General features: G+C 61.8%; 16 protein-coding genes across 31 annotated transcripts; 9 read left to right on the top strand and 7 right to left on the bottom strand.

The window, feature by feature from the left end:
• Nucleotides 1-1034: 1034 nt before the first annotated feature.
• RRP12 (ribosomal RNA processing 12 homolog) lies at nt 1035-11949 on the bottom strand. Its single transcript, XM_061372462.1, has 34 exons — nt 11704-11949; nt 10658-10893; nt 10488-10571; nt 10188-10264; nt 9902-10007; nt 9628-9744; nt 9376-9514; nt 8999-9126; nt 8564-8662; nt 8392-8483; nt 8205-8316; nt 7947-8044; nt 7688-7802; nt 7320-7462; nt 6997-7118; nt 6803-6867; nt 6529-6691; nt 6278-6432; nt 5717-5784; nt 5441-5534; nt 5104-5262; nt 4917-4997; nt 4739-4844; nt 4489-4596; nt 4223-4380; nt 3917-4008; nt 3668-3826; nt 3318-3484; nt 3069-3182; nt 2732-2781; nt 2382-2460; nt 2078-2145; nt 1614-1696; nt 1035-1404 (listed from the first exon to the last, which is right to left on the bottom strand). The coding sequence occupies exons 1-34, from the start codon at nt 11909-11911 to the stop codon at nt 1302-1304; spliced, it is 3948 nt and encodes a 1315-aa protein (XP_061228446.1). The 5' UTR covers nt 11912-11949; the 3' UTR covers nt 1035-1301.
• A 320-nt stretch (nt 11950-12269) lies between these two features.
• Nucleotides 12270-14872, top strand: PGAM1 (phosphoglycerate mutase 1). Its single transcript, XM_061372461.1, has 4 exons — nt 12270-12530; nt 12897-13171; nt 13659-13839; nt 13922-14872. The coding sequence occupies exons 1-4, from the start codon at nt 12392-12394 to the stop codon at nt 14089-14091; spliced, it is 765 nt and encodes a 254-aa protein (XP_061228445.1). The 5' UTR covers nt 12270-12391; the 3' UTR covers nt 14092-14872.
• A 391-nt stretch (nt 14873-15263) lies between these two features.
• On the bottom strand, nt 15264-17570 carry EXOSC1 (exosome component 1). Of its 2 annotated transcripts, none has more exons than XM_061372376.1 (8): nt 17412-17570; nt 17090-17205; nt 16862-16936; nt 16201-16289; nt 15935-15968; nt 15771-15821; nt 15605-15689; nt 15264-15530 (listed from the first exon to the last, which is right to left on the bottom strand). In XM_061372376.1, exons 1-8 carry the CDS (start codon nt 17440-17442, stop codon nt 15469-15471), a joined length of 543 nt encoding a protein of 180 aa, XP_061228360.1. In that variant the 5' UTR covers nt 17443-17570; the 3' UTR covers nt 15264-15468. The 2 variants fall into 2 exon arrangements, with proteins under 2 accessions (XP_061228360.1, XP_061228358.1); XM_061372374.1 differs by having other exon boundaries at nt 15264-15499.
• A 56-nt stretch (nt 17571-17626) lies between these two features.
• ZDHHC16 (zinc finger DHHC-type palmitoyltransferase 16) lies at nt 17627-23248 on the top strand. 2 transcript variants are annotated; one of them, XM_061372457.1, is made up of 11 exons: nt 17627-17711; nt 19520-19772; nt 19956-20150; nt 20372-20460; nt 20651-20679; nt 20844-20977; nt 21188-21235; nt 21781-21866; nt 22135-22258; nt 22332-22402; nt 22744-23248. In XM_061372457.1, the coding sequence occupies exons 2-11, from the start codon at nt 19536-19538 to the stop codon at nt 22856-22858; spliced, it is 1128 nt and encodes a 375-aa protein (XP_061228441.1). In that variant the 5' UTR covers nt 17627-17711; nt 19520-19535; the 3' UTR covers nt 22859-23248. The 2 variants fall into 2 exon arrangements, with proteins under 2 accessions (XP_061228441.1, XP_061228442.1); XM_061372458.1 differs by lacking the exon at nt 21188-21235.
• Nucleotides 23249-23408: 160 nt separating this feature from the next.
• On the bottom strand, nt 23409-38376 carry MMS19 (MMS19 homolog, cytosolic iron-sulfur assembly component). Of its 2 annotated transcripts, XM_061372455.1 has the most exons (31): nt 38223-38376; nt 34540-34588; nt 33680-33780; nt 32086-32171; nt 31619-31693; nt 30980-31049; nt 30685-30813; nt 30418-30479; nt 30064-30150; nt 29674-29748; nt 29324-29401; nt 28892-29030; nt 28360-28514; nt 28082-28160; nt 27708-27833; nt 27333-27414; nt 26915-27012; nt 26486-26626; nt 26153-26308; nt 25944-26043; nt 25676-25778; nt 25490-25564; nt 25242-25368; nt 25059-25159; nt 24913-24969; nt 24619-24805; nt 24438-24520; nt 24189-24353; nt 24054-24113; nt 23840-23940; nt 23409-23761 (listed from the first exon to the last, which is right to left on the bottom strand). In XM_061372455.1, exons 1-31 carry the CDS (start codon nt 38323-38325, stop codon nt 23734-23736), a joined length of 3078 nt encoding a protein of 1025 aa, XP_061228439.1. In that variant the 5' UTR covers nt 38326-38376; the 3' UTR covers nt 23409-23733. The 2 variants fall into 2 exon arrangements, with proteins under 2 accessions (XP_061228439.1, XP_061228440.1); XM_061372456.1 differs by lacking the exons at nt 33680-33780; nt 34540-34588.
• Nucleotides 38377-38506: 130 nt separating this feature from the next.
• Nucleotides 38507-43589, top strand: UBTD1 (ubiquitin domain containing 1). The gene is made up of 3 exons (XM_061372460.1): nt 38507-38694; nt 42377-42604; nt 42774-43589. The coding sequence occupies exons 1-3, from the start codon at nt 38628-38630 to the stop codon at nt 43157-43159; spliced, it is 681 nt and encodes a 226-aa protein (XP_061228444.1). The 5' UTR covers nt 38507-38627; the 3' UTR covers nt 43160-43589.
• Nucleotides 43590-44590: 1001 nt separating this feature from the next.
• On the top strand, nt 44591-47307 carry ANKRD2 (ankyrin repeat domain 2). Its single transcript, XM_061372373.1, has 9 exons — nt 44591-44995; nt 45373-45486; nt 45564-45725; nt 45863-45970; nt 46103-46201; nt 46459-46557; nt 46655-46753; nt 47007-47105; nt 47192-47307. The coding sequence occupies exons 1-9, from the start codon at nt 44918-44920 to the stop codon at nt 47294-47296; spliced, it is 963 nt and encodes a 320-aa protein (XP_061228357.1). The 5' UTR covers nt 44591-44917; the 3' UTR covers nt 47297-47307.
• An 803-nt stretch (nt 47308-48110) lies between these two features.
• HOGA1 (4-hydroxy-2-oxoglutarate aldolase 1) lies at nt 48111-51126 on the top strand. 2 transcript variants are annotated; one of them, XM_061372453.1, is made up of 7 exons: nt 48111-48387; nt 49172-49300; nt 49376-49503; nt 49611-49745; nt 49877-49973; nt 50128-50261; nt 50712-51126. In XM_061372453.1, exons 1-7 carry the CDS (start codon nt 48156-48158, stop codon nt 50859-50861), a joined length of 1005 nt encoding a protein of 334 aa, XP_061228437.1. In that variant the 5' UTR covers nt 48111-48155; the 3' UTR covers nt 50862-51126. The 2 variants fall into 2 exon arrangements, with proteins under 2 accessions (XP_061228437.1, XP_061228438.1); XM_061372454.1 differs by lacking the exon at nt 49172-49300.
• Nucleotides 51127-51692: 566 nt separating this feature from the next.
• MORN4 (MORN repeat containing 4) lies at nt 51693-55165 on the bottom strand. Of its 4 annotated transcripts, none has more exons than XM_061372449.1 (5): nt 55032-55165; nt 52892-53015; nt 52644-52758; nt 52449-52558; nt 51693-52339 (listed from the first exon to the last, which is right to left on the bottom strand). In XM_061372449.1, exons 2-5 carry the CDS (start codon nt 52956-52958, stop codon nt 52191-52193), a joined length of 441 nt encoding a protein of 146 aa, XP_061228433.1. In that variant the 5' UTR covers nt 52959-53015; nt 55032-55165; the 3' UTR covers nt 51693-52190. The 4 variants fall into 4 exon arrangements, with proteins under 4 accessions (XP_061228433.1, XP_061228435.1, XP_061228436.1 ...); XM_061372451.1 differs by having other exon boundaries at nt 52892-53018; nt 55032-55161; XM_061372452.1 differs by having other exon boundaries at nt 52892-52989; nt 55032-55148.
• Nucleotides 55166-55511: 346 nt separating this feature from the next.
• Nucleotides 55512-62059, top strand: PI4K2A (phosphatidylinositol 4-kinase type 2 alpha). The gene is made up of 9 exons (XM_061372445.1): nt 55512-56005; nt 57884-58084; nt 58321-58452; nt 58536-58689; nt 59301-59362; nt 59481-59580; nt 59843-59976; nt 60264-60323; nt 60457-62059. The coding sequence occupies exons 1-9, from the start codon at nt 55610-55612 to the stop codon at nt 60616-60618; spliced, it is 1401 nt and encodes a 466-aa protein (XP_061228429.1). The 5' UTR covers nt 55512-55609; the 3' UTR covers nt 60619-62059.
• Nucleotides 62060-62203: 144 nt separating this feature from the next.
• Nucleotides 62204-63054, bottom strand: AVPI1 (arginine vasopressin induced 1). Of its 2 annotated transcripts, none has more exons than XM_061372447.1 (2): nt 62426-63054; nt 62204-62351 (listed from the first exon to the last, which is right to left on the bottom strand). In XM_061372447.1, the coding sequence occupies exon 1, from the start codon at nt 62714-62716 to the stop codon at nt 62426-62428; it is 291 nt and encodes a 96-aa protein (XP_061228431.1). In that variant the 5' UTR covers nt 62717-63054; the 3' UTR covers nt 62204-62351. The 2 variants fall into 2 exon arrangements, with proteins under 2 accessions (XP_061228431.1, XP_061228430.1); XM_061372446.1 differs by having other exon boundaries at nt 62430-63054.
• A 363-nt stretch (nt 63055-63417) lies between these two features.
• Nucleotides 63418-65058, top strand: MARVELD1 (MARVEL domain containing 1). Its single transcript, XM_061372444.1, has one exon. It carries the CDS (start codon nt 63633-63635, stop codon nt 64158-64160), a length of 528 nt encoding a protein of 175 aa, XP_061228428.1. The 5' UTR covers nt 63418-63632; the 3' UTR covers nt 64161-65058.
• A 2977-nt stretch (nt 65059-68035) lies between these two features.
• ZFYVE27 (zinc finger FYVE-type containing 27) lies at nt 68036-72565 on the top strand. 2 transcript variants are annotated; one of them, XM_061372442.1, is made up of 12 exons: nt 68036-68259; nt 68333-68403; nt 68474-68660; nt 68801-68896; nt 69088-69200; nt 69744-69874; nt 70241-70312; nt 70475-70495; nt 70682-70826; nt 71098-71144; nt 71974-72055; nt 72260-72565. In XM_061372442.1, exons 1-12 carry the CDS (start codon nt 68054-68056, stop codon nt 72322-72324), a joined length of 1236 nt encoding a protein of 411 aa, XP_061228426.1. In that variant the 5' UTR covers nt 68036-68053; the 3' UTR covers nt 72325-72565. The 2 variants fall into 2 exon arrangements, with proteins under 2 accessions (XP_061228426.1, XP_061228427.1); XM_061372443.1 differs by lacking the exon at nt 70475-70495 and having other exon boundaries at nt 72260-72564.
• A 3140-nt stretch (nt 72566-75705) lies between these two features.
• On the bottom strand, nt 75706-78060 carry SFRP5 (secreted frizzled related protein 5). The gene is made up of 3 exons (XM_061372372.1): nt 77424-78060; nt 76638-76715; nt 75706-76262 (listed from the first exon to the last, which is right to left on the bottom strand). Exons 1-3 carry the CDS (start codon nt 77953-77955, stop codon nt 75922-75924), a joined length of 951 nt encoding a protein of 316 aa, XP_061228356.1. The 5' UTR covers nt 77956-78060; the 3' UTR covers nt 75706-75921.
• Nucleotides 78061-80095: 2035 nt separating this feature from the next.
• On the top strand, nt 80096-86251 carry GOLGA7B (golgin A7 family member B). Of its 2 annotated transcripts, none has more exons than XM_061372440.1 (5): nt 80096-80237; nt 84749-84874; nt 85227-85379; nt 85526-85627; nt 85746-86251. In XM_061372440.1, exons 1-5 carry the CDS (start codon nt 80181-80183, stop codon nt 85848-85850), a joined length of 543 nt encoding a protein of 180 aa, XP_061228424.1. In that variant the 5' UTR covers nt 80096-80180; the 3' UTR covers nt 85851-86251. The 2 variants fall into 2 exon arrangements, with proteins under 2 accessions (XP_061228424.1, XP_061228425.1); XM_061372441.1 differs by lacking the exon at nt 80096-80237 and adding an exon at nt 83527-83680.
• A 1032-nt stretch (nt 86252-87283) lies between these two features.
• On the bottom strand, nt 87284-100133 carry CRTAC1 (cartilage acidic protein 1). 6 transcript variants are annotated; one of them, XM_061372433.1, is made up of 16 exons: nt 100004-100133; nt 96357-96553; nt 94944-95140; nt 93920-94050; nt 93123-93279; nt 92482-92616; nt 92044-92189; nt 91755-91891; nt 91052-91134; nt 90234-90334; nt 89981-90149; nt 89589-89734; nt 89416-89458; nt 88965-89108; nt 87782-87907; nt 87284-87453 (listed from the first exon to the last, which is right to left on the bottom strand). In XM_061372433.1, exons 1-16 carry the CDS (start codon nt 100046-100048, stop codon nt 87326-87328), a joined length of 2085 nt encoding a protein of 694 aa, XP_061228417.1. In that variant the 5' UTR covers nt 100049-100133; the 3' UTR covers nt 87284-87325. The 6 variants fall into 6 exon arrangements, with proteins under 6 accessions (XP_061228417.1, XP_061228418.1, XP_061228420.1 ...); XM_061372434.1 differs by having other exon boundaries at nt 96357-96564; nt 100004-100102; XM_061372436.1 differs by lacking the exon at nt 89416-89458 and having other exon boundaries at nt 87315-87453.
• Between the last annotated feature and the right edge of the window lie 3091 nt (nt 100134-103224).

Genomic DNA, 103224 nt, shown 5'->3' with positions numbered 1-103224 from the left:
GAGAGCCTCAGGTAGGGAGGCAGGAAAGGGATAGTGCTCCTGCCAAGGCAGGACCAATACCAGTACAAGAGCTCCTCCTCCACCTCAAAGCTTATAAAAGGATCTTGGGAAAAAAACCTCGTAAAGCTCATAAAAGAGCCACAAAACTGGATCTACGGCTTTCAGGAAGAAGCCTACAGTAAGAAGCTGAACAAGCACAATCCCTTTAGCTTATTAGGAGACTAAGAAGCGTTGCAACTTCAGCATGTAAGCTACCACAGTAGTAAATAACAAAAGACTTAAGGCTTTTTAACACAGAAGGGAAAGCCAGCTACATCCACAAATACACATTCTTTGCTGCGTGAGCAATGGGACCCATATACCCTACCTTTCCTGCTCCATTCTCTCCAGCATACTTTGGCCAAACACCACCTTTTGGGCTCATTGTAGTAGTATTTGGGCAAAACCAGGTGCTCAGGCCACCCTGGACCTAAAAAGGTTCAGGATTATTTGCACTGCTCAGGTCTACCTGGCAGGTGGTGGTCAGAATAATGAAAGGGCTTCTCCCAGCTCTCACAGGTAAGGTAAAGGGCACGACACAGAGGTTTACAGTAGCATTTTTCCAGCCAACTTGAAGAACATTACAGTGAGCTGTTCCTGCCCCACAGCCAGGGAAGGCTGATACAGGAAAAGCTGAGACAGGACAGAAACCAGTGGGAGCCACATAGCAGGCGCTCCCCCCCCATGGCACAGATCCCCTGGCCCACAGTGCAGGGTAGGAAATCCTGCCAAGAGGGTTTGTATAAGAACGCTGGTTGTAAGCAAGGACTTCACCATCTCTGGCTTTTTTCTTTGGACAACTCCACAACTCAACCCAACTGCATGTGTGCCATGAAATACAGGCACTGCCTCAGTGTGCCACAGCATTGCTCCTGGCAGCTCCCAGGCAAGCCCCACGCAGGGGAGAGGGCTCCAGCCTTGCTGCACTGGGGCAGCAGCACAGCACAGATGTGCAAGGTATGTGCAGCTTTCAAGAGGAGAGTAGGAATCCAGGCTGGGTAGGAACAGTGCGTATTTATCAATATAGAGTCTGTTACACATCACTTGCCCTCACACACCCCTTCCTCCAGGCACAGGAGGGCAGGGCCTGGGCCATGAGTTCATAACACAACCAGGCTGGCTTCCCAGGCAGTCTCAGACGCAGGCCACCTTCCGCAGAGGAGTCCCCACTGCTCGGCTCAGGAAGCCCCCATCCGCCAGTGCCCGGAGCCCACAGGGCATTGTCCATCCTAGGGTAGCTCAGGCTGAGCACCAGAGGCTCCTCAGGAGCGCTGGGCCCTCAGACGGCTCCTGCGGCCGGCTTTGGCCCCGCGCTGTGCTCCCTTCATCAGGCCCTTGAACTGGCCCTGCATCTTCGCACGCTTCCTGGAGGGAGGAAGGGGTGGGAGGCTGGGTTAGTGCAGGCACTGGGCACACCTAATGCACAGGGATGCTCCAAGCCCCACAGGGAGCAGTGCAGAGGCTGGCAGGGAGCTCCCCGACCCACAAGACCAACCCCCCAGAACAACAAAAAGCAGGATCAAACCCAGGTTTTGGCCTCATGCCTGACCCTGCGTCCTTCCTGCTAGCCTCACCTTCTGTTGAGCTTAGATCTGTTGAGGGGGATGTAGGCATAGGGGTCGAGCTGTCCTTTCTTCTTCACGTCACCTTTACCTTTCTGTGGGAGACAGTGATACGGGAGAAGATGCAGCATGAGGCGAGAGTTATGTGACACATTCTGGTGCAACCCTGCTACCCAGCCATCCCAAAGACTATGCTGTAGTGGGGTGCCCGATGAGCACATGGTTCTAGAAGCCAATTTCCCACAGAGATGATGCTACAGACACCTGCTTTGAGCAGTGAACAGAAACTGGCCACAGCAAGGGCAGGACAGGGACTTCAAGAGGGGCTGGAAACATTCACAGGCACTGAGTGTTTGGCAGCAGAGATCTCCTCCAGTCTTGGTGCTACTGGCCCAGGTCCCCAGCAACAAACAGTGCTTCTTGCCCCAGCAAATCCTCCTTCCCTTCGCAGCCCTGTTGTCCCCAGCATCTCTCACCTTGGATCTGTACTCTGCACCGAAGGCTGGCTCCTTTTTCAGCTGCCGGTGGATCCCAGAGCCTCCAGCTGGAAAACAGGGAATGCGTGCTGGAAGGGGGTCCCAGGGCTTCCCCTTCCCAGTACCAGGCTGGGAGACCTGTTCCTGGTTTTGCCTCCAGCTCTTGTGTGTGAGGACAGGAGAGAAGGGCAGCCATTTCTCACACCAAAGGTCTCTGCTCCAGCTGTCCTGGAGCATCCCAGCTAGATGCGGATGAGGTTCTAACCCCTGGGAGACCCAGACAAGGCACAGGCTTTGTACCTACCTTTATACTGAGGGTAGGACCCGGCCTCAGGTTCCTCATCGTCTGGCTCCTCTCTGAACCGACGCTTCTGGCTTTTCTTCTGCAGAAGAAGGCAGCAGGACCCTGCAGCTCATCTGCCGTCACAATTCTGCCTTCCCATGGACCCCTGACCTCCCATGGGGCCCAGAGACCTTCCAGGCTGCCTGTGCATGTCCCTGTCCCCAGCCAGTCTCCCACACCCCTCCAGGCAGCTGATGCCTGCCCAGTGTCCCCACTGGCCTCGACAGAGCTGCAGCTGCCATGACACATGCAAGGGTTTGTCACGGCCAAGCTCCCCAACATCCCCTCGGGACCTCGAGCCCCGTACTCACACTGCGCAGACCCACGTCTTGCAGCACATCTGCCATCTCCTCATCCGCTCCTACGGTACAGGACAAGAGGGTCAATGCAGGATGGGGGTGCAGGACAGCCCTGGTGCTGTGCCAGTCCCTGGAGCAGGCTGCAGGAGCAGGGTGCTCCTGCCAAACTAGCATTTGGTGGCCATGTCCGCTCCTGCACCCTGCTGGTGATGGAGGTGCCTCCCTGGGTGGCAGTGGCCCAGAGGAGAGCCATAGGGCCATACAAACTCCTGCCACTTCCACACACATAGAGATGGCAAGAAGAGTACCAGAGCAAGCCCAGAATGCCCCCTGCCAGCCCAGGCAGTACCTTTGGCTTCATCATCCGTCTCCTCCTCCTCGTCACGGATGATCAGCCGCCCATCCTCAGACACTCGGAAGTCGTGGCTAACTCCTCTGGCCTGCTTGAGGCCTGGCTTGGTGGCTGCTCACAGAGAGATGGGTCAGGGCCTGGGGAAGGACCCACTCCCAGGGCAATCACACCCCCATTGCCTCTGTGCACCCCAGCAGTCCCCACCATCCACCCCACCCCAGCCACGTCCTAAGCTCCAATCCTCACCCAGCACCCGCTGGGACACATTGGGATCCAGGAAGTTGAGGGGCTCATCCTCTTCCCCTTCCTTCAGCCAGGCCTGGCCCTTCTGCCGTGCTTGCTTCCTCCCCTCCTTGCCCCGCTTCCCTTCCTCTAGCTCCTCATCCTCCGAGTCAGCCAGGATCTCCTCCATGCTGCTCAAAAGACAGCAAAGACGATGGAAACAGAGCAAGCCTAGGGCTGCAGACCCCAGCCTGCTCCACAACGCACAGCAGCCCTGGAGATGCCTCCAGCATCCCTAGAAGCACCAGCTGAGCAGATCCAGCACAAAGCCCTCCGTGGGGGCTGCTCCTTCTTCACCCCGTGCTCATACTCACCTCTCTCCTCTGGGCTGTGCTGGTGATGCCTCCTCTTCATCCGCACCTGCAGCCGCCTGCCTCAGCGCACGCTGCTTGCAGTTCCGGGCTTCTGCCTTGCGGAGGTTCACCAGAACCTTATGGAACTCAGCCGGCAGCAGCCCCTTCACCAGCTCGAAGCTGAGGGGTGCACAGAGAGCAGTCAGTGCCCACCTCCTCCCGCACCGCTTCCCAGGCTGCTCCCCTGCTGTCCCAGAACCCCCGGCTCACCCAAACTTGCGGATGAACCTGGTGAGGAGGTTCCGCAGCTTCATTCGGAAGTGGCGTCTCATGTCATCGGAAAGGTTCCCCACGGCCTCCAGCTGCCAGCACAGAGACCCTCATGACCAAAGCACCCCTGCATGGCTGCCTTGCATACCCTGCTGCCTCCTCCCCATACCAGCATTACCAGAGGAACCTCCCCTTTGCTGTCTCAGCCCCAGAGATCAAGGTGCAGCTGGAGATGCTCCTGGCTGCCCAAAGCAGATGCAGCTCTGCCCCACCACCCTCCTTGGGGCGCCCAACACGGGATCTCACCATTCCCTGGACATGCTTGGCCAGCAGCTTGGTGCCCACCAGCAGCAGTGTGACCTTAAGGAAGCCCAGGGCTGCCTTCACCACGTCTCGCGTGCGGGAGGCCAGCAGCAGGCAGATGTTCTGCAGGAGCTGCTCCACCACGCTCAGCTCCAGGTGATCTGCAACCACAGCAGGGATGAGGCACAGCAAGCCTCACCCCAGCACCTCCAGCCCTTTGCTGGAGGGCTCTGCCTCACCCCTGTGCTGTCCCTGTCGCCCAGCCTCACCTTTGAACTCGAAGAAGAGGCGGGTCAGCGCCAGCACCGTGCAGCTGATCATAGTGACCGAGCCTGTGAGCCCCACGTACACCAGAAGCAGGAACCGCTCCAAGCCCTCTGCAAGAGAAGAACGACTCAGGCCCTTGTTCACCCCATAACCAGCAGCATCCCTGGCCTATTTCAGCAGGGTGTAGGGCTGAAATTCAGTGGGTCTGATCCCCCCCAGCCATGGGGCTCAGCAAGCAGAGCAGGAGCTCACCTTGGGGGGTGGGCCCGAAGCGGATGAAGGCATGCCCCATCTCCACGAGCAGCACGAAGGCATTCTTACGTGCCCCCACTGACACCTCCTTGGTGCACAGGATGACCTGGAGGCACACAGGCACATCACATCACTGCTGCCACTCCAATCAACAGACAAACCCAGGGACCATGCTCACCTCCGGGACCAGGGCTGTGATGAAGGGCTCGTGCTCTGCAGAGAGCTGCTTCACAATGTGCAACAGGCACTTCAGCCGGGGCTGGGGAAAGAAACAGCCCAGCACTGGTACCTGCAGGGTCACGCACCCAGCAGCCCCATCCCCTCCCCTTGCGCCTGAGCCCCACCACTGCAGCCCCTGCTCTCACCCTCTTGGCCGGGGACGCCGCACTCTTGAGCGAGTCCAGCAGCGCTGCCTGCAGCTCCTGCAGGTGGGAGCGGACAAAGGCCTGGCAGGGAGCGTGGGGAGCAGCACACACCTCCTCCAGCACACGGTACGCCTTCTTCTGCACACTGCGCTCCTTGCTCTGCAGGGACAGTCAACGTGTTACAGCAGCCCCTCACCATGGTGTCGTGGTACCCACAGCACCCCAGGCCACCCAGCAGAGACCCATCCCTTATAGCACCTGCTCAGCCCTGCAGAGTGTGGGTCCAAGCTGGCAGCAAGCTGAAAGTACCCCAGTGCACCCCCTGGGGCTGACTTACTTGGAGGGAAGGCTGAATGGTGCGGTACAGGGAGTCCAGGGACTGCTCATCAGCATAGGGTGCCATTGCTACCACCAGGTCCAGGATGGAGAGCCTGCAATAGAGGACACACAGGTGGGTAACTGCAGCATCAAGGACACTGCCTGACCAAGGTGGGACTCTGGCTGCAGGTCTCATCGGATGCACAGGAGTGGCAGATCCCACACAGGACAGCACAAGAGCCCCAGTGCTGCTCACCAGGCAGCTTTACCATTAGCACCAGCACCCGGGTGTTACCTGGCAAACTCAGAGCTCTCAGGACTGGTCAGCTTCAGGCTGGCTTTCTGCAGGAACCCACACACCATCTGCAGGGCAGGAACACAGGAGGGTCAGAATCAGCCAAAGGGAGCACTTTTACATGAGTTTGCAATCCAAATGCCTTGCCACAGGACTTTCTGGAGACCAGAAGCACCAGCAGGTCCAAAAAAAAGAGTTGAACAAATTCACAGAGGGCTCATGCATGATGCACCAGATATGGCTGCACAGAATCAGTGGTTTGGGTTGGGAAGGATCTTAAGATCATCTAGCTCCAACCCCCTGCCAGGGGCAGGGACACTTCCCGCTGCATCCAACCTATCCTTGAACACTGCCAGGGATAGAGCATTCACACCTTCCTTAAGGAGCCTGTTCCAGTGCCTTAACACTCACAGTAAAGACTTTCTGGCTGGGAAGGGCTCCCTCCCCATAAGGGCAGAATGGGCTGCTCTCTGCTCAGCTTCTTTTTGTCCTCTCCAGTCAGGCACCCACCACCACCATAGCCCCATCAGAGTGTGTCAGCCTGCCCTGCTGCCCCCTTACCTGGGGGTCGGTGATGGTCAGGTAAGCACGGACAGTGTCCAGCACGGAGCGGCGCTGAGCATTGCTGCCCCCATCCTCCTCGGGCTGGCTGTACACATTGAACAGGATGGGCAGGAAGTTTTTGGCAAAGCGACCCACTTCTGCCCGCTCCGCATCTAGAGAGAGGATGAGGGGGGGGATGGATCAGCATCTCCTCTATCCAGCTCACCACAGGGGACAAGGACCCATCACAAGGGTCTGTCTCCCCTCACCTGTCCCGCAGCCTTTGTGGATGAGGGTGCGCAAGGCCTGGCACACAGTGGGGCGGAGGTCCGGGCGCTCGCTGATGGCCATGCCCAGGGTGCGGGCCAGACCCTTGAAGGCCTCCAGCACATCCGTGGGGTGGGTGCAGAAGCCGGGCAGCAAGGTCCAGACCTGGAAGGCAAGGGAAAAGGTGGGAGGGTGGCACCCTCTGCCCAAGTCACCCACTCCCAAGCTTGGCACCATGGGTACACCATAGCAGGGTTCCTGGGTGCTTCTTGTTACCTGCCACTGCAGCGTGTCGTAGATCTTAGCCTCCATGCTCTTCCCAGCCTGGGTAAACTCCAGGGCTGCAGAAGAGAAAGAGGAGATGGGTAGAGCAGCAGAGGTGGCAAAGCCCCACTCCATCTCAGGGTATGGAAGGGAGGTCCCATGCTGGACTGCACCCACTGGGACCCTCACTATGCCACCTGTCTCACCTCTGCTTTTGAGTGCAGCTGCCAAGGGCAAGAAGCAGCTGGTGAAGAAGCCGAGCCGTGCACCCTGCACATAGTCCCGTAGCACTGGCAGGAGCCAGCTGCGGGGGAAATCCAGCGTCAACCTGGGGAGGGAAGGACAGGTCAGCAGAGAGCAGGGCACTGCTGGCATGAGTCCCTGAGCGCAGGGCACCTCTACCCAGCCCCAAGGCTGGGCACAGGTAGGCTCGGCACAGCCAAACACCTCCAGCACTGCATGGGGACTGAATGGGAACGTAACAACAAGCTGCAAAATCACTTCCTCATGATCACATTACTGTACTCACTCTTTGCCATCGATGCCCAGGGGCACAGCCTCCAGCACCACCTCAGGGCCCATGGCGCTCACAGCAGCCCCCACTGCCTGGTCCACTTCAGCAGTGTAGGGGAAGTGTGGGGAGAGACGCAGGTCACACAGAGACTGGAGACACTGTGAGGACAGGGCAGGGTGGTCACAGATGAGCCACAGAGGCAGCTCTGGCACGTGTTTCTCATTGGGCCTGCCCACGGATGCCAGCTGCCCTGCCTGTTCCTGTGCTGAGCCCCAGAGCTGCACAGTGGGCACTGGGATGGCCCTGCTCCGCAGCTGGAGAGGACAACACAGCCACCCACCCTGCCTCCATGGGTGAGTCTGTGACCTCCCAGCCTGCCTCACCTTCTTCATGATGGGGTGGCACTGCTTCCCACATGTCTCAAAGAAGACCTCCAGCACCTGCAGCACCTCACCCCACGCTGCATGGAAGCGGTATGTCAGGCCTTCCTCCACTGATCTGAGGAGAGAGAAGACGATCACACTAGCAGAGACTGACCAGGGTGCCCACCATGCTTGCCAGCCCCCATCAGGGACCAGGCAGGGTGACTCAGAGCTCAGAAAGACTCACGGGGACGGCCTCTCCCCCGCCACCACTCCTCACCTGAACATCTTGCACAGGTAGGCAGCAGGGGCTGGAGCAGATGCAGAGACAGTGCCCAGCTCCTCCATGTGTGGAGCAACACACTCACTCAGGAGGGTCTGCAAAGGCAAACAGGGAAAATGGGGCAGCAGTGGGCCACAGATCCCCCAGCCTGGCAGGCACAGAGGAGCACAGAACTCCCCAAAACACCCCAAACCGCTGGGCAGAGCCTCCCCAAGGCCCAGAGCAGCCAGACAGAGAGGAACCTGTGTGTGGTACCTCCATGGTCCGCGCTGCTGCCACCACCACCTGGGAGTGTGGGGAGAGGAAGCAGTTCATGGCGGCAGAGAAGAGCCGGGGCAGGTGAGCCCAGCACAGGTCCTTCTGCAGCCTGGAGAGGAGAGACCAGGCAGGTGAGACACCCAACAGCTGCCCCTGCCCTGCCCCACCATGCCCCTGCACCCACCTGCCCAGGTTGACGTGCGCCCGCTCCATGGTGGACAGCCAGGTCAGCAGCGGCTGCAGGTCACTCGTGCTGGGCACGTAGTCATAGAGGGCCTGGGGAAGCAGAGGGAGGGCAGGTGGGTGCCACAGCACTGTCATGGCCATCCCTGCCCACACTGCCATCCCTCACTCACAGTGATGATCTGGGCGTTGAGCTCAGCCGGCAGGCAGGCCACGCTGGCCTGGGCACTGAAGAGGCTGTGGAAGGCTTGCATGGCACATGCCGTCACCAGCTGTGAAGGACACGGTGTCAGGAAGGGGGCAGCTCTGCTTTACACCCCCGATCCCAAAGCAGGCTCTGTTCTGGGATGCCAAACACTGCTGTGACTGTGCTCCCTCATAGGATTAAGGTTGGAAAAGATCTTAATATCATCTAGTTCAAACCCTGTCGGCCTCTCTCTTCCACAGCACGCAAACCAGCAAGCACAACTCACCCAAGGGTCCTCCATGCCTTGCATCCTGCATTTCCAGGCTCCCAGCCAGCACCCAAACAGGTTTGAGCCCTTCCAGGGTGCAGCTGAGAGGTAAAGGGGCTGTCCCCTTGCCATCCCTATCATGGGGACACTCACCACGTGGCTGAGGGTCATGACTCGGAGCAAGGTCTCACAGCAGGTCTTCACCACGGCCGCAGGGAAGCAGGGGAGCAGGTCCCGCAGGAGGGCGAGCACATGCAGTGTGGTGGTCGCATCCTTGGCGCCTGTGGGAGCAGAGCAACGTCTGAGCCTGTGGCACCACCCCATGGCAAAGCCCTGGGTGAATACTCCCCAACTTCTGGGAAGAGCAGAGCAACTCACAAATGGCTGGGGACCCCCCAGATTATATTAGCTGCCCCAGAGGCATCTCATACCCTCCCCAGTAATCCCAGGGTGCTTCACCCATCTCTCTTCCCTTCAAGTCTTTACAGCCCCCCCTTCAGCTGCAGACCCCTTGCCCCAGCGCCCCACACCTCCAGCTTTTTCAATCTCCTGCACGCAGAACTTGGCGGTGGAGGGTGCCGCAGGGTGATGCTCAGGAGCTGCGTCCCCAAACATAAACTCGCTGCCCCTCAGAACAGAGCACACGCCATACTGCGCTGCTTTCCGCACCTGGGGAAGGACAGCCCGTGTGGGTAGAAGCCACGGAACACAGGGGCACAGCCAGCCCCAGGAATGAGTCCCAAAGGCAGTGTTACCCCTTGCCGGAAGCACTGAGCACTCACCTTGGGCTTGGTGTGAACACAGAAGCTCAGCAAGCCGTGATAGACCTGGAGAGTAACAGGGTAGCTCCAGGCTGCCAAGTCCTGCTTCCGCAGCAGTGTGGCCAGGCAAGAGAGCACCTGGGACAAGGGAGCAGCAGAGGCATTAGCAACACCCCAGAGACCCTTCTTGTCATTGCAACAGCTTCAAGCCAAGCACCAGCACCACCCTACAGCAGCAGCCTCAACCGCAGCTCTGGGCAGAGCTGGCACAGCTGGCTGCTGCTTGGCTACTCACCCACCGCAGGGCAGAGGTGGAGCTGCTGCAGGCCTGTGAGGACATGATACCCATGAAGGTTTTTGAGGCATCTGAGAACTTCTTTATAAGCACAGGGCTTGGGACCCTGCCGGAAGAAGGGAGCACATGAGTGGGGTGGAGTGGGGCAGCTGGTGGCAGTCACAGGGAACTGCATCCCCAGCCAGCCCCCATTGGGTGCCTTCCCCAGCCTGGGGAAGAGGGACTGCAAGGCCCTCTGCCATGCTGGGGCCAAGCAGCTCTTGCCACTCCTCTATCAGCCACTCACCGCTTCAGGACAAGGTTAAGCAGGTATGCAACAGCAGCCATTGACTCAGAGGACTCCACCACCTCCAGCGTGGTCATCTGGGAATAGAGGATGGGTGAGTGAGGGGGGAGCGGGACTTCACACCAGGCCAGCCTTTCCCCAGCCCTTGCAGAGCGGGGAATAAAACCCACGAGCAGCCCAAAAGCATCTCTGCTGGATGCTCAACTAGGAGCACAGCACCTTCCTCCACTAACCCTACTGAGAGCCCACCCATGCTGCCAACAGCAGCTCTGCGCACACCTCCTCACAGCCACCACTCACCAGTGCAGCAAAGTACTCCGTCTCGCTCTCCTTGCCCCCCCGTGAGCGGATCACCTCTGTCACCGCTGCCAGCACAGCGCAGATCTACAAGCAGCAAGGAGAGCAGGTCAGTGCCTGCAGCCTCACACCTGGGGGGCCACCTCCACCAGACCCCCTGGTCCTGCCCATACCTCTTTGTGAGCAGCAGAGTTGGATTCCCAGAAGCGCTGCACCTTGCTGAAGGTGGCGTTGGTGCAGTCGCTCAGCCCGCTCAGGAAGGTGCAGGAGGACTTCTCCGTCGCGGCTTCTGCAGCACCATCCTCCTCCATACGGAGCTGGGCGCTGTCACTTGTCCTCTCCAAATGCAGGGACCCCGACTGCAGCTCATTGTGCAGCTTCACCGCATCCACTGTCAGGTTACTTTTCTCTGCCAGGGGGAAGAGATGCATTCAGAACCACAAAGCTGTCTTGTTCCACCATTCACCCCAAACACCCCCATTAGCCAGACCCACTTGGCTGGAGCTCATCTCCAGTGTGTGGGACATGGATGCTGCTTCTCCCTGATGGCAGACAGCACAATAACTAGAGAGAGCTCCTCATTGCTGTATAAACAAGCCAGGGCACAGTCCAGCCACGTTCTTTGATGAAGGAGAGCATCATGTCCACAGAAACATGCCCTGCCATACCAAGGCTTTTAACACTGAGGTGCCTCTTGTACTCTGCCCCATTCATCTTCTTCCACCTGGAACCCTGGCAACCAAACAGCCATAGCATGTATCTCACATCCCTCTGGGTCCCACACACCAGCTTGCAACCAGCTGCAAGAGGACAGCGCATGCCACAACACACATTTCTGGATCAGCAGATACATGTGTTTTTGGAAGCCGAATCGCTCCTGCCATGAGGGGCATCATACTGCCAGGACAGCACATATCCCAGATGCGGGCAGGACCCTCACCGGGTGCCCCGTTTCACTCCATGGCCCGGGGGTCGGGTGAAGGCAACAAGGACATGCTCGTTAACGCCGTGGGCTCGGTTCTGCTCCCCGCTCTGCTGCCTCCACCTCCTGAGGCTGTAGCTCGGGGATCAGCCCTGGTTCCTCCTACTCCAACCCCAGATATCGGGAACCACTGACTTAAGTCCCGCAACCCCCAGGCGCCCCTGTACTCCCGCCGGGAAGTGCCGGGCACAGGCCCCAGCGGGCCCCGCTTCTCGCCCGGCCTTGTCCTGCGCTCACCCGCGGGCCGGCTGCAGAAGCGGCTGCGGGCGGCCAGGCGGTGCTGCCGCGTTTCGGGGTTGCTGTCGCTGCTGTGGCCCTTCCGCCACCTCTTCAGCTTGGCGGCGGCGCCCGACCGGAGCCGCCCGCCCCGCGCCATGCTGCACCCGGCTCCACGTGCAGCCGCGCCACGCACACCTCCCCTTCCGCTTCCGGCGCCAGCCGCCATCTTGAATGAGGGCACGGCTGCCCTCAGAGCTGGGCACCTCCCACTGGGGCGGGGGGCCAGGAAAGCGAGGCTCAGTGGGGCGGGTTAAAGCTCGGATGTGACTCAGGGGCGGCCCCAGAAAGGGAGCCCGGCTGATTCCCCCCCCCGCTGCAGGGGTGAAGGCACCACCGGTGCCGCCCCGGTGTGGCACTGTTTCGTACCAAGTCCCGCAGCCTGCCGGAGCTGCCGCGGCAGGCTCCCAGGTACGCACTATGGCGCGGTGACGTCACGGCCTGAAGGTCGCACCGCCCTTCGCAGCCCCGCCATGCGCTACGTGCGATTCCGCCTGAGCGCCAGCCTCGCGCATGCGCCGCTCGGGGAAGGGGCGGGGCTGGGCCGCCTGCGTCGGTCGCGCGCTGCAGCGGCGTGAGGAGAGAGCGAGCGAGAGCGCGCGCACGCCGGTCAGCCCGCCCCTCTCTCCCGCCTCGCCGCTGCTCCGCCATGGCCGCCTACCGCCTCGTCCTCGTCCGCCACGGGGAGAGCGCATGGAACCTGGAGAACCGCTTCAGCGGCTGGTACGATGCCGATCTCAGCCCCGCCGGGCAGCAAGAGGCGCGGCGCGGCGGCGAGGCCCTCCGAGGTACCGGTGACCGGGGGAAGAGGGAGGGTGTGGGGGGGGTATATGTGAATTAAGGGCCGGGAGGGGGGGGCGGGGGGGGATGTGCGGCCGCCTCGGGCCTCGTGAGGAGGGTTTGGGGTCTTCCGATGCCGGGGGGGTGCTCTGGTGCTGGATCGGGACTTTAGTACCGAAGGGGGAGTATCAGGTAATGGGGCGGGGGGGGCGATTCTCCGTTACCGGTCGCGTCCCTGCCACCGCTGCCCGATAGCCGTGCGGTGCGGCTGCCATGCTGGGCACCTCGCTGGTTGCATAAGGCCCGGTTCTAACGTCCCCGGTGTCGGCGTGTGTCATCCCCCCCCCCCCCCGGCCCGTTCCTTCCTGTTGCAGATGCCGGCTATGAGTTCGACATCTGCTTCACCTCGGTGCAGAAACGGGCCATCCGCACCCTCTGGACCGTCCTGGATGCCATCGATCAGATGTGGTTACCCGTGATCCGAACCTGGCGCCTGAATGAGAGGCACTACGGGGCACTCACGGGATTGAACAAGGCTGAGACGGCGGCGAAGCACGGTGAGGCACAGGTGAAGATCTGGAGGCGCTCCTACGACATTCCTCCGCCTCCTATGCAGTCCGATCACCCCTTCTACAGCACCATCTCCAAGGTAAGACCCGCTGCTCTTAGTCCACCTTGCTGGAAGCTCCTAAAACCCATACTAGGCCCCTGGAGGGTGATGTGGCTTCCTCCACAGGGTCTCCTCTGTCTCTGTTGCAGCAGCCAGCTGGTTGTGCATGATGCTCATTGGCTTTGGGCTGTTTATCCCACTCCCTCCCAGGGGAGTTGAACCCCTGGGCATTGCACAGACAGATTCAAACCGGAGGGGATGATATGTCTGTTAATGATTAGTCCCATGACCTGTGCATGGAGGTTTATTCTGGTGTCTTTGCCCAGAGCAAGCGACATGTGGCTTTCCCTGGGAGGGGCTCAGCCCTGATTGCAGCCTCAGGCTTCAAACATGCTTCTTTGCTTCCAAGCCTGTCTAGTGGGTGCTCAGGTGGAGAATTTAGGGGAGGGACAAAGGCCTTGCCACTGCCTTCCCACACTGCTTGGGTGCACTGAGCTACTGCATGATCGTGGCTGTTCCCCCCCAGGACCGTCGCTATGCTGACCTGACAGAGGACCAGCTGCCGACATGTGAGAGCTTGAAGGACACCATCGCCCGGGCTCTGCCTTTCTGGAATGAGGAAATCGTCCCACAGATCAAAGAGGGCAAGCGAGTCCTTATTGCTGCCCATGGCAACAGCCTGCGTGGGATTGTCAAGCATCTGGAAGGTACATCAGCCCTGCAGGGGTATCACGAGGGTCTCCCCTGGTGCGAGCAGGGCTACAAGTAACAGCCCATCTGTGTTTGCAGGTATGTCAGAAGAGGCCATCATGGAGCTGAACCTGCCCACTGGCATCCCCATCGTCTACGAGCTGGACAAGAACCTGAAACCTGTCAAGCCTATGCAGTTCCTGGGGGATGAGGAGACAGTGCGCAAGGCCATGGAGGCCGTTGCTGCTCAGGGCAAGGTCAAGAAGTGAGAGCAGGCAGCAGGCTAGCAAGTAGTAGAGGCCCCTGCCCCCTCCTCCCCTCTGTGCACACCCCCCACAGCTGTAGGAAGTTGGAGCTGCAGAACTGGAGCAGCTCCCCAGGATTAACCCTATTCCCTCGGGACCAGGCTCCCCTCTGCAGACAGCTTGGGGTGAGGGGCTGTGTGTGGAGGGCTGTGTGAAAGGGAGTGCTGGCTCTGTCAGGCAGCGACCACACATCTCTCCTTGCCAAGATCCCAGCCCTCGGGCCCTGTCTGCAGGGGGATGTGCTGAGCGATCCCTCGCTGTGCCAGGCTCCTCTGCTTTGCTTCCCGACAGCTCTTGTCACCCCGTTACTGTTGCTTGGTTTAGTCATCCTGGGAGCAGTGGGGTGAGCATAGTGCAGGCAGCAACCAAGGTGGGGACACCATCCCCTTGTGGGTTTGTGACTGGGATGTGTGGATGCTGAAGGGATTGTGTTTTGGTGCAAGTGGTACTTGTGACCCTGGACGTAGCCCTGCCAGCCCGTGCTTTAACTTATTGCCTCTGGACAAGGGCGAGGGACCCTATCGCCTGGAGGTTCATGCCCACCACATACTTCCCCCATCTGAAGCCCATCCCAGTCCTAGTGAAGCAGATGTCACTGTCCCCACCTCACCTGTGTGTACGTGGCCCTGTTGCTGTGGCCTCCCCCTCTGCCCATGCCACAAGCCTGGGGCCTCAGGGGGGCCTGTAACTGTCCAACGTTAACAGCTGTCTTGTTCCACTTCAATAAAGGAGTAATGCGCAATAACGGGGTGTCTGAGTGTTGCTGTGCCTGTGTGGGAGCAGCTCCCTCCCTCCTTGCCCAGCACCACATGTGTGTGAGGCTGCAGTTGGGACCAAGCTCAGCTCCGCAATCCAGCCCTAGGGTGACACCCAGCCCTCATGCTGTGGTTTTAGGGCACACCCAGAGGCAACGGGCAGGATAAGCAGCACCCTGGGCTAAGCACAGCTGCTCCACGCCAGTTATTGGGGTAGGGCAGGGAGGGAGCTGCTCCCTGTGTGTGGAAAGGCTGGGAACACTTGGGTTCATGGCATGGTACTGTGGAATCTGCCCCATAGCAGCTCCCCTATGAGCAGCAGAGCAGCCTGTGTGCAGCCCCAGCCACCCCTCTGGGCTGTAAGCGGTCAGAGCACAGAGCTCTCAAAAAATATTTATTATCTGAAAGTTGAAAATTGATTCTGCCATCAAGGGCCTGGCTGGGGCACCCCCCTGGTCAGGGGCTGCTCTGGCCCTGCAGCCCCTCATCCGGCAGGTCCCATCGTGGCTGCTAGGTCTGCAGGAACTCCGGCTGCACGCGGGCCACCTTACGGAATTCCTTGGTGTGTGTCCGTGGGCACTGCATCTCACACCAGCTGATGGGCACCATCTGCATCCCTGGGACACCATATGTCAGGGGTTCCCCTTCCTGAAATCATGCTCCATGTGGAAAGGGAGGAGGAAAGGAAAGGCAGACAGGAGACAGCGCTGCCAGATCCCTACCTGCATCGCTGCGTGCTGCCACCACACCCAGCTCATTCTCAGCTGTTGTCAGCAGGTAGTTGGACTGTGAGTCCCCCAGGGAGATCTGGTCAGACATGGGTTAAGGGAAAGGCCCCACAAAGGAGATTCCAAACCTGCTGTCCCTGGCAGTAAGAGGAAAGGATACGACTTTGGCCAGGACTATGTCACCAGGGCGGAAACTCTTGTACACTTCCACCTGCATGGGAGAGAGCAGGCAGAACGGCGCAGTGTGTCAGGGTGCTTGTCGGCAGCAGGACAGGTGCCCCCCACCAGCAGAAAGCGGGGCAGCCACAGCAGCACCTCACTGACCTTATCTTTCTCCGTGGCTCGAATATCTTCTTTCCTGAAAAAGGAGACGGAGGGATCTGAGTGCCAGCAAGTGAAGGCAACTCTGCAGCCTGCAGCAGGAGCTGCCCCGGCCTCCCTGGGTGCTCCCAGGACACCTTGGATTCCTGCCCAGTGCTCAGGGCAAAGATCCTGCCAGGGCAGCTGCTGCACTGCCCAGAAAAGCCTTCCCCCTCCCTAAGGATGGGGCACTTGGATCCCATCTCATGAGGAACCATTCCCCTCCCTACCGTATGGTCCCCCGGAAGATGGATTTCAGTGGTGTGGAGCCAATGTACAGGATGTGCACCTTGGCAAAGCGAGAGTTAATGCTGCAAACCTGCCAGAAGGAAAACGGGAATCAGTGCCAGAAAAAGTCTGCTCTCACCCTGGAGAGCAGGGGAACAGGGAAAGGGCAGGGTGCAGGCAGGACAGGCCTGTATGTGGGGAGCACGTGTCTCACTCGGCCTCCTCCTTGTGACCAAACAAGCAGTGGAGGTAGGATGCAGAGTGAAGAAGATAACTTATTCAACTCAAGACACATGAATAAGGCAAAGACCTGCTGTGATCCCAGTCCCTCTCCCACCATAGCAAAACTAATGCTTGGTCAGTGCCACCCTTTCTCCAAGCTGTCCCAGGCACTGCCCTCCATACAAAGAGCTGTGGAAGGGAGAGCAAAGGAAAACCTCCCTTCAGCCTACCTCAGGCAGGCACCATTGCATGGGAGGTGTCCCCCCCCCATGCCAATATCTGGCTCCTTTGACAGTAAGGGGCCCAAGGGTGCCAGCAGGCTCCCTCTGCCCTGCTGGGGGTCCTGCAAAGGGTTCCAACGAGCTCAGGGGCTCCTCATCTCACCCCGAATGTGCAAACAATGACTGCAGTTTGCCACCACAGGGCACTCTGTCTCCCTACCTTGCACGTCACCACGACCCCCACGTCGGGCAGGAGCTGGGGGTCACTGTCTCTCACCACAGACACAACGGGCAGCTGCAGGTCAGCAGACACAAGGGTTAGCTTGGAGCACAGGATAACGGCAGGCACGGGCCAAATCCCACCGAAGCCCAATGGGAAGGGGCCGCGCAGCCGCAGTGCCCAGCAGTCGGCTAAGGGGCCGAGCCCCATGCGCCGCTCCGTGCTCACCCCGCTCTCCTCGCTCGTCTTCTCCACGCACCCAGCCAGCGAGGAGAAGATGAATCCGTGCCGGGTGTAGGTCCCGCTGCCAGCCGTGGCCTCCTCCGTGCTGCACAGCCGCTCGCCTAAGGGACAGGCTCACACTGCCGGGACACCTCCCGCGCCGGGGCCCAGGCCCCGCACCGCCCATGCCCGCTCCCAGCCGGCCCCGGGGCAACCCCCTCCCCACAGCCTCTGCCCCTCCGTACTCCTCCCCCGCGTCACCCCGGTCCCGGGCACCCCGCAGCTCCAGGGGCCCCCTCTTCTCACCCCGGGCACCCCCCGCACTCACCGGGGACACAGAACCGCTCCGGAGTCTCCATATTCGCGGCCGGGAGTGCACCCGGAGAAAACCCTCACCCTATTGGTCCTCGGAGTCAATGCTGCGCTCTAAGCGGCGCAGCTATTGGTTCTTCCCTATCCGTGAGCGCGCTGCCCGCTGGGAGTTGTAGTCCAGCGCCGGCTGCGGCCGCGTTCCGGCATGCTCTGCGCGCAGGCGCAGTGCGCGGGTCGGCGGTCCCTGCCCGTGGTGGAGCCGTGGAGCGGCGGCCGCCGGGCATGGAGGCGGCGGGCGGCGGGGCGTGGGCGGCAGGTCTGCTGCGGTGCGGTGGGACCGGGAGGGGACCTGGGCCTGCAGGGGGCTGGGCGGGCCTGGGGGCAGTAGGGGTGGGATCTGTCGCCCTAGGGATGCTGTGGGTATGGAGGGGCCGGAGTGCTGCGGAGCACTGGATCCGGTGTTACGGGGCTGGATGCAGTGGGGCTGAGGGCTTTGTGCTGTTGGTATAGGCAGCCTTTGCGTGCTGGGACTGGGTGCCACAGAGCGGCTTTGCCTCTGTGCTGTGGGTGCTGGGTGCCACAGGAGGGTGCCACTGGGTTGTGTGGCTCTGGCAGGAGCAGTGCCTGCGGTAGGGCCGAATCTGAGGTGTCCCCCCCCCGGGCTGTGCTGTTCCCTGTGGTCTCGGCTGTGCTGGTGGTTGCTCAGTGCCCCACTGGGATGTGGGGAGGGCCGAGGGCTGGCGCCCCCAGTGCTGACTGGGCCAGGGAGGGTGCCTGGCTCTGCTGGAGCCTCACCCCTGCGGTTGTGCTGCTGTCTGCAGGCAGGTGCCTGGGTCCTGCCCTGGGGCTGGCTTCCTCCCCTGTGGGCTCTGCTGCTGTAGGGGAGGAAGCTGTCGGAGGGGCAGGGAGCTGCTCTGCGTTTGGAGGGATCTGCTGCTGCTGCAGCACCTTCTGCTGTCACCCTGACAGCACGGGGACTGTGCACCCAAAGGCGGCACAGCAGGAAGTTGTTGCTCTGCTTTTCACCTGATGTGTTCCAGTCAAGGGGAAACGTGGGGAAGGGGGTGGCACTGGGGTTTGCATATCCCACCTCTCCCTCACCAGAGCACAGGAAACCTGGGCAGGAGCCGTGCCTGTGAGCTGGGGTGGGCTGCTGGGTCTGGTGACCTTGTGCCCAGCTGCTCCCAGCCTTGGGTCAGCCCCACGTGTGTCTGGCAGGGCGGAGAGGAGCCCTTGGCTCCTTTGGACAGCCCATGGGGATGCTGCAGCTCCTGCCTTTCCCCTTCCTGCTGCTCCCTGAGGCCTGTGCAGTGGATATGGCAGCACAGGGAGCTGATCCCCGCTGGGAGGACTCCGCGGTGTGGCATCACTGCCTGGCACTGTGCCGAGGTGAACACTTGGCCCAGGCTCAGAATGTGCCTTGGCAGGACCCCGGGGCAGCCTCGCTGCTTAATATTGATGTGCAGTGCCTGCCCGGAGACCTGGGGGCCCCGGCCCTGCGGATCACTTTCCCTGCTTATGGGCTGGATCGGGTTCCTCCTCATTCCCAGTGCAGCTCTTGGGTGGGATGAGGGGATCTGCAGGCAGGGGAGCACTGCAGAGCATCACCGTGCCCTGGGGCTGCCCTTTGCTGGGAGATGGGGAAGAAGGCACTGGGACTCTCAGTGGGGCAGGGTGGCCTCTGCAGGTTGATCCAGAGGTTATGGAACAGCATACAGGCCTTACTTTTTGGGGATGAGGAGGGGGACTAGGAGAGATAGAGTAATATTGGTCCAGCTTTTCCACATACAACTTGTTCGGGTTCCCCCATTCCTGACCTGTTGGGAAGGGCTGGGTCTGGGATCATCCCTGGAACTGTCCCAGTGTCATGGATGCTCTGGTGCCTTCTCTGGTTTCCTCTGAGTCAGGCTCTCCGTGTTCCTGCCCCGGCTCCCTCCCTGCTGGGAAACACGAGACCAGAGAGCACCTGAGCCCAGACACCGAGGGGCCTGTGCCCCCTGCTCCATGCACAGAGCAGAGCTGGCCCAGCCACAGCAGCCTCACAGTCTCCAGGAGTGCATCCTTGTGCCACCAGCACATCCTGGAGGGGCCGCAGGGGCTGCTCACGCTGGGCTGTCCCTGCAGGTGCGGTGTGGCAGGGATGAGGAGCCGGCAGCGGGTGTTTGCGGCGGCGATGCGCCTCCTGCTCCGGTGCCTGCGGCTGGGCCGGCGGCGGCGGTGCACGCTGGTGCGGCAGGCAGAGCAGCTCTGGCGCTACGGGCACCTCTGCCTCCGCTCCCTGCTCTACAACTCCTTCACCAGTGGCGACGTGGTGCTTGACTCCCTCTTTGAGCCCGTCTACTGGCTGGTGGACCATGTCACCCGGTGGTTCGGTGTGGTGAGTACCCTCATGGGGCAGCTGAGCCTCAGGGCTACCTGTGCCCTGGGCAGGAAGGAAGTGGGACCTCACTGTGTTGTTCCAATTGGTTTCCTGTGCCTGCATCCTGCCCGTGTGCCTCTCCCCGTGGCAGCAGGGAACACACACTGCACACTGCGGTGACAGCAGGTCCCATTCACACAGGTGTTTGTGGCACTGGTGATCGGGCTGACGAGCTCCGTCGTGGCCATCGTGTACATCTGCCTCCTGCCCCTCATCCTGCAGACCTACACCCCTGCCTGGATCTGCTGGCACCTCGCCTACGGACACTGGAACCTCATCATGATCATCTTCCACTACTACATGGCCATCACCACCTCACCCGGGCACCCCCCACAGGTGAGACACCAGCCACCAGTGCAGCCTCTCTTGGTTGGGCACAGCTACAATCACTGGGAAGAGATAAACCAACCTGGTGGTGTGGTTGCAGGCTGCATAGAGATAGGAGCAGGCAGGCTGGGTGCCTGGTGGAGGGGGGGTGTCACAGGGGAGGTGGGGAGCATGGAAAATGGGATGGTTGCAGGGCTTAGGTGCACAAATCTCTTCTGACCTGTGCACAGGCCAAGGATGATCTCACCGGCGTCTCCATCTGCAGGAAATGCATTGCTCCCAAGCCTGCTCGCACCCACCACTGCAGCATCTGCAACAGGTAGGGCCCAACGCAGCACTCAGGGGACCCCTCTCCTTGCCCCCTGCCACACTGAGAGACGGGGGCCCGCTCCCCTCTGCTCTGCTGGCTCTTGCCTCATCTCTCACACAGCCTGCAGGGCTGCGGGCTGCCTGTCCCCTCCCAAACACAGTGCTTGTGCTGACACTGGTGCTGCTCTCCTCCCTCCCAGGTGTGTGCTGAAGATGGACCACCACTGCCGTATCCTTTCACAGTACTAACCCATGGCACTCTCCTGGGGGAGCTGACCCTGCTTCCCCCTTCTCTCCATGTCCTGCACCGCTCCCAAGTCAGCCAGCACAGGGAAGGATGCTGGTTTGGACCCATGTACTGTCACAGTTACACACCCTTAATGCCAGAGGCAGCCTGGCTGAACAACTGTGTGGGACACTACAACCACCGCTACTTCTTCTCCTTTTGCCTGTTCATGACCATGGGCTGCATCTACTGCAGCATCAGTGGCTGGGAGATGTTCCGGGATGCCTATGCAGCCATTGAGGTGAGCCAGCAGCCCCCAGCCTTCACCCTGCCATGCACCGGGGCTGCCCGGGCTGAGCTTGCAGCACAGGGCTGGCCAGGCCTGGCCACGTCGTTGCTTCCTCTCTCCTTCCTCCTGCGAGGCCCCCAGCTGCCCTGGTCCTGCGGGGGGTGAGGGGGAAAGGCCCCTCCGCTGAGACACGTAACGGGTGTCCTGTTTTCCACCCCCTAGAGAATGAAACTGCTTGAGAAGGAGAGACTGCAGGTGGCTGCCAACCAGGTGGGACATCCCAGCCCCACAGATGCTGCAAACAGCATGGAGCAGAGCTGCCCTGCTGGCTGCGTCCTGCTTGGGGCCCTGCTCTGAGTGAGCACACTGCAGCCAGAACCAGCCCCTGTGCTTACCTCGTGTGGCAGAGAGCTGGGGCTGGTTGGGCAGCTCTGCTACGGGCACTGCCTCCAGCAGCTTGGGCTCTGCTTCCCTGTGCACTCAGCTCCTGGGGGCTTTGACTGGTGGCAGCTGCTTGGCATGCACTGCTCAGGCCCTGCTGCCCTGGGGAAGCTGCAGCAGTGCGTACATCTCACCCTGAGCATCTGGTGTGGTGTCCTGACCAGTCCCTGCCCTTTACCTCCAGCCCACTGCTTCTCACTGGTGTGCCAGCTTTCATGTCTCATGCCTGTCTTGGGCTGCCTCCCCATCACCCTGGCTGTTGTGTTCGGTTCCAGCTGCCCAAGCTCTGTGTCAGGGAGGGGTGGAGCAGTTCCCATCTGGCTTCAAGCTACAGAGCAGACTGGGTAACTCCCCTCTCCCTGATCCTTTTTCAGACATACTACCAGACCCCACCGCCCACCTTCTCCTTCCGCCAGCGAGCTTTCCACAAGAGCGTGGTCTATGTCTGGGTCCTATGCAGGTAAGGGGGCCCAGGGCAAAGTGTGGGGGGAAGCAGCATGCAGCCCCCTGCCCCGTGACACTCCTCACGCTCTGCCTCCCTGGAGCTCTTGCACCAGTGTCCCTGCCCTGCCAGCTCTTGGGCCATTGAGGAGGGATTTTAGCTCTCCCACAGGGGCGTAGATGTGCTGACCCACCTATGCAGTCGTGGGTGCGGAGAGGCAGCCTCAGCCCTGCGGCATCAGGCAGGGGAAGCTTGTGTGCAGCCTGCTGTCCCTTGCCATCCCCAGCTCGGTGGCGTTGGCCTTGGGTGCCCTGACGCTGTGGCATGCTGCTCTCATCACCCGTGGGGAAACCAGCATCGAGCGGCACATCAACAAGAAGGAGAGGCAGAGGCTGCAGAAGAAGGGCAAGGTGAGCACAGCCTGCAGAGCAGCGGGGTGGCCAGCCCACAGCCAGACCTGATGTGTGTCTGCTTGGCCTGCAGCTCTTCAGGAACCCCTACAGTTATGGCAGCTGGGATAACTGGAAGGTGTTCCTGGGTGTGGATGTGCCAAGGTAAAGATACAGGAAGTCCCTGCCTGGGAGGGTGGTGGCTCAGCATCATGTGGGGGTACTGGGACACCAGGGCTGTGCTTGGGCAGAGGAGGACAGTGAACATCCCATGCTGTGTGCTGCTCTGGGCTGTGCAAAACATGGAGGACCTGGGCATCAGCTGCCCTATGGCTCCTCACCCCTGCCCCTTGGCAAGCTCTGGTGTACCCAGCACCACTTTGCCCAGGGAGTCGTGGCTGAGGAGCTCAGTCAGCACTGCAGCTCAGGGCCACATCCCACAGCCCTGGCTTGGCTCTGCAGAGCTGAGAAGCACCAACGCTTGTTTTGGCCTCTTCTCCCGACAGGCACTGGCTCACACGTGTCCTGCTGCCCTCTCCTCACCTGCCCCATGGGACAGGCCTGAGCTGGGACCTGCCTCCCTGCGTGGCCAAGCAGCGTGCACCGCTCCTGTCCATCTGAGGCCTGCGTGCTGCAGATGTCCCTCCCCGCAGGCAGGGGAGCACACAGGGGCCCTGCTCAGCCGCTGCAGCTCCCTTGGGTCCGAGCACCAGGTGGAAGGTGGGTGCCAGCACACACTGCTCAAAGGAGCCACAGCAAATGCTGGACAATGCTGGTGCAAAGGCGCTGCTCTCAGGGCTCCCTGGTGGCTGCAGGCAGCCTGGGAAAGGCAGCAGGACTGCTGCTCCCTGTCCCAGCTGAGGGGGCTGCCCTCAGAGCACAAGTACGGGCCAGCACATAGCACAGCTCGGCTCTCCGGCAGGGCTGGGCATGGAGGATGCACCCCTGGTCCTCAGCACTCCCCAGGAGCCTTTTTAAGACCATCCAATAAATACTGTTTTTTTAAAGGAAGCCTGGCTTGTTTCCCTGGTGGGAGGCACAGAATTCAGGGGATAAGGAAAGAGAAGGACCCCTCCTCCCTCCAATTCCCCAGTGTGGAAAAAGCAGCATCTTTACCTCATAGAAGAGCACTGAGGTGCCAGCCTAGGCTGCATGGGAACCCTCCACAGCATTACCAAAACAGAGATATTTATTCCTCTGGTGTGTGGGCTGCCACACACGGCACACGTGTGCACAGGCCTGCCCTCTCCACTCACACGTGGCCAGTCTGTCTGTCACTGTCCATGCTGCAGCAGAAGGTGGGTAACTCACAAGTGGCACAGCTCCCTGCCCGCTGGGTGTGCTGAGAAGGTGTCGCAGTGAGGGTGCTGCCTGCTGGCTTCCAGGCTCCAGCCCTGGCACATGGGGCAGTAACTGGGCTCCAAGGGTCCATGGTATGGTGGGGTATCAGGGGCTGGTCAGACTGTTGATCAGCACAGTGGGGGGATGCAGGGCATTCACCTGCCTGGACTGCCCAGCAGGAACCTACAGGGACAGAGATGGTGCCATCAGCCATGTCCCAAAGATCCCAGTGCCCCAGCAGCTCCAGCCACATGTACTCACCATTCCCCCCGTGCTGCCACTGCCTCCTTCCGCACCAGCCTTTTCTTGTCATCCAAAGGTTTGGCCAGTGCCCGGATAACTCGAGCCTTGTATGGGAGCAGCTGGAGGACAGAAAGGGCTCTTAACGGGAGAGCTGCCCCCTGGACAGAGGTTTGGGATCCCCTTTCCCCTCTCCATGCAGGAGCAGGCACCACGCTGCTGCAGGAGCACTTACCACTATTGTGGGCAGGCTGGTAAGCGCATGGGCACAGCGCAGGGCGGCGATGCGGACAGCCTAGAAGGAACAGCAGTGAGGGCAGTGAAAGGGGCAGAGGAGAGGGGCACTGGGGGAAGGAGGAGGACCACATACCATGGTGGGGCTGGAGGTGAGGCTGAGGAATTTAGTGACCAGTGTGTCGACATGCAGGCTCATGATCTGGGGAGCTTCAAGCAGCAGTGGCTGGAGGCAGCTCAGGGTAGAAAGCTGCACCACACGGTCCGAGCAGGATAAGGCCTCGAGGAGGAGGGAAAGCAACTGCAGGGAGGGACAACACAGAAGACGTGAGTGACTCCCAGCCATGCACTGTGTGCTGCCACAGTACCTGCTGCTGCCTCTCACCGTGGGCAGCTCTGTCACCAGCACAGGCTTGGGGAGATGGTTGAGCACATGGGACAGGCCCTTCAGGTAATTGGCCTTCACGTCTGTGGAGAGCAGAGACGGTTACAGGCAGCCATGGGAAGAAGGGGACGCCAGCTCCGGTCCCCTGGGGTCACAGGCCGGGCTGGGGGTGGCCGCTCACCGGGGCCAGCCCCGTGGAAGCCCTGCACCAGCTTGGGGACATTGTCAGTGAAGAAGCGCTGTCGGAACATGATGCGCACGTCTGCGTGGCAGCCCCTGTGCAGCACGTCCGGGGACTCGGCCATAAGCAGGGAGAAGCCATCGGCTGCAGCAGGGCCCAGCTCCGTGTCGCTCAGCAGGCCGAGCAGCTGCAAGGGAGAGAGCCCTGAGAGGGGGTCCTGCTGCTGGAGGTCCCAGGCAGCCCCACGGGGAGCAGGCAGGCTCCTGGGCAGCACCCAGCCCCACCGCTGCCTACCTTATCTGTCAGGTGGGAGCTCAGGGGGTGGTAGCGCAGCACCAGGGCTTTGGTCACCTATGCAGGCAGAGCAGGTTCAGCACCAGGCCAGCCCCTCAGCCCCCCACCCCACCTCTCTGCCCCTCCTCACCCAGGGCAGGCCTTACCCACAGCAGCAGGGTGAGCGCCTGCATCCGGTGCGGCCCCTCCGCCAGGCCAGGCTCTATCCTGTTCACTGCAAGCTGCAGGATCTCATCCAGCTGCTGCCCTGGGGACACGGAAGGGACAGACTGAGCTACTGTACTACCAGTGGTGGGCAGGGACCCATGGCATCCTCCCTAGCCCTTTACCCGCAGGGTGCTTGTTCACCAGCCCCGCAAAGCACTTTGCAGCTGTGGTGGCAGTGAAGGGGCAGTTGCAGGAGCAGCTCAGTGCCAGGAGTTCCCGGAGCAGCCATTCCTGCTGAGGAATTGCCACCTGGAAATGAAACAGTGTGTTACAGCCTGGGGCTGCAGCTCTCCCTTCTTCTGCCTGTGGAGCTTGCTGTGGTCCCAAGGCAGGAAGGTGCTCGGCCTTCACCCTGTCCCTACCAACTTACATTGTGGGGCAAGGAGCAGACAAAGGCCATGAGGAGGGCGACCAGGCGTCTCTGTGCCTCCAAGCACTCTCCATCCTGCAAGGGAAGAACAACGCCCACGTCATCAGGGTCCCTGCTGCCAACCTGTGCTGGTATCTTCATTCCCTGCCCCAGTTCCAGCACTCCAGCCCCAAGCACCCAACACACCTGGAAGGGCTGGAAGGAGCAGGGAAAACTGTTCTGGGGCAGGAAAGAAACCTCTCCATTCAAGAAGAGGGGCACTACGTGAGAGACGCTCTGGGCAGCCAGCCTAGGAGGAAGGAGACGTTTCAGTGTGCTGCTCTGCGAGGGTCAACAGAGTTCCCATGTACCTCCTAGGAGGCACAGGGTCTCCCTGCACAGACAGAAGTAGAGGGAACACAGCCTCCCCCCTCCCCACGATGGAGTGCCCAGCTTCCCACTCAGCATCACTCACTCAGGGCTCAGGTGCGTGGTGGCAGCGCTGATGACTGGGACCATGGCAGCCAGCACCTCTTCCTGCAGCAGTACCTTGCCCACCGGCGGGTGGGTGCTCTCTGCAGGCAGCGATGAGAAAGCAGGGTCAGGCACACCGCCCTGAGCGCAGCCCGCAGTGCCCGCGGCTGCCGGAGGGGGGCAGCAGCAGCCGCCTGCTCCCACTCCTACCTTGCATGGCAGCCTGCACGGCCATGGCCAGCAGGCAGGGCACCACCGTCTGGTGGTAGAACCAGCAGCTCTCGGCGTCCTGCTGGCACTGCAGCGCCACGCGGTGCAGGCTCTGGCACACGGAGATCACGTCTTGTGCGCTCCCGGCCTCGCTCCCTGCGGGACACAGTCACTGTCCCATCAAACAGCCCTGCTCTGCGCCGGGATGCCGCGGCAATGCAGCCCTCCCTCCTCCAATGGGGTTCACAGCCCAGCACCGCTGCCATCCCCCCTCTCCCAGCCACCCCAAGGAGCAGAGGCAGTTCTGGAGCTGCCCGCTGCAGGATGTCTTACCTTTCTGCACCTTCCGGAGGTGCTGCAGCAGGACAGGGACAGTCTCCCTCACGATGCTGGTGTGTGTGGACACAGCAGCCAGGGCCTGCAGGCAGCGCTGCTGCAGGGAGCGACGGTCACGGGAGCTCTCCTCCTCTCGCTCTGAAGAGGAAACACAGTCAGGGGGGTGATGGCAGACCCCCTCACCCAAGGCCCAGACCCTGCAAGTGTGTATGGGGTGAAGCAAGGCACTCTGCCTGCTCTGGGGCTGGGCAGCTCCTCCCCACAAGGGTGATCCCACCTGCACAGGCTGGTTGTCCCTGCACTGGGAATCCCCCAAGGAGAGCCACCAACCTATGCCATATGGCACAGCCCCACTGTCTGGCCGGAGCTGAACCGGGATGGGACAGGCTTCACTCCAAAAGACATTACTCCCTTCCCAAGCCCTACCTGACTGCAGCTCCTCTTCAAGCCTGGGTACCATGCGTCCAGAGAAAACCTTTGGGTAGATGGGGGCCAGAGATCCTACTGCCTCCATTGCTGCTTCACTGCCAGGGGGAAGGGAGTTAAGAGGGGTGATGTGAGTACTGCTTGTACACCAGCTGCACAGATCTGGGCCAGAAGGTGCCTCCAGAAATCCATTTCTCAGCAATCTGCCTTTCCCCCCCCCTACTGGCAGGTAGAACAGAGCTCCCTGCTTTGACAAGCTCAGACATTTTAATTTCCAGCCCATAAATCGCATGGTTTATCCCTTTGCTCTTACACCCAACATGTTTTTTTTTAGTTCAGACAGTTCCTGTGCTTTCCCCAGGCTTTGTTCCTCTCCCCAGAGCATGGGTGACTGCCGTGGTGCCAGCCCACCCCTCACCTGCTCTGGGAATCCTCCTCACACAGAGCCAGACGAATGAGGTGGTCCACAACCAGCTCCAGGTCGGAGGGAGACAGGAAGCCTGGAGCAAGAGGAATCCTGCCTTCAGCCAAAGGAAAAGATGCTGGTGTTCTGACCAGCACCTTTGCCCCTTGGCCAGGTTAGCAGCAATATGCCAAGCTCCAGAGGTACAAGGTGCCGAGCACAAACAGGCAAGCGAGAGACCAAGTGACCCTGGAGCTCATGGCCTGGGTAGAAAGTGCTGCCACTGCTCCTGTGCAGCAGGCAAGGACATCCCAGCAGCCATGCAGCACCGTGTGTCCCAGCACAGGGTGACACCTCCCTCTGCCTCCCCAAGGGAAACAAGGCACCAACCTTGCAGGGAGCCCAGGACAGTCAGTGCCCTGATCCCGACCAGCTGCAGCTGCACACTGGGGTCCGTCAGTGCTGAGAACACCACAGAGCAAACGGGGGCCTGGAGTGACAGCAGAGTGCTGTCCTCTAGAGAGAGAAGGAGGGGTATGGAGTCACTGGCTGCCACTGCACAGCCACCACCACAGCACCTGACAGACCCTTTCTGGGGACATGCCAGCTGACACCCAACCATGCAGGGTCCCTGGGACATGGCAGGGGTTGCCCATGCAGCCAGGTCAGTGACCTTTCCTTCTCTGCCAGCATCTGGGAAGGTGAGGTGAGAGCCAGCAGCCCCCAGGGACACAGATGCCCCCAGAGGGACCAGCCAGCCTCACCTTCTTCCACATGTCCCCATTTCTGCTGCAGCTCCAGGAAGCCCAGCAGCATTTCCAGGATTGTCCTCCTCTGGCTGCTCTGCAAGGAGACAAAGGTGTAACCCAGATCACAGTCACTGCTGGAACAGAGCCATGCCTCAGTTCAGTGCTTGCAAGGCCAGCAGGCTCCCAGGGGATCCCCACCTGCAGCCGTGGAAGGGTGTCCATTTGACACCCTGCTCTCACCAAGCCCTGCACTGGGCCCTGCTCTGGGAGCACAGAGCTGGGGTGCCCCTCACCTGTGGGTGCTTGGTGTACTGCTCCAGCAGCAGGGGCAGGACGCTGCGGGTGATGTGGTGGCAGGCACGCAGGGAGGCGCCTGCTGCTGCCTGCAGGAGCTTGGCACTTGGCCACACGAGCTTCATATCGGGCTCGCAGAGATGGTGCCTGCAATCTGAGATAGGCTGGGTGTGAGCTGCACCGGCACAGCTCCCCTGCCTCGTGTGCAGGGACACAGCTGATAGCTGGGACGTGCTGCCAGGGCGCAGCTCTCAGCTGCAGCACAGCCTCCCCAACAGAGCTGCTTCCCCCTGCAGTGAACAGCACAGCCTTGGATGCCCCAGTCCCAGCAGAGAGGGAAGCAACTCAACCCAGCAGGCATTTCCTGCTGTGCCCCCTTCTCCTCCCTTCCTGCAGCAAATCACCTTGGAGAAGCTAACAATAGCTGTGGGTGCTATAAAGAGAGGGAAGAGGCTTCAAATAGAAAAAGAGGACAGACCTCTAGCTAGGAGGATGCCTGCAGGAGCAGGGTAGATGTCTCTGCTAGCTTACCTTGCAGGATGCTGCTGAGGAAGGAATCCAGCAGATCCTCAGTATCGGAGCTGAGCACGGAGCGGGACAGGCAGGCAGAGAGGGCATGCAGGGCAGCCAGGCTCTCAGCCTCCACCTTCTCACTCGCTGTCTGGAACACCTGCAGAGAGGCCACAGGATGAGCCCCACACTGACCCCAACCACAGGCTTTGTGCTCCCAACGCAGGCTGAAGGGCCCAGGCTCCTTCCTCACTTGGACAAGCAGTGTGGCACATCCAAGTCCCAGGGACACGATGAGGGGGCTGGCCTGTCCCCCCCACTTTTCAGGTGGGGCTGTCCAAGGCCACAGGTTGGGGCTGCTGGGAAACACGGGGCCTGTCTGGTCTGGCTGTGAACTGCTCAGCAGGAGCCCAGTTGTGGTGGAGCACTTGTCAGGGGCCCTGCAGTACTCACCTCCCTGCGCAGGGATGACCAAAGGCTGGGGAGGAATTCCTGCAGCTCCTTCTGCCCGTAGATGGCACAGCAGGCAGTCTGCAAGAGGGAGTCAGGAGAAGGCATCAAAGAGAAGCCAGTACAGGGAGGACACAGAGCAGGTACACTGCCCAGCCTGGCAAGCTCATGCTGAACTGCACAAACTACTTAAGCGACAGAAAAAGAGGGAAAGGTGACACAGGCCAAACTGGAAATCGTAGCTCTGCAAGGGAGAGTCTCTGACTGGCAGGGTCAAGGGCTCAGAGGTGGCTGGCAGCTGCTGCAGCTGCCACAGGCCAGCTGTGGGCTGAAGGTAAAGGATTTCTCCTTACCAGAGTCTGCAGAGCATCAAGCTTGGCACTTTGCAGGTCTGAGTCCATCTTCTCAATGAGCAGAGGGAGAAGGAACTGCAGAGAGAGGCACTTTGATTCAGCCCACCCTTTTCACCACATTGTCCATGGCCCTGCAGGGCTGCAAGCTCAGCCTTTGCCAGGAGAGCAGAGGGGGAGGGATACCCACAAGAGGCAGCCCCTTCCCATGGTGTCAGTGTCTGCACCCTAACCCCATGCCTAGCCTAGGAGGAGACAAGGCTGCACTACTGCACGCTCCTGGTCCTAACTGCTCCCATCCCACAGAGCCACAGCAGGAGCTGAAGCACTAGGAAATGGAGCCTGTGCTCAGGGAGTAATGGGGTAGCCCAGAACACCCTGGGAGATTTCTACCTCAGCAAATTGGGGTGTGGAGGCCAGTACAGCCCGAAGGCTCAGGATCAGGTCTTCCCTCTGGATGCCATGTGGGTCATTAGGAGGCTGGAAAGGAAGCAGAGAGAAGGTCAGGAAACCTCCCAACCCATCCATCAGCTGAGGCTGCATCACCTCACCTCCAGCAAAGCAGGGGCAGTGGAAGTCACTGCAGCCAGCTTGGCCCCAGCCTGTAAGCCTGGGCACCGCAGCTAGCAGCCAATACTGCCCAGCCAAGACTCTTGCCCATCCTCTCCACCCAATCCCTTGCAGGGACACAGGCCCCTGAGAGAACACCAGAAGGAACAGGCTGTGGCACAGGGCAGACTCACTCACTGGAGTAAAATCAATGGGGAAGTAACAGGATGTAACTTCAAACAGCTCCTCCACAAAGGGACCTGCAGGGAGAAGAGACTGAGTAAGCAGAGATGCTGGGCTAAGGAGGCACAGCAGCTATGCCCAGCACCCACCACATAGGCAGGCTCTGCAGCTCCTGAAGTATGTCAGGGACCACCCCAGGCCTGGTCAGAACGAAGAGCCACCCAACAGCTCACTGCAAAGTGATGTGTCCCAGTCAGCTCTGCACAGCTGGCACAGGCTCACCCAGGGCATAGTTCTTGGCAATGAGATCACGCACAATCTGGAAAGCCACCAGCAGACTGCGGGGATCCTTCTCCCCATCCATCACCTGGATGAAGCCGAAGGTGAAGTCAGCACCAAGACCCTTCAGCTCTGCAGAAAGAAGGAGCATAAGCAGGTGCAGGATACCAGACCCCACCAACATGGCATGAAGTCAGCCCAGTTTCCCCTGCCCCTCCAGTTTACCCCAGCCAGAGCCACAGTGCCCTCAGAGAAGGCAAAACCCTGGACAGCCCCAGTACTGTCACCTGCCCCTCACCTTCCTCCCTGGTGCTCATGAAGTTGGTGATGATGCTGTAGACTGTGTGGCGGTCCAGCTGCAGCAGGGACTGCAGGGAAGAGCAGAGCAATCAGAACACTGCTGCACAAAGCAGCACCACCACCCACCACCCCAGGGCAGCACATGCCCTTGAGAAGACGGCAGGACCTCCAGTAGCCCAGCTGCTGCTTCCTGGCATGCAGATCCCATTTATCCCATGCAAAGTGTGCACATGCCTATGCAATGGCATGTGAGCATGACTGTGTCCATCACTGCGTGAATGCACCACCACAATAACATCAGAGCCACACATGCTGCCCAAGGCCCTGCCAGTGTGAACAAACTGGAGGAGAATCTGGGGCCTGAAGGCACTTAAATACAGCCTGTAGAACAGAGCAAAGGAAATAATTCCCTCCAGGGCTCAGAGAAGAGAGGACAAGGGCCAAACAGGACGCTTGGCTGCGGTCTGCCTCTTGCTCTGCAGTGAGCCACGCTGTCTCTAAGCTCTGCAGAAGCACTGCACCGCGCTGAATGATGCGCTACACTGCACTGCTGCTGAGTGTGCACAGTCCTCAGGGCCGGCAGGCCATACCCAGACACCCAGGGAGCAGGGATAGGATGGGAAATCACATTGCTCACCTGCACATGTACCTCCTGGAAGATGGCTTTGAGCACAGACACCGCTAGCCCTGGGGGCAGCACCTCACACATGCTCTGGGGACAGGAAAAGAAGAGCAGGAGTAGGAAGCCATGATGGTAACCATGTAACAGAGCTCCTGCCTCTGTATTGGAACCACCTACTTCTCTTACAGGGAGAGCTCACTACCCCACAGACAGGTCAGGACAAGGTGCTTATTATTTCTGCTGCTCCTCAGGGTAGCTAGGGAACCCTTGCCCCAGTATCAGCACGGGGCAGGAAATCAAGAGTCTCCCTCTGCTACGCCTCTGCAAGGGGCACAGCAGGAGCATGGAGGAGACAGGGCAATGCCACCAGACAGGAGCAAACAGCCTAGCCAGACCCTGCTCAAGCTGTATCCATGTGTTGCACCTCCCTGGCACCATCCTGCAACACATCCCAGCACTGTGGGCTGAGGGAGGGAGCTCACCAGTGCTCGGAGTCCCTGGAGCACCGAGGGAATCACAAGGTGATGATCTTGCAGCCGATTCTCATAGAACAGGACCAGATGCAGCACTGTCAGAAAGAGACATCAACATGTGTAAGTCCCAGGAAGTGCAGATGCTGGGCTCCAGCCCCAGCTGTGCCACAAGCAGCTGCCAGAATAAGAGCGAGTACATCCTGAACTGGTGAATGGGGAGAAATGCCACTGTGGGTGCACCCGTCTGGCTCCAACACCTTCACCCTCCCCTCAAGAGCAACCCACGTCTGACCACAACGGGGCAGCACCCGCCTCTGGCCACTGCAGAGGTGCTGGAACTACCCAAGGCATTTGCCTTGGCCTGTCCCAACATGCGGGTGCAGACACCAGCAGCAAGAGAGCAGACACGGGCTTAGCGGAAGCTGGAGGACGTCACGGGGTGCGGTGCAGGGCTGGAGCAGCACGTTCCCGGCCCCTGAGTCACGGCCACGGGCGCCTGCACGCCCCGGCTCTCGGGAGCGGCAGCAGGAAGCAGACTGGAAGAGCCAGCTGGCAGCATCCTGTGCCCACAGCTGTGCAGAAACCCACCCCCCAGGAGGCAACCTGACGCAGTGCTTGGGACATGAGCTGCGTGAGCAAGGACACGAAGGGAGATGGGGCCAGCTGCGGGTGTCATAGCAGCTACCCTTGCCCTCCCAGGAGCTGGTTCTGCTCACCTTCCTCCACAGCTCCTGGTGACTTGTCTCTAAATGCAGTTTGCTGGCAGTGCTCAGCTGCTCTACTCTGCCAGGTATCCCCACTGAACCTCCCCACCTTCAGAGCACCCCAATCAACACACAGCCATCGCATCTGACTCCAGCTACACCAGCAGAGTCTGTCCTCTCCACAGCTGCTCTTGCCTGGTACCAGTCTGAGACTTACAAAGCACCAAATGCCAAGGGCTAAGCACATTTTATTTCTATCCTTCTCTTTCTCCACCTCTTATTAGCTGAGCCCCCCTGCCTTGGCAGCCTGCTGACACAGGTTCAGCTACCCATCAGCAAGGCTCCCACTGGCTTTCCCCTACTGCCAGCCAGATGCTATGGGGCACTTAACACAGCCAAACCCTCTTCTTGCTTCCATTAACAGGGCCCCTTCTGCTATGCACACCAATCCTCTACTCCATTCTCACCTTTACACTGATCTCCTTCTCAGACCTCAGGGTTCCTTCATATTTAACTTGGGCAGGCCTCAGGGCTGCAACATGACTGGCTTTGTGAACAATGGTTTTCCTTCATTCAGTCACCACCACTGAAGGATTTTGACATGCAGATGCATCCCCAGGGTGTCCCACATGGCGCTGAGCGTGCCTGGGTGTGCAACACCCACAGAGCCATACCTAAGGCTTTGGTGTCTGCAGAGACAGACCTGAATTACGTGATGAGTAGCAAAAGGGCTGCAGTGTGAGGCCCCATGCCCTCCTTGGACTTTGACTCGAGAGACATGCACGAAGTTGTCACTGTGCTAAATGAAACCCTTTGCCAACTGCAGGACAGCCACTTGAGCAGCATGGGCTTTGCCTCAACCTGCCAGCAGAGACTCGAGGGCCCAGAGCAGCGCCTACCTTCCTTCTCCTGGAGCAGGGAGTAACACTGGAGCAGGACTTGTGACAGCAGCTGCATGCCTCGGCCTCGCATCCGGGGATCTGTGTTCTCCAGGCAAAACCTAGCCCATGGGGAGAAAGCACAAGAGGCCTGTTGTGAGCAGGGACATTCGAGCAGGAAGCACATCCTGAGGAGACACATTATATAAACAGAGGTTCTGCTCTCTGGGCCGGGGGTGGTGGCCCAGTCCTGCCTGACCTGCCAGCAGGGTGGGAGCAGACTCCTGTGCCCCTGACTGTGCTGCACACATGCACCCAGAGCCATGCAGCAATAAATCCAAGCTTTCAAGTCAGACCAAATAAACTGCTCTTGCACCATGCTCTGCACCCGAAATTCAGGCTCCTGAGATCACAAGGGCAAAAAAAGGGCAAAGCCTCTTACAGTGAGGCAAACCCAGCCCCCAGCTTGAGAGAAACAAGCCTCCCCAAGTCCCAGGCCACCACAGTGCACAGACAGAAGCCAAAAGCTGAGCGCCAGCCGATGGGTGACATGGTGATGTGCAGCTGTGTGCTCACGGGCAGTCCCGGCTGAGAAGTGCCCCACAGCTCGTTGCTGCCACAACACCTTGGTTCTGGGAGAGCTTCTCCAGCCTTGCTCTTTCCCAAATAGTTCCCAAGTGCTGGGAGGCAAAGCACTGCTCAAGCCCCATGCTGTGAGCAGACAACATCCTTGCAGGCCTGCATGCTGCAGTGTGTCTGCCAGCACTGAAACTAGCTCATCCTGGACTAGTATGCTTTTCCTTCTCACTGACATTCCCTGCAAGGAATCTTCCCTTGCAAGGCCTTTATGCAATGCACAATGTGTAAAAGGCTTTTCTTACCCCAGGGCTTCTACAACCTGCAGCACGGTCCAGCTTCCATCCTTCAACCCTGAAGAAAAGAGGTAGAGAGAGTGAACCAAAGAGACTCCAAGACCCTCATTCAGGCACAGTGCTGACCATTCCAGGAAGATTCCTGGCAGCACTACAGTGGGAAAGGCTGTCCAGCACCTCACTGAGCACTTGGCTGGTGCAGCTGCCTCCAGCCCTGCCTGCAAATGCATGAAGGACCAAGAGCTGCCTCAGCTAGATCAGAACTGAGAGCCTCTACCAGCTCCACACAGCCTGGCTACATCCATTACCAACACGTGCAAACACCCTAACATGAGCAAGCTGGGAGGAGACAGAGAGCTGCTCCCCAGGTGCTTCCTGAGGGAGAACTGCCCAAGCAAACAGTCAGGATCACCCAGCTCCCCACGTTGGCTCCACCACCTCCCTGCTATGCTGAGCAAGACCTGCACAAACTCCCTCCAATATGGAAGAATGGGAGAAAGGCAGCTCTGTGGTCAGAGAAAGACGAGGAGTCTATTTCCAGCTCTGACTCAGACACCTCACCAGGTTGCCTCACTCACCTCCTGCCTCAAGATTCTTGCAGCTCAACTGGGGGAAGAGTCACTCCTCAGGAGGTTTGCTAAGGACCTGCTGCATCCTGCAAGAGCCTTGGCAGAAGGGTCTCCATTCCTGCCACCCACCACCAATATGACACCTTCCCAGTATGGCAGCTCTGTGTGTGGTCAGACGTAGGGATGGAAGGCACAGGACTGCCTTTAGGTTCAGACCCCTAACCTGCATCTCAGGTAGCAAGCGACATTACTGGTAACAAGCAACACCCCTCAATCTTTGCCTGAACAAAACAGCTGTCCTCCACAAAAACCAGTACTTTCCAGTCACTGAGATGCAGTGTCTTTGCCCAGGAGCACTTCTGGACACTCTGAATGGCCCTGTTCATCCCTCTGCCCTGCTGAAGTCTTGCCCACATCACTGACAAGAGCATCCACTCCCTCAAAAGCCTAAAGGTTTCATTTGGGGCTTTCCCAGGCCTTGTCTCAGTTGGTGTCTCCTGCTGTTGCAAGCATTTACTGGCTCTTCCTAAGCAGCTAATTCCAGCATTAAGTCATGCTGCTCATCAGGGAGCGGTCTCTAGGGATGGGAGAAGAGATGAGAGTGTTTTCTGACAGCAGGCATCCATAACTCCAGAGATAGAGCTTCCAATTCCACTTGGCACAGCAGGGAGAGGGAGCCTGGACGGAGGGACAGAACAGATACAGGGAGCAGTGAGGAAGCAGAGGAGCCCAGCAGGCTGCAGAGTCACCAGGCACTGCCTTGAGTGATAGCTGTAAGCTGCTGGAAAAATCTCTTGCAGAGCAGTGCAACAGCAAGTGGGTGCTGTGCACTGGCACAACGCAAAGAGGGCTGCCAGGGGAACTCATACAGCCCCTTCACACTCAGCCTCCTGACACCTGCAAGCTCATGAGAAGCCCTTGTGCCTCTGAACCACTGTGGAGGAGGTCCGAGACAAGCAGTGTCCCTGCATCCAAGCACTCTGCCTCTCTAAGTTTCAGAGACCGAAAGCAGCATCTACACAGAGCTGCTGGTTTCCTAATCAACAGGAAAGAGCTGAAGTGCAGTGATCAGACCACAATCAGCTACTGATGCTCCCTGTGGTTGGAGGCTCACATGGGGTGACCACACCAGCCCCTGACAGCAGGACCTGTGAGCGCTGCCTCCTGCTCACAGGCAGAGCCCTGCTGGCCACCGCTAAAGCGCCAGCACAGTGTAATTGGAACTGCTTCATCAGCACAGCAGTGAGCCCGTGAAACTTCTGCCTCCACATCTGGCAGCAGCAGCACGTCCCCAAGGTTAATTACACACCTTGAATCCCAGCGCTCCTTCAGCAGGAGGAGCTGCCTTCCTGTTCTGGTGTTCCTGCAACCCCAGAGGCTAAACAGAAACAAGCCATTTACCCGTTGCTGCATTATTACTCAAATCAATCTGCTCCCTTTCCCCACACGTCTGTCCCCGTTTCACACAGTGTTCTTCTAGACATTAATCACTTCTGTACGCTTTCCATTCCTGTCTCCCCCACACCCTCAAAACACAGGGAGTGTGTGATGGATTTCTTTACCAGCACTATCTTCTCCTCATCTTATGACAAAACTGAGTTCAGCCTCCTCCTGCCACCCACTGACCCGTGCAGCCCAGCTGCCTGTGACAGCACCGAGCCCTTTCTTCCCCTTGCCAAGTCACACTCAATTTAGCACTCAGCAACACATGGGAGCAGCTCAGTGTGCTTCTTCCAACAATTGCACAACGGCCACAAGGTTAGAAACAACCTCCCCTTTCGCTCAGGGCTACGTGATGCAATTTAATACGTCGTGATGTGTGGTTCTGTGCGGGGTCAGAGCGGCCGAAGGAGACTCGCTGGCTCCTCACTTGTCAAGGTGGGTTTGTCACAAGTGCCAGCGGCTGATGAGAGCTGAGCTGGGGGCAACTCGTCTCTTTGTGTCTCTGAAGACAAAGCTTTCTCTGGGCACTTCTACAACATGACCACAGATGACAACAGCAGTTGTAAGGTTATCATTCCCCTGTCTATCCCAAATATGTTGGAGGCTTTGTGCGACTCTTTTGCAAGATCCTGAATGTCACCGGGTTTAGTGAATTCCTCCAGGTTTCCTTGGCATTTTCTTCACACAGGCCACTGGGTTACCCAGTGTTCTGCCAGCTCATCTCCTCACCAAGCTACCATGGATCAATTCACAATCCACCAGACTTGGGAAATGTTTAGAAGCTACCCCTTTCGGGTACATAGCCCTTCTCTGCTCTCTCAAGCCCTTTCCAAACACACTGAAGCTACTGCCTAGAAACACAAACACAGCACCTTATCCTTGGAAAGCCACATGCCTGAAACTGCAAATTCCCTAACGTAACAAAGTCACAAAACCACAACCCCAAAGCAGAAGCACAAATTCCCCAAGGAAACCAACTGCCTCAAGCCCTGCCAAGAAAGGAGAAGAAACCACAGCGAGGGCAGTCAGACCTGGGCCCCAGAAACAGGGACCAGTGAAACCAGTTGCCACCATAGCATCTCAGCAAGGCCAAGAGCTCCCTTCCCAGTGGTGCCTTCACTGATACACACCCACCCCCCAGCCAGCCATAGCCAGTGGCTTCCACTGCACCCCAAACCCCCAGTGCTGGACCTGCAGCCCTGTGCTTCTCTCAGCTCACACATCCCACACCACATTCCCCCCCCCCGGTGCCCCAATTCCCTGTTCCAGGGGACTCCAGACCCTGACACCACCAGTTGACCCAACACCTTCAATCCCACCCTATGCTCTAGACCAGCCATCTAATACCCTGACCCACCCCACAGACCCCATAACTCTGCCTTTACCTCCTCATCCTCACCCCTACAGCCTTCACCCTGGCTGCTGCCTGACACTTGCCCCATAGTCCACATCCTCTCAATGCCCAGCTCACCCCTGCAGGCCCTACCCCTTCCCCATGACTTGGCTCACAACCGCACGCCCCAGCCCCACAGCCACCACCGCGCTCCATCCCACACCCGCAGCCGGGCCTGTTGCACGCCCTAAGCCCTGCCCCACAGCCATGCGTGTGTCCAACCCCACACTCGCAGGACCCGCCCCGCCACACCCCCGCCGTCCCCACGCCCGGCTCCACCCCGGTACCTGCCGCCACCTCAGCGGCGCGGCCGTCCTGCTGCCCAGTCACGAAGTCCTGCACGGAGGCTGCGAGCGCCTCAACCCCCGCCTGGGCCTCGGCCGCCGCCATGACACCGCACGCCTCAAGCAGCGGCCGCCGGAGTCACCCTGTGCGCATGCGCCAGGCCCGGGGTTAGGGGGGACGGGCACGCAGAGCCACGCTGAGGGGTGGTACGGCGAGCCGCAGGGGACAGAAAAGCGCGGCGGGAGCAGGAGCACGCCCGTGGGCGGTGCCGGCGCGGGCGGTCACATGCGCACCTGGAGGCACGGGGCGGGGCGGCCCCGGCGCTCAGAGCCGGGCCCCGCTGTCGGGGCAGCAGCGCGGACTCGGCCCGGCCCCATGCCGAGCGCCGTCGCCGTCCAGCCCCAGCCATGGGCGGCTGCGTGGGGCGGCAGCGCCGGGAGCGGCCCGCCGCCGGCAACACTCGCAAGCGGGCAGGTGAGTGGGGCCTGGCTCGCCGGGGCACTCGTGGGGTCCCGAGGGTCCCGTGTAAATACCCGCCGGAGTGGTAGGTGCCTGTGGGCACCGGAGGGGTAAAGTCTGTGGGTGCGCTGGGGGCTGCCCCGTGTACAACCCCGGGAGCCGTTCTGTGCCCCCGGGGGGGACCCCCGATACCGGGGGTTCCGATCTGGTTCGCGGCCCCGGGAGCGGGCAGGCAGCGCGGGTCTCGTCCCGGCTTCCGTCCTGGTTCCCCGGGTGTTCGCAGGGTCACGGCTGGGGTGCACAGCGCGTCCTGCCAAGCCTTGCCGGTCCCCGGCTCCTGTCCGGGAGGGGGTGTTCTGGGGGGTGGGTGCCCCCGGTTTGGGCTAGGTGGTGTCCTCCGGTACGCCGCGTCCCGCAGATTGCTGGGTCCCAGCCTGCCCGGGGCCAGTGCCGCCCGTACAGCGGGCTGTTGCCGGCAGGCACACCGCCGTTCATGCTTCCCTGGGGTTTCGGGAGGTACTGGGGTCCCGTGGGGCGGGCAGCGAGCAGCGATATGGAGGGGGGCTGGTGCAGCCCCGCGGCTCCCCACAGTTACCGGCCAGCCGAATACCTGGGTGCCATGAGGCACCTCCGCGGTGCGCTGCCATGGAGGGTCCCGGAGGCCACGGGGGTTGGGGGGCGGGCACGGCTACCTGCCGGCGGAGGGGACGTGGGCTGGCGGGGTGAATCATACCTGCCTTCCCCTCGCCCGCCTCCCCGTCCGGTGCAATCACAGCCGGTAATTACCGTGTTTATGGCAAAGCGGTGGTAGGCGGTGGGAGAGGAGGAGCAGGAAGCGTGTGCCCGGGAACGGGGCGCCCCGGCCCTTCCCCGCAGCTGAGATGCAGGCGGGAAGGGGGGGGGAGGTTTTCCCGTGGGATGGAGCCCGAAGCTCCCTTAACACGTCCGGGGTGCGGTGGTTGCCGGGCCTGGCTGTGCCCGCTGCCCGTGGGCAGCCATCCCCACCGTGCTGGGCTCCGGGGGGGTGCCCTGCTGCCCCGGGTCAGGTTGATGGCTTCCTGTGGAGCTGCAGCTCTCCATCCCAGCACGCCCTGGTCCCCAGTGATGCGGGTGTCAGTCAGTCCTGGGCTCCATAGCAGACTGTTCACTCGGGTTGGGGGCCATTGCCTTGTAACTTGGGGCTGCTGTGGCTGGGGATATCAGATCCCAACATCTGGATCTGTGTCCTCCCCTCCTGTGCCAAGTGACGGCTGGCTAAGGAGCCTGTGTCTCGATCACCACTACTCACTTCCTGCCAGGCTCTCCTGGGATGGATCACGGTGCCCGCCTGCTGCCCTGTGCTCCTGGCAGCTTTCTTGCAGCATGCCCCTTCCTGAGGGAGCAGGAACGTCCCCGGTGCCGGGGTGTCCAGGCTGGCTTGCATGATGCTCCCAGCCCACAGGAGCCAGTCAGTGGGTGGTGGAGGATGAAGCAAGGATGCAGCTGCCCTCTCCCACAGTACAGGGACACTGCCCAGGACTGGCAAGAACCAGCATGCAAGGACCAGCTGTTGGTGGGGAGCCTCTGCTGCTGCACGGGCCCTGCTGAAATAGCCTGTGTGCCTGGCTGGGGCTTGCTGTGGCCCCAGACAGGGGGGTCCTGCTGGTTGTCCCCAGGATGGACAGCTTGCCAAAGCAGGAGGAGCAGGGGATGCCTGTGGCATGCAGCATCCCAGCCTTGTCTTGCCCAGGAGGGGACCAGTCAGCACTGCTGGAAGCTCTGTCATGTGCTATCTGGCTCATACCTCCCTCTGGGGCTGAGCTAGCTTCCAGCACCCGCTGGCTGACACTGCCCAGCTCTCCCCTGGGGCTCCATCCAGGCAGGGAGCAAGTTCCAGGGCACATCATCCTGCCTTGGGGTCCCCATGGAGGGGCTGAGCCTCAGGCAGGGTGCTGCAGGCAGGAGGCAGGCAGGCTGCCAGCCAGATCCTGTTGGCTCGAGTCCGGGCACAGCGAGTGGCCAGACCTGTCCAGTGGTGCTGCTGTGGAGAGTTGCACAAGGGGCCAGGAGCAGAGCAACAGGAGGTGATTAGAGGCTGCAAGGCCCAACTGGGTGGCAGCAATAAATAGACAAGGCTTAAGTCCCTGCCTACCTGGGCACGGCTGCTTGCATGAGGCAGCTGCAACCTGTCCCTGTGTCCTCCTGTGGCCAAGCCCTGGGCCAGCCTCTTTGCTGATGATGGAGCCAGGGACATGGTGCTGATCATGAGTCCCGCTGTGTATAACAGTCCTGGCTGCAGGGATGCGTGCACCAGCCCAGTGGCCACAGCAGCATGGAGATGCGGTCCTGGCTGTGTGTGTCCTTGAGGCTGTCCGTGGCTGCTCCCCTGCCCTCCCAGGGCAGGTGCTGCTTCCGACCTTGCTCTGTCCTGCAGTGCTGCAAATCCTTCCTGCCCGGCACCGTGACTGCTGAATCGGCAGCGCAGGCTGCAGCCGGATGCCCTCGCTGAGACCTTGTTTGAGACCTGCCATCCTCCAGGATGCGGGCAGGATGCTGCCTGTCAGGGATGCTCAGCATCCAGCCCAGGGATAGCTGAGCTCCCATGCCCCATGCGGATCCCTGGTGTAGATGCTGCATGTTGTGTCCAGCTCTAGAATGGCTCAGTGGGAAAGCAGCTGTTGTGCTGGCTCCAGTGGTCTTGGATGGGGTGGTACAAAACAAAGGTCATGTAGTGCCTTGTGTCACCACACACTTGCCCAAGAAAAGCTCCTTGGGGAACGTGGCTGAGGCCCCAGCTGGCAGTGGTGGCTGTCCCCAGTATTGTCTTGCCTGGCAGGTCACTGTGCGGGCACAGCATCCTTCCTGCCCAGCTGGGGCTCTGCACTCCCTGTGTCCTGTCCCAGCAGGCTGCCTGGCTACCCCAGGGAGAGGGGTGGCAGGAAGGAGCTGTTGCCACTCATTGTCCCCAGCTCAGCTGGGAGTGACAACAGCTCCTTCCTCCCCCATGCTTCCTGCCCAGCCGTGGGGCCGATGGGATGGGTCTGTTCCCAGGCTTCAGCCTGGTGTAGGGAGAGCAGGGAGCGGTGGGACTGGCATGGGGGTGTCCCAGACCTGATGGTGTCCCAGGTGCTGCAGGTCACTGGGGACATGGTTGGGGGCACCAGCTCAGTCTGACCCATTGCTGTGGGCTGGCAGCTCGCTGCCCCACAGTGCCCTGGACACTGTGTGCCTGTTCTCTTGCCCTCAGCTTGTCCCTGCCATCCTGGGATGGTCAGAGAGGATGGCGGAGTCCTGCCCTCCCCATGCTGCCAGGGCTGCAGCTCAGCCCCCGTAATCCCCTTCCCGTTCCGACTCACCAGCTTATTCCCTGGCTAATTCCCCAAGCTATAAATACTGCTCTGCCTCAGAGGGCCCTGAGGCCTTGTGGCCACCCCACAGGGCAGGTGCTGCTCCTCCAGGCATATGGGCAAGAGCCCTTGTCCCTCCTGGGGACAAGTGATGTCGCTTGGGGGGCAGCTGCTATGGGGTCAGTGGGACATTGGGCAGGGCTAGGGCTAGCTCTAGCTGAGTCCCCCTAGCTGTGCTGGGCAGCACACCCCCTTGGACACTGCTGTGCATGGTGCAAGGGGTCCCCAGGAACCTGTAGGAATGGGGAGGTGGGGGCTCGGGGCCCAAGTGGGGAGCTTCATCCCTTGGCTGAGTATCCTCCCCTCTCCAGGCCGCAATGAGCCCCTGAAGAAGGAGTGTCCCAAGTGGAAAAGCGACTACCCCATGACGGATGGGCAGCTGCGCAGCAAGCGGGACGAGTTCTGGGACACGGCACCCGCCTTTGAGGGCCGCAAGGAGATCTGGGATGCTCTGAAGGCAGCTGCCTACGCCGTGGAGGCCAACGACCACAGCCTGGCTCAGGCCATCCTTGATGGAGCCAGCATCACCCTGCCGCATGGTGAGGGACGACACCAGCAGGGTGGGGGGTGGTTGCTGAGTGCCCTATATCTGGGCACATGGGGGAGGAGAGGGGTTCCTAACAGCCCTCCATGCAGCTCAGCTCTGCCCCACTCCCTGGGGTGGTCCATGGGGATGGCCACCCACAGCATGTCCCTTGCCATCCACAGGGTCCCTGACGGAGTGCTATGATGAGCTAGGCAACCGGTACCAGCTGCCTGTCTACTGCCTGTCACCTCCTGTCAACCTGATCCTGGAGCGGAGTGAGGAGGAGGCATCGGAGCCGGCGGAGCCCCTGCCCAATGCCCGCCGGGAGTTCGCCCTCAAGGTGCGGCTGTCGACGGGCAAGGACCTGCGGCTCAGCGCCAGCATGGGCGACACCATCGGGCAGCTGAAGAAGCAGCTGCAGGCACAAGAGGGCATCGACATGGCCTGGCAGCGCTGGTTCTTCTCGGGCAAGCTGCTCACTGACCGCACGCGGCTGCAGGAGACCAAGATCCAGAAGGATTTTGTTGTGCAAGTGATCGTCAACCAGCCCCTGCCACCCAGGAACTGAGCTACCCCACACTGGTTGTGGGGCCAAGGCAGGGAGCTGGGAGCAGCGGCACCACTGGGGATGCCCCAGGCCATGTCTCAGCCCTGCCAGAGCTTGGTCAGCCCCTGCTCCCCGTTCAGGCTGCCCCCCACTGGGGTAACCCCCCCAGGAAGGTCTCCATGGGGCTGTGCCACCATGGTGGTCCCTCTTGGCTGGGGGTATGGGCATGCACTGTGTTTGTTGCAGGAGCTTTGAGACCAAATGTGTCCGGGGTGGTCAGCACGGCCAGGGCCCCACTGCTGGGCTGTGCTGGGCTGTGCTGGCGGGGAGAGGCTGTGACCTGCTGGGCTTCAGCTCACCCTGGCCAGGAGGCCCCGGGGTGCTGGGCTGTGTGGAGATGTCTCCCCTTTGTACATAGTCTGTATTTATCAATAAAGCCTTTTCATCCTTCCTCTGGCCCCTGGGGCAGGTTTGGGGGGCTGTCACCTGCAGCTGTGGGAGCTCCCTGTGCCTCTTCTACATCTGCTTGCATGTCAGGATGGGCACAAAGAGCCCAGGCACGCTATCTCCCTGGTGCCGCCCTTACCCCATCCTGCCAGCCCCAGCTCTTTGCCTGTCTGGGCCCTTTCCCAGTACTGCCAGCCTTATCCCTTTGGCATCCTGGCTGGTTGCTGGTGTAGGACCATCCCCTTTCTCACAGTGCTTCCCCTCTGCAGGTGTCAGCCTGTGTCTGCCCTGGGGCCAGTCCATGAAGCGGGATGGTCCCAAGACCACCTTTGTGGCCACCATTGTCTGTCCTGATGAAAACAGTGCCTTTCTGCATCTGGAGGCTGTGGCACCCATGGGTCAGGGCACCCAAGGGTGGCCCTGGGAACTGCCCAGGAGGGTGACAGTGATGTGTGTCCCCATTTGTCATTCCCGCAGGTCTTGTGCTGGGGGCTGTGCCCAGCGCATTAACTGTTCCTGCACAAGGCAGCACAGGCCTCATCTTACAAAGGAGGAGAGCAAAGCCCATGGGGGCTGAACAATGTCCTCACTGCCGGGAATAGCTGCGGGCTCTGCCTGCGGGCCCCACGTGAGGCTGGTCCTGCTGCCAGGCTGCCCTTGTGTGGCGAGGGAGGCTGGGCAAGCACCAGGACCCTGGCAGGGCTGCTTGGAACGTTCCACACCTGAGGTCATCCTCCAAAGCAGCACAGCGGAGGGGCTGTGGCTCCTGGCACATGTGCTGTCTGCTGGCTGGGGTGTTTGAGGGGGCCCCTTTGCCTCCCTCTGGGGTGGGCAGCACCCCCTTGCCCAGATGCTGGGGAGCCTCAGGTGATGCAGGTGGGTGCTGCAGCATCAGGCTGTGTGGTGATGGGAGCCATGGGGAGCATCCTGGCTGCTCAGACAGAGGACCCATGGGGCAACCCCATACTGTGTCCCTGCTCCACCGGGTATCTGAACTGCCTGCTTTGGGCTGTGTGCATCCCAGCTCCCTGCACCCACCACAGGGGTCCCTGGCAGTGGGATGGGGGTGCACTGGGTCTCTTTAAGAGGGTTCAGGGCTGGGGAGGTGAGCCAGGGCCACCAGAAAGCAGGAGGGTGAGCTCATGGCAAAGCTGCCCCAGTCATGTGGAGCAGCCACAGCTGTCGGTGATCTTGGGCCACGGAACGGAGGGGCCGGAGGCATAAAGCGTCGTGGCCAGCGGAGCTGCTGGGAACCGGGTCTGGGGGCTCTCTGCCTGTGCGGGTGAGGAGCAGAGGCTGCATCCCACACAGGGCTGTGCACTGCTGGCAGACATGGAGCTGGAAGTGCAACGGGCCAAGGAGCTCATCGAGCAGAAGCTGGCAGAGGAGGAGGAAGAGGAGAAGGAGAAGGTGGGTCCATAGGGCAGGGGGACCTGGCTGGGCTGCGGCAGAGACCCACTTTGTGCTGTGTCCATCCTTAGGGACTCAGAGGTGAGGAGGCTGGCACTGACCCTGCCATCCTGTGGGGTGCAGCAAAGTGGCCAAGGGCTCTCAGGGGCATCAGGTTCCCATCCCGGGAGCTCTTGCCTGTGGCGCAGAGCTGAGAACCAAGGAGGTGCCCAGCTTGCCAAGTAGCACAAGCCCATGGGTGCTGGGCATCCTCTAGACCTCAGTAGGAAGCAGTAGCTGTGCCCAGAGCCACTTCCACGGGTGGGCTGAGGACAGAGGTGGTGGGGCTGCCCCGTGCCCAGCCAGGACCATGCAGCAGCACCTCCATGCCCGTGCAGCGACACAAACGCGATGGTGCGTGGGAGCCACCAGCCGTGGAGAGGATGAACACACCTGAGCTGGAGGAGGAGAAACACCACGGCCCCAGGAACCGGGGCCTTGAGGCCATCAAGGTGAGGGGGGCAGGGTTTGTGGGGGTTGGATGCCTGGACACAGTGAAGGCAAACTGGGCACTGTGGGTCCCCCGCAGGGCCAGGAGCGGGTGCGGAAGAGCTCAGTGGACCTGCGGAGGGAGATCATTGATGTGGGGAGCATCCAGCGCCTCATCGAGCTCCGCAAGCAGCGCCGGCAGCGCCGGGAGGAGCGGGCGGCCACCCCCGAGCCCCCCCCGCCGCCGGAGTCCTTGGAGATCGTAGGTCAGGGGGTCCCAGGGGATGGGAGCGGGGCTGGAGCGCCCATGGGCCACCCCCGGGTCACCCTGCCACATGGGCACCTCCCCCGTGGTGTCACCAGCACGGTGCCCCAGCCCTGAGCCTGTCCCATTGCCAGGAGGGTCCCGTGGAGCCAGAGACCTTCCTGCGAGCCGCCGTCCAGGGCAAGATGCACATCATCGACAAGTTCCTGGCAGACGGTGGCTCCCCCAACACGTGTGACGAGGTAGTGCTCCCTATGGCCACCGGCCACCCTGCACTGTGCCCGCCTGTGGCAGGATGGGATGGGGCTTGCGGCACGGCTGGGGTGGGCTGGGGAGGATGGATCCATCACCAACGCGGTGCCTCGTCCCCGCAGTTCCACCGCACGGCCCTGCACCGCTCCTCGCTGGAGGGACACACGGACATCCTGCAGAAGCTGCTGGACAGCGGGGCCACTGTTGACTTCAGGGACCGGGTGAGGGGCAGGGCTTCCCTTCCCCATGACAGGAATAGCATATCCACTGGCAGCAGGCACCAATCCTGCCCCTGGCTCTGAGATGGTTTAAGCCTCCAGACTTGGCACAGCCAGAGAAACGGCAGGGATGGGGTCCTCCGTCCCGAGGTGGTGGTGGGCAGGGGTCTCACAGGGGTCAGCCCTGACACAGGGACCGGCTGGGTGGGGGGCACGGGCACAGGGTGGGGGTACCCCTCACCATGGCTCTGTGCACCCAGCTGGACAGCACCGCTGTGCACTGGGCCTGCCGGGGTGGGCACCTGGACGCTGTGAAGCTGCTGCAGGACAGCGGGGCAGACCTCAACGTGAAGGACAAGGTGAGCAGGGCTGTGCTGGGGCATGGGCATGCTCTGGGGAATGAGGTGTTGGGTTAGCAGGGGTGGGTGCTCATCCTCTCTGGTGTCCCCTCTCAAGCTGCTCAGCACCCCCCTCCACGTGGCCACCCGAACCGGGCACCTTGACATCGTGGAGCACCTCATCCACTGCGGTGTGGACATCAATTCCCCAGACAGGGTGAGTGCTGCAGCCATGCAGCCAGCACTAAGGGGGCAACACTGATCCCTCCTCCCTTGGCTGACCCCTCCAGGAGCTGCCAGCACCAGTGGGGCACGTCTGGACACACACCCTGGGGTGCTGGCAGCCGCAGCCAGGGCTGGCAGCATCCTCCACCCTGCCCTCATGGGGAGATGGGTGTGCTTGGGCTGGGACCAGGTGGGGTGTCCATGGTGCTGGACCACAATCCCCAGCCAGGCTACATCTCTCTCAGGAAGGCGACACGGCGCTGCACGATGCCACACGGCTCAGCCGCTATAAGATCATCAAAACGCTGCTCCTGCACGGGGCTGACATGATGGCCAAGAACCAGGTGAGCAGGGAACCAGCACTGGGGCTGTTTGCTGCCCCACCACATCACACCACCCTGGCTCCAGTGTCTCTCTGCCCGCTCTGCAGGCTGGCAAGACCCCAACGGACCTGGTGCAGCAGTGGCAGGTGGACACACGCCAGGCACTGGAGACCAAGGAGCAGCCGCAGGATGGGATGGAGGTTCCTGCGTGATGGCACCAGGAACGGGCTGGGCTCCAAGGAGAAGGATCCAGCCAAGACTTGTCCGTGTCAATAAAAGCCAGCAAAGAGCAGCATTTGTCTCCATGCGACTGGGGAAGCTGGGTTACTGGGGAGCTGCTTATCCAGCAGCGTGTAAGTGCCCTGTCTCCTAGCACAAGGACAACATGGGGCCAGGACACAACTGGTTCAATGGTGGGACTCCTTGCTGCAGGAAGCTCTGCCTGCTCACAGCGGCTCAAAGTCTCACCTGGGCAAGCTCAGCGAGGATAGCTACATCCTGGGAAGGACAGGATGGGTTTACACTGTGCTGGAGGCTGGCATTGCAACAGAGAGCAGCAGTCATATCCCTGCTGGGCAGCCACTCCATGGGGCTGGATGGCTGCCTGATCTCCTGCCTTCCCTGCTGGCACCAACCCCAGGTGGACACAGTGGCCCCTTTGCAGGCTGGGTCACTCCTGCCAAGTGCAGTGCTCATAGCTCCCGATGTAGAAACACTCCTGCTCTCCCATTTACAGGAGGCCCCACACCAACACCCAGGGCAGGGAAACCCTGTCCACAGCCCCTGAACTCCTGCAATGTCTGATCCCCCCCTGCCCTGCAGCCCAGCCCCATAGGTTGCAGCGGGATGGCTGCCAGGGCTGGCAAGCAGAAGGGGAAGCAGAGCTGTGGTAGGCAGGGCTCACCCAGCAGGGTGCTGAGCTCCTGCGGCCAGCCCCTGGAGCGGGTGAGAGCATCTTGAGCTCACCCTGTACCACCCCCGTGTCATCTGCCCATCGGGGTCACAGGTCCCTCACGTGCCCCGTCAAACATTAACCGCCCCTCCGCAGGGCCGGCAGCAGCACCGGCCACCATGGCGCTCAGCACCCGCCTCGCCTCTCCCCTCCTCCGTCCTGTGCTGGCAGCCCCACGCTGGGCAGCCCCGGGGCAGCGCCGGGAGCTCAGCACCCCGCAGGGACCGGGACGCACACTGGACCTTGGCGGCATCTTCCCGCCCCTCGCCACCCCTTTCTCACCCATGCAGGAGGTGGACTATGCCCGGCTGGAGGGGAACCTCCGCCGCTACGCCAGCATCCCCTTCCGAGGTAAGCGCTGCCCCTCTCTGTGCAGACTCCTGTGGCAGGGGCTGTATGGCAGCGTGCAGGCAGCCCGCCAGCTTCCAGAGGATGCTCAGCCTCCAGCTGGACTTTGTTCTGGAGCTGGCAGCCCCTCGGGTACCCACCTAGGGTCCTTTGTATGGCACATGCCCAGGCACACGCGTGTGTCCTTGCACAACACCAGTGCGTGCTTGCATGGACGCTCCATACGTGCAGGCTTGCACACACCCTCCACACGTAGCTGTAGGCTTGCACCTACCCTCTGCCCCATAGGTGTGCTTGCACACCTGCGCACACCCACGCTGATTCTGTGCCATGGGATGCCTATCTGTTGATTGCTCAGGATGGGTGGATGAGCAGGAACAGTCTGGGAGTCACAGGCATGTGCCCCGGGGTTCTCCCTTCTTCTGATCAGGTTGTGAGCCCGGTGCTGTGGGAACGGAGACAGGAGAGGGCACACTGTGGGCTGCAGAGCCGTGCCTGGGTGCTCAGCAGTGAGGAGGGGAGGGAGGGTGATAGGAGCACCGGGCATTCCCAGCTCCCTTGAAGCCTTCATGTGTCCATGGCGCTGGCAGGGTCCCAAGGAAGGGGTCTGTGTGCCACAACCGGGAACAGAGCAGCACAGCGTGGCTGTGGGCACCAATAAATGTCTTGCTGGCAGTGCTGTGTGTGGCAGTCGCTGGGGATGGAGGCAGGGATGGGGGCAGGCAGTCAGTGTGTTCAACAGAGTGCACACACAGCTCGCTCTGCCCTCCCTATACCCGTGTCTCAGGGCTGGTGGTGCTGGGCTCCAACGGGGAGTACCCCTACCTGGCACCGCAGGAGCAGCTGGAGGTGGTGAGCTGCGTGCGCCGGGCTCTGCCCAGGGACCGCCTGCTGCTGGCCGGCTCAGGCTGTGAATGTGAGTGCTGCTGTGGGCTGTGCGGGGCTGTGTGTGCCTCCCAGGGCAGCCCTGACCCCTCTGCCTCCTCCCCAGCCACCCAGGCCACCGTCCAGCGGACCCTCAGCATGGCAGAGGCAGGGGCTGATGTGGCACTGGTCGTGACACCCTGCTACTACCGGGGAGCCATGACCAGTGCTGCCCTGGTCCAGCACTACACGGAGGTGAGCCAGGGCCTGCCAGCAGCATGAGCTGGAGCAGCAGTACTGGGAGCACATCCTGCACATCTCCAGCCCACCCCAGCTGCTGAGCATGGCCTGGCTGCCTGCAGGTTGCCGACACATCCCCCATCCCCGTGGTGCTCTACAGTGTCCCTGCCAACACTGGCCTGGACCTACCCCTGGAGGCTGTGATCACCCTGGCTCAGCACCCCAACATTCTTGGCATCAAGGACAGCGGTGGGGATGTGAGTGCGGCAGGGCTGTCCCGGGGCTGGCTGCCACCAAACTGGGAATGGGGAGCTGAGGGTGCCAGCAGGAGCCCTGCAGTGAGGGGTTAGGGTGATGCTGGTCCAGGGCACAGCGTGTCTCTCCCCAGATCACTCGCATCGGGCTGATGGTCCACAAGACACGGCAGGAGGATTTCCAGGTGCTGGCAGGATCGGCCAGCTTCCTGCTGGCCAGCTATGCCCTGGGTAGGTGCTGCTGCCCCTGCCCAGTGCGGGGTGCAGGGGGCTGCAACGGGGGCACTGGTGGGGTATGGCAGGTGGGCAGGGAGGAGGGGGCAGGCTGTGGGCAGCTACGGCAGGTCAGTGCTGGCTGGCTGCCGATGTATCCTGGTGTCCCCAGGTGCCTCTGGGGGGGTCTGCGCCCTCGCCAATGTCCTGGGGTCCCCACTGTGCCAGCTTGACCACCTGTGCCGCAAGGGCCGCTGGCAGGAGGCCCGTGAGCTGCAGCACCGGCTCATCGAGCCCAACACGGCGGTGAGCAGTCGGGATGCTGAGGAGTGCCAGGACATGGCATAGCCTGGGGGCGGAACAGGATGGAGGTCCCTGGGGTTGGGGGGGTCCGGGGGGACAGCACCCAGTTGGCATGGCAAGCCAGGCTGGATGTGGTGCAGTGGGAAATGCCAGCCATGTCGTGACAGGAATAGCATGCCCACTGGCAGCAGGCACCTACCTGACTCCTGTGGGAGCCCTGTTGGTTATTTATAGACAATGATGGGAAGAGCTACTCCTCCCCAGGTCCCCCACTCCACTACAGTGTGGCCCATGCCTGCTGCAGAGAGCCTGCCCGTGCCACAGGGATGCAGACCCCCATGGGGAGGGCAGGAGTGATGGCGAGCAAGGAGCAGGGTCAGCAGGAGCAGGACCTATGAGCACATTGCCCTGTCCCACAAGCACCAGCCAGCCCCTGCACCCTCCCTCCTGCAGGTCACCCGCCGGTTTGGGATCCCAGGGCTGAAGAAGGCCATGGAGTGGTTTGGCTACTATGGGGGTCCCTGCCGTGCACCCCTGGCTCCGCTGAGCCCCCCTCAGGTTGAGGAGCTGAGGGGCGCCTTCAGTGCAAACGGCTGGTTGTGAGGGGTACCCCCTGCCCCTTCCTGCACTGGGAAGGCACAGGAGCCAGGGACCCCAGGAGCTGGGGACATGGTGGGGACACTGGGACATGGCCAAGAGAAAGCCACCCATGTCACCCCTTCCTGCTGGGCAGGGTGGGTAGAGGGGGGGCACCCAGCACCTCCTGGCCACCCTTGCATGTCTGCCAGCCCTCAGGGTCCCACCATCCCCACCTGGGAAGGGGATGGATCCTTGCACCATGAGCCAGGAATAAATCTGATGCCCCACATCTGTGTGTGCTGTCCTGCCCACACAAGCAGCCCGCCCCCCAAGCCCCTGCTCCCAGCAAAGAGGACACAGCCTTCGCGTTTGGCAATGTGGTTTACTCAGCTGAGGCCTGTGCAGGGTCACAGCAAGGCACGGGACCAATGTGGGCACAGACTGGCAGGGAAGGCAGGGCCCCTGCAGCCCAACACCAGGCTCCGAGGGCTGCCAGGACCCCCGCACCAAGGCCAGACCACACTGGGGCAAGGGTGAGCATGCAGGGGGAGATGGAGGATGCATGCAGGCAGCAAGATGGGGAGCTGTGCGCTCCCTGCCCACCCTGCCTGCCCCTTTGCCATGCCCCTATCCCCACCTGCGCTGCCCAGGCCCCCTGCTCATGCCCCTCATCCCAGGCTCTGTTGGACCCTGCCTCCAGCCCTCCCCCAGTGTGCAGCAGACATGGCCAGGCTGGGTGTTCCCTGATCCTCCTCCTTGGGGATACTGCTGCAGATGTCCCCAAGGCACAGGGATGAACGGGGGACAGCCCATCGCCTGGCCCCAAGAGCAGCTGGGTCCTTTCGGGGCACCACATCACCCTGCCCAGGCAAGTGGAGGATGGCCAGTCACCTAGAATGGGCACAGGCCACATGGTGCCCACCCTGCCTCAAAACCAGGGTAGTGAAGTGGACCAGGAGCTGCCTCTCTCTGAGCACGTGGTCCAGCTAGCAGCTCCCAGCCAAGGCACCCTGGCAGTGGGGTCAGGGCTCAGCCCCTCCACCCCTGCTCCATCCTCTGCAGCAGGCCAGCAGCCCCAGTGCTCCACAGTCTTCCTGGGGGCAGAGCAGCCCGGCCCAGGCTACCCTGTCCCCGTGCTGCTCCAGCAGGTGCCAGGGCTATAGCCAGAGAGAGAAGGCACCACGGCTGCCCTGGGGCACTTGGGTGGAGGGTTCCCCCCCAGCCACGGGGGTTCGGCAGGGGGGCTTGGTAGAGACAGAGGGCAAGGGGGCACCCGGCAGTGCCACATCCCTGCTCTGGGGACAGCAGGGCCAGCGGATGCCCCTCTGCAGTGGGAGGGGATGTGGGGCACCATCACGCTGTCAGGTTGTGGGCAGACTTGGAGGCACCCTGGGCCCTCTGGATGACAGCCGGGCACTTCTCCCTCCGCAGCAGCTTGTTGTTCTCAAAGAAACCCTCATTGCGGGGCACCCCGTGGGAGCCATCGGGGAAGGTCAGGAGACCTGGGGAGGGGAAGGAAGGGCTGGGAATGAAGGGGCAGAGAGCACCCACTGGGGCCAGAGGGACAGAATGGGAGATGCTGGAAGGGGCCATGCTGAGCTGGGCACTCACCGAAGCCATACACCCGCCCGCCTTTGAACTCTCCCTCAAAAGTCATGTTGTCGCAGCGGGTGAAGACGCCGACGCCGTTGAACTTGCCCTGCACAAACTCCCCCTCGTACCTGTGTGAGAGTTGCCCCTGAGGCAGCAGCTCCCCGTGGCAAGGGCGGGTGCCCCCAGGGGTGTACGCAGGGGTGCCATCCTCACCTGGAGCCGTCAGAGAAGGTGAGCACGCCGCAGCCGTGGAACAGCCCGTTCTCAAAGTGCCCCACGTAAGCGGTGCCATCGGCAAACGTCAGCTGCCCAACACCGTGCCTGCGACCTGGGGCAAGGGTAGAAATGGGCAGTGCAGGATGGATGGGAGCAGGACCTGCCCCAGCGTGGTGCTGGGCAAGGACACAGGGGCTGCTTGGCCCCCAGCCCAGGCAGCACCATCCCCTGCTGCCCTGTCTCACCTTCCTTCCACTCGCCGCGGTACTCCTCCCCGTTGGAGTAGGTGAAGGAGCCTTTGGTGAGGGTCATGGTGACGGCCTCTGGCAGCGCACGGCAAGAGCTGGCAGGGAGAGGTGCAGAGGGTGGCTGCTGGGCAGGGGGAGGAGGCCGGTTTACGCAGACCCCCTGCATCCCCTCGGCTCACAGAGAGGCACGTTTGTGCCGCGGGGCAGACCACAGATGAGGAGGTGACCCCAGGACACAGCCACCCTGCGCTGCCTCTGAAACCCCAGCCGCCGGGTTCGGGTTGCTGTCTGCCCCACGGCAGGGCTCAGGGCGATGTGAACCCACGGGGGTCACAGCCCAGTGAAATGTGAGCGAGTGGCAGCAGAGCAGCGTGGCAGGAGTTGGATGCATCCAGCACAGCACTGCAGCAGGCTAAGGCCAGCGGCTGCTCTCAGCTCTGCTGGGACAGTCCCAGGGACAAACAGGCATTTTGGTGCTTGTCAGATTATGCTTGGGACTGGCTCTTCAAGGGAGAGAGCAGAGAGCTTGTGGAGTTTCCAGTTCTAGCGTCAAAGACAGGCAGATCATGGAATGGTTTGGGTTGGAAGGGACCTTAAAGATCATCCAGTTCCAACCCCCTGCCATGGGCAGGGACGCCTTCCACCAGACCAGGTTGCTCAAGGCTTCATCCAACTTGGCCTTGAACACTGCCACGGTTGGGGAATCCACAGCTCCTCTGGGCACCCTGTGCCAGTGCCTCAGCACCCTCACAGTAAAGAATTTTTCCTAACACCTAACCCAAATCTACTCTCTTGCAGCTTAAATCCGGATCTGGCTCTCCCCTGGGATGGAGCAGCTCCTCCTCCTCCAAGGGACGGCAGAGAGAGGACTCGGAGGTTCCAGGGGCTTGCTTGGCTACCACAGGGGTTGCAAACATCCCTGCTGGCAGCAAGCAGCCCCCGGAGGTCCGCACATCCCCCGTGCTGCTGTCACACAGCACAGCTCTGCCCAGTGCACAGGGAATGAACGCACCAGCAAGGAGGCAGCCCCGCAGGTGGGCTGGGAGCTGCTTCTCCAGCGTCTCCTGTGATGGGAAGGGGCTCCCCACTTCCAAAGGCTCACACGGGGCTGCACGTCTCTGGCGATGGGTGGTGAGCCACGCTAACCAGCTGGACACGGCACCCGGGAGCACAGCAGGGAGCTCACAAGGGCTTTGTGTCCGGAGCAGAAATGGCCCCCAGCCAAGGCGAGCAGCGACTGAACAGTGCTCCCTGCTGATGGCAGGGACCAGGAGCTCAGCGCCAGCTCCCCCGCCTGCAGCCTGCCCAGCGCCTCCGGGCTGCCTCCAACAGCGACAGGAGCGGGAGAGGGGGCTGCTGGGGGCTGTTAATGTCTGCGACAGGGGAGGGCTCCCCCCACCCTGTGCCTGGACCGCCGACTTCATCCAGGGCATGGGCAGCATCTGCCCCCCTGGGCAACCCAGGCTGCCCAGCTGCATGTGCCCACGCTGCCACCCAGGGCTGATGCACCCACACCCCCTGTGTTCATGCACCCACAGCTGATGCACCCACACCCCGCTCTGTCCGTGCACCCAGAGCTGATGCACCCACACCCCATTGTGTCCGTGCACCCAGAACTGATGCACCCACACCCCGCTGTGTCCGTGCACCCAGGGCTGATGCACCCACACCCCGCTGTGTCCGTGCACCCAGAACTGATGCACCCACACCCCGCTGTGTCCGTGCACCCAGAACTGATGCACCCACACCCCGCTGTGTCCGTGCACCCAGAACTGATGCACCCACACCCCGCTGTGTCCGTGCACCCAGAGCTGATGCACCCACACCCCGCTGTGTCCGTGCACCCAGGGCTGATGCACCCACACCCCGCTGTGTCCGTGCACCCAGAACTGATGCACCCACACCCCGCTGTGTCCGTGCACCCAGGGCTGATGCACCCACACCCCGCTGTGTCCGTGCACCCAGGGCTGATGCACCCACACCCCGCTGTGTCCGTGCACCCAGGGCTGATGCACCCACACCCCGCTCTGTTCATGCGCCCACGGGCGGTGCACGCATGTCCCACCGGGACAGCCGTGCCCTGATGGGTGCCGAGGGGCGGTGCGGACGGGCCTGTCGCGCAGGGACCCGCGCTCACCTGGCTACGCGCTCGCCGCCCGCACCGCTGCCCACCGGGGTCCCGCCGAGGGGCGGTGGCACGGCCACCTCCCCTGCCAGCTACCCGCCCCGCAGGACGGTGCCACGCCACCAGCGTCCATCCCCGCCCGCCGTTGGCTGTCTCCACGGCAACCGCTAGCAACGCGGCTGCTCATTGGCCATCTTCGCAGCACTCCCTCGCCGGCCGCCATCTTTGTGTGGGGCAAAGCGATCTCCTCCCTGGGCGTGTCAACAGAGGGGCATACCCTGCCCTGCCGCCATCTTTGAGAAGGGCAGTGGGGGGCGTTGTCTCTCCGGGCGGCCATCTTTGTGTGGGGTACGGGCTCCCACCCCCTGCGGTGGGGCCGTGAGGCCGACAGACCCTAAGAGCCAAGCGTGGGAGGCTCCCGGCCCGCCCCATCCGGCACCGCTGCCGCAGCCGGCCCCGCGACGGGCGCGGCTCGCCCGGTGACGCCCGGTGTGGGCGTGGTGGGGGGGCGGAGCAGCCCCTGGGGCGCGGTGACGCAAGCGGAAGCGGCAGGCGCGGGTGTCGCGGCGAGGCCGTGCCGGGCGGGCGCGATGGACGAGACGAGCCCGCTGGTGTCTCCGGAGCGGGCTCAGGCCCCCGACTACGGGCTGCCGGGGGCGGCCGTGCGCACTCTCCCGCCCGCCGCTCCCCCTCCGCCGCCTTCCCCTCCCGGGTCCCCCGGAGGCCGCGACCGCGAGCGGCAGCCGCTGCTGGAGCGAGGGGCGCGGGGCCCGGCGGCGGCGCAGGCCCAGGCGCAGGCCCAAGCGGCAGCGCAGGCTCAGGCGCAGGCGGCGGCGGCGGCGCAGCGGGAGCGCAATGATTTCCCCGAGGACCCCGAGTTCGCAGAGGTGGTGCGGCGAGCCGAGCTGGCCAGCGAGCGCGGCATCTTCCCCGAGCGCATCTCGCAGGGCTCCAGTGGCAGCTACTTCGTCAAGGACCCGCAGGGGGTGAGCCGGCCCCCGAGGCCAGCGGGCTGAGGAGAGGGGCGCTCCCAGGGAGATGTGGGTGCCGGGCTCCTAGGACCGGCTGGAGCTGCCCGGGGGAGAAGCATATTAGGACCAGCAGCAAGAGTGGGGGCCAGCTGGGCTCTAGTGCTGCTTCAGCCTCTTCTGTGGCTCTTGTACCCAAGGCGGGTCACCCGCTGCCCCAGGCCAGTGCATCAGCATCTCATGACCATGGTGACTCCAGCCCTAGGGCCTTGCTATAATCAAGGCAACGTCCTCAAATTATAGCTGGTCCCCTGTAGGTCTTGGCAGCTACGTGGCAACCGTCCCCAAGCCACCCACTGGATGTGTGTGCAGCACGGGGTGGCTTGTCTTGTGACCTGCAGCGCCCAACCCAGTTACTTGAGCTGTTGCAGCTTCCTGTGACTCCCTGGATGCATGTGTGCTGAGATGCTTCCTGGGGAGCAGGACTGGGCTCCCCGGTCTCTGGTGTGCCCCAGTTTTCCTGCCCCGGGTGGAGCCTGGCTCCTGGGAGCAGTGGTAGACAGCTCCAGCTGAGCCAGGGCAGTGCACACTTCCTCCTGCTCCTTCCCATTGCCCAATATGAGATGTGACATCTCTGGGGTGGGGGCTGGATGAGCAGCGCAGAGGCTGCCTGGCTATAGGAGATGTGACCTTGGTGAGGGCTGGTGGAGGGGGTGTGTGAGGAACCGAAGTCTCTGTCCTCCTGACCATATCACCTGGCAGGTCCCCTGGGCTGCCCTGCTGTCAGTGAATGTGGTGTGTAGCTGGTTTCTGTGGCTGCTGCCTAGCGTCACCAAAGCTTCCCTGCTGCTGGCATGAGAGAGTGCAGTGCCCTGTTGTTGTGGGCAGGGGTGAGGCCATTGGTGGGGTGAGAACTTCTCTCTTGTGTCTGCTTTCCTCTCAGCTTCTGAGCTGTACCAGCTAGGATGCACTTCCCCAGCCCTGGTGGATATGGTTGCCTCTGGGCTGGTCTGGCTCCCTCTGCCTTGCTGCTGGTGCCAGGGCAGACCTGTTTTGCTTGCCAGTGCTGCTCTTGCCACAGGACTGTCTTGAAGGGGATGCTGTGCTGCCAGGCCTCTGGCCTCCACCTTTATACTGTCCATGGCTGGCTGGACCTTGCTCTGCTGGACTTGGCTCTATGGAACACAGGGCTCCAGTGCTGCCAAAGCTCACAACAAGCTTTTTGCAGGCTCATATCCAAGGACATGTTGACAGTTGTGTACCTTCATATGTGGCTGATGAGGGGGTTGCTTTCCTGCCTGCTCAGGGAAAGTGGCTTCTCCATGTGATCAGGGGATGTCTGAAGTGGTCCTGTTCCTTCAAACTCTTCCTCTTTCTGGTGGACAAAATGTTGTTCCTGCCTGCCGTGGCCTGGCTTTTGGTGCTTGGTACACTGGGATTGCAGTGGGGTTGCTTGCTGAGGTGTTCCTCCAGTCGGGTTGGGATCAGCTCTGTTCAGTGGATTTTGGAGCCAGAGTAGGGATCAATATCCCACTCCTTCTCCTGCATGGACTTAATGAGGAGGAGTGAGCAGTAGGTCTCTCCAGCCATCCAAAGGTCACTGGGATGTTTACCAGGGAACAGCGTTATCACTGGTATCTTTTGGGCCAAAGGAGGGCTTTTCCAGATACGTGAGCCGGGTATGAAGGTCTTTGGGCAGCACCCTGCTCTCATCGGATGGGGCACTGCCTGAGGAAGGGTCCCTCATTTGGAGCTGTGGGAGTCTGCCTGGTGCCAGGAGCTGGTCATTGCCCTGGTGAAGGCACAACCTGAGTGTCCCCACTGTGGGCTGGCTCGGGGGGAATGTCCTGACTCTGCCATCTGCCTTGAGTCAGCTCTCCTCTCTCCTCCCCACAGAAAATCATTGGTGTCTTCAAGCCCAAGAACGAGGAGCCCTATGGGCAGCTGAACCCCAAGTGGACCAAGTGGCTGCAGAAGCTGTGCTGCCCATGCTGCTTTGGGAGAGATTGCCTCGTCCTCAACCAGGGTTACCTGTCGGAGGCGGGTGCCAGCCTGGTGGACCAGAAACTGGAACTCAACATTGTTCCCCGCACAAAGGTGAGGGGATATGAAACCCTTGTTTCGGGGAGGCTTTCGTGTGCTTCTGCGCAGCTCTGCTTGCACCTTGGCTTGTGGCACTGTTGATCTCACAGGTGTGTTGGGAGCTCTGGACTGGGACTGCCAAGCCGTGGGATCCCTGTTCTGGGCAGAGCAGTGGGAAATGCTGTGTCTTGGCTTTATCAGCCAGAGCAGTGACAATTGCCCTTGCTGACATCCGGACTCCTCTCCCCCAGGTGGTGTATCTGGCCAGCGAGACCTTTAACTACAGTGCCATCGACAGGGTGAAGTCCCGGGGGAAGAGGCTGGCCCTGGAGAAGGTGCCGAAAGTCGGCCAGCGCTTCAACCGCATTGGTCTGCCACCCAAGGTATGGCGCTGGCCTCCATGCGTGTCTGTCATTGCTTCTCCATCTCCTGTGGCCTCCTTTAACACAGCCTCTCCTTTCCTCAGGTGGGCTCCTTTCAGCTCTTTGTGGAAGGCTACAAGGATGCTGACTACTGGCTGCGGCGGTTCGAAGCTGAGCCGCTCCCGGAGAACACCAACCGGCAGCTGCTGCTGCAGTTCGAGCGGCTTGTGGTGCTGGACTATATCATCAGGAACACAGGTGGGGATGCTGATGCTTCCTGGCCTGGGACGCTGCTCCTTCATGTCCTGCCAGCTGGAGAGAGGGGATGGGGGCAGGGGCTTGGCATCTCTTCCCAGCACCCAAACTTCCTCTTGACATCACTTGGCAGTTGCCACCAGGCAGCAGCTTCTGGGTAGAACGTGGCTGCTGTGACTGCCTGCCGGGGAAATGCCCTGGCTGCTGGCCTGTGTGCTGGGAGATCTGGAACCACCACTGTGCTGGTGGTAAGTTTCCCAGCTGTGAGGATCCAGGGGCATCTGGAGATGCAGCACCTGACTGTGTCCTTGCGTCCCATCTCATGTTGGGCTTACAAGTTCCTGCAGGCTGGAAGAGGTTGAGGGAGCACCCTGGGACTTGCAGGCTGACCTCTCTTTTGTGAGCTGGGCATACGTGGACCTCTCCAGTCTCCAGGACTGGTTGTGTGGGGGTTGATGTGGCTTCCCAGGCCTTCAGCAAGCTCAGGGCTCTGGGGTACAGCTTGGGCCTAAAACTGTCCTGTCTCACTTCTGGGTTAGGAGAGGAGTAACCTTCTGCCTGGTGTGGTGCAGGCAGGCCCTGACACTGACACAGCTGGTTCTATCTCCCTGCAGATCGGGGCAATGACAACTGGCTCATCAAGTACGACTGTCCCCTGGACAGCGCGGGCGTGCGGGTGAGCGGCTCTTACTGGGAAGGAGGGATGGGAATCCCACCTGGCTTGGGTTTCTGAGTGGGAGAGGGACTGTTCATGCTGCAGGGTGCTCCCTGTGACCTGCTTCTTTTCCTTTCAGGACAGTGACTGGGTGGTGGTGAAGGAGCCCATCATCAAGCTGGCTGCTATAGACAACGGTTTGGCCTTTCCCTTGAAACACCCGGACTCCTGGAGAGCATGTGAGTTCCTCACACTGTGCCAGGGCACCCTGGTGAGCCAGAGAACTCCATGCTCAGGCATCTTCTTTAAGGGCTGGAGAAGACAGGGGAAGGGCTGTCTCTCTGCAAACCTTCTGCGTTCATGGGTGACTCTGCCTCAACAGGGGCTGTAGAAAGCGGGTACTGTACCCTGTGTCCCAGATGCAGGTGATCTGTCACAAAGGGGCATGTGGCACCATCCTTTGTCTTCTCCAGCTCTAACATCTACTGCTTACTCCCACAGATCCATTCTACTGGGCATGGCTGCCCCAGGCCAAAATCCCCTTTTCACAGGAGATCAAGGACCTGATTCTTCCCAAGATCTCAGACCCCAACTTTGTCAAGGACCTGGAGGAAGATCTATATGAGCTCTTCAAGGTGAGCTTGGGGAGCGGGTGAGGATGGCTTGGGAGGAAGAAAAGCTGGTGTGGTGTTGGGAAGCTCCCTGTCAAGGCTGCAGAGGACAGAAATGTGGACAGGCTCCTGGCTGTTCATAAGCTGAGGTATAGCTGGGTTATCCCTCTGCCAGGATCTGAGGATTCAGTGTGGGGAGAAGCAGAAAACCCATGGGACAAGAGGAGAGGCTTGCTTGGGGAATGGGCATCTCCTGCGTGGCTTGAGGCAGCAGGTGGATCTCACTGTGTTCTCTGCTCTCTCTCTTGCAGAAAGACCCTGGCTTTGACAGGGGACAGTTTCACAAGCAGATTGCAGTCATGAGGGGCCAGGTAAGCTGTGTGTAGGGAATGCGGATGGGTGAGGCATGGAGCCTTGTCCTGCCGGTGTGGCAGGTAGGGTGATGGGGTGGATGCTCTCTGCTGCGTCAGGGCAGCTCGGGCATTGCTCTGTTGTGCTGTACAGATCCTGAACCTGACTCAAGCGCTGAAGGATGGGAAGAGCCCCCTGCACCTGGTTCAGATGCCGCCTGTGATTGTGGAAACGGCACGTTCCCACCAGCGCACCGCCAGCGAGTCCTACACGCAGAGCTTCCAAAGCCGGAAGCCTTTCTTCTCCTGGTGGTAGCCATGGGAGCCACAGGCAGGGCTTGGCTGCCTCGGACTGGCATTGTGAGAGGAGCCGGGCCACTGCTGGCTCCCGTGGCTGGGACTCGACCTTCTGGGTTGAGTGCGGCTGGAGGAACCTGCAGCTGAACTGGAGGAGCCAGGCAGGTCGGGCACGGTCCCTCCTCAGCTCCGTTGGAGCTCAGTGCCCTGCCTGGGGCAGAGCCCAAGGGGAGGAGTGGGAATCCTCTGGGAGCTGTGGTGTAGCTGGGACCCTGCCCCTCCCTTGGCCTGCATGCTGTTCTGAGCACCCCTGCTTGGGGCTGGGATGAGCAGGCTGCCCGGACCAGTATCCATCCATCCAGGCCTTCACACCAGCCACTGGCCCCTTTTTTTCCACACCGTGCTGGCTGCTGGGCTGGGAAGGCCTGTAGCAGGTTGTCCTCCCCTCCCTTCGCCAGAGGGTGTGCTTGTACTCCACTGTCCCTCCTCTGCCCCAACCCTGTGCACGCTGCTTTCCTCAGGGGGAGTTCCTGCTGCCCACTGGCGCAGTGGGGACCACAATGAACGGCTGTTCTCTGGCTGGGGGCTCGAGGAGGGAAGGGTTGAGGGACAACTCACAGGGCTGGCTTGGGTTCAGTTAGAAACTATGGGGAAAGAGGTGTTGGCTTGTCCTTGTGAGGAACACGTGGCCCTGGGAGGGGCTGTAGCCTGGAGCCACCCTCCACAGCTGGAGAGGGCTGAGGGTGGGTGCAAGCACTTTCTCCCCCTCTGCTGCCCTGGTCCACCCCTCCTGCCAGGTCTCCACAGCTGCTCTTGCTTGGCTTTTGCCCCTGCTCCCAACAAGCTCCCTGGCTGCTGTGCAGCCAGCATGGTGCCAGCCTTGTCTGTGCCTAGGGCCCCCTCGAGGGGCAGGGGACTTCTGGGGAAGGGCCAGCATGGCTTTTCTGCTGCATGGGAGGAAGGTGTGATGGGAGCATGGATGGGGGGGCAGTGTGGGCTCCTGGTTGTCCTGGTGCTGACAATCCCACAGGCCTGCTGTGGGGGTGAGGCCCCAGGCCCCTCCCCAGAAGTTGCTGAGCTCGTGTTGTATGAACAGTACCAGGGATGCTGCCTGCATCTGCTTGCCTTGAGCTGCAGCTTCTCCTGCTGCCGGGGGAAGGTGGGGTTGGGGCTCGGTGTCCTGTTAGCTCACCTTTGGGAGCTGGGGGAGAGTGAAGGGAGGTTAGGGATATGCTGCTTGAGCCTGGGCGGAGAGAGCTCCCTTGGCTCCTGTGCAGGGAGGAGGCTCAGCAATAGCTGTGCAAGCACAGGGTGGACAGCAGCAAGACCCCAGCTTCCTGGCTAGGCCCAGCTGCATCTCCGACTGACCCAAAATGTATTGTTCTAATGCACTGTAGAAATGTATGTAATGTATTTAAACCATGCAACCGTCTGAATAACAGAGCTGCCGTTCAGCTGGATGCTTGTGTGTCTCTGCAGCATCCTAGAGCAGGTTGGGGCTGGTCCCCTTGCATCAGGACTGGTACAACAGCCTGGCCCAAGGCCCTGCCTCCCTGGTGGAAGGCCAGGGGACTGTGGGACCCAGCCCAGCCTCACGCAGCCACCACTGTCCACCGTTTATTAACCATTGCAGCCTGTCCGTACACTTAGTGTCCTCACAGGTCCTGGCACCCGTTGTCCAGCAGCCCTGCACCTTCTCAGTACACCAGCCCGGTGCTGCTACACGGACCCTCCGGCTCCTTCTCCGCGATCCTGTGGGGAAGGGGCGTCTGTTAACGGTGCGGCCCCGCTGTGCTCGTCCCTGTTCCCTACCGCCCCGGTCGCACCTACCGCAGGTGGCCGAAGCGCCGCAGGGCCCGCGCCATCCCTCCGCCGGGCTGTGCCGGTTGCCGTCGCCGGAGCCGCCGCAGGGCCCGCGCCATGCGCCGCTGGCCCCCGTACCGCCACACGAGCCGGGCGCGCTCCTCGGGCCGCTCGGCCCCGCCGTTCTGGAACAGGCTCCGCAGCTCCGGCAGCCCCACGCCCTGGAAGATGTTGGCCGAGGCCCGCTTGCGGCCGCGGGCTGCGGGCCCTGCGCGCCCCGGAGGGTCGCTCACCACCGAGGCCGGCGTGCCCATAGCCGAGGCCGCTGCGGGTGCCGCAGGGACGACGTCAGGCTCCGCTCCCGGCCGGTGTCCCCCGGGGTCTGACGCGGCTGCCCGGTGAGGAAGGACGCGGCGCGGCGGCAGGGAGCGGGCGGGCCGCGGCGCCGGGCAGGAGGCCAGCCGCGCGGGCGGGGCCGCTCCGGGACGCGGGAGGTGCCCGGCTCGGGCCGGCGCACGCAGGTCCGGTCCCGCCCTGCCGGTGCCCGGGGCGCTGGGCCCCGCCGTGACCCCTTTTCCCCCGCTCGCACAGACCTGGCGGCGGCGGCGGCCGGAAGCGGCTCCGCGGGGCTGCCGCTGCGCTGCCGGGCCCGCTCCGCGCCGCTCCACAGGGGTCCCGCCGCGCCGCCAATCCGCGCCCGCCTTCAGCTGCCAGGGCCAATCGGCGCCGAGGGGCGTGGCAGAACCGCCCCTCCTTCGAGCGAGGCCACGTGGCGCGAGTGACGTCGATAGGTGGGGGAACGGCGGGCGCGGCCCCGCCCCCGGGCGGAGCCCCAGTTACGTCACACCGAGAGGGAATCCCGAGTGACGTAGAGGGGAGCCCCGGCGCTCAGGGGCTAGCGGGGTCCCTGTGCCGCTCCCCACGGCCCCGCCACCGCTTCCCGCCGCCTCCCACGCTTCCTCGGCAGCGGGATGGAACGGGACAGAACGGGACGGGACGGGAGGTGCGCGGCAGCTCCCGCCCGACGTCATCGGCAGAGGAATCCGCTGGCGGGCGCGGGTGCTCGGTGGGCAGGCGGGAGGCGGGGCGGAGAGGAGCGGAGGGGAGAGGAAAGAGGCCCCGCGCGGGGAGGACCGTTAAACGCCAGATGTTTGGCAGCGGCTGCGGAGGAAGTCGCTGCTGGAGCCCTGAGTCCATCCCGAGCAGCCCCGGAGCAGGCAGGTCCGCGCCATGGCCCGCCCGGCTCCCCCGGCAGTACCGCCGCCTCCGGGGCCGCTGGCCCGCGGCTCGCTCAGCCTCCACCGCGCCTACCTGCGGAGCCCGCTGGGCCTGCTGCGCCTCGGGCAGCTGGCGCTGGGCGCTGCCTTCTGGGTGACGGTGGCGGCTCACAAGTACGAGGGGGCGGCCCACTTCGCACTCTTCGCTGCCGTCCTGGTCTGGCTCCTCACCCTGGCCCTCTTCGGGCTGAGCCTGCTGGGGCGCTGGACCCTGGTGCCCTGGCTGGGCTCCCGCTGGCTCCTCACCAACCTGGTGCACGACCTGGCGCTGGGAGTGGGGCTCTACGCGGCTGCCACCGGCATCATGAGCTACAAGGCTGGGCGGAAAAGCTACTGCAACCTGCCGGGCTACAGCCAGCATTGCCTCTACGGTGCCTACCTGAGTGCCTCTGTCTGCGGGGGCATTGCCGCCTGCCTGTACCTCTTCTCTGGGCTCTACTGCCTGTCACGACGCTGCCGGGATGAGCGCGACATCATCTGAGACCCCACAGCACTCACCTTCTCCTCACCTGCGAACGGAGCACAGCACCCCTCTGGGACAAAGTGACCCTGATGCCCCATCCCCTCCCAGCTGACTTCACCGTGCTTCCTCCGGAGACTCCTGCACAGAGGGATGGACAGATAGAGGCCTTCCCCAAGCATGGCTTCTCCTGCATCACACCAAGACAACGTGGAGCTCCAGCCACTGCACAGGCCCCTCTCCCAGCCCTGGACAGATGTTGCCTATTGCAAGTGGAAAGACGCAAGTGGAGAGTCCCTCAGAAGGACCAGTTTCTGGGAGCACCCCAGGGCCCCTGCCCAACTCCCTTGCCCCCAGCCTTACAGACGCTGCATGCTCAGGTGGGTGCTGACCTATCCCTGGGGCAGAGGGGACTGGCCTGGGGGTGCTGAGCAGGGGGCAGTGGTGTGTAGTGGGGTTGGGTAGGTAGAACTGCGTCCCATATGGCCTTTCAGCAGCCCCTTCTCACCATTCCCAACTGCACGGCAATTCTCTAATGGAGGCTCTGATCCCGACTTCCCCTTGCCTGGGCCCCTCCTCCTGTCTGGCCTGAACATGTCTCCCATCTTCCTAGAGCCCCGCGGGTTTCAGCCCATCCTGCTCTGCACTCTGGGGGTGTGAAGACACCCAGGTCCTGCACAGCCTGACCTACTGTCACCCCGGACCCTCGACACGCTGTCCTGCTTGGGGCTGAGCCTGCACAGGACAGCACGGCCTCCATCACTGTGGGGTGAGGGGAAGGGCGAGCAAGGCGCCTGGTCCAGCCCTGGGGTTCATACTGCCCCAGGATGGGGACGGATGGCCCTGGGGTTGAAGGGAGCAGGGCACGGGGTCGTTCTCTCCCCCTGTCCTCCTGCAGTGAGGTTCATGGCCCTGCTCCAACCAGGACAGGCACAGCCTCACCAGCGGCACTCAAGACTGGCCTGCAGCCCTGCCTGGCTCCATGGCACTTGCTTTATCATCCCAGAAATCTCTTCTCGGGACAATCTGGCTCCATTTTGGACCCTGAACTGCCTGGAGACCATGGCAAAGCAGAGGAGCAGGGTGAGCACAGCAGCATGGCAGTACTGGACTGCTGCTGGCACTGTGGCAGTGGGTGAGCTGGGGCCGGGCACTGTGGGGACACAGCCTGCCCTGGGCAACAGAAGAGGATGCCAGCAGCGGGCCGGGCCAGCCCTGGATCAGCCTCTGCAGCCCAGCGGGTGCCAAGCCCTGAGGAAGCCCTGTGGGGCTGCCTGGAGCGATGGGCAGCCAGAGACTGGGAACTTTTGGAGGAGCAGCGCACTGGGGCTCCCCTGCCACAAGCCCTCCTTACCCTGCCTGGGGGCAGGTCCTCTCTGTTGCTCCTGGTGTGAGGGATGATCTGCCCCAGTCTCTTCATAGGCTGAGATCGGCGGGATGGGTGTTCCTTACAGTCGGTTCCCTGGCCACAGACTCTGGGTGTTGTCTGGGGCTCCCTGGTGCCTGTTCTGGAGTGGAGAGCAGCAGTTGTGATCCTCCTGGGGCTTGGGAGGGTCTGGGGTTGGTGCTGGGTCACCGCTTCCATCATGAGGGGCTGTCCCAGCTGATTCACCCTCATGCTGTGGGCTCTGCCAGCCCCCAGGCCATCTGCCCCTTCCCTGGGCAGGATGTTCTGTCCCCTGCCTGTGTCAGGGCTGGTCCCCGACACCTCCTGCCTCTGCCTGCTCTGCTGCAGCCCCTGGCTCAGGCTACCCAAGGTGCCCAGCAGGGCTTCTGCCACCACAAGTGCCTTTCCCTGTCGTGCCAGCTCTGCCCCTCTCCAGCCCCCTCTGCAGTGCCTATGGATTCACCTTCCAAATAAAGCATCACTGGCGCTCACCAGGTGTCTGGGCCTTTGTGCTGGGGTTGGGATCTGTTGGGGACGGGGTCTGAGCTGAGGTTACCCCTGGTTCTGTAGCCCTGCACCGTGGGGCCTCCTGTCTGGAGCCTCTGGTTTAAGACCAGCCGGTAACTCAGCATCACACAGCCACTCGCTCACTTCCCCCTTTTTCCCCCTCCAGGCAGGATGGGGAGGAGCATCAAAAGAATGTAAACCCCAAGGGCTGAGATAAGAACAGTCCAGTAACAAAAGCATAATACAAAACTACTGCTACTAATGATAAGGGAAATAATAATACTGATAAGGGAAATGATAAGGGGAGAAAATATAAAACTAAAAATGGAAAGGAAAAAACACAACAAGCGCAAGTGATGCCCAATACCATTGCTCACCGATACCCAACCCGACCCGAGCAGTGATCCTGGCCTTCAGGGTAACTGCCCCCAGTTTATATACTGGGCATGACGTGCTGTGGTATGGAATACCCCTTTGGCTAGTTTGGGTCAGGTGTCCTGTCTCTGCTTCCTCCTGGCTTCCCCTCCTCCCTGGCAGAGCATGAGACTGAAAAGTCCTTGACTGGGGTAAGCATTACTTAGCAACAACTAAAACACTGGTGTTATCAGTGCTGTTCTCTGACTAAAACCAAACCACAGCACTGCACCGGCTACTGAGGAGGAGAAAACTGTCCCAGCTGAACCCAGGACATGGGGTCAACACATCCTGGTGTGCCCTGGGGTCACGGGCAGCATCCCTGGTGCTGAGCCACCCCTCCAGATAGAGAGGCTTAAACTTCTCCCTTGGGGACAGGGGCTGTTCCCTGCCCCGTCCAGAGACAGGGCACAGCTTGGTCCTCACATGGGTGCTGAGTGCAGGCGCTGAGTGTGGCTGCAGGAACACAGTGGGGACAGGATGGAGCTGCGTTCCTATGGGCTTTGTCACTCCAGACTGAAAGGGCTCTCTGTTCCAGGGCTGCAGCACTGCTGGGCAGTGGTGCCCACACTGCTGGGGCCCTGGAGAGCTGGGGGTGGACTGGGGGCAGCCCCTGGGTCTGTCTCCAGCCCTGGGCTGCACTTTTGGGATGGGGATGAGCCTTGGACCTCTACCTGCAGATAGGGTGTCACCGGCATGGGTCACATGCCCTGTGCTGTACTCATAGCCGAACAACTGGCATAGGGTTAACAAGGTTGCATGGAGTATTATGGGATGCTTCCCCCCTTTTGCACTGTGTGCAGCTCAGGGTCCCCAGCGCACCCCTGGGAGCCAGCAGCCCTGCCCTCCTGCAAGCACCTGGCAGGATGAGTGCGGTGCCTGCAGTGGTGGGAGCAGGACCTGCGGCTCTGCTCTGCAGAACAGTGCCAGGGTAGCCAGGCCTGGGCCGCTTTGGGGTCATGGAAGGGCAGTGGATGAGCTGCCAGCCACGCTTATAGGCCTGGGGGTAAGCTCCCATTCCCTCCCAAGTGCCAGTGTGGGGACAATCTCTGGTCTCTCCCTGTAGACAGGTTCCCAGCAATGGAGCCTATAGGGACAAAACCAACAGTTCCCTGCACGGCTGAGGGCAGGCCATGCTGAGACCCAGCCTGGGACGGAGCCCTGGACCAGGAGCTGACCCTCATCAGGACCAGACCTAGGTTGGGACTGAGCCCCACACAGGGAGCAGTGCTCAGCCCTAGACTGGGCCCGGACCGAGTCCTAACCCGGCCCAGCCCCGGCCCAGCACCAGGCTCACACCTCGACCACCCGCAGCTCAGAGACAAGCCCCACGGCCGCACCGTCCCCGCCAAACCCCGCCCCACGCTCAGCCCGCAGCCCCAACGTCGCGCCCACGGGCGGGGGCGGGGCTGAGCCCCCGCCGCTTCCGGGACCGAGGCCCCTTCCGCCGCTTCTCTCGCGCAGGGGCGGGGTTTCTGTCCGCGCGTTCTAGCCCGGCTCTTCTGATTGGCTGCGTGCGCGCCTGACGTCATGGCGCACCTAGCCCCCTCACGGAAGCGGCGGGTAGCGCAGCGCGATCCCTGCGCGGAGCCCGGCTCGGCCCGGCATGCAGGCGGTGGAGCGGGACGGGCCGGCGGGCAGCCCCGAGGGGGCGGCGGCTGCCGGGGATGCCCCCCTGGAGCTGCCGTCACCGCCGCCCAAGGCCGCAGCCTCTGCTTTCGACCTGCTGGAGCTGGTGCGGAGCTACCGGCGATTGGAGCTCTACCTGGAGCCGCTGCGGGACGCCGCCGAGGGCGTGCGCTCCCTCCTGCGGTAGGTGCGGGTTGGGCCGAGACCGAGACCGTCGCCGTGGGCTCGCGTCCCTCACTCTCCGTCTTCCCCGCAGGTGGCAGCGGCCCCTGTGCTCCCTCCTCGTCTGCCTCGGCCTCAACTTCCTCTTGCTGACCCTCGGCAAAGGTGCGTGTGCGGGGACAGGGCCGGTTCCCTGCCCGGAGCCCCCGGGCTGACCCTGTCCATCCTGTTCCAGCCGCCTGGTACTCGGTGCTGGCGCTGCTGGTGGTGGTGCCGGCGCTGCTGGGCTACCTGCAGGAGACGTGCCGGGCCCAGCCCTCGGAGCCGGAGCTGGTGCGCAGGAAGTATCACAGCGTGCGGCGGGAGGACCTGCGCAAGGTGCAGCTCTCAAAGCAGGAGGCCATCGCCCAGGTCAAGAGCTTGTGAGTCTCTGGGGCCCCACCGCTGTGGGGCTCCTGCTGCCTCTGCAGCCAGGAAGGCTTCTGAGGGTCTGGGTGTGAGGTGTGGGGGAGCCAGGGTGTGTGTTTGTGGGGCTTTTTTGTGACTGCGGTCTCATTTGCAGCCTGATCCAGCTGGAGGGGTTCCTGAGCGGGATGTGCTGCAGCTGCGAGGCAGTGTACCGTGTACTGTACTGGGAGAACCCCACTGTCTCTTCCCAGTGAGTACTATGGGTCAGGTATCCCGTGGTGGGGTCAGTGGGGAGAGAGGCCCAGCCAGGCCTGTGGAGCTGCATTTGATGTGCTTGGTACTTGGAGAGAGGAGATGGAGATCCAGATGAAGGAAAGGGGCCTGTGCTGTGCTGTGCTGCGATTTGCCTTGTCTTGACTGCAGTGTTCTCCTGCTCCTCAGATTTTATGGGGCACTGCTGGGCACTGTCTGCGTCCTTTACCTGCTGCCCCTCTGCTGGGTCCTGGCCATCCTCAACAGCACCCTTTTCCTGGGCAACACCCAGTTCTACCAAGGTAAGACTTCCCTGGAAGGGGCCTGTGTGGGATGGGTTGGGGAAAGGCCCTCTGAAGTCAGGTGAGAGCCTCTCCTGATGCGTGTCCTGTCCTGGGTGCTGTTTTCTGCTCTCCTCCATGCTGTGGCAAACTGGGGCTGACAACAGAGCTTGTACGTGAGCATTGGCATCCTTCTTGATCCTGACCCTGCTCTGCAGGACATGAAATACTCTCGATGCCTGTGGCAGTGTATGACACTGTCCTGAAAATGTGCTGTCAGAGGGGAGGAGAGCTGAAGGTGCTCCCTGTTCTGTAGCACATGCTGGAGTGAGATCTCTGACTAAGGCCCCTGCTGTTCCGCTGGGGCAGATAGTGTGGGGGTTCCTTGCTGCCCTAACTTTGATGTGTGAGCAGAGGAGGCCTCAGGATACCTGATAAGCGAAGGCTGTATATGCCACTGTCCCACATTGAGCCAGGAGATTGGCTCTCGCAGCTGGCTTTTGTGCAGTGGGGCTGGAAGATGGGAAGTGCCACCCCACTCCAGCCGCATTCCCCTCTTACCAGTGATACTGGAGCTCAGGGCCTCGATTGAGCAGTGTGTGGGAGCCAAACCCCTCGAGAGCGTTCCAGAGCCTGCTGAGCCCCTGCCTGCTGCTGCCCCCCTGGACCGGACCCCCACACCTACCAGCACAGAGGTGAGCTAGGGGCAGGGCTGTCCCCTGTGGAGTGGGAGTTCAAAGTCACCCTTTGGTCTGACTGTGCCTGTGTCCCTGTACCCTCAAACTGCTTCCAGCTGCCAGCTTTGGTGATGGAAGCCTGTGAGCTCCTCCTGAGTGGCTGGGGGGCTGCCCTGCTGCACTGAGGGCTTGGCTCAGTTGTTTTGGTGCAAGTGAGGATGCCGTCTGGGGAGGCAGGGGCTCACTTCACCTTCTGGGACTCATGTCTTCTCATGGGGCTGCTGAGGGGCTGGTCCTTTGTCCTGGAGCCCACTGCAGAAGCGTGAGTCCACCTTTGGAAGGGGGTGTGGGTACAGCAGGATGAACTCTGTGAATCTCTTGCAGGACCTTACCCCTGGCAGTGTGGAGGAGGCGGAGGAGGCAGAGCCTGATGAAGAGTTCAAAGATGCTATCGAGGTTTGAGGCTGGTGGGATTGGGCTCTGCCTGTAGGGCCACTGAGGTGGGAAGGGATGAGAACCTCGGTGAGCAAGCTGGGTGCTCAAGGAGGGTGGCTGTGGGGCTGGGTGCCTCTGACTCAGTCTGTACTGCCTCTCCTCTATCCCATGCTGCGGGAAAAGGAGAACCAGCTGCTGGTCATGGTGAGTACTGCCATGCCGAGGCATGCTGGAGCAGCTGGCAGCCTTTGCCTGGTCTGCTGGTGGCTTGTGGGGATGCCATATGGAGCATCCTGCCTGTTGGGTGCCCATCTCTGGGCTGGGCCGCCCTGCAGCCCATGAGCATGCCCACAGCCACCCCTCCACTCTCAGCCGGTTCTGCTCTCCCAGGAGGATGATGAGAGCTCTCAGTGCTCAGCAGATTTTGACCTCAGCCTCCCAGACAACGGTTTTATGAGCAAAAACGAGGTGATCCGCAGCAAAGTGTCGCGCCTCACCGAGCGCCTGCGCAAGCGTTACCCCAGCAACAACTTTGGTAAGGCTCAGGGGAGCTCAGCACTGCAGTGGTGACCACTGCCTTGAGAATGGACAGAGTGGGGATGTACCTGCTAAGGCTGTATTGACACCTTCAGTGCCCTCCCCTCTCCATGGGGAGGATATTTCCAGGCTTCCTATGATGGGTGAAGATGGGAAGGTGCAGCAATATTACCTCTAAGCTGAGGCTTTACAACAGCCGTGGGTGTTCCTGTAGCTCTCGTGGTCCTAGGCAGCAGAGCCCTGTCTGATCTCTGCTTCATTTCTTCCAGGGAGCTGCACTGGCTGTGGAGCCACCTTCTCTGTGCTCAAGAAGAGGGTGAGTCTGCAGCTTCCAGCCCAGCTTGCTGCCTGCTCCTGGGGCAGAGGTGCTGTGTGTGTCTGGCGCACCCTGGCTTTCTCTGGCAGCTCAGGTGGTTGGCCTCAATCACAGCTCAGCAGCAGATGACCTCAGCTAAGTGCTGGGTGTTGTTGCATGCCTAAGGGTGGCAGGGATCCCTTGTGCTGTGGAGTCTTTTATCTGTTTGCTCCTTTGGAAGCTGCCTCAGGCTAAACCTGTGTGTACTGTAGTAGAAGGCACCTGCTCTGTGGTCTTGTTTAACCTGTTTCCTCTGGCTTGAGAGCTTCCCAATGAAGCAGAGCATGGATCTGTTTGTGGGAGCTAGAGGAGCAAAGACCACCCCTTTTATCTTAATCCTAGGTGTGGTGCTTGGCACACAGTCCCCCAGGCAGTTGTGGGGAGGGGGTATCTCTTGTCCCCTCTAGACTGGTACTGATGTCTTCCTGCTGCCTCCCCTTACTCCTCAGTCTGGAATGGCTGGCTCTCTGGAGCTTGCATCCCTCCAGGGTTACAGCATAGGAAGTGATGTAGTGTCCTTAACCCTCCTGGAGCCTGTGCTTTCTCAGGCTGGACACAGGCTGCCTGTGATGTTAGAGCACACTTGAATGCAGATCCAGCACGTGAGGCCTGGGTGGTTTGTACAGGTGGTGTTGGCAGATGACTCCTCTGCTGTTGCTGTTGGGGCTCGGGGCTTGCACCCGCTCCCCTTCAGAAGGGAATGCTGTTAGCAGTGCTCCAGCACTGAAGTTTGCCAAGGAGGGCTGGGAATGGGCTTAGAATAGTGTCTCACCCCCATCTCTCTCCACAGCGGAGCTGCAGTAACTGTGGGAACAGCTTCTGCTCCAGGTGTTGCTCCTTCAAAGTTCCCAAGGCTGTGATGGGAGCCACAGGTGAGTGGATGGTGGAGGAGGGCAGAGCTCTGTCTGCTGCAGGGGTTTGCCCCAGCTCTGGTGGGACAGGACCTGTTCAGTGCCGCTTGGCTCAGGACAGAGTGGTGAACGGTTTGCAGCTCTTGGAACAGCTCCGAGAGTTGCTTGGGAGTGGGGAAGCCTGAGGTGGGGAAGAGCATCTCTGACACCTCCTTTCCTTTGCAGCCCCAGAGGCTCAGAGGGAGACGGTGTTCGTGTGTGCTCTGTGCAACCAGGTGCTCATCAAGTGACTGCACCAGCCCCTGCCAGCTCCTGGGTCCTGCGCTGCCTGATGCCTGGGCTACTTGGTTCCCAGCGTGGCATCACCCTGCCAGAGGCTGCCTGTGCCCACTCCTCCTGCCTGTACCAGCTGGGTGCACACCAGCCCTCCTTTCCACGCAGCATGTGCTGCACCAGCTGCGTCTCTGCGGCAGAGGGGCTGTGCCCCATCTCCATGACTGCCCCATAGCAGCTGCTTCAAGCCCTGGCACTTGCTGTGCCCCATCTCCATGACTGCCCCATAGCAGCTGCTTCAAGCCCTGGCACTTGCTGTGCCCTTCCACGTGCTTGTCAGGCCCTGTGGCCTGGCTCAGTGATGGAGGAGCCATCCTTCCCACTTGCGGCCCTAAGTGGGGCAGAATAACCTCAGGGCTCTGTCCCTGCCTTTCCCAGCACGGTGCTAGGGGACTGTATTTTAGGGATCAAGTTGGAGCTCTGCATTCATTTGGGATGTGGTCTTTGGTCCTATCTCTTCTCAGCTCCTGCTAGTTACTCCTGTGCTGCTTGGCCTCACTGCCTGCAGGTTTAATCTTTTCTCCCCCAATGTTTGGCTGTAGAGTAGAGGAGACAAGAAGGTAAGTTCTGGCTGGGCACTGTGGCCAGGTCTCCAGGTGCAGCATCAGAAGAAGCACAAGTTGCTGCTCTGTGCACGTAGTGACTGCTGCTTTCTACTACAGATTAATATATAGGTGTATATAGAGAGTGACCAATAAATCTCTTGCCCTTAGCTGGCTCTTGTCTTGTGCCAGTGAAAGCTGTCTCAGGTCACCCAGGCAACTGTGCCCTTGGGAGATGGTCATGAAGAAGCGTGTCTCTGCCACTAGCTCCCACTGCTTACTGGGGTTTCTATCTCCTGTCAGGCTGTGGCCTTGTTTGCCCCTGCTCTGTGCTGCGTGCAGCTGCCCCTCCGTGGCTGTGCCAGGGAGCAGCTCAGCTCTGGCCGGAGCTGTTGTGTTTCCTCTCTGCTCCTTCCCCTGCCCTAGCCAGGCGGTGGTCCGGGCAGCTGCCTGCACACACAAGGGTGACCTTTCCCTGTGTGAACAGCAACGCTCCCAGCTATCCCAGGAATGTGACCCTGGCTGCTCTGCAGCTGGGAATGGCCATGGCCTGGGTCCCTGCCAGCCAGCTGCAGCCTCCCCAGCTGGGGGGTCTGGGGTGGCCGGTGCTCTTGGGCTGGCATTGGCCAGTGCCCACCAGGCTGTGACACTCACCAGCTCCCTGCCAGTGTGGGAGCTCACATGGGGCAGCCTGAGCTGTCCTAAACCTTTTCCTCAACCTGTGCCCTATGGAAATGTGGGGGAAAGCTGGACCTGGCAGTGATGATGGGGGTGTCTGAGTTGTGCTGGGAGTGCTCCAAGGGCAATGTGTGCAGGGGGTCTGGCATGTGGAGAGCCCAGCAGTTACTGGAGCATCTGTAATGGTGGGGAAGGGGCTGTGAATCACCCGAGAGCTGTGGGGTTGTGTTTGTCAGTGCGGGTTTATCTGCAGTGGGGTGAGTACTGGCCCATGGAGGGGGCGGTGGTGTTGAGCTGTGGAGCTCAGACAGCCGATGGTAGGAGGCAGAGAGAAGTTACTTGTCCTAGAGGAAACACTTGGAGCGAGGAGCACGATGATCCGTGTGTGTCTGAACACTCCCTGGAAAAGATGCTAATGACAGGAATACAGAGGGCTACAGATAAAGCTGAGCTCTGGGAGACGGGGTTTGTTTGCACACTCGAAGTTATGCAGTAAAATGATGTAATTGAGGATGTTTATCCCTGTGGCAGCCTGGCTCTAAACATACCTTCTAACAACATCTGGCCTTTTCCACATTTATTTTCCACATGGGGAAAAATGACCGCCTGCCTCTGTGTGAGGCTGTGTTGGGGCTGGCTCTCCTCTGTCCCTTGCTCTTTGCAGGTCAGGGGCATGTCCCTCTGCCTGGAGCAGAATGTGAGTGCCCTTTGCTGCTGGACGGGGTGGCCAGTGGGGGCAAGGCCGTACCCAAGGGGTGCAAAAGGAGCTGGGATTACCCTGGCATGGGGCAGGTGCTCAGTGGCCTTGTCAGGGTGGGCACTGGCATCCCACAGCCTCAGTTCCCCTCTTGTCCCTGGAGGCTCCCCTGCAGCGGGGCCAGCTCTGGTGTGAAGCCACAGGTCTGGGTAAATATCCTGTGGTCACCTTCGTGCCTCCCTCACTTGCTGGATGTGGGAACGTGCTGGGTAAACAGGGCTGCAGTGGGACTGGGGTGGGGGGCAGAGGCAGCCCCTGCTGTTGGGGTTGGGGAGCGGAGCCGAGGGACAGCATCCGCCTGCCATCAGAGGGATCAGGGTGAGCGGTGCCCCGGTCCCTGTGCTGCTGGTGCAGGCTGTGGCCCCAGGGAGCCCTTTGGGAGGATGCTGGAGCTGTGGGTGGGAGGTCTGGCAGCAGAGCAGGGCTGTCTGGGACCTGCAGACAGGGCTCTCAGGTGGGATGGCCAGGGAGAGACTGCCCAGGCTGGGCTCTGCCTCCACCTGCCTTCAGTGCCAGGCTTCTCACATGTACCTCCAGCTCTCAGCCCATGGGTCCATCCCCCAGGGTGACAGAGGGATAAACCTCTTCTGTGAACACCCTCACACCCCAATGTGGGGCTCCATCAGCAGTGATGTCCTTGCCATCTGTACCCCTGCCACCCTCCCAGGATGCCTGAGTCCCCAGCAACGCCTGTGACCACTGGGAACCTCACCCCTTGGCTTGGCTGGGCTGCCCAGCCTTGGGCTATGGGCTAGCATTGGTACCCAGGGTGACCCTGCTGCCCCGCTCAGTGGGCAGCATCAGGAGCTCCCTCCCATCCTTTCTGGGGTCCTTGAGGGAGCCCCAGGAGGTGTTTGCCCGTGAACCACAGGACACAAGCTTTCTGATGTGGAATAATTTACTGTGGTGTGGATGGGCAAGGGGTGCCTGGTCTGGGTTTTGGTAGGGGTGTGGGTGAGGGATGCAGCAGGAGGGGTCTGGGGGGCTTGGAAGTGGACCCCCTCACACCCTCAATGAGCCATGTGGGATGGATAGGGTGGGGGAGCCCAGGCAGGGGCTGTGCTGCTCCAGGCACTTGGGTCTCTGGGGACAGTGGGGCAGGAGGGAGCTGTCTCGGGTGGAGTGTGGCCCTGCTAAGGTGGGATAATCCAGGGCTGGGGTGTGAGCTCAGTGTGAGGGCATGGGATGGAGTTTTGGGGCATGTCATCAGGGAGCTGGGCATGGGCCACAGGAGCATCCGAGAGGGCCAAACAGGTATCTTGAGTGCAGGCAAGAGCCCTTGGGGTGCCTGGCAGGGGGCTTGGAAGTAGCCAAGGGTCTGTGGTGCAAGCCAGGGCTCACAAGCGTGCAGAGCAAGGGGTCCTGGGAGCAGAACAGGGGGCTCAGGAGGGAGCAGGGTTCCTGGCTGTGGATCGAGGCTCCCACAAATGCAAGTAGGAATCCTTGGGGCATGGAGCAGGGTCCTGGGGCACAGCCAAGGGGCTGAGGGGAGCAGAGCAGGGGCCATTGGGTGCAACCAGGGGCGCAGCGTGGGGCCAGTGCAAGAAGTCCTAGAACAGGGCAGGGTGGGCAGAGCCCTAGTGCTGCCCAGCCCCATAGAGCAGGGGGTGGTAGAGGGGGCATGGGTAGGAGAACATGAACTTGACGGCGAATTTCATCTCCTTGTTGTGCTTCTGCCAGGGGTAGACGGCGAGGAGGAGCAGGCGGCCGCCCACCTTGCGGCCCATCACCAGGAAGCTGCCACTGAGGCTGTCGAGCTGCGGGCAGGGGCAGGCGCCCGCGTTCCTCATGTGCAGCACCATCTTCTTGGTGTCCTTGCGCTTGAGCGGGCCCAGCTTCAGCACCTTCTTCTTCTGGGCAGCCACCAGGCGCCTCTCCCCGTTCTCCTCTGTCATCTCCTTAATGCGCATCTTTACCACTGTGTGGGGCAGCAGTGGGGCATGGTTGGGGCGGGGGGGGGACTGTGGGGCACTAGGGTGCTGCCTGGGTGGGTCCAGGACAGGGTGCAGCCTGCCCCTGGGATGGGACCCAGGAGAAGGGTCTCTGGGGTAGAGGGGAAGGGGCTGTTGGGGGTGTTGAGCATAGGTCCCTAGAGACCATCCCACATGTCCCATTCTGCCTATCCCCCCCCCCATGTCCGCTGGTGCACCCATCCCATCGCACATGGTCCAAGGGGTTCTCCCATGGGGCTGTCCCTGTACAACAGCACCCTCCAGCCAACCCCTTCCTGGGCTGTCAGAACTGGGGGGGGCAGCCCAGCCCTTTGTCTGTGGAAGGGGATGCCAGCACTCACCGAAGTCACTGGAGCACATCTGCTCCATCATGCCATCCGCCTTGTGCTCCATCTCACACTGGGTGCAGATCTTGGACACTGTGGTGAGAAACCAGCCCCTGTCACAGCTCCCTGCTGCTGATGCTGGTGGCCTGGGCCAGCTCCACAGGGACATTCTGGGGAGCCCCAGCAGCTCCTCTGCTCCCCAGGCCGCTGTGCTGGGCTGATGCAGAGGTCACAGAGCTTTCACCGGCCAGTGTCCCAGCACTCCCCCTTCCCAGGAGGGGACAGGGCATAGGGACACCATCCTGGTGCTGACACTTTGGGGCACAGCAGCAGTGTGGGGAGCCCCATCCTGAAGGCTGTCACAGCCCTTATCCTGACCCTGGGCTGTCCTTGGGTGATGTTCCATCCCCTGCCTGAGGGCACAGTCACCCTCTGACAGCAGCGCGGGTGCAGGATGCAGATGCTCATTGCTGCTGGCATGGGACTCAGTGGGAGGAGAGGGATGCAGTTTTGTGGCAGGTCCCCCAGTGGCTTCCACCTCATCCCATGTTCACCCCCAGAGCTGCTCCCATGGCCACTCTGCTCTTCCCTACCCTGGTGCAGCTCTGTGCAGCAAGTGGTACCCAGTGAAAGCAGCTAATGCTGCTGGTACTGTGCCCATGCGTGCCCTGCTGCGCCCAGTGCTCTGTTTCAAGAGATGCAGGGATGGGGGTGCATGTGAGTCCCCAGTTGCATGGGAACACACCGACGGCAGGTGCCCTGCACGCATCCCCAATCCATCACAGTGCCCTTCCTGCTTACCTGGAGGTGGGGTGGCCTTGCTGTTCCCAAACTGGACGGCAATGCAGAGCTCATGGTCGGAGGGGAACTTGCCGCAGTGCAGCATCTCGGGCCAGGGGAAGCCATAGGACTCCATGACGGGGGCACAGGAGTCACGCACCACCTCGCAGAGGGAGCGGCAGGGGTAGACGGGCCGGTCGAGGCAGACGGGGGCAAACAGGGAGCAGAGGAAGAGCTGGGTGTCGGTGTGGCACTGCTTGGCGAGCAGGGGCACCCAGCTGCTGGCCTGCTGCTTGACCTCAGCCATGGTCTCATGCTCCAGCAGGTTAGGCAGCCGCATGCGCTTGTAGCCCACGTCGCGACAGAGCTGCATGTCGGGCGGGATATCGAGGCACTGCGGCTCCCGCCCGTAGAAGCGCCCGTGGGGCAGGCTCTCGGGCTGCCAGCCGTAGTAGTCGTAGTGCTGCCCGCCGCCCGGGGACCCTGCCAGCCACAGGGCCAGCGTCAGCAGCGCCGAGCCCGGTACCCCCGGGGGGCCGCCTGCCCGCGGCATCGCCGGTGCCTGCCGCGAGGGACGGGGATGGGATGGGACGGGACGGGAGCGCGGTCGGTGGTTGCCGGCTCCCTTAGCGCCTCCCACACTCGCCGCCCTTTCTAAGGAGCCCGGGGAGGCCTCACGGGCAGCCAATCTGCTCCGGCTGCGGGGCCCCCCCGGGGCTGGCCCCCCGGCCCCACGCCAGCCTGCCCCGACGGCCACCCCGCTGCCGCCGCTTGCCCTCCCGCCCAGCGGCCCCAACCCTCCCTTCTCGGGCAGAAGGCGCTGCGTGACCCTCACATCCCCCCCCTCCCGGGACCCCCTCCACTCACCCAGGCTCTGTGTGCCCCTGGGGTGATGTCCTCTGGAAGGGCTCGCCTGCCCCATGGGGAAGTGCTGTGGGTACAAGGTGTCCCTGTTATCCACAACCCCTCTGCCCCTGTCCCGCCTGGCACCCCAGAGGCATGACCTGGCATGGGGCAGGGGACCCTCTTCCTTCTCTGTGCCCTGCCCATTGTCTCTTGCACCCTATGGGGTATGGGTATGAGGATGCTTGGGATGCAGGGGCTGGAGAAGCAGGTTACCCTGGAGGCTTCATGTTGCAGCACTGGGAGCAGCTGGGATACCCGTGTGCCAGGTGCCATGTGTGGCATCAGTGACAAAGCAATGCCATGGGCACGGGGTCCTTATTCCTTGGGGATAACCGTGGTCTGCTGGGCACAGGTGTAGCAGGGGTTACACCTCCCAGCAAAGGGCTTGTACCCAGGCTCTGCTGGTGCCCCAGGCACAGAGCTGGACCCTGAATAGGGTGAGGGTCCTGCCGGGGCCGCATTCCCCCATCTCCCTGGAGATGGGCTGGGCCGGGGGATGCAAGGCTCGAGACCCCATTAGAAACTCATTTGTCTGCAGGGGTTATCTGGGGCACCCCTTCCCCTTCCCGCGATCGATGCCCCTGCCTGGCCAACGAGCTCTGGGCCGCCTCTGGCCCCTGCCTGCTGGATAAGGCAGCTCTGTTAATGGGCGACAGAGCAAACAGCCCGGTGCAGACAGTGATAGCAGCTGCCCTTTGCCCCGGGCTGGGGGCAGGGGCCGTCCCCCAAACCCGGTGGGATCCATCTGCGTTGGGGCTGTGCTGGGAACCTCACCCACACACCCTGCGCTTGCCTGCAGCCTGCCCATGCCCTCCGTGCCCGTTACTGCATTGCCCAGTGATGCTTGCTGCCAGCCCGAGGGTGGGCTGAGCTCATCCCACCCCGGCCAAGCCCCGGAGATGGCACCATTAATGTGTAACTGCAGGGGAGCACGATAAGATAGAGCTGCCCTTTATCAGGGCTGCCCGGTAGCAGGAGGGAGGGTGCTGGAAGCATCAGGCTGTCACAGCAGGAGTGAGATTGCCTGGAGATAAATGCCGATAGAAAATAGCTAATCTGTGATGGATGGGCTTGGGCAGGGTGTAATTGCCATGGGAGCTGGGCTGGGAAGGGGCTGTCGAAGCTGAGAGGTGGAGGCAGAGGGAGCCTGGGTGTGTGGGATGGAGCTGCCGCTGTGCAGGATGCCAAACACACCTTGCTCTGTCCCCACAGCATTGCCAGCACTGCTGCTGTCCTGCTCCTGGCCATGGACCAGGTCCTGGCTCTCAGCCTACCCCAGGCACCCTGTGCAGCCCCCAGCACCTACAGTCTGTCCCAGGAAGGTGCTGGGGTGCTGAGCACCCTGTGCCAGCTGGCACTCCACCAGACGAAGGGATGAAGGTGAGGGGTCTGAGGGGGAGTGAGGGGTTCCCTGCCAGCTCGTCTGCCCCCCCATCTGTGGCATAATGAAATGCCTTCATTAGAGCCACTGAGTCACCTCCTGGCAGCATGGCTGTGCTGGGGGGGGGAGCAGGACTGGCCCCAGGAGAGGGATGCTCACCCTCTGCTCCCACCCTGCCATGTGTCCTGGTGTACTTGTCCCCAAGCTGAGACTGTGCCTCTGCTCTGAGGGGTTCCTGCTGCACCCCCACTGCTTCCTTAACCCTTTGCCACCCAGGATGTCCCAGGGGAGGTAGGTCTGAGGTGCACGCTGCGGGTGGGGATGGTCAGAGGGCACCTTTCCCCGTGTCCTCTCTGTGCAGGCTGCTCCAGTGCCCACGTCCCCGTCCTGCATCAGCGCAGCCGGCTGGGACACTGACACTTGTGCCTGTCACTCCGAGGAGCTGGCTGTGTCACTGCCTGGGTCACCGCAGCGAGGCCGGAAGCAGGACCATGGGGTCTGCTCCCTCGACAGTGGGGACCTCGGGGACGGCCAGCCAGGGTGGCATGGTAAGGACATCCCCAGGGGTTGCCCCCTCGCCACTTTGGGCCCTCCCCAAGACCCTGTGCCTCGCTGTAGCCCAGAGCAGATCTGTGCTGCAGATATGTGCCCCCCCCCGGCAGCCACGGGAGATGGAGGCTCCTGGGATATGAGTGTTGAGCGGAGCCCTGGCTGGCTGTTTCCATCATGGCCCAGTTCCCTCTCCCACTGCAGCTTTGTGCACTGCCAACCTTGTTTCTGCAGGCAGAGAAGCATCCCAAGGGCCTGGGTGGGCTGGGTGCACTATGTGGGCTCCCGCCATGCTTCCATTCTCCCGTCCTCCCCATCCTCTTGTCTCTCCCATCCTTTCGTCCTCCCTGTTCCAACCTCATTCCATGCTCCTGGAACTCCTAGGCTGCATCACCTGCTGGGCTTAGTATGCCCCCACTGCAGAGCAGGGACCCTGGGTGAGGGGATGGGGCAGCATGCCAGGGATGTGCACAGACCTCAGGGATGTGCCCCCAGCCCGGGGGGAGGCTGAGGCACGACTGGAGGGGCTCGGTGTGGCCGAGCAGTGCCGGGTCCGTGGTGGCGGTGGGCGGGCAGGGGCAGGGGCAGGGCGGCGGTGTCCGTGCACTCACCCTGCACCCACACGGAATGCGGCTGGCAGCGCTCCCGGCCCAGCTGCGGGCAATGGCAGCCCCGGCGCAGTCCCGGCACCTCCCGCACACAGACCCCTCTGCTTGCGGGATGCTGTGTCCCCCCCCATGCACTCCTGTGGGGGCTGCTGGGGGCTGCCCTATGGGGGATCCTGGTGCAATGGGGTCCTGTCACCGCCAATTGGGATGGACACAGCTGGATGTGGCAGCGATGCAGGTGCCACTCAGGGTGCCCAGGCTGCAGAATCACCTTGGGGCACTCTCCTTGTCTTGTTGAAGGAGCGGGATGGGGCACTTAGAGCTGTTTTCAGGGGCTCCCTGTGTGGGAGATGTGCCCCCCCATACTGGTGTACACACCTGGCTTCTCCCAGGAAAGGTTATCAGCTGATCACCCTGCCCTGCTTTGTCTGTGTGCCTCCCAAATGTCACCGTTGTCCTCACCGGGGTGGTGAGCTCATGTTCCCTCCCATTAATGAAAGCTCCCCCTGTGCCCTGTGAAGTAGCTGCCAGGACCTGGCCCTGCCATGGCCCCTTTGAAGTGGAGCCAGAGCCACTGACAGGCCTGAAAGGCTTGGGAGGGGGCTTAGCATGCAGAGGGTGGAGGATGGGACCCCAGGGGTCGGTCCCAGGCTGGTTGCAGGGCTCCATGGCCCTCAGGCACCATGCTGGGACTCCAGGGAGGGTTGGGGTGCTGGGACGGGGTATAGCACTATGCTCCTGGGCACATTTTGGGACATCCTCTGGTCCTGAGCTGGGAGCCAGGCATAGGGGCTGGACCAGGGGCACTGCTGGGCATGGATGACTCAGTGTGAGGGCCTGCTGTGTGGGGCTGGCCATAGGGGCGCCAGGTATGCCCCATGCCTGTTTTGTGGGTCCATGGGCATGGCATGTTGTGGCACAGACAGCAACCTGTCCACTGTGCATGGAAACCAACAGGGTCTGTCCCTGCTCTGGTTAAAACTGGAAAGCCCATGAAGGTGCATCCTGCATGGAGGGGCTGTCAGGCCCTGGTGGGCTCTGAAGATGCTGCAGGCACCACAGGCAGGGCCAGGGGCTGTGCAGTGATGAGTGCTGTGGAGCAGGTCCAGGCTGCCCAAGTCCTGCCTGACACTGGGCAAGGCTTGCTCCTGGGTCATGTGCCTGGCAGAAGGTGGCTGCCCATGGCGGGGTGAAGATATCCCACCGAAGGACACATACTCTGGTGATGCAGACAGCAGGTCCATGGCTTGTGAGGCAGCAGGAACCCAGAACTGAGGGTCTGGATCTTGGGTTGAGCTGGTGCAGCCAGAGAAGAGCCATGCCTTGGGCAGCAGGGCAGGGCAGCCGGGCAGAGCCGGTGTCAGCGTAGCCCCGGCTGCTCTTGGCCCCTTGATGCAGAGTGGAGAGCAAACTTCATCTCCTGGCAGGCACAGCATTGCCATGGCAACCGGCAGGGCCGGGAGTCCTGACGTGCTGGTGACACACAACACGGGAAGGAGCCGGAATGCAGGGCCTGGGCTTGGGGGCATGCGGGGACACGCTCGAGTGTGGGAGCACATGGACGTGTGCCTGGGTGCACGGGGGGGGTGCATGCACGAATACCTTCATCTGTGTGCATGCAAGTGTGTGCACATGGGAGAGTTCACCCCTGCCCCAAGGGGGCTCCTGTGGCACTCTCTGGGCAGGGTGTACCCCACTGCTGCGTGGTGTGTGCTGGCAGGGCTGCTCTGAACCGTGGGAGCAGAAGGCTCTCCTGAAAGCAATGGGATCCGTAGCTTTGTCTGTGGGAAGATGAGCCCTGCGACTTGGACCCCTGCCTGCACGTCTGCTTTTGTCCCTTGGTCACAAACCCTGCTACACTCCAGTGTACCGGGGCTGCCCACCAGTCTCCCCAGAGCTCTGCCTCTGTCTCTGCCCGAAGCCAGTGCTGGTGCTCAGGGCAGGGAGCAGGAGTCAGATGATGCTGTTTCATCAGGGTCCCTGTGTGCTGTGTTAGCAGCATGGGCAGACGCGCTGGCAGGGCCCCACGCTGCCTCCAGCAGCGCCCAGGTGTTGAGGGAAAGGCTGGCTGCTCTCCCGCACGATGAGGGCCCTGTGCCCAGCCACCGCACCCCTCCTGCTTCACCACGGACCCAGCTGTGAGCACCCCCCCTTCCCCTCTCAGGAGAGCCTCTGTTCCCCCCGTTTGGCATTTCTCTGGCTCTAATTGAGCTGTCAGTAGGCAGAGATAACAGGGAATTCGTTAGCTCTGCTCTTTGATGTCTGTCCGCACTGCGATCGCAGCTCCCGCTCCAGAGCCCAGTGCCAGCTGCAAATCCTTCGCAAACAAACAGCTTCAGACGAGGCCTCTCGGCACGGCTGCCTGCCAGCCCCACTGCGGGCCTCCCGGGGCTCCACCGGGCCAGCCCCCCGGCCGCACAGGGCACCCGTTACCCCAGCACTTCCCCCCAGGGACCTACAGGGTTAGCAGCCGGGCCCCAGTTCCCGCAGTGCCGGCCGGACCCCCGGGGCATAGAGCAGCAGTTCCCCTCCTCGAGCTCCCAGCTGGGGGAGCCGGACCCCGGTACCGCTGTCCCAAGCAGCTGGGCCGCCTCCTCCAGGGGCTCCGTGCCGGTAGCGGCGGACGCCCATCCCCGGCGCCTCGGGGCGGGCCGTGGCGGGCCGGGCGGCTGCGCACACGGGGCGGCCGGGCCCGCCTCTGCCGCTCGGCACGGCAGCACCGCGGACAGCGCCAGTCCCGCCGCGCCCCCCGGCACGGCCCCGGTGACAGCGCCGGTTCCCCCGGCACAGCCCAGCCCGGCCCGGGCCCCCAGCCCCGCGCCATGGCCACGGAGGTGGGTGCGCGGCCGCAAGCGGGCGGGGACCACCCCGGCAGCGAGCGCTCCCGGTGCCGGGCTGCGGCGGAGCCTCCCCGCTCTGCCTTCCCGTGCCCGCGGCCACTGGGGAAAGGGGGGCAACGTGGGATGCGCTTGTGCTGGGGGGCAGCGCTGGGGCTGGGGTCGGCGTGGGGTGCGCTGGGGGGTGGTGTGGGGCTGGGAAGGGTGCGTGGTCTGTGTGCACGGAAAGGGCAGTGTGTATCTGGGGTGTCCGGAGGGGTGGGGGTGCGGGGGGGGTGAAGGGTGTGAAGGGTGCCCTTGCTGGAGGGAGCAGGTGGGTCTGGGTGGGGTATCCCGGGAAAAGGGGGGTCTGTGGGGTTGAGGGTCCCTCTCTCATGTGCCGTGGGTAGGACCCTTGACAGGGACAGAGTGTGTGTGGGGCACACAGCAGGGGGTGGCCGCATGTCAGCCAAAGGGAAGCACAGGGTGGGGTCTGAGACGCGCCCTTGGCACAGCCTGGCCCCTGCTTCCCCGCCTCCAGCTGCTCACAACTGCCCCGGGGGCTGGCGTGGGGCCCTCAGTACCCGGTGGGGTGCCGGGGCTGGGCTGAGCGCCTGCCGCCGGGGCTGCCGATCCCTTTTGCGCGGCCTCCCCGCTGCAGCCTCCCGCCCGCCGCGCTGCTGCTGCTGCTGCAGCCCCGCTGCCAGCCCCCTGCCTCCCTCCTGGGAGCTGCTGCGGGGCTGTGCGCTGGGGACAGGGGGCTGCCCCCTCCCCGGGCCGTGCCCACCAGAGGACACAGAGCCATGCGTGCAGCAGCCGGTGCAGGCGAGGCCAGGCACCAGCAGGGAGCACATGTGCTTGTCCATGCTCCAAGTGGCGTCCTTCCCTTGCCAGCATCCTCCGCTCACCCCTGGGCTCGCACCTCCAGGGCTGAGCTCTGCTCACAGCGTGACACAGCCCGTGCTGCAGGCTCCCTGCCTGTGTGCCTGTGTGTGAGCCTGCAGCCCCTGACACTGGGGGAACGGAGCTGCCCCCCCTGGCACCCCATGGCTGCAGCCCCCGGCCTCACCCCGATGCCTTCCCCAGGTTCACAGCCTGCAGGAGCTGCGGCGCAGTGCATCTCTGGCCACCAAGGTCTTTGTGCAGCGGGATTACAGCGATGGGACCACATGCCAGTTCCAGACAAAGTTCCCCCCTGAGCTGGAGAGCCGGGTAGGGAGCAAGGCAGGCTGACAGGGCACAGGGTGCCCTATGCTGGTGCGCTACTGGGACTTGGTGGGGAGAGGGGTCTAAGGGCATGAGGTCTCCACAGGATGTTTGTTGTATGGCCCTGGGCCAGCTGATGCTGCTGGGTGCATGCAATCACAGCCCCCTTGTCCCGTCTGCAAGGGCTTGGGTGCTCCTGGGAACCAGGAGGTTCAGGTGAAAGGCAGGTAGAGGCCAGGGAGCTGAGGTACCAACTAGGTGGTGTTTTAAGCTCCCCAGTTCCCCTTGGGGATGGGGACAGGGCAGTGCTGGGGTCAGCCTCTGACCAGACTCCTCTTCACCCTGGTTTGTGCTCTAGATTGAGCGGCAACTCTTTGAGGAAACAGTGAAAACCCTTAATGGCTTCTATGCTGAGGCGGAGAAGATCGGGGGCAGCTCCTACCTGGAGGGGTGCCTGGCCTGTGCCACTGCCTATTTCATCTTCCTCTGCATGGAGACGCACTACGAGAAGGTGCTGAGGTCCAGGGGAGGTCCCAGGGACGGGCAGGGCTGCAGGCCTGCTGGTGGGCACAGGGTGGGCACAGGGAGCAGAGGGGCTGGAGGGTAGAGCAGGCAGTGGTGCTGGTGGGCCCTGAGTGTCCCTTCGTGTGCTGACAGGTCCTGAAGAAGATCTCCAAGTACATCCAGGACCAGAACGAGAAGATCTATGCACCACGGGGGCTGCTGCTCACTGACCCCCTGGAGCGCGGCATGAGGGTTGTATCCTCTGGGCAGCGGGATGCTGGGGGATGACGAGGGCGAGGGGTGGGGGGACACTGCAGTGTGTGCCGGGCCATCGGGCTTGCCTACCTCACCAATGATCCTTAGCAGGGCCCAGATTGAGATCTCCATCTACGAGGACCGGTGCAGCAGCGGCAGCTCCAGCAGCGGCAGCTCCAGCAGCAGCAGCAGTGGGGGGGGTGGCGGGGCGGGGGGCCGGTGACTGGCAGGGGGTCCCTGCAGGGACTCGTACTGCCGGGACAGTGGTCTGTCCGAGCTCCGCAGGCTGCACTACCAGAGCACCCGCTTCTGAGCCCAGGGAGAGCGGGAGGGAGGCCGGGGGCTCCCACCCCTGTCTGCTCTGTGCCCCCCCACAAGCGGCTCTGCCCCTGCTCAGTCCCACTGCGGGCAGGGGCTGGGGCTGGTGTATCCCAGGTGCTTCCCACTGAGAGAAACTGGTGCCAAGGGGCTGCTGCAGCCCACCGGGTGCTCGCTGTTGCTGCCTCTGCCCCAAGTGAAGGAGCTTGCCCAGCTGCGTAAGGAGCGCCCTGTGTGTCATGCATCAGGACTGGTAAAACCCCAGGCAGCGCTAAGGGGGGGACACGCACTTATCCCTAAGCCCATGGGCACCCCTCCCTGGGGTGTCCTGCTCTTGGAGCTGTGGGGTGGGCTCAGCTGCTGTATGCCCAGTGTGCCTGGCAGAGCCCTGGTGCTGCTTCATCTGCATGATGGTGCCATGCATTCGCCCCAGCCCTGCCCCACACACTGCCCATTGCTGTTCCCAGCCCTGGCCAGGTGCCCTCACCCATCCGGTAGCAGTGTCCTTGCCAGCACTGTCCTTCAGCACTACCCATGACACTGGGCACTTGCTTCTGCTCCCTGCCTGACCCAGTGCCACCCCCAGCTGAAATAACCCAGAAAGCTTCCCAGTCCCAAGCCGCATGCCCAGGGCAGGGATGCACAGCGCTGGGCAGGCCCTTGCCCTTGTGCATTATGCCCTAGGCTCATGCACAGCACAGCTCCACCAGAACCCTTCCTCTCCTGCTGCTGAGCCTTCCCTTGCCCATAAATCCTGCATGTATCTGCAGCACCCCAGTTCTCAGCCTGGCCTGCAGTGAGGACCCCAAGGGGCACCTGGGGCTGGCTGCTTCATTAGCCAAGGTCAGATGGTGGGGAATAGGAGGGTCCCTGTGACACCCAGCACCCTGAGGAGAAGAGTCCCTGCCTGGGTGCAGGGATGAACTGAGGCAGCACTGCTCTCCTGGGACCCTGGAGGGAAAACCCTGCCCCCTGGGACTCCCTTTGGCTCTGTCATGGAGCATGTGTGGGGTTGCCCTGGCCCTGGCATTCCCACAGGGGCTCTGCTGCATGGAGACCTTCCTCAATAAACCCTGGCTTCATCCCTCACTGTGCCTGCCCGTTGTCCTGTCAGAGTGGGGAGTGGGGCAAGGCTGGGGAGCACAGAGACAGGCTGGGCATCCCCCAGCACACCAAGGTGCACAGAGCCTCATAAGGAGAGTGAGCATGGGGGAAATAAGGAGGAGGGAAGGGGCAGTCCACAGGGGGAGTGGGGACAGACCCGTGTAGCATTCCTGGGCTCCAGTGACCCACAGGAAAACCAGTGCAGGAAGGGGTTTATTCAGCTGGCACTGGGCGCAGCCAGCACAGAGCAGGGGGCACTTGGCTGTGCTGGGTGGGCTAGTTGTGCCGGCAGCGCCCGCCTGCACCCAGGGAGAAGCCATGGCGGCAGTGGCAGTGGAAGGAGCCGTAGCTGTTGTGGCAGATGTGGTCGCAGGGGCCAGGCTGTGCCTGGCACTCATCTACATCTGGGAAAGAAGGGAAGAGGGTCAGACCTGTGCCAAGGGTACAGGGCTCATCAAGGGGACATGGAGGGGATGCCCTAGGGCAGGGTGAAGCTGGGACATGAAAGCCTCTCCAGCGTCTACAACCGTGCAGCTCTTGTCCCCAAGGCTGCTGGGAGGCAGATGCCTCCTTACTGCATCAACTCCTGCACAGCCACAGTCTGTCCATTCTGTCCCACGTTTTGGGTTGGCTGGGACCAGGGCTATGAGCACAACAGGGCACCCAGGAACCAGCATCCCTGCTCCTACAGCAGCACGGGGTGGTCTGGCCCTCCTGCCTGCAGGTACTCACCCAGGCACTGGCTGGCAGCAGGATCAAGGGGGTGGAAGCCCAGGTGGCAGTGGCAGGCAAACGCCCCAGGAGTATTGGTGCAGAGCTGGGTGCAGTTGTGCAAGCCCTGGGCACACTCGTCAATGTCTGGTGGTGGGGAAGAGTGGGGTTACAGCGTGCAGGGGGAAAGCAGCATGTCCTGTTGTTGGGGTGGGAGCGCCCGGTCCCTCCAGTGCTGCACATATGTCCATAGTCCCATGGCTGGAAGCAAGGATGGGCAGGGACAGAGCTGCCCAGGGCCACTGTGCAGAGCTAGCTCCTGGCACCAGGGCAGGATGGAGAGAAGCAAGGGCCCAACCCTGCACTGCACAGCTCAGGAGCTTGGGTTGATAGACAGGATATAGTTTATTGAGGGGGTTCTCTGGGAGAGGGGCTGGAAGACTGAGCAGGGTCCGACTCCAAACAGTGGGGTCAATACGTTAAAAAACAGACCAGAAGGGTCCTTCCCCTGCAGGGCCGGGGGGACCCTCCTCTGCCAGGGCTGGGGAGGTGGTCCCCATCCCCGAGAAGGGGGTAGGCGAAGCACACACGTCGCAGGCCAAACCAGCAGGCACATGGGACAGTATCGAGGCGACGGAGCAAGCGACCAGCCCGAGAGGTGCCGGCAGGGCAGGAGCAGCGCTGGGCAAGGGAGGTTCCATCCCCAAGCAAGGTGCAAAGGGACAGCGGGGCTCCATCCCCCTCCCAACACAGGCCACCCCTGTAGGGCACAGCCGGCACTTCCAGGGCCGCTCGACACGGAGAGAGAAAAGGAGAGAGAGGCAGAGGCTGGCCAGTCCTTCTGCCAAGGCTGCTCTGGCGTGTTACAGGGAGGGCTTAAAGTGCATAGAGACAAAGGCAGAGTCCAAGGACCAGAGGGAGGAGAGCGCTCTGGGGGAGCCTGGGCCAGCTCCCAGTGGAGGGGTATCCCCCAAAAAAGGCCACTTGAGCTGCACAGAGAAGGAGCGAGAGAGAAAGAGGGAAGGGGAGTCAGTGGCAGCTCAGCAGGAGGCACAGGACGAACAGAGGGAGCCGGGGTGGACGTGGCTGTGCAACCACCAGCAGCTTGCAGGGTGCAGCTAAGCCTTTGGCAAGGGGTGCAGCAGCATCCCAAGGGGTGCCTATGGACTTTGCCAGGCTGTTCAGGGTCCCAGCCATCACTCACCCACGCAAGCTGTGCCATCCTCATTGGGCTCGAAGCCCCGTCCGCAGCGCTTGTTGCTGCGGCAGCGGTACGCGCCATAGGTGTTAATGCAGACGGGCTTGTCCCGGGGGCAGACAAAGGGAAACTCGGTGCATTCATTTGTGTCTGCAAGCAGAGGGGCCTCGGTGTGAGATGGCTGGGCTGGTAGCATGGGGCTGCCAGCCATGGCCCTTCCAGTTCCCCCTGCACGTGATGGATGCCTCCCTAGATGTAGCCACACAGGCCATGCATCTACCCAGGAGGCTCATAGCACTGCCCCCCTGCCACATCCCTGCTGCCCCCCATTGCTTGATGCTCTAGCACAGTGCCTGCCGCATGCCAGCCATGCCTCCTGCCCCTGGCACCATGCTCTCCCCCCTCCCCGTGACACCACAGTCCTCCTCTATAGCCTATGCCCCTGGCAGCCACTCACCTACACAGCGTCCATTCTTGTGCTGGGAGAATCCCTGCCCGCACTGCATTTGGGGAGAAGTGGAAACAGCCAGGATGGGGAGGAATCAGCCCTGGGCAGCCACAGAGCCAGCAGAGCCCAGCCCCATTCCTACCCCCAGAGCCTCCCACCCTGCACACACGGCTGGCCCTCACCTCCAGTGGGGCAGGCACAAGCGGCTCCTCGGTGTCCAGGGGGTAGGGGACCTCCAGGACAGAGTTGGTTTCACTGCTGGCCACTGGTCGTGACACAACGCGGCCATCCGGCCAGGTCACCTCCAGGCTGCTGGGCTTGTCATGCCCTGCAGGTGGGCAGCCCGTCAGAGAGGGGGTCTCCAGGGCGGGCAGGGGCTGAAAGGAGGCCAGGGGGTGGTAGGGATGGAGGGGCAAAGCCTGCCCTCGCCCCAGATGCCCATGCTGGCAACAGGGCTGTAGCCCAAGGGGTGCACATGAACCAATGGTGACTAGGGTGCTGCAGGGCACTGCAGCAGCAGACCTGGCCCCTGAGCAGGGTGGAAGGCTGGGGCTGCTGGCAGCCCCTTGCTCACCCAGTCCGAAGTGCGCCACTGGCTCCATCTCGCAGAGGTACCCGGACCCGCCGTCAATGATGCGCAGGTGGGCCCCGCTGCGCCGCGTGAACAGCACCACCTTGGCCCCCCGCGCAAAGGCCCCGAAGCGGGTGCGCGGGATCACCCGCAGCCAGTTGTTGGTGGTGCCCTGCAAGGGAGGAGGGAGCAGGGACACTGAGCAAGGAGAGGTGGAAGGGTTGGGGATGATGTGAAAACCCCCTGCTTGGCTCACCTGAGTGCCCTTGAAGATGGAGATCGGCTGTGCCATAGACTCTCCATGGGATAGGATGAGGTCCAGCATCCCATCGCCATCAAAATCCGTCACTGCACCCCCTGCAAGGACAGGATCATGTCATGCCTGGGGCCCAGCCCCATATCTCCCAGCATTACAACCTTCTGCTGGTGTGGGCTCCACAGGTGACAGCAGCATTCATAGAATCAACTAGGTTGGAAAAGACCTTTAAGATCAAGTCTAAGGACTGCAATTCCATCACCAAACCATGTCACTGAGGGCCTCATCTACATGTTTTATGAACACTTCCAGGGACGGTGACTCCACCACTTCCCTGGGAAGCCTTTCCAATATCTGATCACCCTTTTGGTGAAGAAATTTTTCCTAATATCTACTCCCAGCAATGCAAGGTCAATAGAGAAGACGGGGAGTCCCCAGTGCAGGAGTAAGGGTCCCTATGTGTGTGGCACTCTGCATTCAGGTGGATTGGCTCCCCAGGCAGTGAAGGGGACATGCAGTGCATGGGGGGCTATAGGACACAAGAGACTGCCTCACCCCCTCCCAAACACAGAGGTTGGCTTTGAACAGTGGGCACCCAGGAAGGAGCCCCCCGAGAGTGAAGCCCTGGGGAACAACTGGAGATGGCACTGTTAGCTGGGCATGGGCAGATGGAGAAAGCATGGGGCTGCTCCTGAGTGATGGGGGCTCCAGGATGCTGGTGGGGAGCAGGCAGGTGACTCAGCCAGGCATAGAGCATAGAGATGGTCCTGTGGCATATCCCAGCATGGGCCCCCGCTGCCAGGGCTGGAGAGACCCACCCGTGCCTCGTCCCTCGGGCTCCAGCGCATCTCCTGGGTTCAGCTCTTCCACCATGGGGTCCGAGTGCTCCCTGCGGATGAGCCTGCCGAGCACAGACAGGGTGTTAGTGCCAGACCACATGCGCCTGTCCTGTGCAGCAGCATTGTAGAGAGGTGACAACCCCAGTGGCTATGCAGGGTGAATGGAGAACAGGACTGGCCCCTGCCTGCTGGCACCTCACATCCCTGCTCCATGGAGGGGTGACAGGGATGCTGTAAGAGCCTGGCTTTTCTGTGGAGCAGAAATGCCATTTTGAAACACTGCTGCATCCCACCAGCAGTGGAGATGCTCCCTGCCACACTACTGACCTCCACCCACCCACATGTGCCAGCACTGGGCGGACAACCAGCTCCCCCCACCCCACACACCAGGCAAGGAGGTCCCACAGAGCGATAACAAGGAATTGACCCCTGCGATTAACAGGAGCCAGGAGCAAGCTTCCATGCAGCTGCTAATCAGCAGTGCTGGGGATCCAAGGGGCTGCTGCGGGCACGATCGCAGCGGCTGGTAATGATACTGGGAAAGGCTCAGTCACGGCACCCTTTATTAGCAGTGCCACTGGTGGAGAGGAGCCCCATGAGCCTGGCTGTGCCTCCAGGGCTGTTCATCCCCCAGAGCGGGGTGCAGGCTGCCCCAGCCCCCTGGTACCCGCCGGGCTCCTACCGGAAGAGGCGGTTGGCGGAGGAACCGCGGTAAGCGATGTTGTTGAAGAAAACCTCCAGCTCCTGGTCGTTGTCAAAGTCTGCTGCGATGATAGTGCGGACAGGGGACGGCATGGAGAACTTGGGGGTGGCGATGTCCTGCAGGAGTGATGGGCACAGGGAGTGAGACGCTGGGTCCCCCTTTGTGGGATGTTGCTTGCCCTTCTCTCTGGGAACTGGGCTCAAAGCCAAATCAGGGTGAGGACAACCACCCCAGCCAGGGAGGCTCAATGGAAATGGGGGACCCTCACCCGGAATCGGACGCGCCCGGGGGCCCCAGTCTGCAGGTAGAGGCGGTGTGGTCCGTTCCAATTGCCATGGACGATGTCCACCCGGCCATCGCGGTTGAAGTCAGCCAGCGCCACACCGCGTCCATGCTGGTAGGGGTCATCCAGCCCTGGGGAGCCGCAAGGGGACGGGAGGGAGACAAGACTCCCTTCCTGCCTCTGTCTCCCAGCGATACCTCCCAGGATGTGCCCCACGGTCCCCACATGGGTCCTCCCTGTGCAGGGCTGCATCCCTGTCCTGTTGGATGCCCTGGTGCACCCCAGTGGCCAGCAGGGCTCTGGGTCCCCAGCGCTGCCCCTCCACCCTGCTCTCAACCAGCCCATGCAGGGAGTGACAGGCAGAGTCAGACCTGCCCTGAGGTCCCCAACACCTGGCTGCTCCCCCCGGCTCCCCCTACTCACCCACAGCAGCTGCCACATCCCGGTACGTTCCATCCCCCCGGTTGTGGAAGAGGAAGTTGGGGCTGTTCTCATTACCACAGAATATGTCAGAGGCGCTGTCACTCAGGATGGGGCCCACGGCCAGCCCACGGCCCCCTGGGGACAGGAGCACGGGAGTGAGGGGACAGTGGGTGTCCTTCCCCAGGGGACTTCATGCTCCCCAAACCCCGCCGGTGCTGCCCACCCAGAGTGCCCTCCTTGCCCACCTCCCACCTGTAATCGGTCTCATCAGGAGCTAATTGAGTCTGGCAGCGGCTTGTGTCATCCCCACCCTAAGCACTGCCATCGCCATGGTGACAACACTCCTAATTAGTGACAATTTACCGCTGGGGAGACGGGGCACGGTAGCGGTCGCCGCGGCGGTCAGGCAGCACCGGGCACAGGCTCCCCGCTGCCCCACTCCAGTGCCCATGGCCCCTCGGGCATCAGCTCAGGCGATGGGGCAGCCCCGGCGGGCATGCCGTGACCCTGTCCCTCCCCCTGGCAGTGGGGCTGCCACTAGATGGGGCAGTCAGGCAGCCTAACCAACGCATGGCACTGCCCGCTGCCCGGCCCCGTGCTCACCGTACCCCGACCCGTCCCGCGGGCGCAGCAGCCGGTACCTGTGTACTTGCTGACGCCAGCCTGCGCGGCCACGTCCACCAGCACCACGACGCCGCGGGCAGGGTCACTGGCAGCCACATCCATCTCGATCAGCGAGTGGGGGCCCACGTTGCCGCTGGCGTAGTTGGCGATGTAGATGGAGTACCTGCCGGAGCCCTGCGGCCAGCGGCACCTCCTCAGCACCCACCCACCCAAACCCCACCTCCACGGGGACCACACTCCCTGCTGGGGGTTGGATGCTCTCATAGCTCCATGGGACCAGGCACCAGAGCCGTGTGCTGAGAATGTGCTCTGCAAAGCCTATGCTGGAAAGCACCCCGGGAGTGGGGATGTGCCCCACTGCCTCCAGGAGCTCTGTGGTCCCAGGTTCATGGTGTAGGCACAGGGCACCCTGACCCGACCGCCCCAGCATCCTTGATGCGCCAGGTCCCTCCCCTTGTCCCGTGCAGCAGCTGGACCCTGATTTAGTGATAATCGTTCGGAAACAAACCGCTGGAGGAGGAGGAAGAAGAAAGAGCAGGTGACAGGAACATAAATCACCTCGACAGGCACGTTTATCAGCTGGCAGCAAGTGTCTGGACAGCCGCCTGCAGTCCCCACAGTTGGGGGGGCTGCCAGCCCTGAGAGCCATGGGATTCTGGGGGACACCCCGGCCCCAGTTTGGGGTGGGACGGGGCTGGTGCTGAGGGGAAAGATCCCCTGGGACCCTACAAGGAAGGGCTGGAGGGGCACAGCAGTAGGAAGGGAAGGGAAGGGAATGGAGATGCCACCTGCCCACCGTGCGCTGCCTGCTCACCGTCCGGTCCACACAGGCGACGGAGCGCCCGGCGAAGTGGCTGGCCACGTCCCGGTTCACCTCATCGCTCAGGAGGTCCTCCCAGCGCCCATTGCGGAGCTTGAAGAGCTTGTCTGCGTAGGTGGCCTTGCCTGGGGAGGTGGGGAACATGGGTCAGGGGGCTGCAGTGTTCCACCTCCTGCCAAAGAGGATGCCCTGCAGCAAGGGAAGGCTGCAGCAGCAGCACCTTTGTTCCATTTCCCACAGCATCCCAAACCTCTGCTCCATCCTCTGCAGCACCACGGGACAGAGCTGCCACTGCAAGAGTCCCCGTGACCCTTACGGGTCGCCAGGAGACACACCAAAGAATCAACTTATTAAGATAAAATGTGTCCCATCAGGGCACAGCCCTGTAGATCATCCCTGGGAAGGTAAGAAATCGATTGAGTGCCAGGCACAGGCAGCAAGCCGCGCTGCCGTGACAGCACCGATGGCAGCACTGATTTAGGGACAGGTGCACCAGTGGCCACGGGTAATTAGGAGCATCAGGAAGACAGATCCGCTACCGGGAGGTCAGGGCTGTGGGACAGGGACACAGGGCTGGAGCACTGGCCCAGAGAGCTCCTGGGTGCCTGGTGCTGGGCTGGACCACACGGGCCACCTCCCCACAAGAGGCATCCCAGGAGGTGGGACAGCACCAGCAGGGCAGGATTAGACCTGGCTTGGTCCAGCGGACACAGGAGAGCCATAGCACAGACAGGCACTGGTGCTGCAGGGCACAGTGGGGATATGCATCCCCAGGGATGATAGGAGAGCTGCTGTCCCACTCAGGGTGCCACCAGGAGGGTGGTGGGCAGCTGGAAGTGCTGACTCAGCGGCTGGCCAGGCTCAGCATCCATCTGCATTGCCATCAATCAATGGAGCCACTCAACTGAGAAATTAACTCCAGCTCGCACACATCCCTCACATGCCGAAGGTCATGGGCAGCCGTGCTGGGAGCTCCCCCCATGCCAGCCCTCGGGGCACGGCCGCTGCCAGGGCTCACCGGAGAAGGCATTGTTGGTGTTGAGGAAGTAGATCTCCTCACGGCCATCCCCATCGATGTCACAGGCTGTCACCCCAATGGCATTGCCCTGCCGGTCCCGCAGTGCGTAGTATGGGGAGCCCTGCTCGTCCTCCGCCACGTTCACCAGCCGTCCCCGAGGCTTGTCGTACTTGAGCACCAGGTTGGGGCCATTGTACCTGTGGGTGCGAGCGGGGGTGATGCCCACCCAAGACTTGGGAACAGGATGAAACTCCCCATCTCACCCCTCGGGGGGGAGACATAGCATATGACATCAGGTTTCCCCATGATAGGGACAGTGATGACCCTTGTGGTACATGGGGGCCAGGGACCCAAACATGAGGCTGGCTCCTGGCTGCCAATGGGGAGGGCTTAGCCTGGACTTGCTCCAGCTCATGTCAAGCATCCTCTCTCTACCCAGCCTGGGTACCCCAGGGCGATGCCAGGGCAGAGGTGGGGTCCAGGCAGCAAGCAGGAAAGGATGAGGTGCAGGTTCTGGCTTGCAGCCCTTTCCCAAGGCACGGAAAGTAGCACACAAGGCAAATCCTCCCAGCATGGTGCGCCCCACTGACTCGCCGCCTGCTCCTGCCCCGTGCACTGGTAAACAAGTTATACAACAGGCACTGTGGTGCTTATAAAACCCCATCCAGCTGCTTGGCTCAGCCCGGCTGGGAGTGGTGGCCCAGGCTGCCCTGGGCTCCCCAGTGCTGCCTATAGTTTGCTGCTCCAGAGTGATGCTCAGAGCAGCAGCAGGGTCAGACTCTGCCCGCCACTGTGGTGCCCCCAGCTCCCGCAGCTCCAATGGATGTGATCTGTGGGAGTGAGGGGCTCCCTGCGTGTGCAAGCCTCCCTTGGGGTGTTCATAGTGTTGTGTACGAAGACACAGCTCAGAGCCGTGCCAGCACACACAGAGCCTGCACCGTGGTCCCTGCTAGGGCCAGACCTGCTGGCAGCAGCTGTGCCCAGCCCTGCAGCACACAGCTCCCTGCCTCCCCAGCTCCTGTGAGCCCTTCTGAGCCACCACTCCAATAAAGGGCTATAAAACCCCTCCAGCCAGTTAACCAGAGAGCACAGAGTCCTGTCAGTCCCAGTCCAGCCAGCCTGGGTCACACATGCTCTGCACTGCAGGATGGACCCCAGCACTGGGCAGCTACACTGAGCCAGAGGGACCTGGAGCCACAATAGGGACACCCATGTGGTCCTGCACAGGCAGCATCCCAGGTGGTATCTATGCCCTATGTGGGTGCACACATTTGTGGGTGGATGCAGACCCCCATCTCTCCACACTTGAGCACAACCCTCAACCAGTCACATGCCTGCGGAAGAGCAAGATGCTCTTGGCTCTACCAGGCCACCAGGTCCTGCTGTCACCGAGGTGCTGGGTGCATCACTCACCCTGCCACAACGATCTCGAAGTCACCGTCCGCATCCAGGTCAGTGACAGCCACGCCGTAGTTGAGCTGTGTGGGGTTGCTGTCGTAGTCAGGCGGGAGAAGGCGGTGAGTGACAGCCGTGAACATGGGCTCGCTGCGCTGGGAGCCCTCGCTGAGCCAGGCCAGGGACAGCAGGCACAGCACCAGCATCCTGGGCACCTGGGAGAGACCTGCAGCCCATCAGCTCCAGGAGGAGACCCTGCTCCATGGTGCCCAAGCATCTCCACCAGCCTTGCATAGGAGACAGTATCTTTCCACTCCTTGTCACCCGCCTATGCCACACCACCAGCCCCCCGATCCTTTGGGCACTGCCACAGCTCTGGCATCCCCATGCATGGGCCCTGCTGGGTGCAACTCACCTTTGGGGTTTCCTTGGAATAAGACTGTATACTCCAATGAGCTGGGAGGCAGGGCTGAGCAGGAGTGGGACCTTGGGAACCCATCCCATGGGAGGGACTGAGAAGGCAGCAAGAGGGCTGCAGGGTGCTGCTGATGAAGCTGAGCTCAGCCTCAGCTTGCCCTACCCCAAGGGGCTGCTGGCACCCAAGATCCTGGCAAGTCACGATGCCAATCACTGCTCCTGTGGCAGGGCCAGAGGAAGCCAGCAGCTGCCAGGCTGGGGAGCTTTTCCCCTGTTCAGAACATGGGGAAAGTCACGGGGAGAACATGGGGATACTCTGCCGGGTGACTCCTGCGTGCCTCAGTTTCCCACCCTGCTGGCATCGTTTGTCCCAGGGTCTCTGCAGGGTGAGCTCCCCCCAGCCTGGCCAGGGAAGGTTTCTGCACAGGGATGCGGCTGCGGGATGGAGATGCTGGGAGGATCAGGAGCCTGGGAAGAGAGGCTCAATTAACCTGGACTGCGGAGGACAGTGCCTGCCAGCACTGCTGGCAAGGCTGCGGAGGGTTTGGAGCTGGCTCTGACCTGGCTGTACACAGGTGACAAACAGGCAGCACTCAGGACAGGCAGCCCCCTCCAGAGGGGAAGAACCCAGCAGCAACCTCTGCAGCCCCAGGCTGTGGGCATGAGCCCATGTGCCAGGGCTCCAGCTGGGAGCAAAGCCAGCCTGTGCCACTCTCACGGACTGCAGGAACGGCTGGAGCACCCGGCCATCAAGATCGGGACACTGCTCCATGGGACTGTGCCATCCATCCCCTAAGCAGGGCTGCCCCCTAGCACACGGTCCCATGCTGTGGGCCCTGTCAGTGAGCTCAGGGAGCTGTGACAGCTGCATGGTGCCACATGTGTCCATCTTGGAGACAGGAAGGTGCTGCAGAGCCACCAGGCTGTGGGGAACAGCCTGCTGCTGCCTCTCCTGGGGACGGAAATGGTCCCAAGGGGCTTTAGGGGCCAGAATTCCCCTGCCACAACCAAATACCCTCCAGGCCCACCTGGCTGGGTGGGAAGGGGCTGTCCTCCAGCTGCAGAGGAAGCCTTGAGTTCCACTGCCCAACACACCCAGAGCCCTGCATCCCACTGCAAGCGCCCCGTGCAAGGCACACGCAATGGGGCTGGGGCTCCATTGGGTTGCACAGGGATGGGACAGTCCCTGGGTGTCATTCTCCAGTGAAAGGCAGTGAGGGAGAGGAGTCTTTGCCACTGAAGCAGGCACAGGGAAGAGCCACCCACACGAGGACAAATGGGTGCAAGGTTGCCATGTGGACCCCTGCTCATGCACAGCAGTGCCCTTCATCCCCAGCCAGGTGATGGGGGCCTGTCCACAGGACATAATCAAGGCTTTCCCTGCTCTGCCCCCCTTCTCCAGCTCCCACTCCCCATGGCTTGGCCCGCTCCCCAGCTTGCCCCCCACACCCCATCCAGCTGTACCCAGAATCCCTCCAAGTTGGATGGAGCCTTTCCAGGAGGAAACAATGCTCCTGATTGGAGACAAAAGGCTTTTCCCAGTGATCCGGAGCTCAGTGCCATGAGGAAGGGATGCACGGCCCAGAGCCAGGCCATTCTGGGAATGGGAAGGGAAGCTCAGGCTATTTGGCAGACAGGAAAGGCCTCATGGCTCCCAGCATGCTACTGATGGCACTGAATCTCCACCTGAGGCTTGAGGCTATAGGGTCCTGCTTCTATGCAGGGAAGAAGAGCGCAATCTGTCTTGTCCCAGCATGTCCTGGTTTGTGTTGTGGCATCTGGTGGCAAGGTCACCCCAGGAGCTGTGGTCAGCCCAGGGTGCCTGCTCAGCATGGCTAAGCCTGGTGACACCAAGCCAAGGTGCCAGGCAAGGACAGAGGCAGCTGGAGGATGGGAGCAGGGCAGGGGTGCCATGGCCACCCATGAAGGGTACAGCCAGGCATTCAAGGACAGGGTGATGGCCCCATGGCAGGGATGCAGCACGTAGGGCTCATCTATCCCCACACATGGCTGTGGCTGGCAGTGCCTTGTGGGAAGGGTGAGATGGGACTGGGAAGGGAGCCGTGGGCCAGGCAGACCCAGACTCCTCACTAGAGGTGGGGGGATGCTGTCCCCAGGGCCCCTCATGCACATCTCCAGCCCTTGGCCTACATCATGACGTGGGTGGGAGCTGGTTCTCTGCACAGCCACTCCATCCCCCATGCCCCTGTGCCATTGCTGCCCACCACACCGCACACCCCGGGGACACCATGCTCCACCACTGCAGTGACATCCCATCCCAGGCCGCAGCCACCTCCATCGTGACATCGTGCAGCAGGGGCCTCATCACACCCCAAAGGCACCCCAGAGCAGTGGCAACACAGCCACACCGCAGCACCCCATAACATCATGCTGCATGTGCCCCAGTAACATCATATTCCTGTTCCTGCCATTCCCAGGCTGCCACAGCGGTACCTGCCAGGGCAGAGAACAGGCAGGAGATGTCCCGCAGACACACAGCCCCTCTCCCACAGCAGCCGGGCTGCCCAGGGGCACAGCAGTGACTCCTCCACAGCATCTCAGCCCCAAGCAGCCCGGCTCCTGCAGTGCCCCTGCTCTGGCCAAAGCCCATGAGCTTCGCTTGCTGCTGCCATAGACTCAGCACTGCTGCCTCACACATCCCCTTGTCTGTTCATGCATTCCATCATGGACACTTGTGATGGGCCCAAAGCCCCCAGCTGCTGGCTGCCCCATCCCATGCAGGACTCCTCAGCACCAGACCTGGTGCGCTGGGGCTCAGGCAGCAGCAGCTAATGCAGTGTGGAGATGAGCAGTCACCTTAGCCTCTGAGCTCAGCCCAGAGGGACATCAGATCCTTGGGAGGCTCAGACCCACCAGCACCCAGACAACCCCTTCCCACACAAGCAGATGCACAGCTGGACCCTCTCCCCACACCCCCAGCCCCTGCACAGGCTGTCACGACCGAGCACAGCTGTCCCTATGAAGAAGAGCTGTCCCTTGCTTCCCATCACCCCAGTGCCCTGTCCCAGCCCACATCCCTGGTCACCGCTCCATGCTCCAGCGCCCAGCCTCTCGCAGCCCAGCATCCTTCCATCCCCGTCCTTCCCTCCCGCACCCCCTGCACGCCGCGGGGCAGGCTGCGGTACCGCTCCGCCCGCCACCAACTTCTCCGCGGGCCGGTGACCGCGCCGGAGTTGAGCACAGCCCCGGAGAACTTCACGGACCGGCACCCCCCGTCCCGTACTCACGGGCCAGGGGGGCTGCCCGGCCCCCCCGCGGCGGCGGGACCGCATCCCACCGCGCCTGCCTCCCCGCTGCCGGCTCCGCCGCTCCCGGCTCCCGACAAGGGCGGCCCGGCCGAGCGGCGCCTTATGTAGGGCTGGGCGGCGGCGGCAGCGCCAATGAGCGGGGCGAGGGGCGCCGCTGCCAATGGAGAGCGCGGAGGTGGGGCCGCGCCGCGCTGATTTACTGCTCCCATAGACCCGGGGTGCTGTGGGGACCTGTTGGGGCCCTGTGCCCGCCGGGATGGAAGTGACGGTGGGGCTCCGGGGTGAGCGGGGCATCGCTCCCCGGGCAGCCCGAGCGGCGGTGGGGAACTGCCGCCCCCAGCAGAGGAGCTGCACCCCCAGAGGTGCTGCGGGGTGGGTGGCACTCGGGGACAAAGCTGTAAAAGCAGCTGGAGAGATGGGGAGAGGAGAGCCAGGCACACTGGGGGTTTGCCTTACGGAGCTGTCCAGTTGAGGGCATGGAAGGGAGCTTCCATATTGCAGCACCTAGCTACACCTTTAGGGCTCAGTACCCTGCCTGTGCCATCACTGTGCAGGTCACCCACCTCTCTGCAGGGACCCCAGGAGTGGCTATGCCCTGGCAGCCAGGCTGAACAGCGATAAAGGCCTCCTCTCAGGCCATGCATGGCACCGACTTGGCCAAAATCGTGCAGTCAGTGGATGCCTGAGGCAGGACAGCAGTTAGCCTGCAACCTTCCCTGACATGCGTGGCTGCTGCGGCACTGGACACAGAACTCTCCGTATGTCTCTAGATGCAGAGCTTGTCTATGGGAGAGTCAGCACTGGCGGGGCACAAGGCTACCAGGTCACCTCAAAGAAGCATGTTTTTGTGTGCCCCAGCACAGAGTCTGGGAAGAAACAGCAGGAGACAGCAAGAGAGACATGCTGAAAGACAGCAGGAGCCCATGCTGTTTGGGCTGCTTCAAGTGGCTATTCACCTGCCTTACCAAACCCCTCGTTTCTCATTCAAACATGTCTGGCTACAGCTGCCTGTTGCTCCCAGTTCTTCTCTCCCTGCTGTATTCAAGAGCTCTCCAGTCACAGTGATGATCTCCCACAAAGGTGGTTCCACGTGGCCATCAAGTACCAGTTAACCTCGTTTCTAATGACCCCCTCTCTAAGAGGCCGATCTGAACACCACAGACATGCAGTGCTGTGCTTATGTGTTTTCATGCCACCCGGAGCTGTGGGTACACTCTGCCTGCCTGTGGCCCGCAGCCCCAGTACCTGGCTGCAGCCCTGCACACACGTGTGTGCTCAGAGCAAGCACCCCCTCTGCTCCCTCATTAGCTCATCCCAGATTTAGTAACCTCCTGGGTAATCATCAACACAAACTCTGCAAGCCAGCTTCCCGTGCTCTCCCTGCTACTGGCAGGTACAGAACACAAAGGCCAGCAGGAAGCCAGCTTGAGCGTGCCAAGACTGCGACTGGTGCTGGGCACATCCGCTCCCTGGGGGTCTCAAGCCCAGTGTGCTCAGCCCTGGCTCCGACTGGATGCACATTCACCAGCAGACACAGGCAGGCTGTGTGCATGTGGGACACACATGCTGAGAGGGCCTTGCATGCTAGAGTCCCCCACTTGTGGGGCTGCAAGGTGCTCACGAATGCCGACTGTTGGAGCCCTTCACTGCCTTCCCATGGATGCTGCCATCTCACTGGGCTATGATGTTTCTCTGGGCACCCAGAGCACCAGCACACACAACTGCCATGGCCATAAGCCACAGCCCTGAATCAGTCCTTGTGCCCCGTGGTGGCCCCACCTATCTCCATCCCACCCCTCTGCCTGCATGTGAAGCATGATATGGACAGCATCCTGGGGTGGAACATGCAGGGAGCTGTGGAGGGAGCGGAGAGCACCAGTGAAATGAGCTGGGATGCATGCAGGGATGCTGGCGGGCAGCGAGGCAGGGCGCAGGAAGCCTGCCTGTGCTGTGTGTCACACGGTGGAAGCGCAGGGGACAGTGGCAGTGGTGGGGACAATGCACAGGAAATTAGAGCGAGCAGCAGCCAGACACGCTGCGGGGGGAAGGGAGCCGCTGCGATCCACCCAGGGCTGCAAGCAGGCAGCGGGAGGCATTTCAGCTGAGATGGGGCCAGCCTGAGCTCCAGCCACCTTCTCGCACACCTGGGATCCCCCTTGCCCATCCCCAGAGCAGAGGTGTCCTGGCTTTCCCTATCCCTTGCTCTTGGGGTGCTTGCCCAATCCATGCTGACACAGCCCCCTGGGAGAGGGGACCCTCCTGTAGCCAGCAGCCCTGAAAATGCATCCTTGTACCTGGTGACTCATCTGCCAAGGCCGAGCCAGAAACTCTCTGGATAGAAGGGAGCAGGATGCTGGGGAGATTTCCTTGCATTGCAATGGGCAGAGGTGTGGCACAGGGCTGGTAGCTGGTAGTGCCAAGTGCTCTGGCCAGCCAGGGTGAGCCTGTGGGGTGGCAATGCCAGGTGACCCCCATGGCCCCCACAGGGACAGCACTGCTCTGTGAGCTGGGGGACTCTCTGCAGGACAGGAACCTGCCCAGGATCAGCTGGATTCATGGAGCTCCCAGTCTGTCTCCTCCAGCACATCCCAGATGGTGCAACACAAACTGGGTGCAGGTAAGCACAGCAGTGCTGACTCGAGGCACTAACTTCCAGAACACATCACTGGGGCTGTTCCTCTCTCTAGAGCATTGTGAAGGCCAAGACACCTGCACACAGCCTGATGTGTGCACAGCACACACACACACTGCCAGCACGCTCACATGCACCTACATGCACACATGCAGCAGTCTGTGTGCACCTGCCCTGTCTGCACACACTCCATGTAAGCATGCAGTTCACTGACAAAACGTGCTCACATCCCATGCACACACACACATCTGCACTCATAAATGCATGCAGTGCCGCACATGCACCCTACCATGCACGCTGCTGCTCATTGCACCCACCAGCACAGCCAGGCAGGCTGCACCAGCCACCCCTGCTGCTTTTTGACCCTAGAAGTGGGCACGTGCTGTCACTGCTACAGAATCCCTCAGCCATCGATCCCAGCTCCTGCCTGCCCCTGCTTCCTTCTCTGGAGAGACTGTGCTGGGACCTTCCTGCTCTGGGGGTCTAATTCCCACCCTAAATATATTAATGGATAATGTATCCCCAGTCATTCCTGTGCTAACATTGTCTTTTAGCTGAAATAGCTCTT

Source organism: Neopsephotus bourkii, unplaced genomic scaffold (assembly GCF_033783945.1).
Source record: "Neopsephotus bourkii isolate Nb327-2 ecotype Australia unplaced genomic scaffold, CSIRO-AGI_Nbou_v1 NB_1615, whole genome shotgun sequence".
Lineage (NCBI taxonomy): Eukaryota > Metazoa > Chordata > Aves > Psittaciformes > Psittacidae > Neopsephotus > Neopsephotus bourkii.
The sequence above is the reverse complement of the archived record's forward strand: the minus strand, read 5'-3'. Positions and strand labels throughout refer to the sequence as shown.

Bases quoted from the DNA above. Each gene is read 5' to 3' on its own strand.
- RRP12 (XM_061372462.1), bottom strand. From the start codon at position 11,911: ATGGCGGCTGGCGCCGGAAGCGGAAGGGGAGGTGTGCGTGGCGCGGCT. The intron at 8,484-8,563 runs GTGAGTGAGGGA...CTGCTTCCCCAG, and splicing joins TCAACGCCCAGATCATCACT to GCCCTCTATGACTACGTGCC. The intron at 6,433-6,528 runs GTGAGGGGAGAC...TCCTCTCTCTAG, and splicing joins CCACAAAGGCTGCGGGACAG to ATGCGGAGCGGGCAGAAGTG.
- PGAM1 (XM_061372461.1), top strand. From the start codon at position 12,392: ATGGCCGCCTACCGCCTCGTCCTCGTCCGCCACGGGGAGAGCGCATGG. The intron at 13,172-13,658 runs GTAAGACCCGCT...GTTCCCCCCCAG, and splicing joins TCTACAGCACCATCTCCAAG to GACCGTCGCTATGCTGACCT. The intron at 13,840-13,921 runs GTACATCAGCCC...CTGTGTTTGCAG, and splicing joins GATTGTCAAGCATCTGGAAG to GTATGTCAGAAGAGGCCATC.
- EXOSC1 (XM_061372374.1), bottom strand. From the start codon at position 17,442: ATGGAGACTCCGGAGCGGTTCTGTGTCCCCG. The intron at 17,206-17,411 runs GTGAGTGCGGGG...CCTGTCCCTTAG, and splicing joins GGAGCGGTTCTGTGTCCCCG to GCGAGCGGCTGTGCAGCACG. The intron at 15,822-15,934 runs GTCAGTGAGGTG...TCTCCCATGCAG, and splicing joins GAGCCACGGAGAAAGATAAG to GTGGAAGTGTACAAGAGTTT.
- ZDHHC16 (XM_061372457.1), top strand. From the start codon at position 19,536: ATGAGGAGCCGGCAGCGGGTGTTTGCGGCGGCGATGCGCCTCCTGCTC. The intron at 20,680-20,843 runs GTATCCTTTCAC...TGCCAGAGGCAG, and splicing joins GAAGATGGACCACCACTGCC to CCTGGCTGAACAACTGTGTG. The intron at 22,259-22,331 runs GTGAGCACAGCC...CTTGGCCTGCAG, and splicing joins GGCTGCAGAAGAAGGGCAAG to CTCTTCAGGAACCCCTACAG.
- MMS19 (XM_061372455.1), bottom strand. From the start codon at position 38,325: ATGGCGGCGGCCGAGGCCCAGGCGGGGGTTGAGGCGCTCGCAGCCTCC. The intron at 29,402-29,673 runs GTAAGGAGAAAT...TCCCTCTTGCAG, and splicing joins TTGATGCTCTGCAGACTCTG to ACTGCCTGCTGTGCCATCTA. The intron at 28,161-28,359 runs GTGAGGGGCACC...GTCTCCTTGCAG, and splicing joins AGTACACCAAGCACCCACAG to AGCAGCCAGAGGAGGACAAT.
- UBTD1 (XM_061372460.1), top strand. From the start codon at position 38,628: ATGGGCGGCTGCGTGGGGCGGCAGCGCCGGGAGCGGCCCGCCGCCGGC. The intron at 38,695-42,376 runs GTGAGTGGGGCC...TCCCCTCTCCAG, and splicing joins CAACACTCGCAAGCGGGCAG to GCCGCAATGAGCCCCTGAAG. The intron at 42,605-42,773 runs GTGAGGGACGAC...TGCCATCCACAG, and splicing joins CAGCATCACCCTGCCGCATG to GGTCCCTGACGGAGTGCTAT.
- ANKRD2 (XM_061372373.1), top strand. From the start codon at position 44,918: ATGGAGCTGGAAGTGCAACGGGCCAAGGAGCTCATCGAGCAGAAGCTG. The intron at 45,726-45,862 runs GTAGGTCAGGGG...TCCCATTGCCAG, and splicing joins CGCCGGAGTCCTTGGAGATC to GAGGGTCCCGTGGAGCCAGA. The intron at 46,558-46,654 runs GTGAGCAGGGCT...TCCCCTCTCAAG, and splicing joins ACCTCAACGTGAAGGACAAG to CTGCTCAGCACCCCCCTCCA.
- HOGA1 (XM_061372453.1), top strand. From the start codon at position 48,156: ATGGCGCTCAGCACCCGCCTCGCCTCTCCCCTCCTCCGTCCTGTGCTG. The intron at 49,301-49,375 runs GTGAGTGCTGCT...CCTCCTCCCCAG, and splicing joins GGCCGGCTCAGGCTGTGAAT to CCACCCAGGCCACCGTCCAG. The intron at 49,504-49,610 runs GTGAGCCAGGGC...GGCTGCCTGCAG, and splicing joins TGGTCCAGCACTACACGGAG to GTTGCCGACACATCCCCCAT.
- MORN4 (XM_061372448.1), bottom strand. From the start codon at position 53,060: ATGCAGGGGGTCTGCGTAAACCGGCCTCCTCCCCCTGCCCAGCAGCCA. The intron at 52,759-52,891 runs GTGAGACAGGGC...CCCTTGCCCCAG, and splicing joins CCGCGGCGAGTGGAAGGAAG to GTCGCAGGCACGGTGTTGGG. The intron at 52,340-52,448 runs GTGAGTGCCCAG...TCCCCTCCCCAG, and splicing joins CGGGCGGGTGTATGGCTTCG to GTCTCCTGACCTTCCCCGAT.
- PI4K2A (XM_061372445.1), top strand. From the start codon at position 55,610: ATGGACGAGACGAGCCCGCTGGTGTCTCCGGAGCGGGCTCAGGCCCCC. The intron at 59,581-59,842 runs GTGAGTTCCTCA...TTACTCCCACAG, and splicing joins CCCGGACTCCTGGAGAGCAT to ATCCATTCTACTGGGCATGG. The intron at 59,977-60,263 runs GTGAGCTTGGGG...TCTCTCTTGCAG, and splicing joins ATCTATATGAGCTCTTCAAG to AAAGACCCTGGCTTTGACAG.
- AVPI1 (XM_061372446.1), bottom strand. From the start codon at position 62,716: ATGGGCACGCCGGCCTCGGTGGTGAGCGACCCTCCGGGGCGCGCAGGG. The intron at 62,352-62,429 runs GTAGGTGCGACC...CCTTCCCCACAG, and splicing joins CGGCGCTTCGGCCACCTGCG to GATCGCGGAGAAGGAGCCGG.
- MARVELD1 (XM_061372444.1), top strand. From the start codon at position 63,633: ATGGCCCGCCCGGCTCCCCCGGCAGTACCGCCGCCTCCGGGGCCGCTG.
- ZFYVE27 (XM_061372442.1), top strand. From the start codon at position 68,054: ATGCAGGCGGTGGAGCGGGACGGGCCGGCGGGCAGCCCCGAGGGGGCG. The intron at 68,897-69,087 runs GTGAGTACTATG...CCTGCTCCTCAG, and splicing joins AACCCCACTGTCTCTTCCCA to ATTTTATGGGGCACTGCTGG. The intron at 70,827-71,097 runs GTAAGGCTCAGG...CATTTCTTCCAG, and splicing joins TTACCCCAGCAACAACTTTG to GGAGCTGCACTGGCTGTGGA.
- SFRP5 (XM_061372372.1), bottom strand. From the start codon at position 77,955: ATGCCGCGGGCAGGCGGCCCCCCGGGGGTACCGGGCTCGGCGCTGCTG. The intron at 76,716-77,423 runs GTAAGCAGGAAG...TTCTCACCACAG, and splicing joins CAAGGCCACCCCACCTCCAG to TGTCCAAGATCTGCACCCAG. The intron at 76,263-76,637 runs GTGAGTGCTGGC...TGCCCCACACAG, and splicing joins GATGTGCTCCAGTGACTTCG to TGGTAAAGATGCGCATTAAG.
- GOLGA7B (XM_061372440.1), top strand. From the start codon at position 80,181: ATGGGGTCTGCTCCCTCGACAGTGGGGACCTCGGGGACGGCCAGCCAG. The intron at 85,380-85,525 runs GTGCTGAGGTCC...GTGTGCTGACAG, and splicing joins TGGAGACGCACTACGAGAAG to GTCCTGAAGAAGATCTCCAA. The intron at 85,628-85,745 runs GTATCCTCTGGG...AGCAGGGCCCAG, and splicing joins TGGAGCGCGGCATGAGGGTT to ATTGAGATCTCCATCTACGA.
- CRTAC1 (XM_061372433.1), bottom strand. From the start codon at position 100,048: ATGCGGTCCCGCCGCCGCGGGGGGGCCGGGCAGCCCCCCTGGCCC. The intron at 93,280-93,919 runs GTGAGCAGGCAG...CGCTGGCCGCAG, and splicing joins TCGCCTGTGTGGACCGGACG to GGCTCCGGCAGGTACTCCAT. The intron at 89,459-89,588 runs GTGAGGGCCAGC...CCCCAAATGCAG, and splicing joins TTGTGCCTGCCCCACTGGAG to TGCGGGCAGGGATTCTCCCA.